The sequence below is a fragment of the Rhea pennata genome, chromosome 7 (genome assembly GCF_028389875.1).
Source record: "Rhea pennata isolate bPtePen1 chromosome 7, bPtePen1.pri, whole genome shotgun sequence".
NCBI classification, from domain to species: domain Eukaryota; kingdom Metazoa; phylum Chordata; class Aves; order Rheiformes; family Rheidae; genus Rhea; species Rhea pennata.
In genome coordinates this window covers 27970497-28093812 of record NC_084669.1, presented here as the reverse complement: position 1 = coordinate 28093812, position 123316 = coordinate 27970497, and the positions used below count along the sequence as shown (strand labels likewise).

General features: G+C 38.3%; 1 protein-coding gene across 1 annotated transcript; it reads right to left on the bottom strand.

The window, feature by feature from the left end:
• Window positions 1-1885: 1885 nt before the first annotated feature.
• Window positions 1886-44935, bottom strand: RET (ret proto-oncogene). Its single transcript, XM_062580460.1, has 20 exons — window positions 44896-44935; window positions 42752-43003; window positions 40798-41091; window positions 40048-40289; window positions 36785-36986; window positions 36135-36334; window positions 30835-31093; window positions 29598-29723; window positions 28598-28708; window positions 24678-24797; window positions 22907-23163; window positions 22259-22406; window positions 18321-18428; window positions 16432-16646; window positions 16202-16324; window positions 13467-13537; window positions 9078-9215; window positions 7236-7335; window positions 5242-5389; window positions 1886-3336 (listed from the first exon to the last, which is right to left on the bottom strand). The coding sequence occupies exons 1-20, from the start codon at window positions 44933-44935 to the stop codon at window positions 3179-3181; spliced, it is 3312 nt and encodes a 1103-aa protein (XP_062436444.1). The 3' UTR covers window positions 1886-3178.
• Between the last annotated feature and the right edge of the window lie 78381 nt (window positions 44936-123316).

Sequence of the window (123316 nt, the reverse complement as noted above, 5' to 3'; positions counted from 1 at the left end):
ACTTACTATCAGTGTAATGGTTTTGACTTCTACAAGTTTTCGTGCTTAACTGATTAAGTGGAAGCTTGTTTCTTGTAGCAAAGTAAAATGTGCTTAAAACAGTTGTCTTGTATGTTAATACACATTTGCTTATTTCAGCAAGAATAGAATCAAGTCCCGTCTTACGCCTAATGACAAAAACCATTACAATCATTCATTTTAAAAGCTACTAATTTTATAACTACCTTGGAATGAACCCACTCTTCTTGCATTCTCTTTTTTAATGGAGCAACTTTGAAAATTATTTCCTGACGTGCAATGTGCAACTGCAATACTCTTAAGTTGTCCATACCATTTGGGATTGGCCTGTAATGCATACAAAACAGCTTTCAGATGAGATGAAGTTGGATTATTATGAAATGTTATTAGCTCTTATTAGCTCTATTAGCTTACTAGCTCTAAGTAAGGAACTAATTATTTCAGCTGAGCTTAAGGCAAGGTGTAATTGTCTTCACTCAGCTAGAGAAAGTAATTCATTTCAGAAAGTTATCAGTAAAATGAGTTTCCATATCAGCCCAAAAAATGTGTTTTAGCAAGAAATTTGTTAAGAAAATCATACAATCCTTTATAAAACAAAGCAAAATCAAAGAACACACCATGAAAAATGTTATCATCTTCCAAAAGTGCATTAAAAACATGTATGCATCTATCGTAAGGGGAAGACAGAGGTTGCTATCCTATGGAATTAGAAATGAGAAACATATGAAATGCTGCTCACAGCTAATCTTTCCTGAAGAACTTGATAAATATTGGAAAATATTTCATTCACTCTCTCTTCGGGGTGTAGATTAGAGATACATTTGTGTTTACCTATCTACTAGTGTATATCTACTTCTAGCTACAGCTTCTAGATAGACAAAATGTTGTGCTTTGGATGGGTAGAGCTGTGCTATTGTACAGGAAAATTTTGTTGTATTGGGAAATCTTTGTTAAGAATTATTTAATGAGCTGTACTTCAGAGTGCAAGTTATGACAACTGCAATTATGAATTGTGTATGTATTTTCTATGTCGAATCTATGTCCAATGTCCATATGTACGAAATAATGATAACTGAAATTTTTCCATAGGAATTAATGACTGAAACAGCCTTGGCTCATGTTGAAAGCCTGAAATACCATGACACACTTTCTTCTTACACTGATTATTTCGGTGTTAATTACAATGTCACTCACCTATTGTTGAACAATGTTGTCACAGGACTTTTCAGATTAGAAGCTGTGTATTTCGCATCTCCCAGTTGAATACCATTGCTGAAGATAGCTGCTCAAAAGAAATTCTTAATTTAAGAAAGAATAAATAAATGAAAATCTTGGTGCCTTGACTGCCAATGTCAAAGAATTCTCATTTACAGATAGAAAATACAGGAAGAGAAATGGACAAAACAGAATTATCACAGGTGCCATTTCTTCTTTCCCTTTTTCATAGTTACCTCAATGCGGGGGGGGGGGGGGGGGGGGGAAAGAGCCCATTTAATGGGCTTAGTTTTCAGTGCCATTTATTTTAAAGGTATGCATTCTTTACAGTGTTCTGAGAGTTGTGTCACGCCAATGAAGATCACCACTATATCACAACTGAACCCTTTTTGCATACATAGCTATATGTGCTTTCTGTATGTAAGTTTTACACAACATGGTAATTGTTCATACAAAGGAAAAGTCGTGCTACTTAGTGCTTGATGAAAAGCAGGACAGTTGAAGTTGTCTGAATTCCAACACAGCAGTTTTTATCCCAGTTTTTGTCAAACAAAAATCTGTGTTAAGGTTTTGGCAATCTGACTCGCATTTTTTCTGAAATCACAGACTTTAATGGAAACAAAGTTGACACACAAAACAACGTATGAAAACAGCTAAACTGGATTGTAAGTGACAGGAGCAAGCTTTGGTAGAAGTGGATTATTTAGAATAACCATCACAATGCTAACAACGAGTCACTCAGGATTTATGTCCCAATATTTTTTAGCAAAGGAAAAGTTATCTTTAACAACATTAGATTACAGATAAAGACAAAAATAGTGCTGATCATTTACTGTTCCACATAAAATGCATGACCCAAAGGCAGATCGTTTTCCTAAGTATCAAGTCAGTGTTGTAGCACGTTTTTATATTTTACTTTATCCTTAACAAATTCAGAGGCATTTTATTTGTATGGGTTAACTAACAACAGTTTTGCTGTGCAAGTGTTGCTTACTCATGACTTCCAAGATAATAGGTTTATTCAGAGCTATGTCAACAGCAGTGTCCTGTGTATGGCAGTGCACCAATTCTGAGCTGAGAGGAGGACTCCAACCCACTGAAAATGACTGCAAACAAAATGTCTTTACTATGAATCCTCTACAGTCTGTATTGAACTCATAAGAGAAATTACGATTGTACAAGATTGTACATTTTAATGTTAGTAAGATGTATGTGATAGAAAAATTGTGTCAGATGAGCACGGTTGATTCCCATCAATCTATACAGCTTATCTTTTATCAAATTTATCTCCATTGTGCTAAAGGTAAGAGTAGTTTAAGACTAATAAAACAAACTCTCTTCTCATTAAGACAAGACAATACATTTTACAAGACTTCAAATGTTGAATCTTAAGTTCTCTATTGAGTTACTTAATGTTTGCTTCCAAACCAAGGTACAGACTTCCTTAGTGCCAACATTACTGTAACCCTCCTCATTTGATACCAAGCTCAGTAATTTGGGAGCGTATTTCCCCCCTCTCTTCCATGTATTGTTTGTGCTTCCTACTTAGATCAAGTGGTCATATGCTAACAGCCGCTATAAAAGTAGCAGTTCGAGTACCTTCTCCCATCCAAGAAAGCTGTAATATAGGATGGTTAATTGAAAAAACATTGAGAATGAAGTGCAAGGCCATTTGCAGTAAGCAGTTCCAAATGGAACCATATGCAAAATGGCAGTCTAAAAAGAAGTACTGGAACTACAACTCTTACCCGGCCTGATATGTTTTCTGAAAGGGGAAATCACCAATTATAGTCTTCAGCATGAAAAACATACTTTAGAAACTATCAGTAGAAGAGTTTGCCAATTTAAAAGGTATTGTTGATTGCACAAAGAACGAAACAATGGTCTTTCCATTCTTTGCATATTTGTTCCCCTCATGAGTCCATTACCTTTCACAAAGAAAATTTTAACTATCAAACTTGTCCATAAATTTTGCCGCTGATTGTGAAACCATCCAGTTAGCATATACACTATCATTTGCATATCTTGAAAACACAGAGTTAGTGCCATCGAATCTTGTGAGTGGAACGGGGCTCTCCTCAGGCCAGTTCGGGTATGACATGCCTAAAAATGAAAACAGATAATTTTTTCTGCACTGAAGAACCATAACTTCATGTGCAGACAGTAAGGCCCTTGGCAAAACTCCCTTCAATATTTTAAGCCTGGGTTTTGTCCCAAATCAATTGATATAAATGATGTTTCAAAATCCCTGAAGCACAAATTCAGTTGTAGGCAAAAACTATGAAAAAATAAAGTGCTCTCTTAAAAAAAAGTGTGTGTGTGTGCGTGTGTGTGTGTGTGTGTATGTATACGCATGCACGTGTGCACACCTGCATAATAAAAGCTAATAATTTTTCTTCTGATGAGCCTCTAGATTTCCATAACTTTCTCTTTCAATGATCACGTAGCAATATACTGCTTTGCAAGAGGAAGTTCTTGCTATAGAGGAAGTGCTCCAAGCATTAATAAACCTATTTGGGACAGGATCCAAAGTCCATTCTAATGACTGAGAGTATTTCCATTTACTTAAACAGGTGCCTTTCCTTGGCTTTAATGAGTTTTTGGGGACACTCTCATACCCTCATCAAGGATCCCCTGCTTAATTCTAGGAAATCTCAGCAGCACAACTGAGTCAAGTCCAACAAAGTCCTGAGCACTCTTGTCCTGATATTTTGATTGAGTCTCAGCTTCTCGGTTTTAGGCACGAGTGATCACCAAATTGGAAACAGAATGCTTAGCACCATGTTGATCCAGCTGTACAAGCAGAGACCTATAGCAGGGTCAATATTTCCAAAGAACAGAATTCTGATTTTGTTGATTATTTAAACATTCAGCTTCTGCCCTCAGCCTTCATGGCAAATTTTCAGATACTTCATTCTTTTGAGAATCTGGCCACTAACTGCCCCAAAGTGAACCTGAGTTGGGGGAACCTATTAAAGAGAATTTTAGGTAGGAAGTTATAGCCAGGGTGCAGATCAAAAACAGACCCAAAGCTATGTTTTAATGACAACTTTTTAACTTAAAAGATCCAGCTTTTCAAAAGTTATACTGCTTGAAGAAAAAAAAAATCTATAATGTTAGTAAATATCTAAAACCAAGTAGAATATTTAATCAGGAGACAAAATGTAGGAGTTTTGGCAAGAACCATTTTTACTGTCCATCTCACCATCACAATATGAAAGCATATGTTCTTCTTAAAAACACTTGCTACATCATTCAATCAGGATTTAGTACTGACATTTTCATAACAAGTCAAAGGACGTGAAAATAGTTGAGTGCATTTTCAAAACGCCCATTGTTAATTCAGTTTTCTAAAGACTTTATGTGTTCATTTAGTCTGTATATAATACTTATATACAGTATTTGTACCTTTTGTATATAATACTCTGATCTCGTTCTATGACACATTAAATAGACATTTCAGCTTATGAATCCATATTGCATTAACAAGCAACTGAACTTTAGGAATTTATCTTGATAAACTAAAAATATTGCAAATGGGTCCTACCATTGAACTGCGGCACAAATGGTATTAAAAAAAACAGTCTACTGCTTAGAGGTGCAGAATCTAACGTATGTTAAATGTTCCTAGCCCCCACCCCCCAATGGGACAGCTGAATTAGATATTCATTAGCATTTTATATTTCCCCTGAGAATACTTCCCTGATTTTTTCTTGTTATATATCTAGATGATATCTAGTAATTTTACTTATTTTCACATCCTTTTAAAAATGTTTATTTTAAACACAGCTGCAAAATGACTAAAGGATGATCCTGATGCAAACTTTGACACTTATCAAAAGAAAAAAAAACAAACAAAAAACCCAAAAGAAGCTTCCAAGCAAATTCTGATTGGCTTCATTCAGACAAGGAATACTCTAATGGGGTTACAGAGTCTGAGAACAGTGCAGAAGAAAAATCATTTTTTTTTGTGTTGCTAGAATCTAGTAAATGCATGTGAAATTCTACCATAGAGTTTGTTTTCAATCCATGTGGAAGGGAGGGTTCGAGGGAGGGGAGCATTATTACAGTCCACGAGTGGTGTCTCCTCTTCTGAGAGCCCATCATCATAAAGTAAAGAATCGGAAGGTGTGGAAGCCGCAAGATCTAAGTAATCCTAAGAAATAAAGACAAAAAGGCTGGGTTAAAGTAAGTGGCAGTATTACTGGTCGGATATAAATGCTAAATAAGCATCTGGTTTCTAGATACTCCACTGCATTTGTCTTTTGATAGTACCTGCAGCATCCAATTACCCTCTCCTTTTCTGCAAGCATGGCATCTTTGAAAGGATCTTATTTACCTAAACACTAGACATGCTACATACATATTAATACTTCCCTTAACTCTGCACAGCAATAAGCTAGTCAAATTAGAGAGTTGTGCTAACCGATTTGTTTGACCCTCAGTTCCTCTTATGCCTGACATATATGTACGCCTGAAGAAAGTGGTATTTAGATCTTATCATTGTATACCATCTATTATATAATTGTGTATGAAATTAGAGCTGTCTAAGTGTTTTCAAATAAAGCCTTTGCTGTTGTTCTAAATCCAACTATTTGTGTCAGCCATAAAAATTTACAAGTTTTCATCTATACTGCTGAATGACTTTGATAAAAAGGAAAACGTATCTTCAACTATTCTGAATTTTACTTTTCCCTTTCAAAATGTTTTTTCATTTGGAAGTTTACTTGAAAAGGTAAAGTTACCCAAATTTATTTGTGAACCGAAAAATATTTTTTAGTCCAGAAGCTCAAGAAGAAATGACTAATCTATAAAGCTCTGTTCAGGCTTGGCTATGGTTTTAATTACGATGATTACTTCAGAAACATTGCCACCCTCTGTATTACAAGTCTGTCGCTGGATATGCAGATCATTTCCATACTGAATCACAGCAGCTGTAAAGTAGTACTTAACAGGTTAGAGTGATATAATTTAGTATACAGCCTAGACCTCTGAGTTTTGCCGTTATCAATTTAGAATTTATCTTCACATTCACATTTTGAATACAATTATTCCCATTTGTTTGCTAATCTGTTTTGCACCCAAACTAAATGCCATCACATTCTCAAATCTTACAATGGCCAATGTATTTACCTGATATTTACCATTTGTAACAAAAAGAAATCTAGAAATAGTAGATTTTTTCTAATATTACCTGTGTATGTGCAAGTAACGCACAAACATTGTATGCATTTTATACATATATGTAACTTGGGCTCATTTTTAGACCTCAGCACATATTCATTTGTGCATGCTCCTCTCATGGGCCCAGAAAGGGAATTCTCAAGCTGAAGCTCTATTCAGTCAGAGATTTAGTGACACAGCTAGGTGTCAATTTTGGGGAAAAAAAAGACACAATTTGTATATGTACGTGTGTGGTATGCACATGGGATTAGGGCTTATGCACTGGCATGTGTGATGGGCAACTAAAACCAAGACGATATCGCTGAGCAAGCTGGAAGAACAAGCCATAGCTGAGACTCCGTAGAAGTACCATGAGTGATATGGTGCCTGGAAATTCCAAGGTAAATCTCTACAGAATTCTAATAGCTTTAAAGTAGCTCAGATTGGTGGAATCACACAGCTCTCATTTCTCTGTTGCTATCATCATATCATTAAATCACATTCAAAGAACTATTGCATTCTTCCAGGCTTTTCACTCATGAGCATTGCAATTTAGGAGTAACTTTTCACAGCAGTTTATTTCTTTGTGATTAAGGAAGCCAGTCAGATTAAGGATAATTCATCTCATGAATTTAGAGCTGAAATCACCAAAGCCACTATATGAGATAGAGCTGCTTTGAAAAAGCGGAATGCATTTGGAAGAAACTAGGTATTTACATGGTTTAAAACCTGATGAAAATTAAATTACTTATTAAAAAAAACCAACAGATCCTTATTTCTGTATATTCAAATTCATATGATCAGAAAACTTTCAAAATCTCAAGCTTGCACACACTTACCCTACTCTTTACCATCATTTTCTCTAATTCTTTGCTGATCTCAGCAAATGTTGGTCTTTTATCTGGCTCTTGCTTCCAACAGCGCAACATCAGGTTGTACCTGTGACACCCCGCCATGTGTTGGGGAAAAAAATAAATAATAAGAAGAAAATCAATATTTGCATGTGTCTACTCAAGTAATTTGCAGTACAGAAGTTCAATTGTAGCACGAAGGCCACTCACAAGTATATAAATCTTTTCTGCATTTCTGTTTTTTTGTTCAACATTCCCTTGAATCAAGAACTGATATTCACAAGAACGGGCATTTATTTTTATAGGATTCTTTATGAGTTTAAATGACGAAGCACTTGGCTCTCCTTGAAAGACCAGGGCCTTTGGTTTTTTCATAACTTTCATTTTCTCAAAGGACTATCTTGCGTGTAGGCAGCGTGCCAGATTTCTAATTGATTGTGTTTGCGTATGACTTTGAAGAAGTTTGTGTATCACTAGGGTTGTCTATCTCAATGTGATTAATATTCTGCCTTTAATTTAATAATTTTTCCACAGTCACCTTGCCTTCTCTAGTGCACAGCATGGAAACAAAAGGAAAAAGAATTCATGTTTTATAGGCAAGTGACTATCTGACATTTCTAAATTCTGGTTGTGTGACTCTCCAACCTAATTCCCTGTTCATGTTATTTTTCTGGCTCACATATATTCAAGACTAAGTGACCTAGTCACAGAAGTGTTCCTAACTGGGGAAAAATTGGCCCCAAGAGCTACAGCAAGCTCTTGAAGAACATCAGATTTTTTGCCATTATCCATTTGACTGGATAACGTGGAGTATGCAGTTTAAGAGAAAATGGTCCTTAAAGCTGGCTTTCAAAAACTGTCAGATAAATGTCTACGCAAAACAGAAAAAACAATCAGAAAATCATGATGTGGCTTGAACCTCAGACATCATTAGCTTGCCTAACCTAAAAAGTATCAGCATTATAACATATGTTGGAGGAATAAGGTCTTGTTCCCTGTTGAGATGAAACAAACAAACAATTACAGAAACCTGTAAGTTTTTTTTCCCTCTCTGTATATGGTATACAAAAATGATAATTACATTATTTATGCTGCATTTTCTTAGCCCAGATGTGACCAAAGTATACTTCATATTGAAAATAAGTCAAGAGAGACTTCATAGTTAATCCAGCCTGGTAACTTTAATAAATTAGCCATAAACAGATGTGCAGGCTGAACATAAAATCAAGCCTCATCCTCAAACCATAGAGATGAGCTATTTCCCATCAAAGGTGTTTTAATAAATAAGCCAATAAAACATAAACGGTCTTGAAATAGCAGAGAAATTTCAATGGCTTATCAAGTCAAGAGTATTCACGTCTTATAGGGTACAGATTTCAGAGGTCAAGGTATCTCTTCTCCTGTGTAATGCCAGGACAATTACACAATTAACAACAGCTGCAGCAGATGGAACATCTATCTCACTTGCAGAAAAGTGTGCAACCATTTTGTTGCATGTTTCAGCTTCCAGTATGTTTCAGGAAACTATCCTCTCACCCCACCCCCAAAAGTTTTGAATACTCAGTCTATGTTTTCAGTTTTTGCTTTGTGCGCTATTCAATACATCTTACAAGCATTTTTGCTGTAGCTGCAAGCATTTAGCAGGTCATTCTCCTATAGTTTCATATTTGCTACTTTCATTACATTCTTTTTAGTACTACATCTTTTGACTACGTTTCCAAGCTACAACTGCAAGCTGTGTGGAAGAACATCACATGGCATTTATTTAAATTTTTTTTCCCCCCTTCATAGAGGTGTTTCACGAATCTGATCGAAATAAGAATGGCTTACATTTCTTCACTGCAGTTTTCTGGTCTCTCCATTCTATAGCCTGTTTTTAGGAGGTTGAAGAGTCTTTCAGGAGCAATACCTGGGTAGGGATTACCTCCCAAAGTTACAATCTCCCATAGCAGAACTCCAAACGACCACCTGAAAGAGAGGAAAATAAGCTTTCATTTAGAGTAGTAGGATTCAAGAGCATAGTGTGACCTTCATCCAACAAATCTCTGTCTAGCATTTTAAGAGTCCAACCAAATTCAACACACTCCAGAGGTAGTGGGGCTCTACAGAGGCATACAGGCCCGTCCCTGTTCCCAAATACTACAAAAGAAAAAACAGCCTGGGGGGAAAAGGTAATGCAAAGCCTCTCACCCATTTGGTAAAAAGATTAGAAACCAAGACAGGAGCGATGAGGAACGCCCTTCTTTGATCCATTTACAAAGGCCAACCGTATCCTGAGGAGGCCCATCTTCCCCGAGAGCGCAAAGGAAGAGTCCTTCACGTGCTGATGCAGCCCAAAGGCTGCTTCCCATCCTGAACATTGCTCCGGGAGCTCTGGGAGCTCCTCTTCCACTGACTGCACAGGCAGACTGACCTCCTAAATTAGCCCTTATAGTCCACTTCAAAGTGAATTGTCTAAATTTACAGAGGGTGGCTCAGTTTCCTAGGGCCAGGTTTACTGTCTTAACTAAGGGGTTGTGTTTCTTTATATGCATGAGGGGTTTATTTCAGTCACAAGCAACATCTTTGATTTCAGCCAATCTATTTGGCATGCTCAGTGATTCAGGACTTAATTTACTTCTTAGCTATGACAGAAGAAGAAGAAATAATATATTTTGGAAATATCAAATGCCTAAAAATAGTTTAAAGTTTAACACAGGACAGAAATCAGAAGAAACTGTTTTTTGAAATAAATAGAAAAAAAATACGATTCTTTTAACCTGTGCTACTGAAGAGCTCAAAAGAAAAAAAGACATTGGTCAGTAGGTCAGAAATGTTTAGATAGATGAAATGCATCAATTTTGGAAGGGCAAGACAGGAGAAGGGAGGTAAGACTTCTTTTCCTTAGTGGAAGCCTTATTCCAGACAGAGAAAAGCTACAAATTATTCTAAATCTGCTTGACTGATAGAACTTCCCAAAATTTCGATGTTCAGAATGAAGGAAACCAGCTAACACTGAATTTTACTCAAAGATGCTCAAAGGGATGCATCTGGAAATAAAATAATATATAATTTATGAGAGATGTCAGCTTTTGTACTCTCATGGTTGGGTAATTTCCGTGAAAACTCCACTTTTAAGAAGGCTTTTGGAAGTGTTATATACCTAATGCCAAACTGACAAGAAGTCTTAATTCCCTTTGAAATATCCCATCTCAAAATTTTAGCAAAAAAAAACCCCACTCAGCTCTTTCTGATTACATCCCACTGGTATTTCTCACATTTTAAAGACGAAAAATGGTAACCCCAAATGCAGAGCAATATAATCTGCAAAATGGCTGCGCGGAGAAATCGAACTGTCAGTCTCACCAGTCTTAAATAGTATGTAGCAGCTTTTCTCCCTGATGCCATTCATTGTATTCATTTTTAATTAATTTGCACATTCTTGAAAGCTAAGAAATATTTATAACATTTCAATATACTTTATTAATATTCCTCCTCATGCTCTTTATTAAGCCAGTTATGCTTTACCATCAGCTTATTATTCTGTCCATGATTAAGTCAAACAAACTTTGTTGTGCTGCAGGTTTTATTTTTAAAATCCACCTCATTTGTTTAAGAGGAATTTTTTCAGAATGTAGAAGGAGGCATCAGATGACTAATTTCTTAACTAATTCCACTTGTTTAATTAAATGGGCATATTAGAATAGAATGCTACAGAATGCTAAAATGTTTTCAGATCATTACACAAGTTAAGTACAGCGGGAGGAGAAAGGGGAGATGAAAAAAAATCCCACTGTGCTATGTTTATTGATGAATAAATATGCAATCAGAAAAAGCCAGAAAAGAAAAAAGAACCCATGAACAGGAAGAAGGTAGGTTAGCTTTCCACTGATGTCATCAACCTCTGAAGCAAAAAGGAATTTGTAAGTGCTGGCAAGTGGTACTGCTATTAAGCACTGCTAACCACTAACTATACAGAAAGGCTTTAAAAGGAAGAAACTGGAAAACAGAAACACACAGAAAAACAGCATTCTGGAATGGTCATTGAGTACGTTATTGTATGTTCGCCGAAAAGCTAATTGTGTCACCACACAACAATGAAGTATATTTCCTAAAATATTTTCAGTGAGTGCAACTGTCTAAAATAACAATCAGTGCTGCAAAATGATTTTTTTGGTTTGCACACTGTTGGAAAGGCAGTTGAGAACCCAGTGCTGGAGAGGATTTCCTTCACAGCTCTGTACGTACGTCTCTGTACTGTTCCGCAGAGACTCTGCTAAACAAGGAGCTGCCTGGGAACAGATTACTGACATGTGTAATGACAAGAAAAATGAAGGTGACCTCTCCAGCAAGTCCCAGGCACCATGGCAGATAGTTAGATCTCTTACGCAAACGCACAGTGCAGCGCTGTTAAGAATACCTGCTGTATGTCCCAGGCAGCTGGTACATCAGCATAGCCATACACTTACACACTGATCTAGATCTGGGCAGCAGTAAAGATGCCCAGCACCAGTAAGCTGCCCAGCGCTCTGAGCTAGCTTGCTGGACACCAGCTGGGCAGTCTCTGCGCTGTGTTGCATCACACATGCGAGAGGTGCTCCAGAGCTCAACAGGAGCCCAGCAGGAACACAAGCAAGGAGGCACAGCAGTGGAGCCAGATCCAGATCTAAAACAGAATCGGCAACCAAAGAAGAGGCAATTATATGGCAACATCATCTGCTCTGGCCCAAAATCACAGTGACACATGCTCTGTAGAAAATGAAGAAATTGAAATTATGCTTTTTTTTTCTTTCTTTCCTTTTTTTTCTTTTTCTTTCTTTCTTTCTTTTTTCTTTTTTTTTTCTTTTCAAGAGGTTTAAAAATTCTCTGGGAAAAGTCACTGTAGAGAAACAGGTTAGCACAACAGACCCTCTGAGGAAGGATGCAAAAGAGACACAGCAAAACCTGTAGACAAGACCTACGTAAAAGTGGTATTTTCCTAGGAGTAACATCTTTTTTTCTTATTGCATATGAAACAAAGTAAATGGGAATACCCCACAAAATGAAATTCTCAAGTATTTTGAAATCAAGCAAAATATTTTATTTCACTAAAATATTCCGACTTGCAGAGAAAAGAGGACAAAGTGAACAAAAAATAACTTGAAGGGTAAAAAGCAAAAGGCTCCTATTTGCACTTACTGCAACAGGACATTATCAAAGTGTTGTCCTCCAAAGAAGAATGTCATTGAGATTTGTACGTGTTACACCATTTCAGTTTAACAAAAACATTACTTTAGTCAGATCCTCTTTCAAGAGATACTTGGAGGCTGTCAAAATGGTATCTTGGGGAAAATCAGGCACAAGTAGCTGCTTTTTCAACCCCTTAGAGGTTTTTCTCCTAAATAAATAGCACTTCGTTTCTGCCTGGTCATCACCATTACTCATCTCAGAGAGAAAGGAGCAGCAGTACCTGATCCTGAGTTGAGCCCAACACTGATGCAGCGTTCAGTAAATGTCGCCTTGGGCAGCTCTGTGCATTAAGCCCTCTCCCACTGTGGGGTAACTGCGTGAGAGCTCTGTGGCCTGACTGAGATACAGGGAGGCCATGCAAGAAGCCAGTGCGTGCTCCGCAGAGCTCTTAAATGCATCCAAACACTCCTCTACCTGCTCCGTGTATCAGGTAACGAAACCAGCTTAGCTGTGGTGGCTTTGCCACATCTTCAAGAACTCAGTTTCCCTAATCACGCAAACGAACTGGCATCCTGCCACTGGAACCAGAGTCTTTTCCCAAAGTCTGAGCTGGTTGTCATTAAAATTAATTGGAATTATGTCATCGATTTCAAGGGGAATGAGGCCAGACCTTAAATTCTTCCCTTGTTCCACTTCTGTGTCTGCCAACAATTATTGCAGACAAATGAAGAACAAGAACAGGGCAGTTTGGGTACAACCATTATTATTAGCAAAGGTTAATGATTTGTGTCTATATCTTCAAAGGCAATTAGCTCACACTTACAGATCCAACTCTCATTGGTTTCAAATGGAATTATGTACCTAAACACCTCTGTCAATCTTTCTCTTAGATTCAATTTAGTAGCAAAAATTCCATGCATCCCATCACTGCCAATGAGTGATTCCATCCAGACTGTGTTATGTTTCCATGTAAGCGTAACCACTTTTGCCTCCATTTACATTACTGTACTTCCTCCCTCATCTCCTTAAACAAATACATAAACTATAAGGAATACACGAATTTGCACTTACACATCACTTTGTGTTGTATAGATATGATCAAATAGGGATTCTATGGCCATCCATTTGACTGGTATCCGACCCTAGGAGATAACAAACAGCAACATAATTACTAGTAAGAAAATTAAGTTTCCCTGTGGAAAACCAATATATTTATCTTCAAAACTATGACAGAGTCTCTGTTCTAACATACCTCTCATATTTTCCAATGAACTGAAAGACTTAACATTGCATAAAATAAACAATTAACGGAACAATTCTAACAACTTTCTAATCACTGAACTTCACTCATTCATTTCATTTCACACACTTAAGTTATCTAATTATGAACAGTAAGGGCTTTTTTCCAGGTGGTCACCAGTTAAACGCAGGTAAACTCAGTTCCCCTCTTCCCAAAGAGCTTCATCCAGAGAGCTATATTCTTCAAACATGAACGCCTTTCTTCTAACAGGATACCCTTCTCTTGCTTGGGGAAACATGCAAGATGACGGAGAACAATGATTAAAGAGGAAAAGCCATCTCATTCATATGAAAGATAATGCATAAATTGAAACACCTTTGGTTTCTGAAGGCAGCTGTATCAAGACAAGTACGTTCAGTCACTAGGTAGTTAACTGAGTCTACAAGTTGCTGCTTTCCACTGTCAGGAATTAACTGATAAAATCTCAGAAACTTGTCCTGGATATTCACGGTAATTTTGGCTGTGCAAAATATCCAAGACAGTTTATAACATTTACAGTACTACTGGCATTCATATTTCACAGATTGTCCTTGTTCTCATGAAATTCACATATATGCAACAACTGTTTTAGTAGGAGTTGAAACATCCTCTTTTGTTCCTCTCAATTCTTTCTCTCTTATCCCTGCTTCCCTATGCAAGTAGACAGATGCTTATTATGCTCAGAAAACTACTACGATGATGAGGATCTCAGAAGAAAAGAGAATAGTCATTCAATACATCCTTCCTCCTTCTCCCCTCCTAATAAAATGTAAGGGCTTTCCATCCTCCTCCTCTTCCACTTTTAATCTGCCTTCATGCAAGGCAAAACTTTAAAACAGCCAAGATCCAGCCAAATATCACCAAATTCCTCTTCTTTGCCAAGTCAGCACAGAATTTTTCAACAAAGCTTTTTTAAAATCTTCTATTTATATCAATCTCGTTGTTAACTTATCAAGAACATTGTTAGGTAAATACATTGTTCTTAAAATACAGAGTAACTTGTACAGACACCTAACACTCAGTGTAAAACACATGCATCAAAAGCTAACTGAATATGGCAAAACTCCTCTTCCATATGATCACATCTCTTAGAGGGTTTTTTCCCAGCAACTTATTTTGACTTACAAAACATTCAAACAAACAACATTACTGGCCTGAAAAACAGAGAAAGCTAAACTTCAAATTCACAGTATTTATGGGAAATCGTTGCATAAATTGATAAATTTCTCTCATGCAAAAATTTCTGTCATCAATTCTTCCATGTTAAGTCATAGAAGGAGCTCAATCAGCAAAACTAATCTTATAAACAGGCAACACAAAGCAGCACTAATGAACCTCACGTTCTGGCCTTAGATTGACATGTAAAAGTTCCACCGGTACCAACGACAAGTGTATGCACGCATGCAGAAAACAGGATTTGAATTGCTGCATTTGACAGTATTTTTTTTACAAGAATAAATAAATTAAACATTTTAACTCATCTTTTTAGTCTCAAAGTTATTCCCTCGAGTGTTATTTTTCCAGGAAGCAGTGATACAACTCAACAACAACAAAAATAGTCCCCCTTCTCCCCCTGTGCGACAGAAGAGTCTTTTCCATCAAATTTCCTTCACACAGTCCTACAGATGAAACATTACCATATGCCGAACTTTGCCGTGAGCACTGTGAGCAGAAAAAACTGTATCTAGACAGCTGATCATAATTTACGGTGACAGGCAAAATATAATTGCTTTAGATAATCTCTGGCAGATAACACTAGTACACTCTCTTCTTTCCCTTTGTATGGCAGTAGAGATGAGCCTGTAATCTACTATTTTGAGTAAGACTTGGTATTTTCCATACATTTGGAAGTGTTTGTCAGAGAACACTGCTTCAAAGCAGAGTCAGCTACAGCAGGTTGCTCAGGGCTGCGTCCAGTCAGGTTTCAAGAATCTCCAAGGATGGAGACTCCACAACCTCTCTGGGCAACCTGTGCCAGTGTCTGACCACTCTCTCAATATATAAAAAAAGCTTTTTCTCATGTTTAGATGAAATTACTTGCATTTCAGTTTGTGCCTTTTCCTTTTGTCCTGTCACCGCACACCACTGAGAAGAGTCTGGCTCAGTCTTCTGCCCCCAGCCCCAACCAGGCATTTACACACATTGACAAGATCCTCCCCGACCCTCTCCAGGCTGCACAGTCCCAGCCTCTCCTCATGTGTCAGATGCTGCAAGCCCTTGAGCATCTTGGTGGCCCTTCTATAACTTTTATTAACTCAATTTTAATGTATTAATAAATTAACTTTTAACATATTAAAAAATCAATCAAGTTTGCTGATGAGTGAGAAAGTTAAAATATACCGGCATATTTACAATTGAGCAGAATTAAGAGAGGAAGGAGGTAACGTTTATTTCTTTTCAATAGGCAGTTATTTATGGTTAATAACAATTAGCTATTATCTTTTCTTCTGTGCTTAAGTTCTACAATATAAATTGATTCTCTCAATTAGGAAATAATTCTCAGTACTGTTTTTAATATGCACTGTACCTTGCTCCTCTTGACATATGAATCTTCTTCATATACATCACGGGATAAGCCAAAATCGGAAATCTTCATTTTGCGTCCCTCTGCCACCAGTACATTTCTAGCTGCTAAATCACGATGGACAAGCTTTTGAAAGAAACCAACAATGGTGCTTATTTGCCTGTGGAGGAACTGATTGCTGATACGTACATGTATCACAAGGGCAAGCTTCGATTACTGTTACACAGCTCTACCTTCATTTCTGCCAGGTACTGCATTCCTCGTGATATCTGCCATGCAAACGATATCAGGTCTCCCATTGTTAAGGCTCTCTCATCAGGGTTATCCAAATAACTTGAATTTCTGTTGCCATCACCACCCACATAGCTCGGTCCTACTTTTCGACTTTCCCTGAGAAAACTGCGCAAGGAACCATATTTAGCGTATTCCACAATTAAATACAGAGGACCTGAAATAAACAAACAGATAGATTTATAAACAAATATATAGCCAGTTCCTACTTTTTTTTTCCCCAAAAAGTCTTTTCTAATCAGCACAGATTTTTAACAGTCAGAGGCTCCAGACACCTGTCCTTCAAGTATAATGCACTGAATCAGCCATAGAATAATTGTAGTCTACATCCTCCATGCAAAGTGAGCGAGTTCCAGCCTAAATTAAAACAAAACTCAGATTGTAACCTATTCCCTCACCTAGATAGAGATTATATATATACATATATATATATATATATAAAGCCTAATTAAAATGATCAGATCTGTAAAACAGCTTAACTTAGAGAAACTTAAACAAATAAACAAACAAAACCCCCCAAGCCCCCAAATCAAAATTTGTTTCTGGAGTGTGTGTCACCGAGCTCGCAAATCATCTGCTAATTCCAGTCTTTCATTTAAGGTGTATTTTCAAGGCACTTAAAAACATTCTGACATTTCAGTCCATTAGTAAGCTTCTCCTCCCCATTATCTGCATGAATAATATCCACTCAGCACTTAATGCTGAACCCATTTGTCTGCTATATCAAAGCCCTCCCACCCCATACATTAATGAATTAAATTCATATTTATTAAAAGCCTATGACTCAGAAACAGTTCACTTCCCTAGTGATGGAAAAATATATGGTACTGAAAAGAAAAACCCAAACCCCCTATTGGTTAATTACCTTACTAAGACACAGATGACTCAACCCTGAATTATATTCTCTGTCTACAGCTAATAGTGTCATCTACAACAGAACTAGGTGGGCAAAGAAGTCAGGATCCAAGATTTTAACGTATACACTGTGATTTTAGGCTGCAAAAGTCACAAGCTATTTAAGTGAGAATGACCGAGTAACTGTAGACGCAGTATATATACATACATGCATACATACGTGCATGTGTATGTATGTATGTATACATACATACACATACATATTATACATATACACACACACACACACACACACATAAAAAGAAGTTGCATGGCAACATCCTAACATGAACAGAAATTCTTCAGATAAATCCCTATGCACAACAATGAAAATTTGCCCTATTGGCTGTTTATAATACATCTTTCTGAAACTTACTTCTTCAGCAAAATGTAACTTTAATGACTGCAGCTTTTAGCAAATATATCACAGCAAGAGGGGCACTGATATTGTGACAGAGCAGGAAAATTGAGTATCAATCTGACTAGCAAGCTCTATTTTAACAAAGGGATCTGCAGGGTGGAGTTGTCTCTTTAAAAAGTCCTTGACTTAGGACTCAAACTTTGTTATATTACAAATAATAGCAATAATGAAAATCCCAATAAACTCTAAATATAGTTCATAACTTTAAACATTACTGAGAATCAGCACAATAGAAAAATACATATCAATTGGAAGAGAATTGGTAATGCAATGGTTAATTTTAAAATAGCTTCAGAATCAAAGTGTATACTGAAGAGATCCATGGTAACAATGCTCAGTTACACTGAATTAACATTTCCCCTTCCCTTCAAACATTGCTTGTCCTTCCATGACTTCACTTTTCAGCTAGCAGCAAATTTAAAAGGTGTTCTGCATTTTTAAGCACTGCTCAAGAAAGAACCACTATTTATTTCCTTCTAATAAGAATTTCATGAATAATGAGCTTCTAGTATTTACCATCTTGACTGCAGGCTCCATAAAGTTTGATGACATGAGGATGGTTCACCTGTTTCAAAAGGTTGAACTCTGAAAGTAGATCTCGCAGCTCACTCTGCGAAGCATTTTCTGCAGAAAATGTCAAGATAAACAACTGTGTTTAGTAAAGTGTTATCCCAGAATTTTCTACACAGAGTCCTAAAGTATGAGATCAAACTTTTCTCTTGGAATTAGCAAGAGGTTGGAGAACAGTTCCGCATATCTTGGCCTTACAATATTTTTTCCACATAAGAGAAATTTCCCTATCGCCAATGTCCTGCAGTCACTCCTATCAGAACCAGGAGAACCAGCTGCAGTGCTGGTTTGTTAACCAGCTATAATCATCATTCTGCCCTGATACAAACGATAGAAAAGCCGCAGGTCAAGGAAGAAGCAGGACCAGAGTCTCCTATGCCTTGCAGATGCCATGAAGTTACGATGGACTTTTTCCAGTGTTCCACAATAACTTTTGGGGGGTGAATCAGAGCAATCTAAACTTCACAAGTCTAAGAAAACCAAGATTTTTCTGTTGAAACAGAAAAGGAATTGATCCGTTGTCTCCCCATGATATAGTGCTTTCCTCCCAAATACATTTTCTGATGAAGTAAAAATCCACTTATCAACTAGTTTGTACTGCAGCACACATCCACTTTTAGAGTTCAGAGGCTAAACCTGCAGTTTACATCGATTTCACTGGGAGATATGTATGCAGACTTTGCTATGCCCTTGGGAATACCGTGACATTATGTTCCCAGAGGCTTTCTCAGTCTGTCAAGGATTTTGTTTTTGCACAGTTCTCCTGACTAACAAATTTCCTCCTTGAACACACTTGGCTCCAGAGAGGTATTTAGTCATAAAGATACCAGATGTCAGAGATAAACCTCTGGGGAACTCATCCTTAATTTCTCTGACATACAGAACCTGCCTGGGTAGTTCCTAGACCGTTATTACCAGGCAGTTGACAAATACGTGGTAACCCTTACTTAAGGTTAATGAAAAAACAAAATCAACTTCTGATCTTCGGTACTGTACTGTTTGTTAATTTATTTATTTGAGGATAATTGGCATATTTTTCCATGAAGGTAGCAGACCAAAAAGAATGAACATTTAAAATATATGTGCTAATAGTTTGTCCTGGCAATGATAGTCTTTGGTACTGTTCTATTATACGCTGGTATCTGCCTGCCGTATCATCTCTTATAGTCTGAACCTGCATTCAGACTTCACAGTCTCCCATCCCAAGGAGTGCAGTATCAGATGGTCTCTCACTGCTGATAGTGACTATGAGAATAATCTGTTTTTATCTAAAAAAAGTCTACAATATGAACATAGAGACTATGGGAAAGTTCTGGTTTTCTAGCTCTGGAAGTGTGAAGCACTTGCAAGAAGAGAAACAGCAGCCCATGCTCCCCTGCCCACCTCCTTTGGGAAGAACTACTTTCTATATCCCCCAAATGGAGACAATTAGCTTTATGACCCTTTACTTTTAGCAAAGTGACAATAATGTCTAATTACTTGTTGGTTAGTATTTTCCCTTGAATTTTGTTCTCACGAGGCCATTCACATTCTGCAGAAAGTCAGATAATAAAATTCATGTGAGAAAAGTGGTAATAATGGGCTGAAAAAAATTCTTACTCTGTTCCTTCAAACTTCAGTCCCTAGCTCCAAGTTTGCTTTGCTTTTGCAGCAGCTAGTTACTAACACTCCTTGTTCCCATACCAGACCGTTACACCAAGCTCACGAGGTACAGACAGCCTTTGACAACAAACGGTGTCAATCTACACAGTTCAGGCAGCTTCAGCATCTACCTTCACGCAGTATGCAGGAGGCTTTCTCTATACTACCAATGTGCTGGCATACATACCATTCCCATTTAAAGGTAAAGCAGTAGAGAGTCCTTAGCCTGAGGCTGAACTACCCACGCCGAGCATCTGTTCATGAGTATGAGTCTTTCAATTAAAGTTAATATGAAAAGAATGGGTAATACTGGCCCGATCCAAAATAACTGTCCTTTATTATTCTCAGCAATATTTTAAAGACCACTGTGAACTAATGCAGTATTTCTTGTACTTGAGTTGCTATTTGTTAACAATAAAGTTAAAATAATAACAGCATATAAATATTTTCAGTAACAAGAAATGTTCTCTGCAATCAACATGGAAAGTGGAATTTTCCAGGTGATTTGCAGAGAAATTTATGTCACAAAGGAATTCATTAGCGCCTACAGTATTACTATAAATGTCAAATCAATTAATTAAAATGAGGTTCTTAAAGGGTTATTCCTTCCTGCTATCAACTCTGACCCTGTTATTAACTAGGGAAAGCTGAATGTTAAACCATGTGCGAGTAAAAGCAACATTTTTACCAGTATATCTTGGAATCAAAGCTCAGTCACCTGTTACTAATGAAAATGCGCTAGCAAATCATTGACACTAAGTGCACAAATAAATACTAAATAAAGCAACGACTATGACTATTCTATTCATAATAACATACGGGAAGTTACTTGAGCATCACAGGCAGCGCTTGACTAGTCTTCATCTCTGAAAAGACTTAGGACCAAGATCTCCTCTGTTATAACCCTCTCCACTGAACCTCTTAGAACGCGCTTCATAATGTACTTACTCCTTTGGTAAACCGATGGAGTATGTAGCATCTTTGCTCTCAAGGAGGACATGATGAATCCTTTTTTAAGCTTGTATGTAACAGAAATGATAAGACACATAACATTTCCTTATAATTACATGTTTTTATTTATATGCAGCATATGGATGGGATCATCCAGCTAGACCTAGCTGTCTAGCAGAAAGGATTCCTACTATCGATAAGGTTCCAGTATCTGAAGGTTCTCGCATCTCATCTTTATCTCATATACTCCTAGGCGCTTGATATCTAGGCACTACATGCAGTTATGAATTAGTATACAAGACTACAGAGGACATAACTGCATTTTCCTATCTGTTTCAACTTTCAGAATGTGGAGAATAAATGATCTTTTGAGGGAACAGGTTTCTACTGGGTTTCCACTGAACTTCCCCGCTACAACTGGATGTCCAGTGATGTCATTATTAGAAATTGGGTCCACACATTAGATGTGTAAAACATCTAGTCACATATGATTATAAAAAATGGCACAAATCATGGGTTTCAACAGCTTCCACCTTCAAAGCACAGTAATACTGGAGACTTTTTGTACTGGAAAACAAGCAAAACATTATTTTTGCCATTTTTTTCCTTAAATATATTTTTCTTTTCAGTATGGGAAAGAAGCAGGCACATGTGAGGCTAAAAAAAGCACTAAACAGAGACAGGACAAGACCACAAGGTCTCACACTGTCATCTCAACTTGTCTAGTTACATGTGTTTTTTTCCTCAGCTTTACAGCCTCAGGGAAAACTGAGGCACCATGAGACAGCACTGGGCTATTCAAGCCAGTTTGGCAGAGCTCCTACTAATTGAGTAACAGATCAGAAAGTACAAAGGTAGCTGGAATTCACAATCAGAAAGTAAGTGGATAACTTAATAGTTCTGTCTCTGGACATGAAAATAACAGGATTTACTTAAAAAGCTATGGCAGAGAAAACTAAGGTAGAGGAAAAAGAATCAGAAAGCTTTAACAAGCCCTTGCAAGGTTTCCATCAATGCCAAACAAAATTAAGCATATTTGCTACATTAAGAGACAGTGTCCTTGCACAACATGAGTTAGAATTACTTGTGGAAATTACTTGTTTGTATGAATGGGATGCAAGCTCCTACAATCAGAAATCTGACAGAATATAACCAGAATGCCGGAAGAAACGGAGGCTGTGGCACTGGCTGCTTTCAGCTGAGCTTTTACTTTCATGATAGCCCCTTTTAAAATCCATTCAGAGGGATTCCAAACAGTTTCCAAATTATTTCAGACTTGGACAGAAATGTACCTTTTAGCATTTTCACTGCCACAGTGGTATAGCCAGCTCTTCCCTTGAGTCTGAATGCTGTTGCTTTAACAACCTTTCCAAATTCTCCTTCCCCCAGAGTCTTGCCCAAAACCAGGTTCTTCCGAGGGAATTCCCACTTTGGGTCTTCCTGCAGGAGAGAAAAGGAGTCCTGTAAGATGAAGCAAGACAGGAGCAGCTAGCTACATCTGAAGCATTAGTGATTAATAGGATGTCATCCTTCAAGAACAGGCATGCTTGGCATAAAAATTTTGGTTGCTCTTTTTATCCATATCAACATATTCCTATAAAATCTTCTGAATCTCTAAGCGTTTTGCAAATGTTTTTCCATTACCTTGAAATCAACTCCTCAAAAACAGGCCTGTAAATGTAGCCTGAGGGTAATGGATGATATTTACAGGTCTGGGAAACACGGTACAGTTGCAGAATGGTGACAGATGTACAAACCAACCAAGAAATTAAAGCAAATGGAGCACAAGGTCCTCCCTGTACATGCAATTTCTTCTTCAGTATTTGAGTTGGATATTTCTATGAATAGATTTCCATAACATTTTCTGTGTGCAATAAACCACCTTATTTAGAAACAAGAAAGGCATCCAAAAAGAACATGCAAAAGAATATCAAACTTACTGGTATTTTTAAGGTATCTACAGACACCTGGTTCTCCATGGAATCTAAAGAAGGTCGCCGGACATTAGTAGAAGAATAACTGATAGGATAGGACTGGGCTGGGCGCCGAAAAGTCATTTCTGCTGAGGCAATAGGTGGCTTTGGAGAATTCTTGTGGTAACGATGGATGAAATAAGAAGAAAGCAGCACAGAGATGATGAAGGACAACAGCACCGCCCCTGCTATCACAGTCTTGCACACATCATCGCATAATTGCTCTGTGGACCAAGAACAGGTTATTGGAATTTCACTGGTTGTAGCCTACTTCCTATTTCGGCAGTTCACATGACATACAGCTATAACAGGAACAGAATTCAAAAATATTTAAAAAGCTAGAGCAAAACCTAGTATCTAATTCTCAAAGAATTGTAGAATGGGTCTATGCCCACTGCACCAGTCAATTCCTTTTCATTTCAGGTACCAGGTAACTGCTTACCTGCAGTTCAAGAGTAAGGACAACTAGCCAGCTTGACCTCATATTCCTTAGCTTTGTAAGTGCAGGCTAGTTCTGGGACTCTTCTTTAACACTCAGCCTACCACATATGGATGTTTTGGTACCACTTACATCTCTGAAGATCTATGATTAGATTTTTCATGTGGACAACAGTTTATGCTAGAGTTATCCAGCCTATCAACTAAAATCTCCTCCAGGTGTGAATTTTAATTTATGATGATAATTGTTAGACATTAAGAAATACTTCTCTTCATCTTTTTAGATTCAAAAGAAAGAGATTTAGAAACTTCTGCTTTGTGTTTAACAGAATACTTGTTTCTGAAAATATTGCCTAATGTTCCAATCACTTCTAAAGTGATACACGTTTTTTTTGTCTCCATTTACTACTTCCCCTTTTGCAGAAACACTTGTACTGTCTTTCTTTGGAAACCAAGTGCTTTTACATCTAAGTACCCCCAAGACATCATTGCTAGGGCATCGCTTCTTGGAAGAACTGAGACCAAAATACTTCCCCTGCACTGTTGTTCATAAGATAATCCTGACCTCAGGTATACAGCTACCTTAGCTACATCAGCATGCTCTAACTCAGAATTAAGTGGAAACAACACAGTATCATATGCAAGTCTTTTTGGAAGGCAAAAAAAAAAAAAAAAGTCAAAAGTCTTTTGCTTCCTCTTTCTTCTTATACCACAGAATAGAGTAAATCAAAATATGTTAGCAAAATTTTATTAATAATTCAGTTTTAGAGGTGCAAAAACTTCACATTAAGTTTGTAACAACAACATAAAAAACAAATTTAAAACACTTCAACCTCCATCAGTGTGTTTCAAAGAACTGTATAGAAGCTTTTATGCTTTGAACAGAGGCCAAGGAATAAAGTAATCCACTCCTTCTCCTCACACAATAAGTGTTGGTTATCTCTGATATTTGAAGCTGAGATTTTCAGAAATGATTAGGAGACTGGATTACTTGAAAGTAACAGCAGCGGTTCTAATTCTCCTAGCTACCTTTGAAAAATATCAGGTGAGTCCCAACGAAAGGCGAACGCAGTTGTAAAGCAAAGGACAGTCAATCTGTTATGCAGTAATGGACAAAGAGAATCTTTAGCCAAGGACAGAAGTAAACCCCCCATATCAGTTCTTAATGAATTTTCTATTAGCAGGCTGTGACCAAAGATGTTAACTTGTCCAAAAGGTTAGACTATTGCATGCATATACAGGGCAGATACAAAAAGAGGGAAAGATTACCGTGACAACAGAAGATAATGTTAAGACTTACCCTTGATATCATCTTTCTCACAATAACAGTTCTGTCTTGGGAAGCAGTAGCAAATCCCATGTCCTGACTTAATTCCAAGATTTCCAATGCCTTTCCCATGACCACCAATAATGTTTCCACCTAATCAGATACAGACACAAGCTCAGATTCTCACATGCAGTTAAAGAAAAAAGAAAGGCTCAGGGTGTTCTGTGTGCTTATCCTAGTACGCACCTGAAATCTTACAGAGCAGCACAGAACAGCAATAATGATAATGACTCCTGAGAATTAGGGGGATCTGAGATCCTGAAAAGAGGTGACCTTTGGCTGCTTGAACATTAGCCTTGATTAGCCGTTATAGAATTTTAATGTCAAATAATGGCATTATATATAATTTTTTAAGGAATACCTGAAATCAAGAAAGTATCCCAGTTATACAAAGAAAACTATTACTTTTTTTTTTTTTTTTTTTTTTTTTTTTATCATCTTAGCTACCTCTCCCATAATGGGAATAACTGCTAATCAAGGCTAACGTTCAAGCACCCCAAGGTCAAATTACCATCTCATATCTTACTGGCTGTTTCTTCATAAGTCATTATAGTTCTGTTAGTGAGATGGTCCTACATTTTAAAATATTCCCCAAAATAGCTTCTACTATTTTTTCTATTTATTTTATTTTCTCTCTGTCTTAAGTATTTGCTATGAATACAAGATGATGCACATTTCAGTGCTATAGAGCAGAAAACCAGCAATCTACAGACCTGAGTTCTGTTCCTGGTTCTGACACCAATTTCTTGCTACACTGAGAACGTTAGCATACTGTTCTACACATCATTTGTTCCATTGGCAAATGGAGATAACGATACTGAATCACTTCTGTAAAATGCTGTGGGATAGTCTAACGAAAGAGCTAAGAGTAAGTAGCAAGTGTAAGTGAAAAAACAGATCTTTCATTGTCTAAAAGGATGCCTTATTTAGTATCAGTAAAAAAGTGTAGCAACTCATACAGAACTATTCGTGATTACAAAACAGTTCCCCATGCACAGTGGTTGCAAGGTTGAGCCTAAACTGTATGATTAAGGAAATGCATTTTTTTCTGCATATACTATAAAAACAACTGCTAGTTTTAATATTTTTCATCTATAAAGTACCTTTAATCACAAACAGCATTTTACAGACAGAAATAGCTAGCAAACCAATCACATTCTACGAATTTAGTTGTGCTTCAGAAAGATCCTCTAAACCATAAACCATAAAGGCATTCAAATGGTGAACAAGATATTTTCACCAGTCTTTTTAATTCAGCTCCTTTTCCTTCATCCTACCTAACTCTATAGCAGAGTGAACCACTGTTTCTTTTGCATTTTTTTAGGATGTGCAACAGAAATTGAGGAATATTTTTAACAACATGAAGGTAAACATCCTTTTTAAAAAAAAAAAAAAAAGAGAAAGTGAAAGAGGGATTTGAGTATTCAAGCAAAATAGATTATGACCATTTTTCCAGAGGCCACACCTACTAAACTGTCCACAGCTCAGCTGGTTACAGCCCAATTTTCTCTTCTGTAAAGGTAATGAAAAAAGCATCCATTAGCCATCTAAACATAAATATTTATCTCTGTCTATCTATCTATCCATCCATATTTGAGCAGCTGGAGGCTGGAGGTAGGGGGAAGTGGAGGATGAGCAAGTTCTATCTAAATACTTCTTGAGTGAGGGATTTGAAGACAAAGATCTCCTGCATAGCAGAGAAAGCAGGAACACAATTTTACCTTGAGCGTACACTGGAAACATGGAGCTTCCTATACGCGTTCCAGAGACAAGAATGCACATTTCCCCCATTAAATTGCTATTAGGGACATTCCTAGAGTTATCAGCGTTGTTCTGAACTGTGTAGTATTTTACATGCTCATGTCTTAAATCGTCAGCTGTTTCCATTGCCCTGTGATGAAAAAGAGCTTTCCCTGCTTCAAGATCATTTGGAAAAAGGAACAACAGTGCTCCTATCCCACATCACGTAGAAACTCTGGAAGTTCTGTAAGTAGAACTTTTTTTGTCCAAGTGATTCTTGGACAAAATCAAAGAGAACAAGACTGATTACTGCTGAAGACAAAGGCATGCAAAACAAGATAAGAGTCCTAAAGACTATTTTCCTCCCATTATCAGAAAGCCAAAGTTCAGGTGAACCTATAAAGATTGGTCCTTGACAAACGTTTAGCGAGATTCACACAGTGCGACCAGCCCTGAAGCAATCACTACAAGAAAGTCTCTTGCTCAGAATGCAGACAGGTTGCCCCTTTTTGATAGGCACAGCCACAGCACTAGTTGTTTCTGCTGTGTGCCCCTGAATGTAATATTCATAGCTTTAGTAGGGGAAAGTAATTTTGGGACTCAAGTACATAGCCAACATAATGATAGATGAATTATAAAAATAAGTATTTTAGCAGCTGTCCATACTTAAAGACCCCTCGATTTTAAGGTATTTAGGGCTTTGCTATTTATTGCTTGCCATTTCCAAAGAAATGTCCACTGTCAATAAAAGTTGATGTAATGGGAGTCCTGCACCTTTGAGGTCCCAAAATACGCTTGTTTCTCCATCTGTAGAAGTACTGCCTATGGGCACCAGCCCAGGTTCTCAATTGCTTCATATCATGTACAAAATTTTCCAGCTCAGACATTAACAAGGCATACATAACATCTTGAAAGCTTGTCTTACTTGCCTGCTTTTATTATCTAATAAGACAGTGTTTCAGGCTTCTGTCAAGTAAAACATCTGACACTACATATTCGACGCTTTAGCACTGCAGCCTCTGGCACAGAGATTTCCACCTGTGGAATGACAGCTGATTCCAGTTATCACCAATGCAGAATTTTTTTCAGACTATTACAAAAATTTCCTGCATTCACTTCAAGCATTTCTGCCACTTTAAAGATTGATTTTTAGGCACTCTAATGAAATAATATTTCTTTATGACAAAAGTAATTTAGAATGCATAATCGCATTCTTGCATGCAAGAAATACAACAGGTCCTCTTTGTTACTTTCTATAAAGACATAAGTCCTAGACCATAAGAAAATACTAGTTCCTCAAAGACTCCATTTTAAAATGTAAAGTTAGAGTATATAATACCAGAGCCAGGACAATTTTTCAGGAAACCTTAAGATGTTGTATGTTCATTTCTGAGTTAGATCTCGGATGCTGTATAAACAAATTCACTGAAGAATTAATCATTTGACAGAAGACTGAAATTGCCTAAGTATAATACATTGTTTTGCTAACCTTTTTATCTTCAGGGTGACTTGTGAAGTTGCAGGTATGAGCAGGTATAAGCAAGTGGAATGAAGACAGACGTGTTTAAGAAAACACACACACACACACACACACATTTCAATTCTTAATTGGTAAATGCTGTTCATAAGAACCTCTGCTTGCATCTTCAAACAGATACAGCATTGGATCATTTTGATGGTCACCTGTCAAATAAGGTCAGGCGCATTTTCCACTTAAAGAGATCCTTTTTTTAAGTGCATTTATTTTAAAATTAAATTTGCTTCTTTTTACCTAATTTAAATAGAAGTTCAAACAAGCATAGCTTCTATCATATTACACTGAACTTAGAAAATATGGCATTAACTTTCCTAAAACCTATAGCTGGTTTCAGCAGCTATCTCTGCTGAACAACGGTACCTGAAAATTAACAAGAGGAGCAGGAACAGAATTCCTAAGAAAATCTCATCTTTCTGTCACTATCAGCCAATGGATGTTGGTTGACTGGCTTCAAAAAGAACAGGATTAGTGCCCACAGCTGTTAACTCTCTCGCACGATTCAAATGCAGGTATGCCAATGCTAAGCTGGTAAAAATATATGGGACCATGAAACTAGAACTTGGTGAACAGTGCTCAGCTGTGACACAGAAAAAACAATCCTAAAATATTTCCATACTTGTGCAGTCTTGGGGGCACACAGCTGGATCTCTGCTCTCAATCACATCACAGGTGCCATCAGGACAAGTCTTGATACTCGGCGTGCATGTGGAATAGTTTGTAGTGATTCCTATTGACACAGAAAGAGAGCTGCACAAATATCACAAGGCTTTGAAGAAAAGCTTACTGAAATCTCAGCTTGCTGATAGACCAAAGCACAGGACACTTTAAATTGTCTTCTGATTTTGTCTATAAGTACTTAATAATCTGCTAAAATAGCAGGCAAGGCAAAAGAAAGTAGGAACTATGTATTTTTCACTGTGATTTCTGGTTTGTGCTTTTGACAGCCCTTTAGACATGTCACTTGGAGTTACAATGAGTAGTACTCAAAAAATAGCAAGACGACCATTTTGAGATGAGGAGTGGCTTTCACAGCTGAGGATACGTCCACACAATTTCACACGTGTTTGAATATGAAGATTATAGGCAGTTGAAAAGAATTTGTGATACTCATGCAGATTGAAGGGATAAAGCACGAACACAGAAGCATAGCTCTGGAATAGTCAAAAGTACCGTCACCTGTCAGATCTGTGTTACAGGCCATGGAAAGCAGAGAGACTGCTTCTGTGCTGACTGTATCTGCCCAGTCATATCTGCTTACAGGCTTATTAATTATGCTCTAAACTCAATTCATGTTTGCAGAGATTATCTTGCATGCTGTAAACCATTTGCTCCAGTTACAATGGTGCAAAACCAGTAACAGGGAAACTAGCATTTTGTATTGTACATACCACATTCAACACAACCAGGCAAAGTTTAGGAATGAACCATTCCTACCTAACCTTTCCTCTTCCTAGTGAAGCTTTCATTTGGGCATCATCATTATTTTTTTTAACCACAGCTTCTGTGTAGTTTATCATACCAAGTTGTCCAGCTAGAACAAACAGGTGCATATCCACCAAAGTCAAAAGATCAATAATGGCTAAACAGAAGTTTGGTTTCACACAACAGGAACATACCTTTTCCACTCCCCTGTCTCCACTGGCATCTTCCTGTTAACACTCCCAGGCCACCACACTCTTCACATTCAGCATGGTGCTTACTCACAGCACAAGAGTCAGGGCAGTCCTCTTCTTTTTTTAAAACTGTCGGAAAGAACGTATCCTGTCAGTACAGTACAGGAGAGGTGAATACGTATGCAAATCAGCTCGAGTGACAAGTACAAAATCCTCTCTCGGAAGGAGAGAGGAAGGAAGAAAAGAAAAGTAAGGAGTACGCACTGACCCAACCATTAATAAACTTCAATAACAGTTAAAGAAAAGTCCAGGTGTTTTTCTTCTGTGAAATAAAAAGATAAACAGTAGGATCACGATGGGACTGTTATCTTTTCTTGATGGCAGGCTGTTGATTGCTGGAACCGCAGAAATGCACTAACAGCTTGATAATAGAAAAACAGAGACACCAGGTACACCAGGCTTTGTACAAAAACTTGTAATTAAAGGCAAACATTCAGTGCCTTTAATACACTAGTAGCCCAAAAGCAAGTTAGGTATGTCTGATTTCAGCTCTAACAAAAAGGAAAGCCCGCTGCAGACTTTTGTTTCTTCTCCTCAGCCTGTTCCCACATGGCAACAGAGCTATCACAGATGTGATACAAGGGAGCTGAAGCAACTGCCAGGTAGAATTTTAAGGTTCTACACAAAGTGCAATTTGACTGGAAAGAAATTATTACAAGTTTCCAGTGTAATCCTCCTCTGCCATGGTTCTTATCGAGTTTCTAACACTCTGCCCTTATGAACTCCGCAGTAAAATGAAGTCAGTACAAGTGCTACATAGATGTTGAACAAAGTTTAAAGAAGTAACAATGGAGGGAAACATGATAAGAGAAGATGGCTGAATAAATGTATTTTGTTAGAACAATTGTGGTTTCATTCATATTCTTCCACAGGTATATGTGAAATACAAAATAAAGGACACACAACAATATTCTTCTAAATCAAATGTCATCATGAACATTAGGAATTGTACACGGTACACTACCTTTACATACACTAGTTACCCAGACAAGTATCTACTATAGATAGGTCTGACTGGGAACTCCAAATAAAACCACAAACTTTTGGGCCTGTACCGTGTAGCTCAGACTCATTTTCATTGCCAGTGTCATCAGGTTTACAGACCACCCTACTAATACACCACCCAATACTGGTAACACTTGTAAATAAGTAAATTGTTCCAACTGAGTCAGGTACTTACGAGTTCCTTCCAATACAACAGTGAGAAGGGTTTTGGCATGTTTCCTGCTCTGTCTGTCTGTAGCTTGAATAGTGTACTGTATTTCCTTGCATTCAGGTCTGCGCAGCACTGAGGAATCATTCACATAAAGGCTTCCATATTTGTCTTCTCGGCCTTGAAGTATGCCGACAGCATAGCAACTTACATTGGGGGACAGTAACTTGTAGGTGATGTTCACACCGCAGAATTTCATACAGTTTTCAATGCAGATTTTTCCTATCTAGGCTCAAACACCAACAAAGAAATCACAAACAGAAACAAAACTATACATCAAAAATACTCTGTACTTCTCAAAAGTATCTTAAAGAAAATTGAGCAGTGTTCAGCTTGCAGAGATCACATGATCTCTCTGAATACAGAGATCACTGTGTTATTCTACCAATAACACAGTACCTGAATGCTTGAAACGTGATTTACTCTCAGTAAAACTGAGAGGCAAGGTAGCAGCACTGCCTTCAGGTAACAGTGGAGATACCAAAAACTATGACCCAGAGACTCTGTGAAATACAGGTACCTGCAGCTGATGGCAGGCAATATTCCGTGGGAACACAATCCTGTGATTGGGGAAAATCTGGGTTCAGTCCCTGCTCTGTTCCTGGCTGATCCATGAGAAAAGCTTTGTTGACAAAGCAAGTAGCTCAGCGTGAGCAAATGGGAGACTCTCTTCAATAAAACAGAAATTGCTAATACCTCCATTCCACTGTATTACAGTCAAAAGTTCCTGGTCAACAGAGCTCTCAGAAAGCCTTAAAAGAAACGAGAACTTCATTGTCTCTCACTGGCAAAGCTTTTTAAACTCTTCCATTTAAAAATGAAAATAATACATGGATCTGCCATATATGAACGTCTGACTGCCACAATATCTATGCTTAAGCGTTCTCCAGTCTGAAAATGTTTATCTAAGCAGCACAGGAATGTAAAGCCCTGACTCCTGTCCAGCTCCTACACAAACTCATCCAAAGCTCTCTTTGTTTTTTCCATTTGCTAGAGTGGGATTAGGACCAGATCCAGAGGCACTGGCTTTCCTTATGGGGAAAACTGCAATGGGAAGGGTGGAGTGTTACTTAAGGGGATTTGGTGGTGTATTCATTTCAAATGCTGCAGTTAAGATGTTTTTTCAAGTAACACTAACACTGGTAAAAGCATATTTGTGCATTTTAGTTTTAGCACTTTTATTAAGGAATATTTAAAAAATGTTTTCTGTACTGTCTTCTTCCTATGAACCTGGACTATTTAAAGTCAGAGAGGAGCTTCTTGCAGTTCTAGAAGCATCCTCTGTCCCAGCATATGCTGACTTCATCTAATTTATTCCCACTCATGTCACTGGCTGGCCACTTAGCACCATGTGTTTTTTCTGTGTCAGAAAAACACACAGACAACTAATGCAGTCAGAAGCTATGCCATTTCTGGTATTCAGCTTCAGGGCTGCTCTTCTCCACAGCACTCTGGGACTGGCAGGAAGGAAAAAAAAAAGTAAAAGATTGCACCTGCTCATAAACTTTTGTCTAGACAGAAGGAAAGTAAGGTCCCTTCCCGAACCAGGTCATCTTAGCCTTGGTGTTGCAGTGAAACTAGCAGTGTTTTGCAACTCCTCAGACAGTGCTTCTCTGATACAGTAAGAGAACACGATGTCTCATGTCGCATTAACCACTGACATAGACTAGACTGAGACTGTCCTGTCTTCTCTGCCATACCTGCTTTTTCTAGGCAGCTTTTTGATCAACAACAGTTTCCTGCAAAAGGGAGAAAGACCATGAAATTGGGAGATCTTGAGCAGTAGATTATCCTTACTGTAGAGCACAGGTCAGTTTTGCTTTCTCTTTTTCATTTAAAGAAACGCTAAAAATGCCCCTTTGAAGTAGTTTGTACAAGAAAGATGGGCTTTCTCTTTTTGCCCAATTCCATTAGGGAATACTGAAGTTTTTAACTTTGTTCTGTACCGTAGGTTCTGGAAAGAACACAAATTATAAATGTAAGAAGGCACAGCCCCATAGGAATGGAGTAGAAACAGCCAATTCCTCTTTCTCATCAAGGAGGGTAGCAAAGAGCATAGCAATCAGGATTGACATTAATATAATGCACCAGCAAAGATGCATTTTGCAAGACACCCAATATTTAACATAGAAATACGATTACCAGAAATAGTAACAGAAAAAATCATCTTGTCAGCTCCAGAGTTTAATAAAGTCTGGATAATGATAATGTTCCTCTTCACTGAATTCCAGGGACATTTGGACATATAACCTCTTTAAAAATCTCAGCCTACATTATTCAGCATTTGTCTCAGGAAATGTCAATAGGGCTCTAAGTCCTTTGATAAGTTAAATGCCACTGGGTGAGCCTGTACCATCAGGCTATGCTTCTGTTATTCAATTCATTTAGCTGCTCAAACAGACAAATGGCATCAGCCTAGCAGTTAATCATTTCTTCACGCTCCCGTATTCTCCTTAGGGCAAGATACAGTTCAGCCTTCATATTGATTTGGCTCTGTACTTTTCCTCACTGCTCTGGCACATCATAGCTAATTATGCAGAAGACTTTAATAACAAGGAGTGCTGGGACCTGAGCTGCTTGCATTGACTTGTGCTCCAGTCAAACCGCACTGAAATTCAAATGCAGTCTCAGAAATAAGTGGATAATGCCTTAATCGATTAAGAAAACCATCTCCAGAGCGAGGATGAGTTCTGCATTTCCCTGGCTGAAAATCAGAACAAAATCTCTTTTTGAATTTGCATTTAGGCAGCACAGAAAGAGAAGCCTTGCAGCTCTCCGTTCATGTAAGAAACGGCTTTTCCCTGCTACTACTGCCACCCAGTGAAACTACATAGTTATCGTAAAGCAGCATTATTTCCAGAAACCCTAAATTCCATTTCAAATGCTTGACTGTCATGATAAAATCCAAAAATGGTAGGTTTAAAGCATTAACTTCTTTTGGTTTTATGATCTGGAATGAGAAAATTGCATACATCTAGACTTCAGATGCATGTGTGGAGACAATCCAGTGTATGCACCAAGTAAACACAGTCTGGCCAAATTTAATTTGGACAATAGAGAATTCATTAGTTCATATTATTATTACACACACTCACATACACGTATAAAATCTGTGTATAAATGTAAACATATATATATATATCACACACACAAATACACACACACAAGAATTCAGTTAATTTACATATATTTTCATGTATACCTAACAGTCAAGTTTCTACATTTTTTACAATTAGTTACAGGTCACTTTAATGACATACATATTGCTGGGGCCCATTTCAAGATATTAGACTGTGAGTGTCCTGCACAACCAGGACGTTATTTCTAATAGGGGAAACCCACAGGTTCCACCCTATCTCAGTTCTACAGCACTGAGAATAAAGCTTTCACAGCTCAGTGCCACAAAAAAAACCACCAACCAAAACAACCCACAATGCCGAAAGTCTCGTGATCTCCACAAACAGCACAGAAAATGTTCTGAGGCTTCTAATGGACCAATGTCTGCAAATTTAGAAGTTGCAGTAACAAGGAATCACAACAGTCTGGTAACAATATAGCTCTTTTGCAGGTAGTCCACTATCTGAGCACACTTGATATCCCTCTCTTATTCAGGATATTCAGTGCAGACTGTGTGTAAAATGACCCTTGACTGATCAGTGGCATTTAACTGGTTATGCAAGGCCTGTTCTATACTCTCAAGAGCTATCAGTCTATAGTACACTTCACCAGACTAAATAAAAAAACCCATGGAATATAGCTTTTCTTTTTCTTTCTTTTTATCAATTAGCCAGAGGCTTAGAGATGAGTAAAATAATAGAATTTTTCCTTAAAAGATATGTAATGAATTGGTCTTCTCTGCAACTGAGATGATCAAATTTTAGTAGCAATCCTTCTCTGCGCTATAAATACAGCGGCAGCCTTATAGGTCTATTTAGTAATGAGGTGTACATTTCAGCAGCTCCCTCAAAATGGCTCGTGACTGATTTTTTAATATTCACTCTCATAACATTAATTATCTTGAACTAGTTGCCTATTAATGCGCATGTTCCATAGCAATTACATTGCAATTTTCACCTGATTAATGTCAACCTGTTGGAAAGTGTTTCTGGAAGGCATTATTAATGGCAATGATGGTGATTAAGCTAAAATGAGGGTTAAATTAGGAAACACATTAATTACTAACTAGCCATTACCTAGGGAAAAGCCATTAAACATACTGGAATGTGTAGAGCTGGGACTTCAATAGCTGGAACAAATTTCTTTTTTTGCCCTTGATTTTTCTTCCAGCTATTTATGCTTAAGCTGCTAAAGGCTTCGAGTCCCTCTGACTACACTATATTTCTCTTTTTCTCTCTATTAATACCTCAATGTGTGGCCTCTTTTCTGTCATTACATGGTGGGAGAGGCTAGTGTCCAGTGTATCTGGAATCCATTGTGGCTACATCCAGCAAAACAGTCATGTTGATATCACTTTTTTTCATTTTCTCTATTTAAAATAGTTCCATCCAAAGCTTTATCCATATGCATACTGGAGAACACATTCATGTCTCTATTCTAAGACAGCTCCTGAAAGTTGGCTTGGCAAAGAAAATGTGTAGAAATGGGCTCAGCTGCACCATAGAAGCAGGAAGAAATAACCATCTAATTGTTGAAAATATACAATTTTGTTTCTATGTAGGGAAGAGTAGAAACGATAATGTCAGTACACACTCAAATCAGTGAGGAAGCAGCCAAGCTCAGAAACACTTCTAGAAGACTTATATTTCATTTCTAATATGTAATTCTGGAGTGTAGCTCAAAACATAGCTAAAAATTCTCTGCTTTTGAAGTACTCTTTGAGTCTTCCTCCTAGAGCTACAGATATGTTGGTATATGAATTACTGTGCTGGTCAGCAAAACAAATCACATTACATTACACTGTGTGACTACTGTAATAGAGGGGGATCTGTTTAATTTGTAACTTCTTTGGGGCAGGGGCTGTCTCCTACTTTGTGCAATGATGCACACAGAAGGTCTGATGCACAAAAATAACATCACTGTTAGATTTTCTATAAGGCTTTTCTTTAGCAGATCTTTAAGCAATTTAAAAAGGAGAACATAATAATTCAAAGTTTCGCAGAGGAGCCTGAGTACAAAAGACAGATTGATTTGCTGGCCAATGTCAGAATCAAGGAATAGAACCTCGATTTCCTAGACCTCACCACAGTGATTTATCTACTAGCTCAGTCGCTAACAAAACGTAAAGGTATAATTAACACAGTTCTTACTTGTGCAAAACGTTCAGCATTTCTGTTCACTGTGAACTGGTAAGTCACATTTGGAAACTGAATGCTGACAGGGAGGATGGAGACATTGAAGTGAAGCATCACCGATCTTTCCGGACCATGAAATTCTGTGTCATTCACCAAAACATCCAATTGGAAGGAACGATGCTCTGTGACTGAAATACTTTTATTCAGTACTAGTTCTGCAAAAGAAAAAATCAGTCATATCACACGCTCACATTATCTATAAATGTATTTTTTGATTTTGCAATCTCAATCAAATTATAAATATCAAAGACTTTCCTAACAGGAAACAAAAGGAGATAGTTAAATACAAAAATATAGCTTCTATAAAATTATACTATGTACCATTCAAGATGTTTGAAGAGATGTTCTTCCCTTCTAATTACTGTTTTGAGGATCCTACAATCAAAACCTGTTGCTTATTGCACAGAACATCATCCCATACGATCCCTATCTCAGGGATGCACATACTCCAGTTTTTCAATATATGTTTAAAATTCAGTGTTCTGCTATTTTGAAATTGCTCAGTTTTTTTCTAATCCTTATTTACACAATGCTTGGAAATGAAAATGATTACTGGTCAATTATTAACAGGAAAATTCTCCTTTATTGGAAGAAGGCGACCTTACTGTATTCATGTAGAGTTCCCCTCACTTGGCTGCCATTCGGGCTGAAGTGTATTTCATGGAAGATGTGCTCCACACGAAATGTTTCATTTATCCATGGATCATTTGTAATGATGGTTCCTGTGTATTTCTTTCTGCTGCTTTCAAGGGGATAAATAGGTGTGGTGTCTGCATCACATACAGTTAGTGTTGCAAGAACAGTTCCCTGGAAGGAAACCATAAATAACATTGTGGAATGACCTTGAGGCTTTATTCTCCTGATACACGACTGGGGGATTAAAATACTGATCTATACAGCCTTCCAACTTTCACTCAAGACCATTTTCATTCAAATTCTTTTTCAGGTTCAGGATACCACTATTTCACACTCTTTTGCACCTGCAGAATATGTGTAGCAGCATTTTAGAAAGACACTTAGTTGTCCCATTCACTTTCAGGGCTTAAGCAGAGACATCTTATCCAGCCTGAACATCAGTTTGTAGATACTGCAATCTCCACTTAATCCAGGTCAAAGATTGCCAAATGGGTAAATTAGTGAGGAGAGACACTCAAGCCTCAAAGCGTGCAGCTACAGTACTCCGAATTTCCAAACAAATGCCTTACGATGCAGATAATGGCAAGCTTTCTTGTAAGTAGATGGTAACAAGATGTGGTACATCCACACCACACTGTATATCTAGAAATTAAGGGACCTGTCAGTCAGGTGTATAGGACAGGCAGGGACACATGCTAATGAACATCCACACCAGAGAATCCTTAACTAATTATACAGAGCTGACAAAGAGTTAGAAGACTCAAAAGAAGATGGCAATCACCAATGCAGCAGTGAAAACAACCTTGTCATATAGTCATTTCAGGGTTTTTTTTTAGATCAATATTATTCTGCGACACTACTGACAAGCTACTGGTTAGTAATATACGTTCTTAAAAGACAAGGAAGCACATTTAGACAGGTCAGACTCATTACCTGAGATAGCACGGTTAAGTGACAGAGGCAGCCTGGGTCATCTGTCTTCTGCTTATTCTACTAGATTGCTGTTCTCTAGCTGGACACTGAAACCATCAGGCCTTTAAGATTTTTATTAACATTAATTCCACTGTTTCAAGCTTATCTAGCTACTAGAAAAGACTGAAAGTTTCCAAAAATAATGCTTTATCTTACTGCAAAATGCCAGTGAAATTCATTAAATTATGAATGCTTTGCAGGCACATAATTTCAAAGAGAAAATACCAAGTTTCAAATATTTTGTTTAAGCTTTCCTATCTCAACTGCATGTAAAAACATCTCAGATCAAAATAAAGCACATTATAATATTCCCCTTCATAAGACACTTTTATGAGACTTCCTCTCATTCAGAGCTCAATGAAATTCCCAAGTCTCAAAATTTTCAAAACGAAAAAAGGAATTACTTTCTGCCCTGGCAAATGTAATGTGTTCACAAGTGTCTTGTCAACGCCTGTCTGCAGGTGGCAGCAAACTCCCCAAATCATGACTTTCCAGATACAACATGAGCAAAACACACTTCAAAGGGAAAACTAACTGCAAAAAAAGTACTGTTATTATGAAACAGAAGTGCTCTCACAGAAGATGTATAATTTAGGCCCATAAAGATGTGCCTTAACTATAACACTGATTTATTAAGGGTTGGTGCTGGGGTGTGAAGAGCCAAGAACCAAGCAGTAGACTTCCCTGCTGGGACAAGAGAAAGTGTGGGTACCCCTGTGTGGTACCAGGGGGCACACACAAAGGTATCCAGGGGTTCAGACCTCTGAAAGATCACCATGGCATAGTAAGGGAAAAGTGGGAGAACACCTTCAAAGCAAGGTCCTAAAGATCTCCCTTAATAGCTTGTACTTGGAAACATTAAGTGAATTCTCTGTAATCTATCATTTCAAATGGTGTCTGAAAAGGGATAGCACTCCTACAGACAACTCATATTTGGAGGTGACTCCTCTTCCAGCCTTTTTTAGCTACTTCTGTTTCAGCGTGTTGCTTCCCTGGGCGTTGGTGAGAGCACCTGGAGTAACAGAGAGATGACGCTTCTGTTGGCCTATTAAGACAGCTGTCTCTGTGCACAAGTTTAGGTAACAAAGGAAACCAGCAGCACCCCCATTTTCAGACTGCTTAAGAGTCTACATTAACAAAAATGAACACTTAAAATCTCTCCTTTTTTGTCAGGGTGCAGCAGGGCCTGGTGACTCCCTGGCTGGCAGCAGCAGAGACTCCCAGTGGGAGAGGGCTAGGCTTCACTGCAAGGGGACACCAAGGGAGCAGGGCAGCTGAGGTGGTCCTAGCCCCTGCATCAGGCACCTCTGGCAGGATGGGCCAAGGCCAGGCAGGGCTGTTGTGGGGCTGGAGTGCAGCATTGCTGCAGCGTTGCAGGGCTAGGGCTCATGGCGCTGGGCTAGGCTGAAATGGGGCCAGAGCCTGCGGGGGCGGGGGAGGCCCTGGGGAGGGCTAGTAAGGGTTCTTGGTGCTCTCTGATGCTTTGAGGAACTCTTATCATAGAATCATAGAATGGTAAGGTTGGAAGGGACCTCTGGAGATCATCTAGTCCAACCCTCAGCATAGCCCATACGGCGACTGAACCCGCGACCTTGGCATTAGCAGCACCATGCACTAACCAACTGAGCTAAACCTGCTCCCCAAATATCACTTTAGGCTTTGATAATCTTCCTTACTCTCCATTCTGTGTATATTTTATTATGAGGATTGTTAATAATTGCATACTATTTTTCCAATCAAATTTATTCCTCACACAACACATGGAGATGGAAGTTTGCACAGACTGAATTAAGGCTGCATAACCACCTGCTGCTCCTAATTTCCTGTTTCTGGTACAGAATCCTAATAAACGTTCTTAATGTATTTCTGATATCTTATATAGACTCTCATATATAGGAAGGATATATACATTCATTTGTTCTAAGAACACTCAATTTCTAGTCACCTAGTGGAAACAATCCTGAATAAATCCAGAGCAGAACTCAGTATTGGGAAATACAAAGATCCTTGCTGGGATATCAGCAGCGGTCTGTCCAGACCTGAGGAGCTATCTATTTGGGACGTAAATAAGATATAACTCAAGAAAAAAAAATTTTTTCTTCTTCTACAGACTCAGCACTGTATAAACACAGCTTTGAAGAGTACAGTGTGATCATATGCTTGGTGCCAAAATGTACTATGCAGAGCATAGAGTTTCCCAGTACGCATGCCTCCCACTGTTGTGTTCCTACTTCAGAGAGTAGATAAAGGAGAATATTACCTCTTTTCTGTTGAATTCCACAACAGCATCTGCATTATTAGTGCCATTGGGAAGGAAGGGAGCAGAGTCATCTTCATCTAACACATTCACCAGGAAGGGCACCTCAACCTGCATTTCTCTGAAGCCCTCTCTCACAGTACATTTGGCAATCAGTTCATATCGCTCTCTTTCTTCTCGATCTAGGCGCTGTGTCACACTCACGCCAGTGGTGTTCTCATTGTACCGAAATGGCAGACCTTCAGCTGAAAAACATAGTCACAGCATAAATAGGGACAACTACTTCCACTTATAAGGCTTTGGGAATTTTCTTCTTTAGTACTCTTTTGCAATACAGTAAATCCAACTGGACATAGCTATTATAGGTTAAAAAAGACTGTCATGACTGCATGATAAAAGGCAGACTCAAAAGTGAATGGAAGACAGTGGCAGACCTATAGTAGGCACACAGAGAACAAATGAAATTGATGAAAAGATCCTACAATCTAGAAGAAGCGCAATTTAAAGCTCAGAATATTCTCAATCTGTTCTTGGCAGGTGCAACTTGGAAAACCAATCTTTTCCTCAGGGAACAAGGCAGTCCTTCTCATCCTCTCTGTACATCTCAAAGGCAAAAATCTTCAGGCTCTGTTCACACTTGCAATGGGTTTTCCTCGTATATGATCAATCTAAAGCATCTACTACAAGAGAGATCTTAACAGTGTGGCTGTTCACAAATATTGCTGGTCCCCGAGTGGTTCAGTCTCATTTTACCTGCTAGTAGTTTGTAGGAAACACTGACATTCTGACATAGATGATAAACCGAGGGCAGCTGGAGCTGATGAAATGTGCCAGGTGGTTTATTCTCCTTGATGTGAAAGGAAAGATCCATTTCTGTGAAGCAAAGCTGCCTTGCTGTCAGGGAGCTGCATTCTGGTGCAGTAGCGTTGATCAAGGAGAGGTACACTGTGGCACGAGTAGCGGAGTCACATTCCTTCTCTTGGAAAGGGTGGGATGAAAGGAAGACATACAGCATCACCTTTGATAATGACATCCAGTTTCCTACAGCTACAGAAAAAAAAAATCACAGCAAAGGAAATATTTGATACAAGACAAGCCAAGATTTTTTTATATATATATATATTTTAACACATTACATGCTTTTGTCCATTATTCCACAAACAGCCACATAGTTCTATTATGTAACAAAAATAACTTTGAGCACATACATCACCTACTGACTACAGGGCCTTAAATCTTAACAACCTCAATAAGCCAAAAACTATAGGTGTTACTACCTGATTTTATGTTTTATGTTCAATCCCACTGAACAATGCCAATGTTCTCTCTCTAGGACACGGACACAAAACAGGTCACTGTCAGTAATCAGCTTTTTGACAAAACTGCTTTTGAATGGACTAGCATAGAGTGAGGTGGCAGGGGGAAGAGAGGAGCAAGTAAAATAGCAACTAGAATCCCAGCATCCAGGATAGACTCACAAACACTGTTAGCTGTCTTTTAAGTCATAGAACTCTGACAATTTATACCAGTTGAGGATATGGCCCAAACTGTATAGGACAAACTGTTGCATTACTCTGAAATAAAGAGTTGGCTAAAGATAACAACAGAAGCTAAAATCAGCCTGTGGCATCTAGTAAGATATCCTCAAGCCTCAATTGGTTTCATTATCTTGGTTCAACTACAGACAGAATGATAGTATCTCTGAGACAGATCTAATTCACTTGAAAAGACTTTCTAGGTCACTTTGATTCCCCCAAAAAGAAAAAACCCTCTAAGACTCTCAAATTGTGCATAGTGGTTCTTCCTGTGTTTGATTACAAAGAGCTTTCACAGTTGTGATTCCTAAACACCAAGTACCAACACGCACAGTGAAAATGGGTGAGATATCAAGAATTTAAACACTTAAAAATAAAGCAGTAAGTGCTTGAATTTGAACATTTAAATCTAAGGAATGTAAGTCAAAGGATAACATTAATATATAGCCCTTACAAACTCCACAGCTAGCTACACTCTTTTATAGCAGAATTTCTGCAACTGATCACAGTGGTATGCCATTAACTTCTCACCCATATCCTCCTTCACCACCTAATGATACCTAATTTCCTCACAGATCAAAATCACCAAAACCTATTTACTGCTAGAGCATAAAAGAGACGAAAAATTTGAAATAATTCACAAGATTTTTTTTAAAAGTCAAATCTCAAGAGATAAAGAGAGGCACACTTAAACATTAACTATTCAGTGTTAGATACAAATGTATTTTGTGAGCCCATGTTACCAGAGTTCAAGGGCCTGATGAGAGTTTGAACCAATTTAGCTACCTTGGTCTGGCCACTAATGCCCCGAAATAACACAAATGAATTGGCTTAATTTGCATTAGTGGATGAACAAATGGCAAATCCTAATGTCAAGTTGTCACTTACTAAAGCTGTAGACAACAGAAAATTCATTTCAAGTAGTATAACCTTCCTGCCATATTAGAGTCAACAGCAAGAGTGATAAGATCTGACCCAGGTTAGTGTTTACATTGGCATATGGCTCCCTGCATTCACTGTGGGCTTTGCTGGGTCTAGATACTCTTTTAAAATACATAAATGTTTTTTCCAAATTTGATGCTTACATTTTGCTGGATAAATCTCATGATCTCAACAAACTTTGTTTTATTAAGAGATACTTCAACAAGAAAAGCTAGTCTTCTCATACTTACACAGCGTATTAAAGTCTTCTCTATCTAGGCTCTTGCTGAGGTAGAGAAGTCCTGTTTTTTCTCTGATTTGAAACCAGTGATTTTCATGGGATCTTGCTCGAGAAATGACGAGATTCTGGCACAGATGGAAGTGGGCCACTTCCCCGTGTGAATCCCTCAAGGCATGGATGTGCAGGAGCGGCGTACCTGCTGCCTGATCAATGTAGACATTTTCTGAGTACTCTTTCCTGGGAAAGTAGAGACCAAAGGCAGCTGCAAAGGAAGTCACACAACAGGAGAGTTGCTCCCAGTTAAGTGAGTTTTGCATTGACATTTTCTCAAGAGATGCATTTCCAAAGAACTGAAAGCTTCATTTTTTAAGCGCATTAAAGAAGACATCAAAAAAGGCACATCCTCATTTGGCATAAATCAGTATAATTTTATAGCAGCTCAATGCAGAGATACAGCCAGCAAACATTTGCCCCATTTTATGTTTAACTTAAAAAATCTATTTTTTTTTGGAAGTAGAACTGCTTTGCTGTAAACACAGCCACAGCTGAAGTAGAATGCTTAATGAAGCTCTGCTTGCCAGATTTTACTCAAGTTCATGTCTGTAACTCTCAGCAATTCTTCCATTATCTTACAGATGATACTCAGAGAAGAAAAAAACTCTGACAAAAATCACACACTAAAGCCTAAACACACCTTCTATTTTGAGAAAGCACAGAAATGTATCAATGGTTCTCAAACATTTTATTGGATTACATAGAACCTCTTTTAAATAGAAGTTCTTTAGTGGCTGTCCCCCTTTCTAAATCGGCCAACCTGATGATTTTGGTACCGAAAATAGGAGATGGTTAAATAAAATTAATACTTTTGTCCTATAAGTACTTTAAATATTAGAGATGGGGGGAGATCAGAATTGACTTGCTTGGACAGGGGAGGGAAACATCTATTTTTAACAGAGTGGCTGTGACTGACCCATTGCTGTTCTATGTTCTCTCCCATTGCAGACATTTACTTGGAGGACTCAATTGTCCCTTGATGCCTGTCACTTCAGACGCTCTCATCCTACCAGGTCACTTTTGCATTTGCTTCTCTACTCCTTTCCTACACCTTTTGTCCAATTCTACTGCTTGCAAGTCCGATCACAGTGTAATGGCTGATACGCAATGAAAGAAGAATCAGTAAACATGAAAACACAGTGCAAATAGTGTGACTGAGCTGTCAAAAACTGTATGAAGCCTGACAGAAACTCAGACTGTGTTATAATCATCAAACAGGATCACTGCAAAGATGGCCTACAGATTAAAAACAAGTAAAGTTTGGCTGGGATTTTTGGAAACACAGAAGGTAAGCCAACACCCGTACCCACTGCAACTGACTGAACGAAGTTTAGCATCTTCTTTGGGTGCACAAGTAGGCCATTATTCGAATGAATCTCAGAGAAATCCCACCTGTAATGTATGTACACAGTGAGACTCATTGATATGTGCCATGAACACAGAAATACTGGAATAGACTGTCACTCTCATTTGCTGTCTGCATTGACAGCCAGCACTTGCTCCCACAGAACAGAACACTTGCATTTTGCAAAACTTTGCATCATTTTTTCTGATCTAATACAGTGTAAGGCACAAAAAAAGGTTCACACATCTGCTGAACAAATGAAATAGTAACAATTTCCACATGTTATTAACAGAAGACTAGCTTAGCTAAAATAAAGCCAGATACAACTGGAAATGGTGACAACAGAGCAATAAAGTTGGAGATAGAATACCAAAACATCTTCAAAATAGTATCAGGCTATGGCATTTATTTTATATTATTATTATTGGATCCATGTATTTATTCTACAAAAGGGAGAAGACCACAAACAAACTGTAAACAAGAGACCTCTAATTTCATGTGGAAATACCACAGAAACCACTGTACCTTGTAATGATTCATAACATCATCAGTATCCCTGGATGCAATTATATCTGTAGGATTTACAGCTGCCCATTACTTGTTCTACATGTACTTTGCAATATATGAATAAAGCGCTGAAGTAATACAGTAGATGAATTTTCTCCAAAGTAATTAATTCAAAGAGAAGCCAGTAACCTCTTCTATTTAAGACTTTTAGAAAGGCAATTTAACCAATGGTTCTTGACGGTTTCTACCCGCTATCTGAAAACTTACTGATTCCCGTTCCATCGCCATCTTGTACATAAGTTAGATTCTTCAACATTCTTAAATTTCAATTTTTTTCCAGTCACATGTCCTGTTAAAAGAATCCCATTCCAATTGCCTTTTTTAAAGTGCAAGAGAAGCTGTGGAAGATGTACCAATAGAAGTCCTAACAAGCAGTTTATTAACAGCAACGACATCCAAACAGCAAGTCCAGCCCTAGTGCAAGGGAACAGATTTTCCTGCGTTATTTTGTATAAGATCTTTTTCTAATCATAGAATCACAGAATTGGTAAGGTTGGAAGGGACCTCTGGAGATCATCTAGTCCAATCCTCAAACAAGTGGCTCATACGGGGATAGAACCCGTGACCCTAGCATTATTAGCACCATGCTCTAACCAACTGAACTAAACCTAACTTGAATCTAGGATTATGAAAAGTTAATGAGGAAAGAGAAGGGGACCGTTCATCATCAAACACATCATGTAGTGGGAGAATTGGCACCACAGCAGAGACATGAAAGCCTCTCCAGTAAAGAGTACACACAAAGCGGAGTATGTATAAAGACTACATATATATAAAGGGTGAAACTGGGAAAGACAAAGAAAAAGGAGAAAAAGGTATTTTAGAGTTGTAGTTATTTATTTTCTTGTCTTAAACAAAGACATTAATCTTGACATGCACATAGACACAGTAAGATCACTGTCTGCATATATTAAATGTAGTCTTCGTATCAGACAGAAAGCCTTCACTGAGAGGTGCACACAGAGCCAGTTCAGCAAACGCTAATGCACATAATGGGGAACAGCGATATTGGAGTGTCTGTTTGGATCAGAACGAAGCTTTTGAAGTGAATCTCCAGAGAGCCCCTACTCACAGAGCTTTGGCTCTTGCTGCAGAATCATCTTGGAGCAACTGAGCTCAGTTCTTTTTGGACTAAACTAAACCAGAAGTCACACTCCAGCCATTAACCACCTTCACCGTGGTGCCAGACTAGAGCTAGTCCAAAGTAAAAAGCTCTGAAATGCTGACAGTGTGGCTATTAGCTCCTCAGTGCTTGCTGTTTTGCTCTACAAATCTACTCCTCTAGGTCTGTACTACATACTAATGTAAACATCACTGTATTTAACTTTAAGCACATGAATAATCATTACAGGCATTGCTACTTAAACGTCTGGAGCTCTGCAACTACATTTCAGCACAGACCAACATCCTGACTGCTCATCATTGGGGGGGGGGGCGGGGGAAGTACGTTTGCTGCAGAATCTTCTTGGCAATTCTTTGGCATGGGTTCACAGGATCAATCATCTCCAACTGTCTCCCCCTCTGAATTTTCACAGATCACGCTAGGGAAAAAATCCTGTAATATAAAAATCTGATTTGTCCATAGAGAACAGAAATGGAAACCAATGCTTTCTAGGTTGTAAAGAGAGGAGGATTCCTTCATAAAATTATTTAGAAGCTGCACCACTAATTAACCTGAAATGTCTTTCACAAATATAAAAAAGCCACCTTGCTAATTAGAAGCATGCTTTTTTCCTCTGATTCAACTCTAAAAGTTGCTCAAATTAAATTCTTCCAGTCAGAAGTTTTAGTTTTTAGTTCAGAGGATGCTTCTGTTCAAGACAGCACCTAGGGGTACTTGTAAGTGACAGCAGTAGATATTACATGCTTTCATATTTTACTTAGCTGTAGAATCAATGCCTGCAACATTTGGACGATGGTGAAACAGGCATTTCAAAAGAGACTTTACAACACAGTAAAACGAATAAAATAATTAGAAAATTATAAATTTGATTTTGCCTTCTTATTGTAACAAGATTCACCCAATGTTGCTGATCTTGAAATTAATGGGATTTGGTAAAGTGGTCACTCTTTAATTCCACTTCAAGCACTGAAAGAGAGGTATGAAACAGACTGCCCAGGTCACAACTGCACTGCACATATAAACCTATGGAGGACGACTCTGAAGGAGACTTTTGAAGTTAAAATGTAGCACCCACTTCTGAGTTGCATTCATTCCTTTAAACCCTAGTAAGTTAAAACCAGATTCAAAAAAATTGCCATCTGGCAACTATGCTGCAGGAGGAAGAGGTTATAATCATGGCCAAACTTTTTTGTGTTCTGAAAAAAAGAAAGAAAGAAAAAATCATTTTTCAAGAACTTGCACAAGTCTCCTATGGAAGCCAGATGGAGCTTTTATTGAATCTGCCATTTAAATAAATAGGAGTTGAGATGGTTAAGCTCAAAACTGAGAGTTAAAGTGCTTTTCCTTATGAATTAAAAGCCAAAGGATATTTCACAACCTTGAAATACACCATGAGAAGGTTTTGCCCTAAAATATACACCAGTAACAATTATATGTGTCTACACACATACATATAGTAGCATTTTAGCTTCTCTGAAGTAATTCTGGAGGATTATTTATTTCTTTTTGCAGAATGCTCCAGTTCTCTGTTCTATGAACAATCAGTGCAGAAACACTGCAATGCATCTGATGGATTAGCAATATAACATGGTAATAGCATATCAATAGCATATAGATGAGCAAAATGATCACGTTTAAACGGATGTAATGTGATTGTCTAATAGCTTCTAAAGGAAAGAGATACAGTTATGATGGCATTATTCCAAGTAAAGGAGCAAAAACAGATAAAAATGAGTGTGAAGAAATGAGATTATATATACTTTTAAGTCTGGATGTAAACAGAGCTTGTGAAATAAAGCAATTTGTCATGTGACTTTTCTCCTTGGCAAACCGTTAGGTAAATAATGCATTTTCTGATACAGAATGATTTTTTTTTCTGCAAAATACCTTGTGGAGAACTGTAGTGGAAAAAAGATGTTTTTAATGCTTTTTATTCTTGCCACTACAGATATGAATTGAAAATTACAAAAACTAATTATAGCACCATTCCTCTTGTCAGCAACCATGAGGGAAAAAAATATATAATTTAACTTTTTAGTCATGCCATGAAGTGGCATAAAATATGTTTTTGTTTGTAAATGGAAGGACTTCACTGTGAAAGACAGTCTCCCAAACAAAGTATGTAATCATCTTTCAAGGTAACATTGCTGACTTTGGATAACACATTTTGAAGTGAATTATCCCAGTCACAGGATTTGCTCTGGGAAAGGACATGCTTAGATAACTGGAAAACTGTCTCAGCTCCTTGTGGATCACTTGCAGGGTGATGATCTTCTCAAAGAAAACAGGAGGTGGTGACAAGAGAGCACAACTAGGGCACTGCCCGGCCACTACCTGAAAGCATCCCACTGCCCCGGTCTGCACGGCAAAGAGAGGAACTGATGCGGGTTGTGACAGTGAACTAAAGGCAGTGCAATGTGGCAGCCAACTTGCTTCTGAAACTGAGAGTTAGAAGGCAAGAACTAAAGCCACAGAAAAGGTCAAAGCACTGCAATATCCAACTTTATGCCCACTGCTTAGCCAAATCACTAGCCTCAGATTAGGCAGAGAGGTGTCCTGCATGGCTCACTGAAGAAAATTAAGAGCTGAAATGACCATCACTCAGCTTAAGTTACAACATGCATCTAAGAAAGAGATCTGATCCTGCTTTAAAGCCTTCAAGCGATCAAGAATCTAACATACTTCCTGAAAATTATTCTGGGTTTAATTACCCTAGTCATCCAAAAACCATCACCACCACCAAATCCCTCCCCCCCCCCCCCAAAAAAAAAAAAAAAAAAAAAAAAAACTCTCTTTCTCTAGCAGGAATGTTTATGACTTTCAGCTGCTTTTCACCAGTTCATGTCATACCTCTTTCCACTAGATGAAAATCACCACAAATCTCATGACGCCTCCTAGGTTAATGTGCATTTTCCACAAAAGCATTTGTTTGTGTGTTAAAGTTATAAGGAGAAGAAAAAAGAAGTTAGCAAACTGGAAATGAAACAAGGATTTGTTTTCCTTTAATAAGTAATATACACCTACATAAATCTTTAACAAACCTTACTCAGACTTGCCTCAGCATTTTGGAGGACAGCATGAGAATTTATAAAGAACGCAGTAGACCTCTTTCTCTCATGATCAAAATCCAGAATGAAGAATTTGCATACACGTCAAAAGAAAAGGGGTATGTTTGTAAAGCCAAGACAACCCTATCACTGTAACATAAAGGAGATAATGACATAACAGACAAACATGGGAGCCTCTCTGTTAATAATACTCCATTTGTGACACAGCATCAGATTTCAACAAGCAATTATCTGGCAAGGTTAGTTTTGTGTTCCCCAAAAAATTATCTTTACTCCTGAAGAGCAGCCATTATGTTCCATTACTAGTATTAATATATCCAGTGCTGGATTCATCAGAAAACAAAAGCAGCAATGCACTTGCATATTGTAAATTAAGGGACTCACCCACTTAAAGCCCTACTACGCCCTCCAGAATGGAGAAATAAATTTTATCCTCGCGATCTGAAAAGTCAGTCAGTCACTTAGAAAAAATACTGCCACCTGATGGAAAGGCAGCACAGAACAGCATCGTTGGAAACATCATGTGGATCAAATACCTTGCAAGGAGGATCACTGACTGCAGAAGAGGGGCACTGACAGTATCTACCATTTGACACAAAAATCAAAATGTTCCTGCTAGCATGTAGATGAATGTCTCTTCGGTCACGGATGGTTTAACAAAGAGAAACATCTCCATCCTATACAGGGAATCGCTCCAACCTCACCTTGAGCTCTGCAGCAAGATTAAGTGAAGGTCTCCTCACTGCTCTAGCCATCGTTGGGACTGATTTAAAAAAAATAATCACAGAAGTGGAACTATGTTCAATACACCTGGCTGCACATTACTAGAGATCACCAGTAATAATAATCCTAAAGGCAAAACATAACTGTTTTAATGCAGAGTCCAGTGCTCCAAAACTGGCAAAAAGAGCTGCTCTGGAGCTCAGCCAGCATCTACAGTATGCGCGAGGACATAAGTTGCTCATGGTTGGCCTCAGCCAACTGAGAGTTGCCCATCTTCCCCTGCCTGTGCAGGGTGGACAACCATCACCCACGGGGACGACTTCTCAGGCAGGTAGTTATGCCAGAAACCCTTCAGGGCCTAGGCAGAGTATTCAGAAGTCACTCCTGGTTTCACACAGGCAGACGTCCAGCCAAACTGGGCCGTGCTGAGGCTGCAGCCCTGCTGCCCCACGCGCAGGCACCAGACCCGCTGAGAGCTACTGCAGCCCTGGTAAAGGGCAGAACCAGCAAACACAGCAGCAGCTAGCCGGCCATCGATGCCGCTCAGCAGCATGGTATTAGCATTTTTGGGTACGTTACCTTTACGATAATCGTTGCACAAATTCTAACAGATGTGAACCAGAGAACATGAGAAACAGTTTTGAAGCGAAAATGAAATGAATCTGGTTTCTGAAAAGCTGCTCTTCTGAACTCCCAGGAGAGTGCACTAGGGGGGAGCCAACGCACAGCTTTATACAGAACTTTTGGAAAGTATGTGCAAACTTTATGGAGCTGGGCAAGTAACTGCTGAAATTTCACCTGTTGTATATGTTTAAAAGCAGCACAGGTGTTAGAGAACGATAGCATGAATTTCAAGAGCTGCAGTAACAGTGGCATACATGTTTTACAGAATATGATACTTCCAGAGGGAACAGGTCCTTACAAAGTGATGGTAAGCAGATACAGTACCTCACTAGAAGATACTCCAGACCTGATAAACTAGTCTGCTTTAAGCTAATTGCCTCTCTTGTGATTTCTTTACCAGATTCCCATGCTCATATTGAAAACAAATTTAACTTTTGGAAGGAAAACATGGAAATTAAGTAGATACAAATATAATACAACTGCTCAGTTAACCACCTGTATTAACCTGCTAGTAAGGAAACTCAGAATGAATTCCATAAGATATTAATAAAACAAACACAGTAAAGCAAAAAGCTAAGATTATTATTTAGGTTATTTAGGTTTCAACTTCTGTGCAAAACTGCCTGAAACAAAAGCAACACTAATAGGAAAGAAATTTATTTTAAAAAATAGTAACTCAATCTTTGGCAGTAAACAAAGCTTTCAGCAGTTTCAAGCACCAGAAACCAGGAGGCATCTCTACTGAGATGCTGCACAAGAAACATCTTGTACAATTCAAAGCACCTCTTCTCCTAAATATTGACAGCATTTTTTGTTAAAAGTATGTAGAAAGATTAACAGTTCATAGTACATATTCTCTCAATATGTCCAAGTCCACCCCAGCAGGAAACACAGGATGGATAGGGTTGGGGGCTGAACTAGCGCAGCTGGAGATGTACAAATAAGAGAATCAAGAATTAATCAAAGGTCCTTAAATTTACAGTTTAAATGGTCCTCTTTTTTCCCCGCATTACATAGATCCACAGAAAGCGGCTAAGATTACCAAGAAGGTAAAACTGAGAACAAATGTTGCAATAACAACTGTGTAACAGTCCCGGCCCTGTTGTAGACAGGCTCTGCAAGCATTGTCACCCTAGTCTACCATTTCTTTCTAGTTATTTTCTTTTATTTTTACTAGTTTCAGTGAACTGAAAAAACCCATCACATTCTAGGTTCAATCGTGGTGCTCTTATCTCCGACAAGGGGAATTATTCTGCCTTATATGACAAGAGGTCCCAAGACAAGAAGGTGGACTTGGTCTGCTAGCTTTGTTTTATTAGGGTTTTTGTTTGTTTTATTGTCACAATAAAGGGCTCTTTTCTATTCACCCTCTACGTGCATTGCACTCTATGCACCTCCTGCAGTGTGTTTATGCATTATTTACATGCAAAGATCATGATATGTGAGAAGTCAGAGCAGACAAGCAATATAGGTATCACCATTCTGTGCTAAAATTGGCACTTTAGTTGTAAATCTCAAAACCATAAAACACTCACTCAATAATGTGGTGAAATACAAATGCTCTAAACTCTTGTTATACTTCAGTTAGCTTTCTCTCATATATTTACTCCAAAAAAAGCTGAGATCATATGCAGGGTAAGCACTATAGCAGTGCTTTGTAGAACAAAGTACTGAAAACTAAATAGATTTAAATTACACACACACAAAAAAATAAAATAAAAAAAAATAGGGCCACCTCATTCACAGGTATTCGGCAGCATACTTGGTGAAAGGATCCTTTAACATAAAGATCAGTAAGGTTAAATTATCTTAGTTAAAATAACATCAATATTACAATGCATTTTCCTGCATAAGATATGGATTTAGATCACAATGCTGCTTCCTTAATAAATATAAAATACTGAGTTTTCAAAACTATGAGACAAACAAATAAAAATCAATAGATAATATGGAATTTTTTTTTCATTTCATTTTCATACAACAAAGACTTCTGTATCTACAAAATCCTGAGTAGAATTACTACCTTCTCTTAAGTTTCTCTATTTCCTCTCCTCCAGCTGCACTTGATTGGGCATCATCAAAATAAATGTGAGTTCTCCTGTCAATTACAAACAGATGGAATTGGGCATCGCAGATAACATCAGAATTGCACTGTGCTGTCAGAAAGTTAATGGCTGCAAACACCTCAATCTTCCTCCTATTCCTAAGCCATTTTGACATGGCAAATATAGCCCAGTGAACATGTAACCATGCGTCTCAGACACAAGTTTTCTCCCCCTCCTGGTGGCCAGACTCCAACGATTAGCAAAAAGGTAACCTTTGACCAAATGGTAACATTTTTAGTTTTGGATTTTGGACACAGCGGCCAATTCTTCCACGGAAATCAACAGCAGTGGTTCTCTCTCCTAGTCATGGTCACAGGGATCCGATTTTCAGCAATCAGGTGCAGGCGGCACCTTCTCATCTTCTGAAGAGCGGACCACTTCACAGCATCTCTATTGATTTTACTTCAGAGTTTTCACTGTTGCACAGGAAAACCTATTTTCTATATTTAATGTAGATGTGTAAAATTTAGGACAGATCTTATGCAGTGTCAGTAGGAAACAGATCAGCCTGAATTGTGTTTTACTCATACCTAGTATTTCTAGCTTCTCTCATTTTCTCCCATTCAAGCAGTTCATGAACGAAAGACAGCAGTATCATTATTCCCTTACAACAGGAGGCAATCAATGAAAGCTTTGGCTGTTGGTGGTTGAAAATTTTCCAGACAAACAATAATGACATGAACGTGCACCTCTCACAGGAAAGTGCTGTTATCAAGAGCTGCTATTCTCCTTCCAAACACTCAAGGGAGCTATGAGCCTGCAATTTAATTTTTCAATCCAAGAAGTATCACTGTAACTGTTAGTTTTTTTTTTTTTCCTTAATTTAAAATTCTGCTATGAACAATCAGAACACTCTGACTTACATTAGGTAATCTATGAAAACAAAGGAGAGAATGTGTTGTTTTGTTATTTTTCATTTATATTATTTCTTTTCTAAAAATGCATATACATGCTTCAAATTACAAGATATAAAAAAACTAAAATTATGTTACAACACAGCGGTATTTGAACCTTTAATTCCTTAACACACTGACAGAGAATACACTTTCTTACGTACCTTACAAAACAGATCTGCTTTTAAAGCAGTTTTGTAGAAATCTATACTACACTTGCCATCATTAAAAAAACAAAAACCCAACTTGACATGAAACCCCACTACCTCAGCTATGAACAACACTGCTTAATTAAACAGAACAATTTTTCCTTTGGGGACTTTTAATCATTACACCATAGTAGTTAGCCATTAAGCTGTTGTCTTAAAGCATAAATATCAACAAAATGGCAGAAATTATTGACAAGGCTTGGGAAAGGGCTGACATAACACTGATGATATGCATTTGACACCAGCAGTTTCTCTAGACTGCTCTTATTGTTGACTATTGACTTTAAGATAGAATGCATTTTGGAGAACTTAAAAGGAGAAAATAGTCAAGTGTAAAAGAAACAGAGTAATACTCAGAAATAGAAAGAACTGCCTCTAACTTTTCATATCCAGGTAAGAACATCTGCATGCTCTGATACACGGTTCATTCTTACAGCACAGCAGGATGTGGGACAGCAAGGGACTTTACAAAAGTTTTAATTCTATTTCAAAGTGAACTTCTGTGTTCTAGCCTAGCCCTTTTCTACTGGGCATGTCACGACCCAAAACAATCCTCCTTTGAATATTAAAGACTGAATTTGCTTAAGATGTTTCCTAGCTATTTCTAAGACTTCTTTATTATATAGTCCTGTAAGTTAGAACTTTGTCCTACACTTACATCCTCTACTGCCAAAACAACAGAAGACAATTTGTTGATCTCTCTCATATTTACATTTGGTAATCCCAGGCAGCAAACAGAAAATGAGTAACAAGTGGGGGTTTTTTGTACAGTCTTTTTCCAAAATGCTTTCTCTGATGAGAAAGAAGTAGCATTTCTGTTGGGAAACTGCTGATCACTCACCCTTAATTATTAGTAATTTCTACCACATATAGGCCTGAACTGAGACTGGGTTGCTCCAATACACACAGATAGTCCCTGGGGTTGATATATGTTCTGAACTGTAAGATTATCAAAGTAGTCATTTTGATCACACTATTTCAATCTAGAGACAAAGTCTAAGCGACATTCCCAGAGTCAAAGAAAAACTGTAGTAGTTCAGTGACTCAGCCTCTGGGCAAGCCTATACAAAAAGAAAATTGAAGTACAAAATCTATACATGCAGATGTTTCTCAGACGGTGAAATTGAGGTATTTCTGCTCTGTTTACGTGAAGAAATACCTCAAGTAGCATTTGCAGTTACAAAGAGATAATCAAGTCCAGTTTCAGCCCAGTAACTCCATTCATATTTCACCAAGGCTTTTTATTTCTCCAGCTCTGCAGAGGTGGTCACTGCACCATTTCACCTACAGCTCACATTCTTAATGTGAGCATCAGAAAAATACCTTACTCCCTCCATTTCCCCTCTTTCCCTATCAAGGTAATAACAGGGACTGAAAGACAATAATGCATAATGAAAGTAGAAGTTTAGTGTTCAACCGCATACAGTAAACTCAGAAACGCAGGTCTGATCAGAACCTTCTACCTGTTCCTTAAAAACACAGTGCACGAACATACCAAACACAATTTTATGCCATGGCTAAGACTTCACTTTTCCATGACTGCTTTTCATGAAACAGTCTTTCCCTGGAGCAGGGATGAATAGCTGGCTGGCTCAATGCTTTTTTTTCCAAGAGTAAGCATGTATTGTAGAAGCTTAACAGAGCTTAATCTTAAAATGTGAATAAAGAGCATGCCCTATCATCACAGTATTAAATTTCATGCCAAAAAGAGACACCAACATACAAACATTTATAATTTTCTTTTTTTCCTCCCTCTGCACTGCAGTTACCAATAAAGTGCTTCCATCAGGATGTATTCTTCCTCTCACAAATCTTCTATGCTTACAGTTTCAGGACTCAAGACTAAAGCTAGATTTTCCTAGCATTTACATAAGTGTGACAGAAAGAAAAAAAACTAGGAAAAACCAACCTGCCTGACTAAGCTCCTGGGATTCTCATGCCACACTGGATTAAGCAATACTAGATCAGGAAATTTCTGATCAAATTTGCTATTTGCAGTTAAAATTTAAAAAAGAGAGAGGCAAGCAGAAGGAACTCTAATACAATCTCTGTAACACTGTGAAATGTTCCTAACAAAATGTTACCTATATTTTTGTATTCAAAACTTGAGAAGAATTACAGAGGTGATTCTCCCAGGTACCTGGGAGATTTTTTTTTTTTTTTTTTTTTTTAACAATATACTCCTAGTTTGGGGCTGCAGAGAGAAGGTCCAATGCAGAAATCAATCTTCTTGACTCAGAATTGTATAAAGTATCTACAGTTGAGTTCTCTGATGAGCACTAATGATTCTCCCTCGAGCATTAGCCAACTATAAGGCTCAGTTTCTACATATATTTGGCCTGCTTTTCTTTTGCTGATGTAAAAATATTTTCCTGAAAGAACAGCAGCAAAATGTACTGGAGAATTACACCTTTTCTAATGAGACTTCAGTTTAAGGAAAGTGATGACAAAATTGCTGAAAGCATTTTGTGGCTTTCTTGCTGCTCCATTCTGGAACGAACACTGGCAAGTTGGGCGGACACACTGTGGGAGTTCTCATACACCGTCTGGCAAAGATCAAAGAGGTCAGAAGGAAAATAAATAAGTAAGTATCAGTTGCTTGCTTATTTCTCCAGTTTTAAAACACATTACCAATCTAACAGACATTGATTTCAAGGAATAAGCTACCACTCTGGCTTTAGGTTTGCACGATCAGCCCAAAGGCGCTGCAGTTCCCAGCGAACATTCCCCAGCTTCTGTATGTTTTAAGAAAGGTTCTGACCTCCTATTTTTTTCTATGCACTGGAAAGACTTTGCTCAGGTAACTAATCCAATTAATCTGTGCAATTGGAAGATAACACAGAACTCAAACAAACAAACAAAAAAAAAACAAGCAAAAAAGGCTTCTGGTGCAATGACATTACCAGCTAAACCTGGCACCTTGACAACACTCTGGCCCACATCCTCTGTGACTCTGTGTCCAAGTATCTCAGCACATGAGTTCCATTTAATTCTGCAGATACAGCATCCCACTAAGAGACAGCACAATTGGGGGAAGCAATTTAGGTGAAGGCTATTATCCCCCTCTCACTCCCAAGTAACATTTTTAGGGATAACATCACACATACAGTATTTCTATACTACTCAGAAAAACCCAACAGAAAAACAAGAGCAGTAGAAATGCTCAGCCTGTGGCCCCTTTTCCTGTAATGCAACTGCAACATGCCTCCTTTACTGATTGCATGGCAGTTCACATACAGATAAAACTCGGTGTTTAGAAAGACAGAAAACAACTAACAGACATTAGATGCTTAGTGTTACATGGATTATAGTTAGCATTACATTACAGATGTAAATTTGGTTACTACATGTAAGAGCAGGCATAAAAATAGGCTTGCTATCAGCCAAGACTTCTGACTAATTTTCAAGCTCACCACCTCATGGTTCTTGTTGGAAGAAAACCACCTTCAAAAACCACAGATTGATGGTTATGTCACATCTAAGGGTGCACACTAGGCTCAAAAGCTTCCTTAAACATGGACCATGTTTTTTTATCAACGCTCTTGATTCTTAGAGTGTAAACAGAGTTTGAGAGAGCTGAGTTGAAGATGTATGTTAGTTAACCAGGAGCTGACACAGTTGGCACTGCTGTGCCAAGACTGCTCAAACTTCACAGAGGAGAGGCTGGGCAAAGTTCACTTCAGCTCTCCACCTCAAAGAACACCGGTTAAACCCATATTTGAGTTCACGCTTCCATGTAAATAATGCTGAGTCAGTACCGAACAACAGACTCAGATCATTCTTAGCTGACACTGCAGGCACATCTTAAGGCACATTAAAAAAAATAAATAAAAAAAACAGTAACAACAAAAAAACCCAATTACTTGCTGAGCTCAAGAACACTACAGACTTCATCAGGTTTGAAACTATAGGCAACACTTTGCAAATACTTGCAAACAGGACAGGAATACAAATTTTAGCATATCTGCAATGATAGAAAACGTATTTGTGTGAGGATGGGTGGCACCTGAGAAGGGCAGACATATGCTTGAGGACTGTCACTTAAAAATGTTCAATCAGAAAAAAAAGAGAGGAACTGCTAAGGTTTAAGAACTTATATTAAGAAAAAACTCATTGCAAATCCTCAGCTCCTCACTCCTATTCCCAGGGGAGTGATATATGTTGTTTTAAATTTCATCTAGAATTTAGTTTCAAAATGGTATTTGGACTGTTTGCACTATTCTAAGAGTTTAATGTGCTTAATGTGTCTCTCTGTAGCTCAAGTCAGTAATATTTGTTTTTAAAATTGAACATATTCTCTTTTAAACCAAAAGTAACATATCACATCAACTACAATTCTTCAGTGATCCTTATCCATTTGACTGAATGTTACTTTATCAAAAAGCCCAGTGGAGTCGGTCAGTCTACACATGTCATTAAAACCACCATTTTTTATTGGATGCCATAATGATTCTGTGGACCTACCCAATTCAGAGCTCCTTGGCTGACCTAATTTTGCTAAAATACCACTTTTAACACAGATCACATTGCTCTGACTCTCAAAAGCTGCTCTAAAATAACCATCTGATGGGAATGCCTAGTTGCATAAATTCTGTTTTTTATTGCTCTTCATGCATTCAATTGGCAAACCTCAGAAAGGATCTCTCATGTTGTTGCAGTGATGATCAACAATGTAATTTTAAAATTAGATTTATTCATTATGGGTTTAATTCACTTTTCTCTGAATAAAGCCAGAGTAAATCAACTTAAACAGCTGTGTGAGCAAAATATAACTCTCTTCTAGAGCGAGAGACAGGGCATATAGCTATACAGAAGACCTCCATGGCCATGAGGATAAGGTCCAGAACATAAGGAGACCTCCATGGTCACCAGGGAAGGCCCAGAATAGAACAGCTCGCTCACCTGCAGACTATTTCTCTGTTTCTTCAGTATTCTCTCAGTAATGGTGGATATGTGTATTTTTGAGACTCTGTGTCCATCTCTTAGGCATATGCAGTTACCAATATCTTTTCTTGTTTTACAGAAAAACTCAGAAGGCATAAACAGACAGCACTTATTCAGAAAAATATTCTCTTGTGCTACAAATTTTTCAAAACCAACTGTTATTATGATAATCTCTTTTACTATAAACCTAGAAGAATGCTAAAACAAACAGACATTTTGATCACATGGACATAATTACAGTCACAACACTAATTCCTAGATTTTACCTTTCATTCAAGAAAGTTAGAAAAGTTGTATGGTAGGGATAAAGGACCTTCCTTAGAAACATTTCATTTTATGAAATAAGAACCACCTGCCACAGATGTATCATCATAGTAAAAGATTTAAAGTAAAACCTCTCTCATGAAACTACAGATTTATTATTTAGACATGGAAGCATATACATAAAAGCTACACTTAATAAATATACATGATAATACAGACAGCATTACATAGATTTTAATTATAAGCAAAAAGATTTACTGAAGTGCTTCTTTAAAAGTAGTTACATTCTTCTGGAGCTGGTTGGATTAAACCTGTCTCTTCTCAAATATGTAAAAACCATCATGCTTTCTAAAATAATTTACTCTGAGAAGTTCATCAATGAAACCATTAGCTAATACTAAGCACATCAGAGACCATGTCTAATATAAGGAAACAAAGCATGGGCAAGATACACATTGCTCCTATTCCAATTATAACGATTCATATCTCAACACTTAAATTTTGTCTCCATTCCCATGTAGGACAATCTATGTGCTAATATATGCTCATTCATGCACACGAATCCACATCTGGGAAATATCAAACAAAAGAAGTAACAAAAATATATATAAACAGATTTGGAACCTTAATCCATTATCTACAGCAAGAAAATGTTTTACAAACAGAATATTCATTTAGCATTTTATGTATGAATACACAACAACAGCCAGTGGACCTAATAAAATCCTAATTAGTTTTTCCAATGTTAACTTTACAAAAGCCTTGTTTTTCATATTGTCTCACCTCCCTCTAGCCTCCTAGGCAGCCTTATTTCCTAAGCTTTCTTTTAATTGCCCTAAGATTGCCACCCACAGCTTTCCAGAGCTCTGACAAAACAGAAAGCTTTCTCTTTCCATCTGAACTGGGCTTCTAGCTATCAACAGTTAAAAGTGAGTGAAGCTGGACTATTTTCTAAAATAATGCTCCACAATGAAGTTTCCCACTTTAAAAAACACAGGTCATGTGGCTAAATATTAGCCTATGAGTAGTTCCTCTGAAGCAAAGCAGTTACTCCTGGGCTCTGCTGCAAGCACGCACCTCAAGGCCCTGGGGCCTTAGCTCCAAAGCCTAGCTCTTTGGTGGCAGCCTTCACCCTCAGTCTTTCCCACTCCAGCACATCACAGAGCTGGGCTCTGCCTAAAGGAACGAGGTGGGTTTAAATCAACCTTGCCCAAAAGAAAGGTTTTATGGAAAAACCATCTCTGGGGTTCTTAGTGCCATGCAAAGTTTTTCCAGTACAAAGGAGAAGCTGGCACAAGGACGAGAACGGCAAGCCCAGACAAATTTGACAGGCGATGTAACTGTAAGAGATCCAGAGGGTAACTCACGCGCGACAGCAGATTAACCTCGGTGGCTGGAGGGGCTACTCCTCCTTTCTCTTCTCTCTTTCTCTCTTACAGAGCTTGCCAGCCAAAGCTAGGGAAGCTGATCTGTTCTTCCAAAAGCTGCCATTTATCAATCTATAATCTAACCATGACGACAAACCAAAATATTCCCAGTTAAAAATTATCATGGTTCGAAGACTTCTTTGCAAGTTCTTCGCTTGCCTCTCCGAAAGCAGCAAGTTCCCACAGAGGGGAAGGGCAGGCAGCCTGGGGCGGCAGGCAGCGCAGACTCCACATGGCACGGCCATCTGTGAGCTAAGCTTTACAGTTTTTGCTAGATCAAGCTTTTTCAATAGTACTTCACGGAGACGGCAACCAAGAGACTTCATTTCATTGGCACAACTCCTAAGATTTAGGATATAGCTGCACTGAGTTATTTGCTTTGGAGATATATGTGACTTGCCCATTCACATGAAAAAAGTACGCTAAGGTCTTTTAATGATGACTACACGCGAGGTCTAGTAAGAGAACAGATTGCTGTATCGCCTCTTCCACAGTAATCCAGACAGATTGTCAAGCACAGATTGAGTCCACTGCCTTTTTTTTTTTTTTTAATGATTCCTCTGAATACTGACAAAAGAAACAGAGCGAAACCCCTGCGAACAGACTGATGGCTTTTGCATTTTTACATTACTTTACTCTGGACTTGAGATGATAAACTTCCTCACACGTTTGATTGATGTAACTAGCTTAACTGATTAATCACTTTGCCTCCTAGCAGTTCCTTCCTGCTTATATCCAAGGAAACAGTCAATTAGGACTGTAATTAATTCTTCCTCTCATGTTGGGGTAAATTTGGAAGGTTGTGACCACATGAATGCAGGCAGTGCAGCTGGTTAATCTGTAACCCCGAGCCTGATGCTCCTAATGAATAAACTACAGCTCTTTTACTTCAAACAAAGTACCCAAATCCTCTACAGTCTGTTTGGATACCTACAAAAATAGCACCTACAGGAAATGCAACATCTAATCAGGCAGTTGCACTGAAAAACAATGAACGTTGTCTTATGTCAAAGATGTACGAATGGGTACCTCATCAGAAACCTTCAAAAGAACCTACAAGACCAAAAACACCCACTGAATTCTAGTAAACAAAGATTAACAAATCCAAGAGTTAGGTGCCACAGCTAGAGAAACAGGATTAAAATTTTTAAGCACAAATCATAGCATCATTGGGAAGTCTTATCTGGATATAACGTAGACTCTCCAGCATGTTTTTCTACAAATCTTAACTGGTCATCTTTCTAAAACATACTCCATCCCAGCAGTAGATCTTGGGAAGCAGAAATTCATTCAGGGAAGGCTGCACACCACATGTTCAATAGTCAGGCTAGATAGCTATCCGACTCCTTTCTGACCGTAAGGCATAACAGCAAAGGTCTGAGGAGGAATCTCCAGAGTATTTCAGTAGGTTGACTGCACTCTTGTAATTTTCACTTATTTATTTACATTACAGGAGCTCCTAGAAGGAAATGTCAATTTGGTAACGTGGACTGCAAAATAGAGGCCTCCTCCTCCAAGGTATTGTGTGGTTGTAGATCGTTCAATTATTTTTGTGAAGCTGTTCTGAACAGCATGTTCTAAGCATCTAAAAAATATGCTGGTTGGTCAAATCATGTGAAGTTTATAATGCTTCAAATAATTTGAATGTATTTTTATATTATATAACAAATAAATTACCCTCAAATCTGGTGAAGGCAAGAGATAGAGACAGAATAGCAAATCAGTGGGAATGAATTTCCAAAATTTCAAGCAAGCTAAAAAAGATGCCTTAATTAAAAACTTTTGGAATGAGTGAAGAGGTGATACTGAGTTCTATATATTCAAATTTGCCCTTAGAGTTGCATATCTGGATAAGACTTCAGACTGAGACTTTTGGTTTTCTGCCCAGATCAGCTACAGACCAATTTCATAAAATTACCACAATTCAAGAGAGAGAGATGAAAAATCTTAACCCCTGGTTTGCTTGAGCCTTAAAAAAAGGCTACAGTTTAATTTGGGTCTGTGCTTCACTCCTTGAAGCAATCCAAATGGAAGTATGATTATCAGCTTAATCCAAGTCAGCGTTATCTTCAAACACTCAACTACATTAAAAAAAAAAAAAAATTAAAGCCAGCTAAAAATTATTAACAAATGTGCTATGTCATATACTGATTCTGTGATTTCTCACCATTATTTACATGGGAACATCAAACAGGCCTTTAAAATAATGATAACAGTGACCTGGTAATTTGACCACAGATTCCAGATGATTTCTAATGTTTAAGGCATTACCACAATAAAGTTTGATTTATTGTTACATTTTCTCCAATTATTCTCCAATGAATGGAATAAAAACTGTGTCACAAAGGAGCAGCTAAGAAAGATTACCTTTTATTACTCTGCATGTGTTTAAACATGTGCATCCAGTAAAGCAGTGGATGTACTTTTAATTAAAATCCAAAATATTTATTTTCAATCAAATAACATCTTAAATAACCGCTCTGGAAAAAAAAAAAAAAAAAAGTTAATCTTATGCCAATTTTTTTTTTCTTTCCAAATAATCAAACAGATGTCCCAATGAAATTTGCCATTATTCTTTCCAGGAGGAGAGCAGCCATGACTTTTCCAATAACTTTAACAGAATTCATTCCAATTCTGCTTTCCTGGACAACATGCTAGGAAAAAAAACGGGAAATTGCTTCCCTGAACACTTCTTAGGAGGAAAATACTATTAAAAATCAATCTTCATTTATCCTACAACAAAAAATTGCGCAGGCAAGCACCATACTCTGAGTACTTTTCTATTCAGTGTATTTGTTCTTTATTTTTCTTAAAAGATTTAGGCTATTTCAAAGAATACACTTCTAGTAGCGTATCATACGAGAGATAATGCTGTACAGTTAGGTAGGTATAAGTACACATCATCAAATATTATGCCTAAATAGAAAAATGTTTTTGCCTACCATCTCTGCATCTAACCAGTATATACTACTGGAATATAATTGCTCCTCCACTTTTCCGTCATCAAGGTTTTTCCTGTATCTGCCTATACATCCTTAAAAACATTATGGGAAGCATACTGATGAACTCTTCCCCTTTTTTAGGTTTTGATTTCTGAACTAAATTTGTAATGATTGTAAATGCAGTATCTGGCAGTCTTCCAGGTAACTACTATAGCTGTTCCCCGAATCGGGGGTGGTAGGGAATCAAATATTAAGATATTTTGTTGCTACTGGTTAAATACTATTCATAGGAAACAGAGGGTCAAAATAAACTTCAATGAACAGTTTATTAGGATTTTTGTCAAGATGATGGGGGGGGGGAGCACTGAGGACATCTAGTATCAACCTAAACACCTTGGAAAAATCAAGGTATTCTACTAACAGATTGCTGACATTGATGTAGGCTTGGAGCATAACAATCAAGTCTTGATTTTATCTATGCTTAGAAATGAAAGTCTACCTCCTGTCCGGAAACCATTCCAATGAGAAGTCCACTGCATTGATCAGTGTTCCAAGTCACTGATCTAACAGAGAAACTCCAGCTGCTGGGCAAGCAAAACATGGACTGGGAGCTCTAGCAGTTGCTTGGAAAAAAAAACACCTAGAGTGGCCTCCTGCAACAGCCAGCATCACTGGCTAGACCATTTCAGCCTCTGTTTGTTTGAGGCATTGTCAGCTGGCTGAAAAAAAGACAAACCCGAACCAACCTGCTCCCCCGCTGCAAACACCCTGCAAGTATTCAGCATGTTTCTTCTGTTCTCAAACAAAGAACTTAAATTTAAATATGGCTTTAAGGTTTGTGAAGAAAAAAACATCATCCTCTTTGGGCCTGACAAGTAAGTATATGATGCAGTAGTACCAATTCGGATGTCAAAACATCCATGAAGAATTTCACTCTCCAAGGTCTCTCGGTCTACATTCCCTCCTGCCCAAACTCCAAGAACATAAAATGATCAAAAAATTTTCATGACAACTGGCTGATCACCTCCATGTTTTATTAAGAGAAGAACAGTAACAAAAAAGTAATCATGTTTGTTGACATTTTCGTATTTGTTTGGTACTGTAAACAAAGTCTTTAGATCCCCTGACATATTAATATCATCCCTTTTAAGAAAACTTGTTCTGTTTTCACATCTTCTCACTTTGGACAAGAAAAAGCACTCCCCAAATTGAGTTGATAGTTACTTGCACAATCAAAAAACCAGAGGATAATTTGAATTTACTGTTCTCCAAACAGCTATTCTAAAAATGCTATTCTAAGGTGCAGAAGGTTTCCTCTGCACAGAAGTTTTTCATAGGACAATGAACACAAATTACATGGAGTGGTTTCTGCATCAATTACTGTTCTTAAGCCCTTAAAAATGTAAGTGTGAAATAATATCTCTTGGATACAGAATCCAACTCCATCACTGTGAGACTAAATGGTCTCACTATGTTTTAATATATCCTTCCCCGTTTCCTCCCTGATTAGTCAAGAATTTTATCTCCATTTTACACCTGAAGAACCAAGGCACAGAGAGACTAAGAATCAAATCTAGATGTTTTTTGCTGGCAAAATTATGTCCATCAGGTAAAATCTCTAACATGGATGTGTCTCTACACATCTTTGACAGACTAAATCCATCAACAAATCTGTGTCTTTAAGGGCGTAATTTCCATTGCAAAGAGGAGCCAGAAGCAACACAGGGAGATTTGATCCAAATACAAAGATCCTCTCTAAGACTGAGTTGCACTGATAGTCCTAATATACTGCATACAAGGGGACCTAAGGGACTTACCGAAAACCGCACACCCTGCTTTGTCACAGGCACCTCATTTAACTGAGGTCTAATTAATAATAGATTAAAGCCCTGGCCACGATACCATCTCTTTTCTTGCTGCGGTTCTTGTGAAATCATATAAAGAACATTTTTGAAAAAAGATCTCATTATGAAAGCAGACATGAAGATTTAAAAACAACAATAAAATCAAAGCGTGTTAGAGCAGGACTTGGTTCAGATGCTATCTGTGGGAGGACAGGGTGGTCTCTGCAGCGAGCACCACAGGTATCCTCACCAAGGCTCTGGGGGAGATCTGAGCTCCACGCTCTCACGTGGTGCGGCCAGTACCCGGCAGCTGCAGGAGGCTGCAGCGCTCCCCCCCGAACACACACCCCAGGGCTCCTCTGCAGGAGGCTGCAGCGCTCCCCCCCGAACACACACCCCAGGGCTCCTCTGGTCTAAAGGACCAGGAGGTAAGGCTGCAGCGGGGCAACTCAGGGATACAGTCTGCAATGCACACTGCACAGATCTCTGCCACACAGAGGACACATCTTCCAACGCTGTCTTAAATTTGAGGGATTAAGGCAATGCAATAAGGGTGTCACTGAAATAGCTTTAAAGTGGGCTCTTAGGTGTCCCCGAGTTCCAAGATTTTAACTAATTTTTTGGTACTTTTCTACCAAAAATCAGAAGGGTCTGTTAGGAAACGAACATGGCAAACATCAGCAGCTGCTATGTATAGATGCTACTGATACGGAGACAGCTGGATACACATTTCTGTGGTCATTTCCTTGATGAATAGAGAGTGCACTGTTACTCATAAAAATGGCATTGTCAGCCTCTCCGAAAATGCTATAGGTTCAATCCTGATCTGAATGACTAAGACTTGTCTTTAAGAGACAGAAAGACTCCAAAATCTGTCAATCCTTGCCCTACTGGCATTCCACTCCTAAGACGATGATAGCTTTCACCAGCAACTCTTCAAATCTATAAGACATGTATCCGATTCTGCAGAAGGTCACAACTGACATGTCACTTAAGCACACAGAGAAGAAAGGTCTTAAAAAGAAGTATCTGTTCAGCCAGTGAGGTCCTTGCTCCATCACGAGCCAGAAAAACACGTCTCAAGCCCTCTGGGAAAACTGAACTGAGCACTCTGGGCAGGCAATCCAGGACAGTTGGCAAAACAAAGTATGAGCGAAAGAGGAAGTCTCCTCCTCAAGAGCTAAAAAGGAAGGGGGCAAAATGAGAGCAAACTGAAGCCTGCTGCTAAAATGTCATTATTCAAGGGGAAGTTAATGACTTTCTCCTCATCTACAGGATGTGTTCTCCCCCCTTCCAAGCTATCATTTAAAGAATCAACCAGTACTAAATAAGCACGCTATTAGCTGTTTATATTTAATAATACAGGAACAGAAGCTTCAGTCCTGGCCTTGCCAGGCCTCTTGATTAAGGGCAGCATTGTAACTAACAGTGCCTTTGGCACTTCGACAGTTTCAGAAGGTTAGTGCAAATTTCTGACAGGATTTCCACATCAGTGCTTTACTGAATCACTGACCACCCTGGACAGAAAATTCCTGTGGTTTCAGAAATGTATCAGCAAAATTATGAAGTTTGCTCATAAGGCACTGCTGCTGAACTTCAGATGCGGGGAAGAGCCGGGTGGCAGCTGCAAGTCTCGGATAGCTGAATTTCTCCATTGTATCAGCAAAAATGAATATTCAGTAATTGATACACTGCTGCCACAGTCAAAAACTGCCGAAGAATGACTGATACACCCCAGTATCTCTTGGCACAAAGAGGGAAGCCATCAATGACGTAAAGAACTGCTGAAGAAAAACTGAGAAGCACTTTTAAGTTAAAGCAATCTAGGTCAGCAAATAGAAAAGAGTCTCAGAGCAAGGACACTAATTTCTTTCTACAGAAGCCACATTTACCCAATGTACCATGCTCTGAATACTAAAATCAGTTATGGCCAGCGTGGCCCTCAAAAAAACCCAGACCAAAAACCCCACTGCAAAAACAATGAAATCCCTTCCATAAAGCAACAAAACAAGCTACAAAAAATTTGGAAGAACAGACCATATGCAATAACCAAAAAGTTTTAAAGGGTATAAAAACAAAAAAAGTGGAGCTACAAGGAAACTTATTAGCAGATGCAAAAGCAAGACTAAAACATACAAAAACAGTTTTCAAATCTTCCTTCTAGTGAGATGTATTAGACCGTGAAACAGTCCTCATTGCTTTGGACACTGTCAACGAAGTTGGACAAAACACTGGAAACGCATACTGCAGGGAAATACTGAAATCGGATTACTTCAAAGGTCCTTTCCACCTCTAACTTTATTACTCTATTATTTTTCTACAACTAACAAGTTTAAACTGTTATGCAATTATATGGTTTCTAAATTTTCATTAAAAATAAGGATGAGATTTTTGTCATTGCAAAGCTGTTTCTAATAGGTAAGCCACAGCAGCTCACAGAAACAAGACAAAATCATCAGGTTTCAGAGCTCTCCTGCTGAGTGCTTTACTCTAAGCACTCAGTTTAGCAACATGAAGATGTTTATGCTGGCTGCAAGAGGACTTCAAATGGCTTGTCTACAGAAATTACTTTAGAGGAATATTATACATGACATCATCCAACTACATTAAGTCAGTTCAATTACTGCTAATCAACTTAGAATATATCTGTGTAGTTATTTTTAGAGGCTTTACTGAGGTTTATGAGCAGAGCATATTCTAGTCCTCCCTTTACTAAGATGTCTTGATGTTCAAGTATTTTGAAATCAGACAATTTGATTTTTGTGTCTTTTCTGTGACATTTGGATTTCTCTACAGTTTTATCCTTTCTTCTTGCCCAGGGTTAGTTTCTTCTTAGTGTAGAAGTCCATTGACCAACAATGCAGACACATGGGTTACAGAGAATTTAATTAGGAGAGAGACTATGGATTGTCAGGTCTAACTATCCAGGAATTCGCCTCTCCCTTCCCATCTGAAGTGCGAGGAAAACACTCAAAATCTCAATTGCACTCAGAGCACCTCAGTATTCACAACAACATGCAGTATGAGAAGTAAAATAAAGTTCCCAATACGTTGGAATACACAGTTTTATGTTTTGGACACCAGATGCTATTGGGATACTGGGCTGCTGGTTCGGTTTGCTGAACAGAAACTTTTAAGTTTTCTTTTGTGATTTTACACTGCCAGGCCAGTGTCCTGCTCTGGGACAACCCACGAAGCACAATCACTGAGCTGTGCAATGGCTAAAGATGCTCAAGCCCTTTCCCTGCAGTCAGTGTGCCATATTGCGGTGTCAGTAATTCAGGTATACTGGGGCTCCATGCATCCCTGACAGCACCACAGTGAACACAGCTGTGCCCAGAAACCTGGCAGTATAGAAATTAGTGTTATGATTTGCTACTATGCACAAAAAAAGTATATATACTTAGCACTACACTACTCTGGTAAAGTCTTCCACCATACAGGTACTATATGGAAAGACTTCTCTTGCAATTCTTGTGTGGGTACAGAAGGGGAAACTTTTTTCGGTTGCTTTAATTTTCTCTCTTACTCTCTTTAGAGGAAGTATATTTTAAAAACATCTTCTGTGTAGCTATTCCACATGGATCTCATCTTACTTCTCATGCCACATGGAATCAGGAGTGAATCCATAAAAATCAGCTCAAGTTAATACAGGCGGAGTGAAGATAAGTTAAAGAGAAGGCAAGTTGGGGGTGCTGGGGTGTCACCCTCCCACTCCCTACTTCCACACACTCCTTAGACCAGCTTTTATTATTCGACCAGCATTTTTTAAGGGTCTGTTCTGTTTTCTATACACATGTAACTCCCATTACTGTCAGTGGAAATTATGTATGCACATCAGTAGCAAACCAGACCGCAGAATATTTAGCTCTCTAAGGTATCCATGTCCCTGTTACAGTCATGTTTCAAGAGAAAAGCCAACAAATGTATTTGGAATTCTGCCTTTAAACAAACATTATAATATAGCAGACACAAGCACTGCCTGATTCGTTGGAATGGAAGTAATGCCCAAGAGAAAATACTACTTAGGCCAGCGAAAGAGCAAACTGGCAGCATTTATCTTTTTCCACCATCCCTACCATAAATTTCACAGTCTCACATAATAAAAGTGATAAGAAATATAAATATGAGAAAAAAATAAGGATGAGATTTTCCACTGAGTTGTATGCAGAAATGGTTAAAATTTTACAGCAATGCTTGAAAACAATGAGCAAGAATATTGCAATATTTAGTTGTTAACAACTACGAGTCAACATTATATATGGTACCTCTCTACTCACAGATCATAGAGAGCTCTTATAATATTGTCTCTCTATCCCCATACAACGGGGGATGAGATGAAGGGTGATATGAAGATATTTGTCCAAGAACTGAGAAGACAAGGAAACCAGTTCTCCCAACTCCTCACTTGGTCCACTGTGGCCTGTCCAGCACTTCTTGACTAGTCAGTGTAATCCCACATAAGCAGTCAAAATCCTGTGAGATCATACAGGTCATTCATTCCACATCATAAAGAATTCTGATATTCAAAAGCTCCCAACATACTACTCCAATAATAACTTGTTCTTACAAGTTCCATAATTTTCCATACCATGAACAAATGTTTTCCTTTCTCCTCAAATACCTACAGTACTTTTCCTTTTAAGGCATTTACATTCACATGGTTCAGAAGTGTTCCCATACTTGAGTGAACACATTCAGTGTGAAAAATGCACATTAAGGCAATGACGAAGCTCAGATTGCCAAAATCAGAGGAAAACACTTGATTTCCAGTAAGAGCACGTCTTCTCATTCCACCACTAATCACCTGACACTGCAGTGTTTTCCCTAAATCATGCTTAATTATTTTTTAATAAAAAATTAAGTCTAATCACAAATGCAATGAATGAACTAGAGCATCTTGGGGTATAGGCAGTCATGCTATAAAAGCATTCAAGGTCTCTAAAACTCTATTTCCTCACCAAACTTGTTACACTCTGTGTGCCAAGTAAAATTCTGAGAGGGTCTCCAAATCAACACAAAAGGTGAAATCGAAGTTAATGAGAGCCTTACGGATGAAATCTATAAAGCTCGATCCTATCTGAAGTTATTTCACTTTATCACAAAGGGCAAAATCATAATAGACCTTAAGCTCCCTTTGAACATCTTTGTTTGAAAAAAACAGACCTGTGTTAACAGTTTATCAGAAGTCCCGAATGTTAGTCCAGACATTACATCTACAGCCTCTTTCTTTAATCTTCTCTGACTCACGTATATCTGCATACACCAGGTTGTTTTTGTCCACATGATTTTCTTGGTTAGCTGAGTATTTCAAAGATTTTGGCCTGAAAATTGCTCTGCAAGTATCAAGTGCATCAGTTTTACTTATCAAAGTGATTAATAGAAGAATCTGAGCTGTTACTATTACTACCTTGAATAGGAAATAAAATGTCATTCAGCATGCCATGAATCATGAAAGCTGCCAATAATAAAAGAAGTCTGAACTATACCACAAGTTGAAAGCATGCAAGCATGCTACTTGGAGATGGTGGGGAATAGAAGTATATTCTTCAAAATATATCCATTACCGGTTTTATTAGAAAGCTATAAACTTTCCATACAATAGGAAATTCATGAAAAATATCCTTTCCTGATTTATCCTAAAACAGATGATGAATTCAGAGGTTGGGGAGAGGGAAAGGGGCCTGATAAGGACTGATCTAAAGGCCCCCAAAGGCAGCAGGACTTATCGTAAGCTTTGGAACAAAATTTAAATCCCAAACTACATCCTTGGTGGATGCCTATCTTATTTCTCACCACTTTTTTTCCTTTTCCTTCTATCATTTAAAATACTGGCAACAAAGAACTGCTTGATTCTCAAGTAACATTTTGACTTTGTAAAATTGAAGTAAAACAAGTTCATTCATTTAGTAAAACTTGCAACAAAAATACATCTACCATAGCAAGATTAATTCTGGAAAGTGCTCCATTGATCAGCTTGTAAAGAAATACTAAAAATTAAAAACACAGCCTTGTTGGTATAGCATATTGTTTGCCATATAGCGCTCATGAAACAATGTAGCTATATTGTGATAATGATTTTCATTGTAAACGTGCCTAGTTCATTTGTGTTTTTTCATTCCTTTTTCAATAAACCTTTTTAACTTGTAGCAGAAGGAAGATACAGAAATGTATCACTTTAATAAAGCAGCTCTTCTAGTCTGTTTGTAGAACGATTGTGGAGGGATGGCTTTGAATATTGCTTTATTTATCTTTGACAGAACTGGTTAAAGGGAGAGTACGTTAAAATGTTTATTCATACTTTAACACACACAAGCTGCACTTTTCCCAGTTTTTCACAGGAGGAACAATATAGACCAATCACTAACAGAGTTTCTGATCTACAAATCTATCAGTTTTCTAATAAATCAAACAGCCTGATGAAAAAAAGATATCTTAAGTTGCACTGTCCTCAGGAAATTAAAAATGGTCCACAGTAGATGATACATACCAAGAGCTGTGAGTAATTATAATCACAGCCTGGCAGAAACAATCTACTTTAGACTTTTTTTTCATAGTGTTCGTGACTGTCTTTCTTAAATGCTGCCTAACTAAATTATTTCTGTACTCAAAGATTGAGTAGATATAATAGAAAAATCTGGTCTTCGCACCTATCTTCAAACAAAGTCCCTTGTTACAGGGGGCTTTTTGTAAGTTCTGTCTTGGACACAGAATTTTCTAATACTTTTAGGAGCATTTAGACAGTGGGTTGCTCCAGTCTCGGATCAATCTTTTCACAATCAGATCCTGAATTTCCCTGTGCTTCACTCTAGGTCTTATAAGATATATTGATCCAAAAGAACTTAGGAAATCAAGGGATAACGCTCTTGAACTAGACCGTGTCTAAACTTAGCAGGACCGTTTTGTTCATCCCACTGCCAGAGCACAGTGAACAACGTCATTTCTCCGAAGCAGATAATGACGATGGTAACAATCCAGCCGTCAAGCAAAACAACTAGGCTTTGCTTTGGCGTATCAGAAGCAACCCCAAATGATGAACAAGGAAGAAGGATGTGGGATACGGCTCATTACTACATTAGATTTTCCTTGCTCTTTTACAGCAGCTGTCTTTACAAATAAGCAAACATAGGTGTTTACTCAAGGATCAATTCACCTGCTGTTCCACCTGTCCCTGTTGCCTCGCTGTCCAGCCCAGCCTTACAGCTGAGATGGTTTGTATTTGCATGAATGCCTTTTTAAATGATGTATTTTCAGGTCTTTGTTTCTGCAAAAGCAGTAAGAAGGATAAAGACCTCTCCTTAATACCACATCACTTACTAGTCTTACATTCCCCTTTACCTTCTTTCAGCGGAAGCAGCGCAGTGGTTAAATCCTTCTGGCTTCCAAGTGCCAGAGAGAATATGCAATTCAATCCCTGGTAATGAAAGGCATTATAATTCAAGGGTATTTGCATCCCCCTCCCAAGATAACAATTTATTGAAGCAGTGAAAGGGAAAGAGCCTTCAAAGTTTGTTGCAAAATTTCAAATCTGTGTTTGAATAGGATTGATGGATTTCCAGAAGTGGAGTGGAGCGATCTGCTTTGAATTAGCCATTATCTTTTACATCCCTCCATGTTTCCTGTCATCACAAAAGAAGATGAGTTACCATTTAACTCACTGTAGAATAATCTCTGACTACCAGCAAAAGGGTAGTTAATGCTATTGGCAAAGATGATTTAGGAGACAATTCCAAAGCTCAGTTAACTATAAAAACAGAAGTCATACTAAAATAACCTCAGTCATTTGGCATACTAAGTTTGAGGAAATCAGGGTTTAATAACTCAGCTTCTTGGGAGATGTGACAATATAATGAGAAATTGCAGCATCTTTTCCAACCCCTTTCTCACTAGGCAAACGTATCCTGTTTTGCTGACAGGAATAGGTGTTAATTAACAGTTACTAAAATATGATACAAAAAATATGACAGCAGTGCCCAAAACTGCCCTGGACCAGATCTGACAGAGCTAAATGTACAGACTAAATCCCTACCCTACAGATTAATCAGATTAAATCTTTACCTTATAGATTTCTAATTTAAACAAACCAAATAATCTGGCAGCTGCAGACACACTAGACAAACCTTTATTACTTGAAAGAAAACTTGATTCTAAATTTTTTAATACAAAATTTTCAGTCTGTTATAATGAAGATGCTCCATTGTTTCTTCTTCAAGTTACTTGAGAATCTGTGTTTGCTGCCATTATTTAGGCACACAGAAGTACCCTGACATCATCTGCCAATCAGAAGGTTTTGTTTGTTTTGGCCTTTTTTTCCTGAAAGGTTTGTTCTTCCTGGTATGTACTTTGCACTATTAAATACAAGCAGTAGTTTTCTTCACGTAAAATAAAAAAAGAGCCAGAGGTCGGTGTGGGTATGTTCCCTTTAACTTCTTTTATAAGATAACAGTATTTAAATGACCTACAGTATTCAAAAAATAATTAGCAAACATTTTTCGATGGAGTAATACCACCCTCCACAGGGGTTCCCAACATTTTATATCGCCCCATCAGTCCTCATCCTCTTTTTTAGGCTAATATGCACATTCAAACTTCTAATTGCAAGCACTGCTGAAACAGTTGTTTAATATTGCTTTGTGGTTCTTTACTACCGCTGATGGATCATCAGTAGCATGAAACTCACAGCTGATGAACCAATGATGAAAACGTAACACATTTTCCCTGGATATTCAGTGCCATGGGCACAATACAGACACCACTGACATCTCTCAATCCTGTATTGAGCTGAAACACAATTTAAGACCACCACATGATACACTGAGAGTAGACAAAACAAAAAACTTACACACAGATGACTGTGTATTTGACAGGTTGGCTCTTAATTTTGCAGTGAAAAACCCTGATTTCTTCTGCCAGTGTGAAGCACCTTAAAATATACCTGATTCTCCTCCTGCATTTTCAAAGCAATAGTGATAGTAATTAGCAAGATACAATTAGCGGAACCCCTGTACTGAATTTAATTTTTGGTATGCTCATTTTATGTCAGTTTGCAGTTTTCCACGTCATATATGAGAGCAACAGAGAGAAAGAACCTGAGAACATCTTGTTATTTAAAAACTACCACAGATATTTGAAAGAGAGAGTCTGTGCAAAATTTACTGTGTTTATTCTATTAGTAGGATTGCTGGTGACTCTTTTACAAGGGTTCAAACACCCAGTTAAATATCCACCTAACTCTGGCAGAGATCACTATGCCCTCTTCACCGTCCATTTGTTTTCCACAAAATCCAAATAGGTAAATCATTTATCTAGATAACTCTTCTAAAATTATCAGCAATGAAAGAGCTGAAAATGAGCACATTTAAATGACTTTTTACAACTTAATGTTATTGCTTCATTGAGATAAATTGGACAATCCCTCCCTTTCACAGCTTTTATTCTGAAGTAATTTGCAAACTCCGGAGATTGTCACTAAATTTGGTTTTCACTTAGTTACTATTGGGAGAAGTTACCACAGCAGAAGGAATGGAAATTACAGCTTCAAGGAACATGCACTCTCAAAGCAAATAGAGTATCTTAAAAACAAAATACCCCCCTCCTCCACTATTAATAACAACAGCAATGATAAAAATAATTGAGACAAGAATGAAATTATCATGTACAGGGTACCTGAAATCTAGGGGGAAAAACAAAAGTCTTCATTAACTGATGATGATAATAAAGACTACGATCCCATTAAATGCACTGGTGAACCATTACATGAAAATTTTGCCCACTCTGCTTTTGACAGTACTTTGTGCACTGACAGGTAATCAGGAGATTTCCCCTACACATAGGTCTGTTTTTCCTGCTTTAGCAGATCTGGTATTAGCAACAGAACAAAAAACAACATACTTTACACTAACTTTGCTGTAATTTCCCTAAGCAGGTAAGATATACACTTAGGCGGACTACCTGAACTGATTTGTAATACTTGTCTTACTGACAACTTTTTTTAATTCACTCTTTCTAACAGTGCTATATTTGGGGGCTATGATCAAGTTATATATAACAACAAAGGTACAGGCAGATTTTTGCAAAAATATCTTCAGCTTTGTCATTGTTTAGGATTACATGTTCCATGGGTATTATCAGCATCTACTATCTAGTGAAAACTAAAGGTGGTTGCCACTAAAATCGCTAAGTGGAAGTGTCTATCCTGTGAAAGGAGACATGAGGTGTTCTGCAGTTCCTCCAAGTAAAATCTGTAAGAATAATCCTCCTTCCTATCTTTTTAATTATTGAAAAAGGAATTATAGCTCAAGATTTTCATTCTATTGTAAGTCCAATGGTACTCACAAGCTATTCAAAAGCTAGATAGAAAAAAAAAAAAAACACACACATATACACATCTTCCCAGACAAAAAAAAATCACCTGTCTAAAAATCACAGATGCTGCAATGGTGCCTGCACTCTTTATCAGAACGGCTGGAAACTTAATCACCTAGCCCGGTGCACTTCCATTTTCAGTGGAGTTCCACACATTTGTAGGTTTCTGTCCTCCTACCCCAGAAAAGGTGATGAGGTAACAATTCTGCTTTAAATCAAAACTAACTCTTAAGAAAATGGATCTCCAAAGCCCACATCTACTAGGACTTCAACAAATATTATTATTTCAGTGCATTACCCTAGCAGTCTGAAGAAAGCAGCACTCCCTCTGTTCCTCTGCACAACAAGGTTAGGCCACATCTATACATGCTCCAGCTCTTTATCAGTTTTACATATCCCAGGAATGACAGATTTTCAAAATGCTAGATGGAAATGCTCAGTACCAGTGTGAAGTCCTCAGCTCATTTACTGGGATTTGAGAATGATTAGCATGATATTAGAACCTGATTTTTTAAAAAGAAAGACCACCACATATCAAATATATCCCAGGGGATATTCTGGAAACCAGAAACTCCAGGGGCTTGGCTTGACATCAAAGGCATCTAGCTCCTGTCTATTCAGCTGTTGATGATTAACAATATATGTATTTCGATATCAACTCTCAAATTGCATTGAACACAGACTCCAGTTACCATGATCTCTACAAGAGCTCTAATTAATCAAACATCAGAAATTAATTTCACCAGACACACAGAGACTGTATTTATCCTACTTTTTACACTCTAAACATAAAATTATCAAAAGATGAAGTGAAAACTTTCCTAAGGAGGTCATACACCCCACCCACGGTAGGATCAATAATACCTAATCCACCACCAGAGATTGCTGTCCCCCTCTTCTTAAAACACCCCTGGTGACAGACATCCTATAGTGACTGCAGACAATTGATTCCTGTAACTCCATTACCAAAATGCTTCCCCGAATCTTCCTTGTTACAATTTAAGCTCCTTTTGTCTTGTTTTGCCATTACTCAATTCATCTTTTTTTCATATTTCTTCATATATTTGAACATTTTTATCCATTTCCTCAGTAGTCTTGTCTTTGAGAATAAACGTCTCTAATTATTTCAATCTTTCTTCAGAAATAATATTTCCTAAACTTCTTTCTTTTTATCCTCTGCACTGCAAGAAGTTTGAAGGCTAATTAGACTGCACCATTCAAATAGCGCTGGTCATAGTCAAGGGATAGGACACTGTTCTAGACGGACACCACGAAGTAATTCTTAGATCACCATCATTATTAGCCAGGCATTAACAAGGAAATAAAAACCCTAACCTTTTGTCATAGGGATTTTCAGTAACACATTTTATAAAATAAGAGAAACAATCTCCTAGATTTCATCTCCTAGATGCAGCTACTACATTCAAGCTCAACTGAGTATGCAATCAAAAACCTAAATACTTATATAACACACCTTTCCCCTAATCTGTCATAGAAGTCATGTCATGGGCACTCATGAAAGTCTAAAGCATAAACTCATACAGGCTCTTCTAATTTGCTTTCCAGTTTTCAGGTACTTAATGATATGCTGTGTCATGATGCCAAGACTTCCTGTGCAGTGACAAAGGATGGAATTTCTCAAAGTAAAACAAAATTGTCACCTAACTGCATGATGCCAAGAGACAAGGCTTTAGTAAATCTCAGAAACTGGAGAAATCCAAACAGAGTCCGTGGCAGCCAGATTTTTTTAAAAAAGCAAGAAATAAAAACCCAGGGCTTTCTACTCTTACTTACTTTAAGCATTTATTGCCCTGAAACTTAGAGTTCACCATTGATTCAATTTTCATTTTAAGTGATATGAGACTAAAATCTAAGAGCAGCAAAAGTTAAATGAAGACTGTTTTCCCAATAACAGCAGCAACTGGGTGGTTTGAATGCCCTGAATCTGATAAGAAAATGATAATTTTATACGTGTTTGTTTTCTTGTAGAGGTTTTACAGCCTCTTGAGATCATTCTGCCTATTGAATTGTCAGAAACTGAGGCTTAAATTACCTTTTTTCTCTTTTTTTCTTTTCTTAATAAAATGGAATCTGGAAAATGTGTGTTTTAAACTGACTATTCTTAACAAAATAATTTAGGACAACTCTTCTGATCTTCACAAAGGCAAAAGTTTAGCAAAGCAATAAAAACTGTTTATAATACTTTCTCATTTGGAGCACGTCAGCAATGCTAAATCGAAATGTGCAATAAAATTTATATTAGAGCCATATCGCTCTCTTTCTTATTACTTGAAAAGTTATGTATTCAGAACCAAAATTTAAACACTCCTATTACGTTTTTTCCATAATTGGGATTGAGACTAGTTATTGTACAAAAATATCTTCCTCGGTGCTTTATATTTCAGCAACATCCACAGGCGCAACTAGAGAAAGCCTCTACCCTGAACTTCTCAAAAGCATTAACAGGCAATCATATTTCCTTCATGTTTGTTTCTGTATTTCTTTCCAAAGACACCGTATCAAAGTGCAAACATGGCACATCTTACATAAACCACAGTTCAAAAGCAGCACAAATGATCCAAAATAGTGGAGCACCATAAACCACTGCCAAATGTTTTTCAGCTCGAAGAAACAACAGGCTTATACAAAAGTGCGAGGGTGGATCTTACCCAGTCTAACTTAGGGAAGTCAGTTAGGCCACCGAGAAGGTGGCTACTCAGTAAAGCAGACAACGATGAGCATACAGATCTTTGTTCGTGCCGCCAGGGAAAGGCATCTCAAGCACACACCTTAGCGACGTTTGAGAAAGCAGCTGGCAGTGTTGCGTCTCCGCCACAGAAGACAATGCAGGACACAGATACCCAAACTGACTCTAAATACACTAACATGGCAACATGGACTCCGTGCAAGCCAACCTAACCCGCGCTCCTGAGCAATAAGCACTGCTTTCAAAGTAGCTGAATCTTTGTATTCTGAGGGCAGAGAACAGTCAGCAAAGGAAGTTTAGGATGTTACATTTAACTGTGATGTGTTACTCATAGGGCAGGAAAACCTGCATTTGGGAACCACAACAGTTGCAAGTATACATAAGCTGCAGGAAAGGGATGCTTGAACCTATGGCAAAGAGTAAGGGCAACCTGCCACCTGAACGCACCGCTGCAGCTTTAACTTTGGGAATGTCAGTGCACTTTTCTGCAGGGCTTTGGTTCAGCAGTATCTATTTGTTCAGAGCGTATAATTCTACTGTACGTTTTCCTTTAGGATAAGCCTAAGCATATGCTTAAAGGCCTTGCTGAAAATTTGCCTAATACTTCAGAAATACACAAACGCTCAACTAAAGTCCTTCACAAAATCACGTTCTTAAAATCAAAGGTACTAAAGAACTGCCATTTTATACACATAAATACACATACACACACCAGTATGAATCTAAGTGAGAAAAATGTGCATTGCATGTTTTATCCAAGAGTGCTGTCAGAAATTCCCAGTCATCACAGCCCAAATCCACAAAAAAAAAAAAAAAAAAATCAAAACAGATAATACCCTTTACCCAAATCCACTTTCATTTCCCTCTTCCAAGTTTTAGTTTTTTAAACATTTGTTCTGGAAAATTAACTTCTCCTGCGTTTTCTAGTAAAATCAGAGAGAACTGTAAGCCTTTTCCTGATGAATGTTTTTTGCACCCTTTCCTTTCTCCTCCCTAGTATTTAGATTTCGTGAACAGAAACCTTCTACCTCATAGTCCTGCAGACCACAAAGCAATGGCAATGCAATTTAGAAATATTTTCATCCAATTTGCCAGTGTCTGTTTTTATTCTTTGTAAAAGAAAGCTTGATTATAGCCCTAGAGCACATACACATTTCAAATCTTTTTCTACTTTGAGACAACAGACTCTCATAACGTATGGATTAATCATTTTATACTGGGTGTTCCCAGCCAAATATACATAATTCATTTCAAACAAATTCTACTCTTTAGATATGAATAAATGAATGATATGGGCTAAATTTCAGTAAGCTTTTCTTTGATTGTAGCTTTTCTTTGACTCTATATTTCATTTTATTGGGATTAAACTAAACTCTCTTCTTTCTCTTCTATGCAGAACAGCAGAAATGTTAGTGGTCAGCATCTTCTTCCCAAACACAGAGCAGCAATGCAGAGAGCTGATTTCACCCTGAAAGGTAACTTTAGAGGAACGCTGGGGAGTGACAGAAAGACTGTACGAAAATGGAGAATCAAAGACATTCTCAACAACATTTTGTCAACTATTCATATAGCTCACATTTTCACTTCCCCTTACATAGAAACACTCTTTAATGCCTACTTCTAGATGACAGGATATGGAAGGCCACCTAACCAATACAGTCAAAAAAAAAAAAACCCCTCCAGAAGTCAATCAATAGAAACATAACTCTCAGGGAAGTCAATGGGAGCTGGCAAAAGGAAACTGTGGGGAAGTCAAAGGCATCATTTTCAGACTAGCAATCTGAAAGACTCAGGTCTTGATACAGAAATGGATAAGGAGCCACCTGAAATTATGCACCTACTATTTAGAAAAATACAGAAATATCTCTGGGTCTTTAAGCCACAGTGAGTTTTAAGTCTCATCTTCAAGACAGTTCTAGAGCAGCACTTGTAGGACTAAAGGATGCTTGTTTTAATTCAGTGGTGAAACTAGTCTTTAAGAGGCTTCAGAGATATGTGAAATTCTGGTCTCCTGATGTCAATATGAGTTCTGTCTTCACATAAATAGAACAGCTAATTGAGAAGTCCACATAAGAAAACCAGCAACTTGGTGTCTAAGAATTAGGAACAAAACTAGATTTAATTCTATTATCTGAGAATGAATTTTGTCTCGCTTAGAAGCCAGCCATAATGGACACTGAAAAAAACACCCATTACAGCAACACAAGCAACTTTGTTATATCAGTTAAATATAATGTTTAATTAGTTTTCTAGATGCATACACTGAAAAGCCATTAGACAACCATTAGAAGTAATATATCCATTTTCTTTTTACAATCACCTGATTTACTTAGCCAGATTCCTAAAGTAATTCAGTCAGACAACATTTTTGGCATTATTAGCTCAGCAAAGTTCCTAATTCCCTTCTTTGATTGGGATCACTGCAACTTCCCCTTAAGCTTTCAAGGGCTGCTGATCATTTTCATTTCAGTAGATTTACATAGCACCTCTTTCAGGTAAAAAAGGCATCTGGAACGTTTACAGTCCAATTTCATGCTCCAGAAAACTGAAACTACCCAACTATTATTTTGAAACCATCATTAGGAAAAACAGTTTTGTGTCCTCTTTACATACAAAAAAATGCAAAATATCTGAAGAGTAGGATGGTTCTAAATACCTTAAGGGTCCTTTTAAAAAAATTTAGTTCTAAAACAGCAATATCCACCTGGCTATTCATGTCCCATTTGACTTACTATTTTTCTTTTTTATTAACAAAAGCTTTCTTAATAACATTATTAACTAGCAACCTTCTCTACCTGAAGACTTGTCAAAAGGCTCACAACGCAGCGAATTCTCTACATTGTTGCAGAAATGGCAAACAGATCTCACTGATGAGGGACAAAATCCCATTGTACAAAGCCTCCCAACAGACTTTGTTCTACAGCTAATGAGAGCTTCTCTGATGCTTTTTTTTTTTTTTTTTTTTTTTTTTTCCTTTTGATGTATCTGATGCACCCTAGGAGTTCTGCAAAGCTTTTTGGTACACTTTCCCCGCACTTTGACATGGGGTTATGTTATATGCAACTGACCACATGTACGGCACACAAACAAGATTATTACTGATAGTAGTATTCTACAGAAGAGAAAATTAAGACAGAATGAATCAGTGAACAAATCCGTAGCACAGCTGTTAACTAAACTTAAATCCTATCCTAGTCTATTCAATCTAATACACAAACTTCAGACCCATCCTCTCCTACTGTAATGACTTTTATCTAAAGAACTTCATCTGGAAAACAAACAAACTTAGAAAAGTTTATTTTGAATAATTTAGTGGATATTAATGGTCTGCTGCTGCAAAACCAAAATAAAGCAAAATGAACTAAGAACAGTTCCCAGCGCTGCACTACGAATGTGCCTCAGTCTTAAAACAGTATACTTTTAACATACACCTGGCTCACTTCAGTGAATCACTACCTATGTTAAAATAGGTATTGCAACATTACTAATAAAAATGTGTGCACCCAAAAAGCGGTGTTGGACAATTTACTACATTTAGAAACAAGAGACAATTGCAGTCGATCACCAGCTGGTATCACTCTCAGTTCTGGTGCCAGAATACTGAAGGATGCCAACATATGAATAAAGCAAATCTGCGGTTCCCCGCGGAGGGACTCTAAGTGACCTTTACACATGGCACATCTGTATTTGCTAGTACACATCATGGCAGAAATAGAGTGGGAATTACAAATCCTTACTTACATATTGTTTTTGTCCATTAATACATACCCCTTAAATAAGCTGCATGCACAACACAGTGAAGTTGCCAAACAAGGTTCTGCAGAGAGGATTACTGACCATTTGGTTTCCCCAAAACCAGTTACCTCAGTTCAAGTGCTAGAAAGCCTGGAACTAGCATCTGCCTCGTTACCAACCAGAGCGCAGGTGCCAAGAATGCAAGCACATCACCAAACGAACAACTCTCTCCCCTCCCGCAAGGGCCAAAGTGGGAGAGGGGGGAGAAACACAGGGTGAACAAAATAAAATTTCCTCAACAGTCATGTCTATTGTTTCAGTAACAAAAGAAAAAAATTATTTAACAGACTATAATATGACAAGTAGATGAAAAACTGAATACTGCCTTGCTGCTGAATGTACATCTAAGCTTGTAGCTGCTGAATCAACACTGTCATATAAACTGCTTTTGTTAATATTACAGGAAGATACAGGAAATAAAAGAAAAAAACATAAAAACAATGGGAAGAAAAGGTAATTGAGTACAACACAAAATATGGATCCTATTAATATGTTGTTGCTGTTTAAAAATAAACAAACCACGCTTCCTCCCTTCCCTCCCCCCCCCCCCCCCAAAAAAAAAAAGCCATATAATTTTTTATGGAATGGAAAAGGCTGCAGGTTATGACCTTCAGTACAGAAGTTGATTTGTGGAAGAACTGGAACGTGAAGCGGCTGGGAATAGGAATAAAGTAAGGTGAGACACTAAGGCTGGAGGACACAGCGGGCCCAGCCAACTTCCCCTGACATTAGCAGAAGTGCTGGGATTAACCCCTCCAACCAACTCTGTGCAGGTGGAGCATCAGTTTCCCAGCCTACATGGGCAGAAGCTGGTGCCTTTAGTGAGGGGAAGCACTAGGACTACTAGTGGGCTCTTAGGTGTCTGGGAAAGAGCCAGAGCAGCTGCTGTACGCAGAACAGAAAAGAATCAAAGTATCCTATTAATCCTCTTTTTCCTAACAGGAATTGCGGGGTTTGAAATCTCAAGATTTCTATATCCTCCCCAAATAAGACATCTAAGACTTAATGAAGTGCCTCACACTTTTTTCTCTCCACAGATTCCATTTTCTCTTGGCCTAGAGTCAGAGTTACAATCTAAACAAATTAAAACAGAAATCACATATTGTCTGACCAGATCACTGCCAAAAAGACAGGCGCACAGACAAATTTATGTCCGTCTTTAGCCTGGTCATTGACTCAACTCAATGCCTGTGCTCCACCACTTGATCTGATTAGCACTGTTTTGATCTAAAGATGTTAATGCCCAGGTAATCTTTATAGAGCCAGTCATTGTGTTTTTCCTATGGAAAAGACCACTTTCCTGTGAGAAATACAAATATAGACAAAATATCTAAAATTTGGGGAGAAGTATGTCAATATTTGCACAGTTGGTTTCTTCAGTCTGTCCTTACTCTGAATGCATGAGTTCAGCCAGAACTTCTCTTAAGTTGTAACCAGTCAAAATAGAATACTAACAGTAACCCCAGCAGCAGGAAACTGCACTGTAAAGTTCAGTGCTGAAATGAATATCTAAACAAACGCATTTAACACCTCTTCATATCACAGGCAATGAAATAACAAAATGTTTGAAACAGTTCATTTTCAAGAGAACTTTTGTTAAAGTTATTTCCATATAAAAGCATGTTTTCCTTCCACTTTACAAGCTTTGTGTACACTGTAGCTCTTGCAAACTTAATTTTATTCATTGACAATACATTACTACTTTGAAAGCATTTCCTTTAATAATAAAAATTACTTTCCAGACAACTCTATGCTATTAAACTTTCCTACAGCCATTCTTTTCTATTCTTAACTGACTGAGCAAGGTCCTTTACTCATATAAATAAGAGCTTTCAGAAACGAATGAGAACTCTAGTGCAAAACAGCCAGGCAGTGTATTGTGTAAACAAACACCCTGATGCCCTACAACTGAAAATAAGTAAACTTTTGAAAAATACACGTCTACACTCCATAATCAGTATCTGCATTTCTTCTAACTGACACTGAAAGACACAGAAGTTGTAACTTGAGAAGAAACATTCCTTTTATTTTCTTTATTTCCAGGCTGTTGCATGCTAATATCGATGCCTGCAGGAGGCTCGTGCATTGCTCATGAGGCAAAAGCAGCAAGGGTCCAGCCGCTCTGTTTCAGAACAAACCGTCCAGTGTGCTTTTCGAAACCTGCCAAAACAGAATCAGCTCTAACTAACCCTTTCAAATAACAGCATGCTCACCAGCCTGTATTTCTACCAACCTTGTCCAAGTTAGAAAAATCTTTGGTTTAATCGTGAGGACGTGTTTTTAGAACTACCGCAATGTTACACTTTCAGAAAAGCCCACAGTCAGATTACCCAAAGACATGCTAACAGCAATGAGCGTAAGGATATCACTTTGTATTAACCTTGGGTGGGCATCCTTACAGCAAGGTTTTGCGGGAGGTGAGAGATTACCTCACACCCCCCGTGAGAGCACAACACAGTCACCACTGAGGGATCTTTGGCTTTCCCTCCTCAGATAGAGTCTACTGAAGTTTCACCATGTTCTTCCCCCCGCCAGAGACTCACAGCATCACACAGGAGACAGTACACTTTCTAAAGGGTAACTCCAGGTACGTAGGGATTTCGCTAATACCTCAAAGACTTAACGATTCATTTTTACCCCTGTTGTCAACTCCGACTATATTACATAAATAAGAGCTAGCGCATCTAAACAAAGTGAAACAGCACTTCTCTTCGGCAATAGACAGCCATACAATACTGCTAACACGCTAGACTTCTTGAAATAACTATGAATACAGTTACCTTAAAGCATGGTCTTATATGTATGTAACTTTTCTCTTTCAGTAAAAATTAGAGAGTATCAAATATTAAGTCTCACAAGTGAAAACTGAATGTAAACAAAATTAATATTTGCAATTACAAGCATAAACAAATGGATGTAAGTCCTAACTGGTAGTCTAGCCTACTCAAATAAATTAACTCCTACAATACCTCTTCCAAGCTATGGATAAATCCAGGAGTTAACAATTTATGGACATACTTAGTAATAAATGTACTAATTTCACATAACTAATTTCCCAGCCACTTAGGGTTGATATTCAAAGAAGAAAATGAATGAAGCAGAGAAGAGAAACAGAGACAACCCTCTTCTCTCCTTTATCCCCCACCCCCAACTTTCAGAGTACAATTCATATAAGGAAGCTGTACAAGTGAAAGTAAAATCATCTAACAGTTCCACTGAAAGGGAAAATTTGGGAGAAAAAAAAGCTATAGCAAAAAGCAACTTAGGAGCTCTAAATAGCAGTTATTTTGAGTACATTCTATATTCTGGGCCATCACCAAATGCACAGGAACAAGTTTCTGTCCAGCTTATGCTGAAATCACTGAAAATCATTTTCAAGCAAATGTATGTGACCCATTTTGACTAAAGTAAATGTATCTCTCAAATTGAAGAACTTAAATAAATTAGATTTCTACTCATTCTGCCAAAAGCATTAAATAAAATAGATTTGCCATAAAAACAATGGTAAAAGTAGACTAGGTATGAAAGACCATCCATTAGTAATACAAGTATAGATAATCCTTCTTGATAGTGAAATGGTATGAGATACAAGCTTTTCTATTTATTTGTAAGTATTTAGATTTACTAGATTCCATCTATTTTTCCCCCAGACATCTGAGGTTTGGGTACCAGCAAGTTCCTATGATGCTCTGAAGGCCCTAACAATAATGTATTAAAAATAGAAAGAGTAAGAGCAACTTAAAGTACTTTCAAGTGGTAAAAAAAAAAAAAAATAAAAACAGAAGCTTTAGAATCTTTCCAAGCTACTGACAGCAGCATAAGATGGTGTGACCTACTACAAGTAATCTCAAGCAATAGTGAGAAGCAGCAAGTTGTTGCATATTCTACAGAGAATCACAAGTACCCAATTAATATTGCGCTTCACTCTATTGCACCAACCAGCAGACTTACTAGGCTGTTTTGGGGTTTGCTTTTTTCAGAAATGCATTTTGGTGAACGTGCAGGGTTGTGCTGCGTTCTCTAGCAAACAATAACTTTGATTTGTTCAGGTAAACATCAGAAATGTACTGGCAAACAGAGCCATATGGAAGAGAAAGAGATATAATGGATTTTTTGTTTGCTTTAGAAACTTGACATCTGCGGACAGCATCGTCTAAGTTACGATCCAATAACTTTTCATCTTTTGGTCATTTTCATTCATCAGCTCGAGCCCCATTTAATTTGGTGATGCAAAAAGCTCTGGGAGAAGGACAGCAGAGAAGGAATACTCTTCAGAAACTTAAAATAGGAGCACGCTGGAATATTCTTCTCTTCCACCTCATAAATTTAAAGAACAAGGAAACGCACATCTGTTCTAACTTAGCTTCAGTGCTTAAGAAGAGAAGGAAAAGTACCGGGGTTATTTATACCGTGCCTGTATTCCGGGAGAGAGCTGCCGGTGCTGCCCGGCCGCCGCGGCACCGGTAACGCGCCGCCGCTTACCTCCGCACAGCAGGAGCAGAGCCGCCGTCCGCCCCGCCACGGGCATCGTCCCCGCCGCGCGCCGCCGGGCGCGCCCGCCGGCCCCGCTCTCCTCGGGCCGCGTCCCGCCGCCCCTCAGGCGGGCCGGCCCATGGCCCGGCGCGGCCCCGGCCGCCGGGGAGCTGCCGCGGAGCGGAGCGGGCCGGGCCGCCGCCGGCTGCGGGGGCCGGGCGAGAGCGCGCTGCCCCGCGGGCTGCCGGCGCCCCGCGGGCTCTGCGGGCGGGCGCCCAGATCAAAGGGGAAGCGCCGCTCCGGTGCGGCCGCGCCCGGCGTCAAGCCCCGAGCGTGCTGCCCGGGGCGGCGGCAGCGCCCGGCCCAGGGCCGGCCCCGGGCCCTCCCCCGGCCGGGGCGGGGCCGCGCTGCCGGGCACCGGCCGCCCCGCCGGCGGGGAGCGAGGGAGGGGGCGCGGCGGCGGCAGCGCCGCCCCGGGCATCCCGCGGGCCGGCGGCGGCGGGGAAGCGCGGGCGGCGCGTCCCGGTGCGGCGGCACCTCCCGCCTCCGCCTGCCCCCGCACGGGAGACGGGCCGGGGGAGCAGGGGCGTGCCCGGCGGGCGGGCGGGGAGCGGGAGGAGGAGGAGGAGGAGGGCGCGAGAGGAAGACACGCGAGCAGCACAAACACTCCAGGTGCGAGACAAAGCAGGGACGGGCGCTGCGGCGGTAGGATGAGCCAGGGTGGCCGCTCCCCCCCCCCCCCCCCCCAACACATTAAACGTGTTGAATAATTAATCCTTAGGAAAGGAGACAGTTTTTGCTTGATGGCAGGAGGATGCTGTAAGAGATCACCACCTGGCAAGGCACCAAAGCCATCCCGAACGAGGCACCGCGCTGAGGAGCGAAACGGCACTTTTAAACCGCAAGCAGGAGGGAGAACAAAAATACCCTTTAACAGGGCGGGCTCGCCGGGGAAAGCAGGGCGAAAATGCCGCTGCCGGCAAACACCGCCCAAAGCACTGGGCGAGCGGTGCCGGGCGCCGCGGCTGGACCTGCCGCTGCCCGGCAAAGCCGCGGCCGCCCGCGGCGCCGCCTCCGCTCCCCGGCGCGGCCCCGCTGCCGGCCGCGCTCCAGCAGCCGCTGCCCCCGGAGCAGGGGCGGCTCGGCCCGGCCTCGCTCCGCGCCCGCGCAGCCCGGCCCCGGCCCGCGCTGCCCCCGAGCCCCGCGCTCCGCTCGGCTCTCGGCCAAAGGACAAGTCCGCTCCTTCCGCGGCAGCTCTCCTCCCAGTGATCGCTGTGCAGTTCCAGGTCATTTCAACTGGCCGGAAAAATATTTTCTTCGCCCCAAGCTGACATTGCCTAGCTACAATGACACTGCTTGGGAGATGTGGGCACAGGACTCCGATACAGATCGGCACCTAAAGACCTGACCTTTCCCAGCCTTCTGACTTTGAAATGCCCAAGCAAGAGTGAACAGAAAGCCTCCCAAAGCTTCCACCGTTTGAGGGAGACGTACACATTAAACGATGCTCAGTGCAAAATGTAATGTCACCTAGCAAAACTGCTATGAACTACTTTAGATACAAGCCAAATACGAAATTCTAGTTTCTCTCTTCTTAGCCCAGTGTGTAAGGACTCTGCTTAAGATACCCAACACTACTAGAGGCAAAAATAAACAAAATTACAGAGCTGATAAAAATAGTAACCTACTCTTAACTTTTCTGTTAGATCTCCATCAAAAATTTCTGTGCTCTTTATCAGTCCTAGGAAAACAATAAGCTAAGTGCAAGCACATGAAGGGGTAATAATGAATTTGAGACAGACAGTAGCAACCCTCATAAATTAATTGCATTTGAAGCTACCTGACATAGTATAAATTAAACTTTTGAGTATTTACTCACATGCCTAAGTCTTTGTGGGGCTTTCATAGATGCCCAACAGAGGGACAGAACCGAGAAGCATATCTGGGATGTCTTCGTAAGCCAAGGGAAAGGCTATAGCAAAGAAAGCAACATATAAAACATTAACATTTAATCAATGCTTTGTAGAGAAATATCTTACATTAAGTTGAGCTTTATCTTGAATCATATTTAAAAGCTCACACAGTATACAAATCAATATTGCTGCCATCTAAAATACAGCACTATCCTCTGCACTGATAAATGTCAGTTTCTATCCAGGACAAAGTGACTTATTGGAAGAATTTCAAGGACTTCCAATCTCTTCTGGCATCTCAGCAACTGAAGCCAAAGCTGTACTCCTCTGCCAGCTTCCGGCTCTGTTCCAGCGCATTAAACCTGGTCCTAGATGCCACTGTGTTAGTCATACAAGGAGAAGAAATAAGGTCACCACATTTCTTCTTTTTTTTCATTTGATTTCCAGGCTTTTAAGTTAAGCAGGTTCATATGCTCTTAGAGGATCAAACCTTAAACATAGCACGTATGAGAAGAAGTTGCCATCTTCAATAAGAAAGGGACTGAATATTAGCACCTGCAGTATTGCAGCCAGCATGCTCATCACACTAATGACAGTGGAGCCTTCACAGAGCTGTTCTGCCTCGTGGTCTCCATTGCACTACAAGCCTTCACCAAGAAAAGGTGATGGTATATTGAGGAAATGTAGTTTGCTCTGGAAACACAGCCTACCATCAGGAAGACTGAAATAACCTAACTGCCTTATCTTGTGATATGCAGCAATAGCCTATCAAAATGGAGGTGTTTCGATCTATTGCCCAGAATTCAAACTTCAGCAGAAAAAAATACAAAGCAGAACAGCTTCTGCCCAGCCCTGTTTCCACACTCACAAAGAAGCCCAACATGGACTATGAAGAGTCTGCCCTAGAGTTTACTAGAGGAATACAAGCCTACTGCCAACTATCTCATTCCAGCAGCTAACCTCTGCTCGAATAGACGTGTTCATGTCATTCACTTGGTTTCTTTGTCTGAAGGCCTTTTGAAAACCGATGTGAAAGCTAGCACTGTTAAATGGGGAGTAAAAAGCTAGGTGTCCTTGATTTACCAGACACACTCAAGCTCTATAATGGCATCTCCTATCACTCTCCTAGCAAAATACTTTGGAAATAAATTGTCACTTTCCTGCAGGCTGGTGCAATTGTGAAACTATAGCTCATACTCATTTATTTCTGCTTCGCTTTGAGTCATTCATTTGGCACTGCAGACTGAGCTATTAAATTATTGTATATTTTCTTCTATAAAGGCACCCTGAGATGTCCTGATATGATAATGCTTCCTGAATCTCATGTTAATTGATAACTGCTTCTTGGTTGCATCAGAGATCTTAGGTCATGCTCAGTTAGCATCAAGGCAGGACATGAACACCGACAGATATTTTTATAGAAGTTTCTCCTAGAACATTGTGATTGAAATTTCATTCTTGATCAGTTCAGGACTTCAAATAGAAAATTTCTCCATGCTATGAGGTTGTTTGTTGTAGAGTCTCACAAATATGAAGTAATACTGCTTATAACTATAGGAAAAAATGAGTTAAAGAACACCAAAAATTATTTAGTAACACTTAATTCTACTTTGTGATCAACCTGTCATGTCTTCCATACAGTTGCATCTAGGATAGCACTGAACATACATTCTTTCCAAGGTAGATGCTAATGGTTAATGAACAGATCATGTTTTGAATCCTGACAATCACAATGATTTGGCTGCATGGCAGACTTAATTCAAGCTGTTGTTTACCTGTTTGTATGACATATAGGCTTTATTTTCCTATTCTTCTGTCCAATACCTTCTTCTCTGCTTGTTAGGTACAGCTAACATTTAAACCACCCAGCAACTGACAGCACTAAAAGAGCATAAGAATAGCATGTTTTCTTGTAGTGCTCACCAAAAAGTGCTATTACCTGGTCAGAAAGCCTCGCTGTCAGGAGAAAGCAGCACGTTTGTTCTGAGAGGTATCTTCTACATCATAGCACCTGGAGAAACAACCAAGAAGATGTCTCTTTCACATTAGGAAAAAAATAAAAATCAAAACTGCCTGTTGTGCAGAAAGAATGCCAGCAACTGTTTGGATCACAGAAGTTTAAGCAAGGGCTCATCATTGTCCTATATATAGGTTTGCTGACAAATTAAGTGTTTTTGTGAGAGGTGACTGGCTAAAGTGCTATGACAGGGAAAGCAGAATAGCAGAACCATGGGCCTGGGCTAGACTGGGCAGAGCCAAAATCCTTTGGAGACCCAACAGAGCAATCCCTCCTATGTGCCAGGCTGCCACTGGGACAACCCTCATCACTCTGTTGCTGCTTCTTGGCAATAACACTGCAAGTTCCTCCAGCAAAGAGTAATTTGCCTCATTGTCAATATAACAAACAGATTTTGAAAATACACGTATCCGCAACAACAATGCCTGATTTCTGTTGATATTGACGATTGTTTCACTGAAATCATAAACTTATGTATTTTAAACATAGCAAAATCATAAATAATCTGCCATCTGTTATTTTGTGGGAAACAGACCTCAGTGTCTGATGCCATGAGAAGTCATTAATAAAATAATTTTGAATTCATTGATTTCATATAAATGCTAATTCATATAAATTAATTCAGACCTCCTTTGACTTTATTGCTGCAGATATAGGTTGACAATGTTATAATGTTTCCATGCAAAGATCAAACAAGGTCTCCTAGTGCTTGGGAATAATGTGTTTTTTCTTGGTTCGCTTTCATGAAGAAGCTCATGTTGTATTGCACCTGTCTGGTTACTTTAGCCCTGAAAACTGACAGGACACTATTGCTCAGTTTTCATACCACTGTTCTGAGGTCAGTCCTGGGAATGCCATGGATACTACCTATTATATCAATTAAAAGGCACATAGAGTGTGAAATCACTGTAATTCCCACCAATTTTCAATAACATGAGTTTCAAAATCCAGATCCAAATGTAGATCTGAATTTTGTATACTATCATGGACCAACAAGATTATAGAGGTATGATTAAAACTGGAGGTAAACCTCTGGCACTGATGATGAACACCAGCCTCATGCAAGACAGCCCACAACATGGTAAGCCATGATGTGCATGTTGCAGGGCACCCAGTGGAGCTATGCCAGCAGCTTTCCATTGCTATGGGAATATCTCCAGGCTAGTATCAGTGAGAGCAGCCACCCTGATGACTAACGATTATCTCATTTGCAGAGATGGTTTTTTTTTGCTTGGAACCATACTACAAAATAATCCCAATAGTTGTAACTTGCAGGCACTTTGGCATCATTGCTCAACATTTATTTTATTACTCAAGAGGCATTAATTTCTCTGAGGTATTAACAGGCATAAATATAACAAATCTCTCCACATCAGTATAAGCAGTAAAGTTCTTCCTAACTCTGAAGACTGAAGCTCTGGAGCTTTTTAGCTTTTAAACAAACATTTTGAATCTGGCTGGAAACACTGCAAACATGCACATGCACGTTCACCTCTCCCACCCCATCAGAATATGAATGGTAGGGGTAGATATTTTCCAGAAGTTAGTTATCCAACTAGTTAGAGAAATATACTGAAATTGGCAGCTGATAAATTAAAACCAGCTAACAAAATAGAAAACATGCTTTGCTGATTTCTCCATGTCCATTTCCAGTAGATAATATACTACTATATCATAATGTTAAAAAGGTTATTTTCAGCCTTTTTTTCTTAGAATTTGGTGTTGAATTTAATAGCTCACCTGAGAGATGTGAAAACTTGATTCTCTACTCATTCATAAAGGAATTACAATAGCTCAAGCTATTGCCATGGCAAACTTCCCACTCACTGCCCAGCTGAAGTATCGCCATAGTGAGCTGAGGGAAGTGAATGTATCAGAGAATGATTCTGCTCGACATACACTCAGGTCTGCCCACTATGTGTCACAGCTCACCAGAACCTTTTCTGAAGTGTGTATATAACCCTAAAAAATACTGCATTATTAACTCTAACAAAAACAGTAATGATATTTTCTTAAATGTCCAGCAAATATTTGTGAATCTCTGCTTTCATTATGTTTCTTCCTTAATAATACATTTAGTTGCAGAGAAGTTGACAGTGAAGTGGAAAACCTGATTGCAGCATACCCCAGGGGTTTGAAATATGTAAAGAAGTTTCAAATACGTTATTTTTTAGTACACAAAAATATAATGAAACCAATTTGAAATACATAAATGTTTTGGGTTCAATATGAAACATGATTAAACTGACAAAATGGTATCTTCCTTGAGCAGTATAAAATCTGAGTTGTTTTAAGTTCAACAGTGAAGCCCTGAAATCTTTTCAGCTTTGTCACATCACTACTGGGAAGAAGCCTCACTCTCCTTGCACAGATGTCTCTGTATGCAGAAGCTAAGAGAGACTTCCCAGCCATGGGAGGGCTGCACTTCTTTCAGTCAATTCCTACAGCCTCAGTATGGTTTGGTACACACCATAGTGTCATTGGCAACATCGTCTGTACCACAGATGGGGTTCTGCCAGAATCAGCAGTCTTCGGTCCTGATGGGATAAAAGGGTGAGAACCACGTGGTTAGAAAAGCATGATAGCTGCTGACCCACCACCCTACACAGCTCCGATATAGATAGGTACCCAAATGAAAGCAGAGCTTCTACAGTGCCTAAGTCCGAGGTAGGTAATGTTTCTGTCAGAGCAATGCTTCCATCATCATCCCATTTCAATCCTCCTCATTGTCCTGCTTACCATCTGACAGAGAAGAGGAACTGAACTAATGTGCCCCTTCCAATGAACTTCTCTCTGACCTCTCTGGTGCTTAAGGTAGCTAAGGTCTGTTGAGGTATAGGACACTTATCCGCTAAAACAGATTTACGAAACAGATACGAACTCTCAAGTCTTTCTGCCCTCCACAAAAGAAGTCACTGGTAGCAAAAGTGTTAGACTTTGATAGCCCCATGAATGATCTGGTCCCAGAAGTAATCACAGCAAGGTGCCTACATCTTGTCTGTAATACAACAGCTTTATGGTAATAGCAGGCAAGATCTTCAGCTGATGTAAACTTTCATAGGTTCAGAATGGAGCTAGGACAACTTGTATTACCCGGGGATTTGCTCCTATAGTGTAAAGGGAACCAGTGTCCTGATTGTTCTTAGTGTCCTAAATTATTAAGTCGAATTCTGACAGGGAAGAGCTGACAAACTCATGATCATTATTCATTTATGAACATAAGCATGAAAGCCCACTGAAGTTAATGAAGTCACATTCAGTGGAATAAAAATTAATTTGGTCACTATAGGAATTAGTATAAAAATATCAGATTCAGGACTTACAAGGGACTTCACCTTTAAGTTAACCTGCATCGGGTTAAATGATCTACATAACCTGATTTACATTCAACACCATATGTTACAAAATTGTAATGATTAGAGACCAGGAAATATGATCCTAGGCTAGTTTAAGATATCTGCATTCACACTAAAATGTATCTTTAAATATACGGTAGCATGGTCGTAAAAGAAAGCACTCAGATAGTCAGGTCACGCATCTTCATTCGCATCAGGGTTTATAGAGTCACATTGGCCCCTGCATTCTATCGATCCAACAGGATATGTTTTTCTATTACACATATACACACTCTCTGCATTTAAAGAACATTACATTAAAAATGAAATCAAGAGCTCGCCTGTGAGGAAACGTGAGAAGGAAGATTGGCCCATACATTTTTTATTTGGTCACTAATATGCCTTTTAAGTCTTACTTGGGAACCGTTAGAAGTCAGTGTTAGCAGATTCCCAGGGTTCAGGAATCAACAACTTAACTAATAAAGATTTACATAACATACCTGCAACTAATACAAGCCTCTGCTCTGTTCATTCTGTGCACTGAGTAAGGCTGGAGGTCCTGTAAATGCAAGAATATGGAATAGCATACACTCTCAAATACTCCACACAAAGGGGATGAATTCACATGGAAAACGTGAACTTTGTTCCTGTCCATTTTGGGTGCTTAATATTATAACACTGCCTCTGAATGTAAACTTATCCATTATGTCATTTCCTAAAATCTTTTTCAAATAAAATTTCAAAAGTGCATCATATGGAGCCACACTGAGTACTGCGTAAGTTGTCACAGAAGTTTAAATAGCTGGAAGTAACCATTTCAAAAGAAAATTGCAGTCTGTTAGACCAGTCACTACATAGATAGGATATATTACACTTATACCAGATGCCAAGTGCATTGATATAATTCATTTTTTCTAAAAAAACAAACAAACAAAACATTGCCATGTGGCAGCGATTAATGATGAGACATGAACTAAGCATAAAACAAACTTGTAGTCTATTTTTAGGTGGGCCAATGATTCATGCTTGCCCCTTACCTTTCGAATTTGATCATGATATGAGCTTTAAAAGGACTACAAAGTTCTTGGAATCATTATAACTAATAAAAGGAGAATCTAATGCTAAGTCATAGCCAGCCCAGTAGAGATTCACCCTGAGACAAGAGGTCCTCGACCCTCTAACATCCTGCACGGCCCTAAGGCTCTGTAGAGCCGAGAGCACATTATGGACAAACGGACCATTCTGGGATTTTAGCAGAAAGTGTTCGGAAAGTGCTGAGTGTGGAAATTACTTTAGTCAAAGGCTTAACACAAGCAGATGTGGGTTGGTTTTCATGGTCATGGGAAAAATCCAGCCCTCTTTTCCTCAACTCCCTATTCAAAATATCAGAATCACTACAGCTTTTCAAAAAGTATACACTGAAAGTGCATTTCCTACCATTTCTTTCAGAAAAGACACACTTACTTATGTAAGTGCAAAATGCAACAAAAACTGTATTTTGGTGAGAGGAGACAATGTGCAACTGTAACAGAGACCCTAACTAGCACAAGGCTCCAGCTGCAGCTGCTGCAATGCAAAGAGCAACAACATTATAATGTAACTTTAAACTATTATCTCTATTATACACATATTATAAAAATATTATAAAATTACAAATGACTTTTTGTCTTGGAATTACAAGATGAATTAAGTTACTAATGACAGTTTACTATTTATTCTGTTATTTGTTTTCAGATAGAAGGAAACATTTCTGTTTTAGTAGTTATGTCTACCTTTGCACACATATGTAATTCAGAAATAATGTAAAACTTAAGAAGATCATTTCTACTATTCCTTTGTGCCTTGACTTCCATGAACTTAAACAGTAGGAACAAGAGCCCAGGGCAGAAAGAAAAGAGGAACTTTAAATGCCTAAAGCATACAACTAAAAGTAGGTCAATGTTATATTCTTAATTTATGCATATTACAAGATGAGATGACAGTCATGTATGTCTCCTATTATCAACAGCAGTAGGGTTTCTTTTTTAAGTTAGTAACAGTCAGTTCAGCTAGTTAAAGTCTGCTGCTGTTTGGGCTGTGCAGTTTCCTGTATTTCAGCTCAGAGAAACATGTTTTGCTTGGAATTTCTCTGAAGCTGTATCTATAGAGAAAACAGTTTCTTGTTTCTAACTGGCAACTACATGTTAACTCACGGTAATTCAGCACAGCTGTTTCAGTTTTGTTAGCAGGTACAGTAACATTCAACTAAAACTAAAAGCTCAGTAAATACCAACCCAGCACTTACTGAACACTTTCTCCTGAAATCCCAGAATGGTCCGTTTGTCCATAACGTGCTCTCGGCTCCACAGAGCCTTAGGGCCATGCGGTATATTAGAAGGTCGGGGACCTCATGTCTCCGGGTGAATCTCTACTGAATCTTCACCACGTAAGTGTTATTTAATGATGGATAATAGTTGTGGAGCAGGCACACCACCCGTTCTTGGAAGAGACCATTTTGGAATACTGGCTATTGCCCTCCAGAATCCAATAAACAGAATCCATGCTAATGGGCAAACAGGTACAATCTGAAATGATCTGTTTTTCCATTATACTTACTACACTGGAACATGACTCAGTTAAGACCTGGAAGAAACTCATTTGACTGACACAGGTAAACAAAAAGTAAGTAAATCAATGCTCTATCAACATGCAATCAACATTTTTACAGATGCAATATCTCTAAGTTAAACCATACCTTTTCAGCCCTCCTATAATACATCTCATGTAAACTAGGCACAGCTGGTCTCTGCACCAATAAATTAGCTATTGAAGGAGTAACAAAATATATACAGCAAAGGTGGAGAGAGGATAAAAGATCATGATTGAAAGAGAAACTGCAGTGAACCTAAGAAGTCTATTTAGAGACTCTTGACACATTTCATCAACATGCACCTAGGAAGTGTTCCCATGGGGAAGGTATATTTTGTCTTAATTTTTTTATGTTGGTTCTCGGATAATGCTTTGCATAGGGCATCACGGAATGAAAGGCATGTCTTGTTTTAAAAAAGCTGCATCCTCCTTCACCAAGCGATGATAGAGATTGTAAAAAATAAAACTCAGAGCAGAGAATTGTAGACATGCTGACATACAGGATTTTGACTTCTGCAGCCAGGAGTGCTGGAAGAGAAATGCAGCCTGTTTCACTTCAGCCCCGTGTCATACTGGCAGGGTGGCTCTCCTGAGGATGCAGGAAATTGTGACAGGGACAGCCAAGCAGCCTAAAGGGGTAAGGGTGATCTTTTCGATTTGATTCCCTGTGTAATATTAAGAACTTGTACATCATTCTGAGGGGAATTGTAGTTGGCCTCTGCTGACCACAACACCAACTCTATTGGGAAAGTGTTGTAGAGGGGTTGCACTTTCTTTTTTTTCTTTTCTTTTTTTCAGGGGGTACCGCACACTTACATTGAAAAGATGTTTGGCAGAAAGCCGAATTAAATAATTACATATTGATAGCACACAAAAAAACCTGTCTGCCTAAAACGAAGTACACGTACCTCTCTGTGCCATTGGCCAGAAAAGAAAAAAGCACTGGCTAAGTGCACCTAAGCACCTATGGCTGGCTTGATATGGTCTTATAAGAAGCTAGATGGGAGACCGCATATGTTGAATCTAGTTTTGTTATTTTGCATACCTGACACAACAATGCTAGACAAGGGTCCACAGGTAATAGGATATGAGATTAAGCAGTTTGCAGTGAAGTACAAGATTAGACATAAAACTGACAGCTCTTAATACCCACAATCTAAGATGTTAGTGGAAAACAGTGCCAGAATAATGAAGCATTCACAAAAAGAGGTTTGCAGAATAATCTTCAACAAATTAACCGCACTAAAGAAACACAGGTTTCACCTGCTGACATTTTGTTTAACAGAAAAACTGAGAACAAGAATGCCTGCTGTCAGAAGTATTTTCCAAGTCACTGGGGACTTGGAGAATTTTAAATTGAAAATGACAAGATGCTCCAGCACAACCCAACTGGAACCACAGTATCAGAGCTTGAAGTTTATAATACTCAGTATTGATGAGCTTCTGCCAGGTTCTTCTACACTATTAAACAAAAAAAGCAAAATCACAAACTCAAAAATCATCTTAAAGGACCTACTGCCTTAGATGTCTGCCACCTTAGATTTCAACGGTTTCATACCACTTGATGGTGTCCCAGAGATGCTGAATCTGTTGGTGTTATCTTCTGGTATGACTCTTGCTTTAAAATATGAACCAATCATTTGCTGGATGTTTTTAAACAGCCAGTTATTCTGCTCTCAGTTCTGCCTTGTTCATTGCGAAACCAGTACTCTGCTCTTTCTAACTAAATCCTGAATTGTCATTGTACCTGGGTCAGCAATATACCTATTCCCTGTAAAATTTCTGTTCCTGATTACCAGTGAGACTGAAACACTCCCGATGCTAGCTTTCCCACCAGGAAATACTTGAAATAAAAGACAGTAAAGAAGTTTTTACTGACTGTTACCATTCGAAACACGCAATGACTTCATAAACATGATTCAGAGCTTAGATAGGTGATTTAATATTGCTATAAAATCCTGCATGAATAAGAATTCACAATGCTTTTCTCTTTTGTATTTCCAGCTTCCTTCTTGAACTTTTAGGTGCTTCTTCTGGTTTTCTACATCTTTTTGTGCTTCCCTAGACATTTCTTCCCTCCTGTGTACAAGTCTTTTGCCAACAACTGTTCAAGGGCTTTCTTGAAAAATGCATAATACAGACACCTACAAGCCACAAGGCTAACACGAGGCACAATGTAGTGAAGTGATCTGAACTAAGGACATGTATCAGTCACATATTGGAGAACGCCATCTGACAGGATGCCCTCTGGCAGGACAGATGGGTCCTTGCTTGTGTCCTGCCTAACAAGCCATCTGCCTGGCATCGATGTTGAGTAAAATATCAGGATAAGCTTAGGGCTTCTTAGCTGCATGGAGCCCACCAGGACCACCTGGCAGATGAACTCAGTGTCCCAGGACTGAGCTGCCTCCTGTACTCCAGTACTGGGCGACCACAGCCTAGCAGTAAGCTATTGAGCAGGGTCAGAGTGGCCTATGCACACTGACCAAGCCAACAAGGGTGGCCTTGTTGCTCTGAGCTGCTCAACAAGCCTGGGAGAGTTGTTTTCCTGCCATCCCTGAATCAGTACATATTGGCATGCAACTCATATGTGGCTTGCATCAGCCTGCCATCTGTGCAGTCAGCATCTAAAGCTATAGCCCCAGGTGTTACACTCTGCAGCATTTGGGACAGGAATGATGATCAAATTTAGAAGCAAAGGGTATAGAGTTAGGAAATGAAACTTCTTTCCCAAACAGAATGTTTCACCCAATCAAATGTCTATCACCTGCAACACAGCACAGAGATCCCCAACTGCATAGCTGGAAGTAGAACTTCATCAGCTGCAGTGTGCCCCAGTGAGAAAACTCAGCAAGTTCAGCATGAAGTAGTTGAGGTTCAGAGCTTGGCTGAGACAGCTGTGCTGCACCTTCATGGTGTGCAAAGACATGCTTTACAACACTGGACCTCACAATAAGTTTTCCCTTTTGCACATTATCTACTTCACTGCTCTTGCAAAAGACTGATCTCAAGCTTAGCAAATACTGGCAGCTGGAAATATTACACATATTCTTAATTTGCAGAAAGAGATCATTCATTAGCTATCCAAAACAGCCAAGTGACCCAAGAACCTACAACCAGCAATACTCAGTTAAACTATCAGGTAGCAACTAGAAGAAAAGAGCCATAACCACTTAGCAGTAAGGGAATCTTTCTCATTTACACAGTTCATGCGGCAGAAACATTATTATATCTTCCTATCTAGAAGCCAGAAGAGGAGCAAATATGCTGCACGTGTTAGGGTAACATATTTTGCTTTGATGCTACTATGAGAAAAAGTTTGTAGTTTATATTTTTATAACACAATTTTTCTCAGGAAATTTGTTGTTTTCAGAGTTCCATGAACATTGCCACATGCACTGTCTACTCAGAATTAGATTAGCGTTAGATTTCTCAATAGGAATAGGATTCAATAAAAAGCACAGACCACAGCAATCCATAGTGACATAAAGTGAGTTGCCCACAGCTAGCAATATAGCTCGGAACAGAGTCCAGAGTCCTCATCTACAGATGTGTTTGGTGGACCACAGTATTTGGCAGGCAGGCAGGAGACAAAGACTTTCAACTGACTGATGGAAGTTGCTGGGAAGCCCAGGTAAGCTTCGCTGTGTACATTTCTTATGTCTTACAATCGTAATAAAGCATCTCCCACTTCACACAGTTGAAGATTGGACACTAGGTTGCCTTAGTCTGAGTTAGTTTGATGTTCTTTCCTTAAACCTGCATGCCTTGGAAGTTTTAAAAATGTAATTCATTCAGATCACGCAGGGGTTACTCACATTGCTAGGCCTGTGGATGAACTGATGCTAGTCTTCAGAGGACCTCAATCACATTACTATGTTGATGTCCTGGGTCACTAGTCTAATCAGATGCATGTCTCGAGGCAAACAAACGAGTCTGGACATTTTCCTGACTGAGTGAAACAGCCAACATGGTCAGCGACAGTCACTGGAATGTAAAATAAAAAGGTATTCAATGCTAGAACAGTGTGAGCCACTGAAATGAAGAAAAATGAAATTGAACCTTAGTCCTTATGCCAGGCAGAATTGCTTGGCTTATTTGATTTACTTAGACACTGTTTTATTTAAGACTCACACTCTAAAATCTGACATCCAAAAATGCTACAAAACTGCTTGTAGTACAGCTCAGCCCATTCCTTCTGGAAGACTTACTTTAACAGCTTACGTTCTAAGTATACATATAGATTGCTATTATTAATGGCAGCTTAACTGCTCCATGCAAGATAGAGTGTTTCAGTAGTTCCTGGCAGTTGGCAAACTCTTTAGCAGACTGGAATATATGTAACATATTTGCTACTCCATCGATACTACCACAAGATATAATGGCATACATGTGTGGAGAACCAGGATCTTAAGAGCCAAGTCAATGTCAGCTCTTGTTTAGCGACAGGTATCTCCTACTTGCTTCAGCAAAGCCTGGCTCACATGTATGATAAGCAAATTCACACACACACAGATTGCATACTCAAAGCAGAAAGAATGGATGTACATACATAGCTGTGTTTGCGTCAAGGTGCTATCTAGGTAAAAGTATAAATAAGACTATTATATTTATTATTTAGTAAATACATGAATATCTACAGGTCAATTTAGCTGTATGAGCAAATGATGATGCAATTAACTTAATTATAGAGTGCAGGAAAAGTGTTACAATGTTAATTCCTATCCTTTACATTAGAAAAAGAATGATTTGTAAAAAAAATAGCAGAAGGTTTCAGATAAAAGTATAGATCCTCACACAGTGTTTCAGTCTTTAAATAATTTCCTTTATCAGAATTATCATTAATACCACTTTTCCTGAATAGCCATCAGCATTCTTTCCCTTCCATACCCTTATACTCCCTCATTCCCTCAGAAATTATAAAAACCCTCTGCATTTTGGTAATAAAGGATTTAGTTCAAATGAAAAATTACCCCATAATAAATGATGTGCTGGACAGATTTTAAAAAAAATCAATTAATCAGTTGGAATTTTTATTAGTCAATTATGTAACTAATTAAAACCATTGATTGATAGCAGACAACACTGCAACAAAGTTATTTCACTCCTAACCCAGCAAAACGTTCTGCCTTCTACACATACACATAGTATGGGATGACCATCTTACAGATAAGTCTGTAACGGCTGATCAATCTATTTTTACTTGGTCAATGGTAGCATTTCCCCAGCTCAGCAGTTCTGACAGATCACAGCTTTGAGTCTGAGACATTTGTGAACCATCTCTTTGTTAGTCCCAAGTAGCAAAGTGCACATCGATAAATCACAGCCTATGTCTCTTTCTGTTCCCTCCCCCACACAGTTGCTGCTTTTTCCTGCCAAACCAGCGCAGGCTGAACACTCCTGAATCATCTCTACTAACCTGTAAGAAATTCTAAAAAAACAGACCCTATGTAATAGAAAATGACCTCAAATAATTAACAATTTTGAAGCAGTTTTTATCTGAATTCAGTCCAAGGTACATAAATCATCATTCCTCCTCTTCCTGGCAGTGCACTTAGACATAGCAACTCTTAAAATGATGACATCACCATCCCACGATCCTTCATTATAAGTAATTAAAGCAGTAACAGTCTTTTCCTCATGCACTAGTTATCCTGCAGACATACTCGCATGAAACCTCAGGCGTAGTGCACCTGAGGTGAATCAAGAGAGCACAGGACTCAATGTTTTCGGTGAACTGCTAGTACTTTTGTGTGAATTTATTGCTGCTGAGAGAGTACTGCATGTTAACATGCAGGGAGACTAAGTTCTGCTATTAATCCATGCGACAGGCACTGCAGAGTTAATACGAGGTTCCCTAACCACATACAATATCAAAGGCTTGACAAGAAAAGAAAGGAAGGAAGGAAGGATTTAGTTTAGTCTGTGCCTCTTCTGATTTTGGCCTTTCTGATAAACACACTGGCAAAGCCATCAACACTAACATCTGGATAATATGTGCAGTGACAGGGACAGTACCCAGCAGGAACTATGTCAGACTATCAAACACCTTTCTGCAAACACTAATGATGATGAAAACTTTGTTACACTGCTAAAGCAGCTTTGGCCTAAATCAGTAAGTTAGACAGGCTACCCAATAGCAGCATACCTATCAAATAGGTATTATTCATTACCCATTACTGGGTTATAATCTGTTATTGTGTGAATTCCTTATTATTATTTTAATTCACTACAAAGTTTCTAAATATGCACTACTGTTTTCTACATAGCAAAAAAAAAAGGCATTTGTCTGCCTTGGGCAACTGCAACACATCGCATTGGATTTTAATTCACATTCCACTTGGTGATCCCATCCATGTATTTCTCTTTGGTAGTGATCTCAAAACATGGTTTGTGTTGGTGGATGCCTTGAAAAGCCCTGTTCCAGCATTAGTTGCTTGTACATACACAAACGTCTATCATCCAACTGCCTTATTTTTACTACAGGTTGCCTGAGTATCTTTTTGCTGTCTCATTCTGCATACTGGTGTGCCAGCATTATCAACACTAGTTATGTTATCAAGCTTAGTCTTGCTTGTATAGGCAAGATTACTTTTATATCGACCTACCTGCATTCCCATTGAGCATGACAGATTTATAGGGAAAAAGAAAGAAAGAAAGAAAAAAAGCATCTAGGAATCTAGGAACGGAAGAGGGAAAAGAAATCTCAAATTGTCAAGAAGTTATTCTTTACTGGTCATTTTACTCAAAGACAAGTACAAATAAAGATTTTTATTGCTTAAATAGCTTAATGGAGATGAGGATCAAACAAATCTTGGAAGATTGGCTCTTTGGAACCTGAATATCGAAAATAATACATTGATGACTTTGGCTATGGGATCCAAACTACGTGTACACCTGCCCCATGCCTACTTTTGTCTTTCCAGCCTATTTTCTCCTGCCCTCACACATCCTGCATCCATATGTCACTACACCACTCCTATATCAATCATCGCCTAGACATCAGAGCTTAGAGTTCAGCTTATGAGAAGCAAGAAACCACACCAAAACTACACGTGACTACAAACTACAAAACTACAACCTTGCATTACTAGTTATGAATCTTCATTTTAACTTTCTCCCCATTTGGACAATGCAAATAGAGGAAATACGAGAGTATAGGGAGGATACAGAAGCTGGGGTCATGCTTCTGCATGTCTGACCAACTTTGACAAGGTCCATAGTATAGGAGAAATTAGAGAAATTGTTCCATTTCATCCAGGGACCATGAAGAAAGCAGAAGTTATTCTATATGGAAAAAAAAAAAAAAAAAAAAAAAAAGATGAGAGGCATACTGATTCTCTCTTGTCAACTTTTTAGGACAAGTAAACGCAAAAAAGATTCTTTCAATAGTTATCTTTCTACAGAAGTTGCCCAGGCTATTCCCCATTCCAGACAAAGCTCAACCATGACTGTCATTCTTGACTGATGCTTGCCTAATTTTCTTTAAAAAATGTGAATTCCACAGCCTGGCTAGGTTTACTCTTCCAGTGCATCATATTAGTGCTTAGTATTAGAAAATGTTTTCCTTATACCACATCTAAATTTTCCTGACTGCAATTTAAATGCATCCTGCTTTAACAACTGTATTGTAACCTGTCCACAATGCACAAAAAATTTAGTTTTTCTCCTCTTTGCACCTATAGTTCATTGAGTAGAAGATCTGTTATGCCTCTAACCTCATTTTATACATATGCAAATCAAAAAAGGTGACTACGGTATTTTAAGAACAGAAAGGTAATTTATTTATTTTTATTTTATAAAGAGCAAGCAGGCAAATCAACTTGCTTATGGATAGTTTCCATATTAAAAAAAAAAAAAAAAAAAACTCCTGTAAGAGTATCATAGGAATAATACTGAACTGGAGAAAGAATAGATTAGATCTAATTTGGGATTAAAAATAAAATATGAGACCCTTTAAAGAGTAGATATTATTAGTCACCCTGCAGTCTTGTTGTGCAGTTTTCAGAAAAGGGAATATTTCACAGATAGCTGCATTTCCCCACTACTTGCAAGAAAAGATTGAAGAGCTGTTACCAGCCAAGAAGAGATACGATTATTTTTCGGCCTTGAGAAAAAACTGTTTTCTTATCATTATCATCTCTTAATTAATCCAATATGAGTGGCTTAATTAGTTGATTCTTTCATTTCTTTAATCTATTTACTAATTAACATTTTTCATAACAAATTTTGGACCTCAAGCTTTCAAATGTGATCATATCTGCAAGATTAATATGTGCAATGCATATTAAAATATATATTGATGCTTATGGATAACACATAGTAAATATACATTTCCTAATTATAATTCTAATCTATATCCTCTCTGTGAGCAGACGATTAATAAAAAAGGGGGTTGTATTTCTTTGTTTGAACGAACATTCAGTTACAATTCCAGTTTATTTGTTCAGGCTGCTGACATTTTCATGGTCTTTTATTAAAGACCTGATTAACCCGCGGAAAGAGCATGATGTTTGTACAAAGCTTATGTTCTCTAAGCCCTCCTCACGCCTACATACTGCCTTCTGTTAGGGGAGCTCTGGTAATGTCAGCATCTCATATCATATGACAACACCTTCAGAGGACTGACCCTTATGTAAATGCAGTATGACCTACAACATCAAGAACCAGAATATGACTAATATCAGTGTGTTTGCCTAAGCCTTTGGTCAGCCACAGCACTGCTAGCAGGTTTTAGGCATGCGGGAGATCTTTTCACTGTCCAGCTCTGCTTTGTCCATCATTGCTGTCTGCTGTACCAGCACTCAGGTGCTGCACTGCCTTCAACTTTCTCACAATAAGTTTGTCTTTAGACAAAAGTATTGTCTTACAATAACCTAAATTCCTTTTCCTGCAACTTTGGAGATATGCCATGGATAGTACTATCCTCCCTGGGCTGTGCACTCTTTCCTCAAGTTAGGCGGCTTTGAAAGTGAAAGCACTGTCCACATCTCCCCGGGAAAATGACTACAGCTGAGCAACTTGCATATGTGCATTTTCAAGTAAGCTATCGGAAAGATCTTGCATCAAATCAAAAACCTACTAGTGTCCAAGATGGCTAATGAAATAAAATTATTTACAAACTCAGCATCCTTGTTCCTGCTGGGTGATGGCACTCAAACAGCAGCAGCATCTAATCAACAGACCATTAATTGCTGCTTTATCTAAGCCGGCTGTTCAACAGTTAGAGATTCTAAATTCAGAGCGGATTTATTTACATCATACAATACCACAAGGTCCACTTCAGATGCAGACCTGGTAACAGTTTACAAAACATATGATGTGACCCTACCAAAGTCATTGTCAGCTAATTCAAGATATGACAGGTAAAGGAAATAAAGTAATTGTGAGAGTACATGGACAGGGAGAAAGAGTCCAGAATTACGTAATTACTGAGCCAAAGATAACTGCAAACCTGAACTAAGGAAGCTTTCTCTGTACAGTATCTTCTGAATTTTTTCATCTATTTTTCACAGGCTAAATCATCATATATATCATATAATTTCTAAAAATAATCACAGATAGGTGTTTCATTTCTCTGGGCTGCATGCTCTTTGCTTTCCACTTGTGTACACTTACGATGTTTGTATTATCTCCCAACTCCACTTTTTTTCTAGGAAAAAGCTGATTACACAGTCAGTGAGCTCCCAGGAAAAAATGTGCAGATGTACAAAATATATAGATAGTTTTATGTTCTTCTGTATAGCTTCTTTCAACGCTTTCTTGTACACAAACATGACTTACTATTCATTAACTTAGCCAGGTATGCAAGAAAGGCATCAACTTGCACACCTTGTGCAAGTCTTTTCTGTGACAAGCATCTCTGCTGAATGTAACGTATCACATTTGTGGAGACTGTGAAAATCCCTCTTACGCAATGGGAATATAAATGCTAAGTTTTGCTTATGCAGCCACACTTTCCTCTTTAAGGTATACCACAAATATCTACTTCAGTAAACTTCAGATCTTTCCTGTGACTCAGGTGAACGCGTGCTGCACCTCTACTCTTGCCAGACAGCCAGGGGTTCCACTGCAGGGCCTGCCAAGCTACGCAGCAGAGACGCTGCACGACAGAAACATGAGATTTGGAGACTCGGAAGAGATTTGCATGCAAATACGTTTTAAGTACTTGCTGTCTGTACGCTATCATTTCTTCTTTAAACTCCTATTACTCCATTTTCTTTCCTCAGTCTGCTTCCTGAAGTGTTAGCAGTCCAAGGCAGAAGGAGACAGCGCTTTCCAGCAAGATACATATTGACAATATGAATCTTCACACTGTTCCAAGTGTGAAGATCATACATACTGAAAGCATGAGTGCAGAAGGAGTAGGATTATCTTTAAGGGTCAGCAGCATAGCTGCCTACATTATCATCCATTTTTTTAGGGTTTGGTGAGTCAGGATAACTCAGGAGTCAGATTTATAAGCTGCTACAGAGGTTTTCAACTTCCAAAGGATAGGTACCTAACATTCCAAAAGCTAGTTCTTAGATCTTTAATGATACACATTACAAAAGTTAGTGGAAATTGCATACCAGTTTTCTTAAGCATGACCCCTGCAAATACTAGATGTAAAACATACCAGATATTAAACCAATGCTAAACTTCATCTTACCCAAAAGGGCACTTGCCTGTATGTGGTTTTGAATAACCTCTACATCAGATTTGCACTCATAGCCCATACAATGACCTTTTAAAAATTCATTGTTAACATTTGGTTTTACGTAAGTGGGAGCAAACTTTTGCCCAAACGCTACTTCTAAAGGAGTGCCCAGGTACTACAAAGCTGGAAGGAAACACCTCATGAGAACAAAGATGTTGCTCAAAACAAAAAAGTGTTTATATTATTTAAAAGGTATAAACAATCTCAATGATATTAGCATTTTTCCTCAAAGAATTACCTTAAAGAAACAGCCAGATATAACCCAGGGATTCAGGGTATGTTCCATACACATGCATTTTGAGATAATAACATAAGAGTTCACCTAATTTGACAGAGTCAAAACTAAAAACCTTTTCAGTAATTATTAGGGAAAGAAGGTGTGCTCCTTGGCCTGACTGGTGGCTGCAAAGTGCAGAAATAGCTGAGCAGCTTTATTCATTTCTAGAATAGGACAGGATATTTTGTGGCACTATGAAAGGGTATTTCTCACCCAGTGGTTTTAAAATGATCCTAGATACAAAACCTTTTGGACCTTAATTATTCTGGCAAAGGAGGGAAGGGTTAGAATGGTTCATTACCTAATTCTTAATCTAGGTGCTCTCTGTTCTAAGGATGCAAAGAAATGGCTGTCTCAGTCTAATAACTTTTCCATTTCTAAGTTCTGTCTCTCAGAGCAACAAAACTACAGAGCTTTCTTCTGCTCAATCATCAAACGAGATTTTAAGAAATGCAATAGCAAACCTTGGAGAGTGAATACAAATGCTCCCTTCCTCTCTGTACAGCCAGAGTTGCAGTAAAACACGTATGAGTTCTGCTAACAGTGCCTCCATGATGGCTCCAAGGGACAGCAAGCCAAGTAACATAGGAAATATCTGCAGGCTTGTCATGTGCTAATATCCTTTTGATTACGCAGATTATTAATCCTAACCCAGGTAAGGAGAATAAAAGAAACTGGATTCTTATCTTAAAGAGTCCACATTGGCCGGATAAACATTTCAAGGTCATCCAGTATTGCTATAAACAAAACAAACTTAATCAGCTCTATTATGTTGCTAAAATCTCATCTGGCTGACAGTATTTTCACCAAACACAATCAATTTATTTTTGTTTTAAGCTTTAATTAAGTACTATAGATTGAAGTGAAATAATTAATAACTTTAAAGTACACTGACCCAGAGAGCCAACACCTCAATCAGGTGAAGCCTGGGGAAAGAAAATGCATTCTGTCCCTCAATCTCTCACAGTAAATCAAAGAAAGGAATTTTTATATTAATTGGCAATGAGTCTATGTCTAGTCTGAATTCTCACACAGCTAGCCATAATAATAAAAAACATTTCTGCAGGAAGTGAAAATGCAGCTTGAATGTTAATAATGCCTTCATTTTCTGTCCTAATTGATTAGTTTGAATAAAATTCAAGCAGCAATGTCCCTGTTTCAATCACAAGAATCAAGTAATTTATGAGCTAGTAATGTATAAGTGACCCTCTGTACAGAGGGTCCCATTTCAGAGACCATTCTAGAAAAACATAATGGCAAATTAGGTGGGAAATTACTGCAGAATAAGTTTCAAATTTTGAGCATTTTTCCATTTTGCATTATTTACACTTATCACAAATAGAACTTTCCTTGGCAAATACAATATAATGAAAAAGACTATTTCTTACAATCTAGACAGTGAAAATTACTTTCCCTATGTTTACAAAATTTAAAGTATTCAGATCATTTTTCTGAAAGAACAAACAGATAACATGTTCCAACTCTTTCTCCAAAACTACTCCACAAAACCTCAAATCAATAAGCATGAATTAAAGCTCTCTAAAATCTGGCTTAGTTTTTTGATACATACCAAAGCCAATATTGGTGAACAAAACCTGTATGTTAGATTTGTATTTTATTATAAAACTTTGTACACCACACTTCTTAAATATAGCTAAGATACTTCCATTTCCCAAACAGTTGGAAGAGACATGGGTGCAGAAATTGCACTATTAAAAGCAGTATTTTAAAATCTGTTGATACTGAAAACTTTAATTTTGTTCTCCTTTACTTAGGAGAAATGCAAATCACCACCCCTTATGAAGTTTTAGGGCATTAACTTCTGTTGTGTGCATTTGTTAAAGGCCTCACAGGTCACTTGAGTTCCTACTAATACGAAATAAAAAGAGCTTAATATCATCCATGACCCATTAATAACCTTCCTTACATTACCATAGTTTCCATATAATGTGCATTTCATACACTGAAGTCTAACATGCAAAATAAATCATTCCTGATTATTCTCCTCTACAGAAAATAGTTCTTCAAAATATGACTGCATCTGACACAGACAGGGCCATCAGGCTCAGAAAAAGGAGCTGAGCAAGTCATGTTTGGAAATTTCATTCCCTAGTTGAAAACAAAGTAGCTGCCCCAAAATGACAGACATCATACCTGTAAAACTGTGAAAAATAACCACTCTGCTCTTCCCCAAGAATAACTAATGCTGCACATGCAAACACCACAAATGAAAAATCTGAAAAAAAAACCTTTGTACACTGAAACATGAAAGTGTGATACGTATGGAAAGTCCCAAATCTTTGCTTGCTGAGGCCAAGAGGTAGACTGTTTAGAAAGATTTATATAAGAAAATAAGAATTAAAAGGGAAGTGATCCCTAAGGCGAAAGACATGAAAACTGATAAATTATGTAAATTTTTCTTTGTCAACTTCAGTTCTGGAAATCAGGCTTTCAAATTTAAACCTGTTTTGAGATTCAGCATCAACAGTGCACTGCTGTGTACTTGGACACTTGAATTATGACCTATCGCAGAAACAGTATATTTGGCATTACAGCTTCATAAATTACAAATTAGTGACCCTGAACAAACAAACAATTAAGTAGAATTTTCCAAATGGCTCTAGAGGAGATTTAGGATTAAGCAAAAATGATAAGTGATTTATCCCTGACTTCCCCTGGAAACATTCACCCTATTTCCAAAATGGTGCTAGTTATTCACATTAATAAGCACTTAAACTACATCTAGAAACAGCCCTTCTACTTACTTGGAAGAGATATTGTGACACCTTAGATGAGGAACAGGGGGCTTATTCATACAGTAGTTATTTTTCAGTAAGCCAAACTGTTCTGGGAACAAGCTCAGTGTCCTCACTGCTGAACAGCTCCTGCATAATGCCTTTACTTCAGCAAGAGAGTAATGATTTAGCTCCAGTATCCTTTCTAAGATAAATGAAAGGCTGGCCACTCTACCAGTTTTTAAATCAACATCACATAACAACAGTCCCAGAAGGATAAAAAAAGAAACAAATCTCTGTAGTCACAAAGGACAGAGACAGGACAAACAAAAAACCTAGCTAGATTGATAGTAGCGAATGCTTATAAGCCACCATCACTTGGAGTGAACATTCAGGTTTATTTTTCCCCTTTCAGGAGGGAAAAGTACAAAAAAAAAGTACATCAACAAAATCCAAAGATCTGGATCTTCAAGCAGGTAAAATCACAGCCTAGTTAAGGATAAGCAAATAAAGCGGTACATATCTGCACTTGCTACGGACTGAACGATTCAGCTTTGAGATTTGCTGTTAGCTTTAAATTAGTCCACCATCAAAGAAAGTCAAGCTTTCTTATCAGTGTGAGCCAAGCACGCGTGCCAGAATTCAGAGAGCTAGCTGAAACAGCTGATTTCAGTTGATTGTCATCAAAGACAGGAGAAGTTATACATATCCACAGTAACAGGAAACAGGGACACTACAGGGAGAAAAATATTCACAGAACCTTACTAGAAGCAGAAATACTGGAAGTATTTGAATAGTCTCAAAAAATGCTTAATTCATTTTTTCCAAAAGGAAGAGGTATAAAGTATTGCAAGATGACTTCTCACCAATTTGTGTGCCTATTTCAACCACATCAACTCATTCAAGACATTGATAAGTCCGTATTTTTATGAACACTCACAAAATAATAAAGGCTTTAATAAGTTAAAATAAGTATCACCATACTAGAAATCATTTCTGAAAAGACAGCTTGGAAAATCTAACTAGTCCTTTTCAAATGTTGTCATGCTACCTTAAAGATCTTAAAGCTGAGCTATTCCCAACAGCAAACAACATTTTAGCTTGGGTAAAGTACTCCAGGGGCCGACACTCAGGGTGCCCCAGGGCAGAAATGCCTTATAGAAAGACTTTTATCTGTAGTATTCTCTGAGGTGACGGGACATGAAATGATCTGCACGGACTGACAGAAGTCCAAGTAAATCCATAGATCTCATCTTGGGCTTCTTACAGCAATGTACCTTTTTCTTTTCCTCCTGTTTTTCTTTTCCTCCTGTTAGTTTTCACAGTGCAGCCTGGTTAACCAGTCCTGTATAAACAATGCAACTTCATTTATACATGACATTTCATTACCCTAAGGGCAATCTTGTAAAATGTAGTACAAGACTATATTCTTCATGAGGCATCTGCTCTACTTAAGCACTAGTATTCAAAGTTTTTTTTTTTTATTTTAAAAAAAAAGGTTGTATTTGAAACTATCTTCTTTCAAAATTCCAGCTGCAACCATCACAGTGGGAATTGGTGGGTTATGAACTGAACTATTTTGAAGATTGTGGCATTTCCAAAAAAGTGCTTGTGGGCCACTAGAAATCTTGATTTTAAGTAACAACAGCTTAAAGTAGTGAAAGAATTGCATCAAACACAAATTTTACTGAAACAAGCAGAACATTGCTTAATAAGGTTATTTGTCCACTACGAGTTTCTACTAGAACTTTTTCATAGTGAAAATAAATGTGCGTTTTCAATCTTATGATAGTATGTTTGTTTATTATCCATTATTCCAGAACTCTAAATGGGCAATGCTTCCCCATCCCCCAAAGCTCAGTAAAGATTGCTTCCTAAAGACTTTCTTCTCTGGGTCAAGATCAATGCATGGAAACCTGCAATCTTCAGGAAGTTACAATTATCAAAAAATGGCATATTAGACTAAATCTGTTCTAAACATTTAAATGAGAGTAGCTGCAATTGCTCATGCCATGATGAAATGCCATTTTCATTATGTTTTTAATTAAAACAACATTCAATGTTTTTTCCTGCTACTGCAATAATCACAGTTTTAAAATGTAGAAATAGATAAATAGTAAAAAGATTTAGTTGTTACATTTTCATAAAATGAAAACATTAATCCTGCTAACAGTCTAGAAAGCATATTTTCTCTATTAGGATTTGTTGTACTTTGGGAATCATAAACTAAGACACATACCCTCCAGACCATCGCTTCCTGTGCTTATATTGTTTGTTTCACACCTCTAACTTCTTTTCCTTTGTTTTTATAGCTGTCCATTTCGAACTTAAATGTTGTCATTATCAATATGTCCAGGACCTCCTTTGATATAAACTAATTTTTGGCATTATAAAGGGTGGCTGATTTCTCATCTGATTTTGACAGTGGAATTGAAGAGTAGAGCGCTAGTGCTTACCTACATGTTATAGAGTGGAAGAAAAATTTGGGGACAAGAATAATTCTGGTTATTCAAAGATCAGAGAAAGACAAAAACAACCCCCCCGACCCTACACGTCAGGGAAGGTCAAACGAAATTCCTGCAGTGCTGTCACTGCTAGTTCCCAAGGTGGGGTGGGATGTAAAGGGCGGCGACTCAAGCCTGAGTTGGCAGAGGAACAGGAATCACCCACATAACAAGGTATAGCAGCTTGGGGTACAGGGGAGGGGGGCAGCAGGTACAAGAAGCTGGAGCTTCCTGATGGCAGTATTTAAGAGCTAGTTCTGAGCCCAGTGGTTATTTTAGCAACTGTTTTGAATGATCCAAACCAGTCTCCAGTACTGTTTTTGACTATGGTTGACATATTAGAAACACAAGAAACTCAGCCAAACAGCTTTCAGGTCCTTCTTAAAAATAAGAGCTCAGAAGTTTGACAGACTATTAGACCATCCAAACTGAAGTATGAGGACATAGTATGCAAAAGATTGCCCAAGAATTGTCTAGGAGTCCTATCTTCCAAGCTAAACTAGAATTTTCACAGAAACAGTTATCTTTGACAACTAGTATTAACTGTTTAGTCCCTGCTCAGCACTTGAAATGCTTTTAGGCTAGATCACTGTCAGTACACTATTTTATAAAGCTGAGTAAATAACCAGATTTACAACAAATGATTTTCTTGGGGCATAAGGAGTTGCTACTTAAATCTGTTACACCTTGCCACATCCTCTCCTTAGGATAACCAATAATATAGTCTCACCTTCTCTACCCTTAGGAGTAGTGCAGCTATCCAGGGCACATGCCAGTAGAATCCTTATATCATATACTTAAGAAGGTATGATGCTCAAAATATTTCAAATCTTGTATGTAGGGATATAATTTACTTATAATATGTAAAATACCTCTTTATTTATAGACTTATCTGAATTCTACGCAATTAAAAAAAATCTCTATTATTCTCTTGATAAACCCTATGGAAATGCAGTCTTATTCAACACATTAGTTTTGTATTAAAAGAAGTTAGTACTTCATACAGATAGGACACATCAATTCCTACATCATTTTCATTGAAGCAGTTATTCCTAGGATTTTGCTTGCTAAGTACTTGAACACAGCAAATAACTCGAGCAGTTTCTTGTCAACATGCATTAACACCTTTTACACCTTCATCTGTAAGAGGCATTTTCCCCCCTCGCTCCCCTCAACATTCGTACTGAAGTTCATTGTTCTACAAGTCTTATTGATGTTGCTGTACAAAGTTCAGACTTAGCAAAGAGGCTTATCTGCATACTGCAATACTCTAAGTAGCCGCCTATTGATTTTTACTTCTCCTTTAAAACCATCATGACTTCTTCCAACATTATTCTTAGATAAACAGCATAAAGTACAGGAAGATAATAGACTGACACAGTTTCACAAAAGACCTCATAGTCTTAAAACTAGTTAGCTCTCTATTTCCTCAGCTTCATGAAGTAATTTCCTCAAGCTCCACAAAAACATGAAATTCAGCATCTTCAATGAAATCCCCTGTATTCATTAAAGAAATAAATATTCAGAAGGACATTATGAATTGATATACCATGTGTTAATCAATATTACATAAAAATAGTTTAAATTTTTTCCACATATAAGGAACATCTACTACTATAATACCCTCACCACAATTTCTGGACATAAGCATTTTAAAAGGCACCTATTAGAACCATTCAATTATGAAGACAAAGACAGTAGAATTTTTAGCAAGACCTTTCTAGCAAGGCATTTAAGATATATGACCAGACTGTAGGTACCTATGTGTAATATATCTTGAGCATGAACGATATATCTGGAAGAACGCTTGTAGTTTCATGTCATTGTTTCAAATCCTATTCATCAGTTTAATAATTCTCCCATTTTTAAAATAGATCAGCTATTTTGGCCAAAGTCTTTCTTTTTAATAAAAGTTAATTTTTAAAAATAGCAGCGTGATTCTTAGCAGGCAGAAATCTTAAGAATTATGCTTCTTTTAATGATCATCTCAATACTGATCAAAAAGACATGAACATTCAGACAGATGAACTCCAGCCTTTATGGTTTCATATAATTCTATAGGTGGGCATTTTTCCAAATATATAACATTAACCTGCTGAACCTGCTGCCTTCTTTTTGTTTTAGCAAGCTTGCTCCTGATTTGACACCTCACAGCGCATTCATTACCTTCTGGTGGACCTAACACTTCCTTACGTTGCAGAATATGTTAGAAACAATAACATGGTGCAATATTTAGCCGCTTTCTGAAAACTTTTAAACAGACTTTTTTGTTCATTTTTTTTTTATTGGTAGACTAGATAAACTGCCAAAATTCTTATTTTGAACACTGTGATACAACTTGCTCTGTCCAAAAAGACCAGTGGTGAACACTACTAGCATTTTCAGCATTTTACCAGTAAGCAAAACTCCTTATTCTGGAGGTCCTTATTCTGCTGACTGCATGATTCAGTTGTGCTTTGTCCTTTGGCTAGTTTCTCAGTTCCTGTAAGCTTTTGAAATAGAACTATACAAATTGTTTGTAATAAAACTTGTCACCAGGCTTGGATTTCATTATGAACCCTACATTTGGGCCCTTTAAAAACTTTCTCCATGAGCCCAGCCTGAGTGAGTGTGACTAGATTTATGATTTTGGGTGGAAATGATGCTGAACTCAGAGGTTTTCTATCATTTAATGTGAAACCAAGCAAATCTTAGCAATTTGGATGACTTATTTTGTATTTCTGCAAAGGTTCAAACATGAAATTCTGTAGGTGGGGTAGGGAACTAAAAAGAGACAAAAGACTGCACGTATCTCTGGAAACAAAGTGGTACATTGCTTCTCTTGAAAGAAAACTGGAAGGATTTATGCAACTGGAATACTCAAGAGTAGCCAATACTATGTAATTTGCACTCTTCACATCATTTAGTCTTTGTTTTGGTTTTGTTATTTTTACTCATGATATCTAGGTCATCAGTTTCAAATGACAAAACTAGTCACTGTATGTTACCACTGTCAATGTGATAAATAGAATCCTTTTGCTTAAGTGTGGCATGCTTATAAGCCTAAGCAAGTACATGTAAAGATATTGCTATTATAGATGGCCACAGAGCATTAAAATTGTGTTTTCCTCAAGGAAGATGGTGGACGCCTCATCATGGATGTTTAACCAGCAATGGAAATAAAATGCATGACACATGAGATTTGAAGGCAGCAGAGAAAATTCAGTGATCACAGAGTGCACAGGCAGACACTGAGGAGAAAGGATATGGGGCATATGGTACAGAAGTAGGAAGATGGTCATAAGGAGTACATGAGGCAGGAAAAATCTAAGAGTAGAAAAAAGGAATCTAGGTGGAGTGGATGATCACAAATGATGAATATAAAGAGATATGTACTGGAAGAAAGGTAGCAAAATAGAGAGTTTAAATAGTGATCTAGAAGAATCTTTTCTTCAGCATGTTGCTCTTTAGGCAGCTGTCAAAAAATTGCATATTAGGCCCACACTGAGTCATTTGCTTCAGCTGAGAAGATCTCACTCTGACCAAAGTCTTACTCTGCCACCAATAGTTAAACACTGACTGTCATGAATGAGCAGTGTTTTCAAGCATTTTATGATTTTCAATAATATTTACCACAGTGACTCTGGATATTTTTCTTAGCTATGTAAATGCCTAGTTTTCTGCTGGAATAGCTATACCAACACTTGATTTGGGAAGGAAGTAATTGCTATCTTCTTAAGCAGCAAGTAATTAATCCTATGGAGAGAACCTTTAGGATTTGGGCGACAGGGGGGTTATTTTTTTTTTTCTTTTTCTTTTTCTTTCTTTTTCTTTCTTTCTTTTTTTTTTTTTTTTTTTGCTCTACAAGCTCCTCCAGTGGTTTAATCAAAAAAAAAAAAAAAAAAGCATATTCCATAGATTTTGATTTGTTCATACTCATTTTTCATAATATCAGTAAAAACAAAAAATAATCCTCTTTTACCCCCTTTTCTCTTCTGTCTGACTTAGTCCACAAGGCATAGAAGGCAATAACATTATTTCTTATCCTTACTTCATTAGACAAATAGAGTCCAATTTGATGGACACATCTCAGACGACTATTATTGCTACTAGTAAAACATAATAATAATAATCTATTAATAATAGAATCATAGAATCAGTAAGGTTGGCAGGGACCTCTGGAGATCATCTAGTCCAACCCCCCTGCTCAGCAGGGTCACCGAGAGCATGTTAGACAGGGTTGCATCCAGGTGGGCCTTGAATATCTCCAGAGGAGGAGACTCCACAACCTCTCTGGGAAACTCGTTCCAATGCTCTGTCACTCTCGCAGGGAAGAAAATCCCGCTCACGTTCAGGCGGAACTTCCCGTGGTTCAGTTTGTGCCCATTGCCTCTTGTCCTGTCACATGGGACAACTGAAAAGAGTTTGTCCCTGTCCCCTTGACACCCTCCCTTCAGGTACTTATACACGTTGAAAAGATACAGACTAAAGGATAAACTTGAGGCTACTTTTAAAAGGTTGGTTTGTTGTACTTTTGACTGATTAGATTGATTGCTGTGAATTGCTTGATCACAGGTTCATACATGCTTCTCTGTTGCAAAAGTACATGTGAAAGTCAAGCATTAAGACTTTGACAAGCAAGGATAATTTCTTGTTAGCTTCTTGGTAATATTTAGGGAAAGCATATGGAAATCAAACTTTTGATTCAGAGGCATTTCGTTTTCATTTCCTAGACAAACATAAGTTTGGTCTGGAACTGATGTCGGTGGCACCAGTTTTCACCAATAACCTGAACCAGGGAGGAGGAACTAAGGAGGATTAAACTGAGCGAAATTGAACACACCCCTGAAGGCATCTGCCAAACATGATATGATCATAAAATCAACCCCCATCCCATTCTACACTACTAGACATAACTTCTGGCTATACATAACATTTTCTGTTACACACTCTCATAAGTATCAAATCACACATGTTTCAATTAGACTGCCTTGAAGCTAACACAAGTCATTGGGTTCAAAAGCACTTACCAGATTTTTTTTTTTTTCAATGAGAATAAATCCTTATTTAGCATACACTGAGGGGTGGCTGAAACAATTCCCTCAGGGAGAAGAATCAGGAAACATGTCCGTGACAGACAACATCTAGCACAGAAATCACAGAAACTAAACAGTGAAGGAAGAAGGAAGGGATCTACACTGACAAAGAAAGCAAAGGTAATTTGGTTGTGGCACAGACACGTACACTTAGCAGTAGATATTTGGTAAAAGTTACTTAAGAATGTGGATTATTTACAAAAATATAAGTTCTGTGCAATTTAATCTTAGGTTATGATTTCAGCATTACTGAGCAGTCTACGCATTTTTTCCTCTTATTTCTACCTTTTAATTATGAAGTTAAGGAATTTCCAAAAAGCCTAAGAGAGTCCATATCTCAATGATATTCTCAACTTTTAATTGCTCATTTCACTTTTGAAATTAAGTAGTAGTACTTACACTTTCTTTACTCAGCTTCCCAGACCACAGTGTAATGATTCTTTTCATGATTATCTAAACACATTAAATTAGTGGTATTTATTTCAATTTTATTTTTTGAATGCTGCCTAGGATTCTAGAGTCATGACCATATTTCCAGCACAGTTGGAAAAAAAATAGTTTCTGTATTAGCATTTTGCCCTGCAACACAATTTTATCTAATATTGTGAAATATGAACAGCTAACAACAATACAGAACATTTAAGCTTTTCAGATGAAGTCCATAAATATTTAACAGAGTGCTTTTATTTTACAGTTGTTACTGGTGAAAAGCTTTTATTCCTCTGTTTTCACTTCACAGAAATAAACTTTGCTTTTAGTAAATATTCATTTATGGGAAAATAAAACAACAAAATACAGATCACAACATTCTTCAAGATCAATAACAAAAGCAGTAAGATGTAAAAAAACAAAGCACACAAGTACTTCCACAAGCTCTGGCTTCATAAAGCATAGCCCATTGTTTGAGAGCACAGAAAAGATGCTCAGACCACTTCTGTGTACATTTGTATCAAACATCTAGCCCCTTTTGACTCCTTACATCTTCTCCTTCACTGAAAGTATTTGTTCTTACTTCATCATAAGTGTAAATTACCAGCTTACTAAAGCTCATAACTGCAGCATGATTAATACTTCAAAATAAATGCTATAAATGTTGGCTTTTAAATTGAGTTAGTTAAACTGTGCTTGTTACCAGGATTTACTTATGCACAGGATCCCCCAATCTTCAGTTTTAAGCAAACACTGGAGAACAATTTTTAATTGCAACTACCTCTAGAGTCTCAGAGTTATATGCCCGCAGCCAAGAGGCAGAATGAAATCTCTCTCTTTCTCATACATAGTTATATCAAAATATTTTTGATTTGGACTGCTTCCTTTCTCTAACTTGCCCTCTTATCTATTCAGTATGAAGTTTTTCAGCATATGAATCATCACTTCCCATATCTACATACAGCTGCTACCAAACCCTGGGCTTTACTACAGCTATTAGATACTAGGATAGTACAAATCTAGTATTACCAGTAGTAGTTGCTATAAATACCAACCATACTGAAATCAGCACCCTTACAAGGTAATTGCCATTACAAGCCTCTTGTTTTTGTAACCAACATGACACCAAAACACAAGACCAGTGTGGATTTATATTGCTTACTAATTGTATTTTGTTAACACCTATAGACTTCAGCCATTGTTCCATACAAACAAAATACAAATACAAAAAACAGTATTCTATGCTGTTTCACGATCATATTCAAGAAGTCTTAAGATTATCAACACCCTGTGTAAAGGTCTGTTTCATGCAAAACTATGGGTGCATCTGTGGAATCTAGAGTTGCTAGGGACTAACTGCTGTGATAGATATTTTTTAGTGAAGAGAATATATGGATGCTTTAACACTAGCTTTGTAACACAAGATTAAAGTTGCCAGTTCTACGCTGGCAGCACTATTCGTTATCAGACTTAAGTCTGATCAGTTATTTCAAATACTGACTTGGCTGCAGCTTGAAAAGAACAAGGGAGGACACAGTCAGGCAGAGAATACTTAAAATAAATCTTGGCTAGTGTGGTGGCTGAGGAAAGAGTTACACCACTTTATCACATACCCTTTGTACAATGTTAAATCTAAATTAATTAAATAAATCAGTTGATGAAATCACCCTATAAATGTGACAGCACATCATAATTCACTGCAGCTGCAAGAGCAGGGAGCAGATGGAAGACGCTGGAGTTTTCTCTGAGCTACAAGTGCCATTTTGCCGGTTCCATTCTATTTCTTTTAAGATCACTACAAGTGCATGCGTACAAAGGGCCTGATTCTGCAGCTGCTCCTTGCACAGAACTTCACTGTCAGGAAGCTTTCCATGAAAGCAAAGCAGCTGCAGAACTGCACCTTTCACGTTTCATTCATTCATAGAAGGAAAATCCTGGCCTGCATTACACTGGTGGAACCGAGGACAAAAATTGGCTTGAAGTTTAATTGTAATCCATTAAGAAATGCAGTGGTCCTCCCTGTTGTCTTCTCATTATATGCTCTACATTAAACAGAGTACTTTTAACAAGGGTAATTGTATCCTCTGAAGCTCAAGCTTCAGTACCAACAAGCATGCTGCGTTTGGTGCATCACAGGCAGCTCGTAAACACAAAACCACCTGCCGCAAGCCAGCTAGAATCGAAACTTATTAATTTACCTTGTCCATATGCAAAGTGAACACAGAGAAAGGGAAGACACAAAATAAAAAGGGTTTTGAATAGCCAGTATGTCCCAGACGCAAATGGAGGTGACCAGGAAATTGCTTTATAGATGTGTGTAACACAAAGTCTGTGGACAAGCCTGAAGCAGGCCACAGTGTTGGCCAAGGAGCCTGCACTAGGGAAGCAACTGCGTGTGGACCTGCACGCTGCTCACAGTGGCCCTAGCAGCTTGCTGAGAAATGGCAGAGCTCCTTTCACTCATACTTTATCCTTCAAGTAATGACATACTGCTTTGGGAGAGCAAGTGGGTGATAGGCAGCTCCTAGATTGTATTTTCCACTTCAGGTTCCCAGGAAAAAAATAGCACAGGATAGGGCAAACCACAATATCCTCAGCGGAGGAAATCCGCATACATGCTGCTCCCTTTCCTGCAGGGGGAAAGTAATGCTGAGAGACAAGGTTGATTTGCACCCAAAAGTGTATCAAAGGCAATACAAATCCTTCCATATACTTCGATAGATTTGGGGTTACACTTTCTTTACTTTTCTCTGAAAATTCTCTGAAAAGTTCTCACAAGCTGCAAAAAGTAACTTCCAAAACATGAATCAGATGGGAAAGGAAGACTAGGGAATTGAGAATCTGCCCATACTTTGGTACCATGCTATGACAAACAGGATCAATTTATGTTCTGCTCTGTAGAGTACAGTCTGAGGTTGCTAGAAGATCAGGACACATCTCCCCCCTTCTTGGTTAAAGCTGGTCTTAGAAAGGGGGATTAATAGCAATAACATATCAAACATTCTCATTAATACCTAGCCAAATGCTAACCACTACAAACAACAAAAAAAGACAAATCCAGCCTTTTTAACTGAGAGGCATACCACACAGTGTGCAAGGTGTAGGGGAGAGCTGGGCATTTCTTTTCCCACTGAGACTTCTCGACACATAACTGTACCCCAAGTTCCCTGTCTGCATTCTCATTGTATATAGAGAAACATCTAGCTTATAGAGAAGCAAAGAGATGTAAAGCATCTCTCTTAAGGCAAATGTTAATCATGATCAACGTTGGTATTAAGAGTTCCCAGACGCCAGTCTAGCAGAACGAGGTCAGTACAGAGCTGCAGAAGTTGCATGATGTTGCTCTGCTTTCACATTTCATCAGGTATCCAACTTTTAAACTTGATTCTGAAAGCCTTCAGTATATCATTATATCTGCCACTCATTATCTTATCATTGTTTCTTACTATTCCTTTATTTGTTTGGCATTTTTGAAAGCTTAGAGTTAAAAAAAATCCTTAATTATATAAGGATCAAGAGTGGATTTTCACTGACACTAACATTACAGAGCAGAGGTCCAGCACATTTGCTTTTAGATTACTTTTCCGATCTCAGACAATTACAAGATAGTTGCAGTGTATTTATATTGGAAGTTGAACAGTTTTTGTGTTGTTCTTTAATCCTAGTAGCCAATAGTCTATTTATCAAGATTAAGATCAAACCGTAACAATGCATTCAAGAGAAAGTGAAACTTATTAACAAAACCATCTGTTACCTGGTCTAGAAAAAAGACATTAATAACTAGTTCTATAATGTAATTCCAAACATTTAATTACCATTTTTCAGTAAAAGCAATATAGATTTTCCTTTTTCTTCATCCAACTGTAATTTTTTATTTGTATCAATATTCAGAATATAAGAAGGGCTTGTGATTAAAATGGTTAATGCTGACTTGTTGAAATGCTACACTTTCAGGTTCTAAGAAAGGTTACAATGGTTTTGAAATCAAACCTGGGGGTGGGATACAATTGACAGGGAAAAGGACAGATGTCCTGTAATTAGAGAATGAACAAAAACAACTGTTTCTAACAGTTCTCCATTTCAGCCAGTAATCTGCAAGTAAGAAAGCAACACAAAAATGAACTAAAAGATGACTGAGAACATTTTAAAATAAGGATTTTTTTTGAAGAAAATTTTCCATCTTTAAGTGTCTAAAGTGTGTTCTTTTTCTGTGGGAAAGATAATTTTAGGAAAATATCCATATTCTTAGAGGAAACATAATATTCTAATAGCTTAAATGTGGTCTTCAATGTAATATGCTCTTAGCTTGAAGATCACAGTTTGGTTATAAATTAAATATTTAAATATAGAGCAGAATTCTAATCATGGCCTCATACACTTAAACTTGAAATCACTCCCTGGTATAGATTGCATTACTCTAGATTTACATTATGGAATAACTCAGCCAATATCCATGTTGTTATTCAATGAACTGCAATATCCTGGCATATAGCTTTAAGGTTGAAGCTTGTAAGTAAAAAAAAAAAAAAAAAAAATCTTTCTCACTTTGGCCAGTACTGTGTGGATGTGCCAAAAATGTATATATACTCAAAATTACGCAACTTACCAGCTGACCTAGCTTTTATGTATTGATTTGTGGGGTCAGCAGCAGAGCTTATTAAAAAAATAATAATAATAAAGTCATCTTCAGGAAAAAATCAGAAAAAATGGGTTTGCTTCTATTAAAGCAGAGACCAATTCAACCCTTTAGGTAGGAATTCAACATTAGCTCTCAAAAAGCACCAGCAAAAGATCAAGAAGGTTTAGACACAATTTTCTGTGTTATATTAATCTCTCTCTAATCTATGTAGCGATTGCTAGTAACTGTCATGCAATGAGTTTTCAGGAAAAACAAGACTTTTCCCTGTAGGTTTCTCACAAAGGGGAGAGGGGGGGAAAAAAAAGAAGAAAATTGGTGGCCAGATGTGATTGTGAGATCCTGGGGGTAGTTGCTCATTTTAACTTTCTGTCCTTTAGTCTACACTGTGATATAACAATATGCTCTCTGATGACAGGAGATTTCAGAAGTGGATAAGCCCAACTGAGAACTAGGAGGTTGAATTCCCTTTATCACATTTCAAGGACTATTAATAACACAGAGAAATTTTATCACATAGATCCAGGCCTTGCCCTTGCCATAACCTATGTACAGAGGATCTGTCACCAAAAAAAACAACAGAAGTGAACTGATAAATTCTGTGTATGACTCTCATTCCACAGCTATCCTTCTATTTTAGTCTAGAAAAAGCTTTATACTAGGCGTCCTTCATAATCTATAATATTGATTTTAGGTTTTTTTTTAAACACCTAATCCAGCAGTTTCAAATTAAGCAGACAAAGAACAATACATCTGATTTGGGAACTGTCTTAGTATGAGGAATAACTATAAACTTCTCTATCAGCCTATTTCAACATAAACTTTCAGCTTTACACGATACAGGTTGACCTCCTT

Excerpts from the sequence above, each read along its gene's own strand:
- RET (XM_062580460.1), bottom strand. The coding sequence starts at position 44,935 with ATGGCGATGGAACGGGAATCAGTAAGTTTTCAGATAGCGG. Across the intron at positions 24,798-28,597 it reads GTGCCCCCAAGACTGCACAA|GTGGAAACATTATTGGTGGT; the intron begins GTATGGAAATAT and ends GTATCTGATTAG. Across the intron at positions 3,337-5,241 it reads GATTGAAAACAAACTCTATG|GCATGTCATACCCGAACTGG; the intron begins GTAGAATTTCAC and ends TTTCATTTTTAG.